Source organism: Perissodus microlepis, chromosome 13 (assembly GCF_051167445.1).
Source record: "Perissodus microlepis isolate ML-2025 ecotype Zambia chromosome 13, ASM5116744v1, whole genome shotgun sequence".
Taxonomy (NCBI): domain Eukaryota; kingdom Metazoa; phylum Chordata; class Actinopteri; order Cichliformes; family Cichlidae; genus Perissodus; species Perissodus microlepis.
Window position 1 is genome coordinate 13,908,786 of NC_140473.1, and position 144,179 is coordinate 14,052,964.

General features: G+C 39.2%; 6 protein-coding genes and 1 pseudogene across 11 annotated transcripts in view; 2 read left to right on the top strand and 5 right to left on the bottom strand.

The window, feature by feature from the left end:
* The first annotated feature begins 275 nt into the window (after positions 1-275).
* On the top strand, positions 276-13,717 carry hmgcll1 (3-hydroxymethyl-3-methylglutaryl-CoA lyase like 1). The gene is made up of 9 exons (XM_084949040.1): positions 276-565; positions 2,888-2,965; positions 3,446-3,553; positions 3,932-4,027; positions 4,227-4,375; positions 4,985-5,048; positions 5,486-5,674; positions 12,335-12,460; positions 12,840-13,717. Exons 1-9 carry the CDS (start codon positions 470-472, stop codon positions 12,957-12,959), a joined length of 1,026 nt encoding a protein of 341 aa, XP_084805166.1. The 5' UTR covers positions 276-469; the 3' UTR covers positions 12,960-13,717.
* Positions 13,718-17,764: 4,047 nt separating this feature from the next.
* Positions 17,765-24,045, bottom strand: gfral (GDNF family receptor alpha like). 2 transcript variants are annotated; one of them, XM_084948499.1, is made up of 9 exons: positions 23,652-24,045; positions 23,230-23,343; positions 22,635-22,790; positions 22,415-22,471; positions 22,001-22,316; positions 19,070-19,329; positions 18,910-18,990; positions 18,721-18,799; positions 17,765-18,638 (listed from the first exon to the last, which is right to left on the bottom strand). In XM_084948499.1, the coding sequence occupies exons 1-9, from the start codon at positions 23,686-23,688 to the stop codon at positions 18,569-18,571; spliced, it is 1,170 nt and encodes a 389-aa protein (XP_084804625.1). In that variant the 5' UTR covers positions 23,689-24,045; the 3' UTR covers positions 17,765-18,568. The 2 variants fall into 2 exon arrangements, with proteins under 2 accessions (XP_084804625.1, XP_084804624.1); XM_084948498.1 differs by having other exon boundaries at positions 22,415-22,474; positions 23,652-24,044.
* A 1,242-nt stretch (positions 24,046-25,287) lies between these two features.
* Positions 25,288-62,610, bottom strand: hcrtr2 (hypocretin (orexin) receptor 2). 2 transcript variants are annotated; one of them, XM_084948496.1, is made up of 7 exons: positions 62,123-62,610; positions 34,000-34,178; positions 32,085-32,328; positions 30,476-30,591; positions 30,159-30,379; positions 29,877-29,998; positions 25,288-29,588 (listed from the first exon to the last, which is right to left on the bottom strand). In XM_084948496.1, exons 1-7 carry the CDS (start codon positions 62,337-62,339, stop codon positions 29,419-29,421), a joined length of 1,269 nt encoding a protein of 422 aa, XP_084804622.1. In that variant the 5' UTR covers positions 62,340-62,610; the 3' UTR covers positions 25,288-29,418. The 2 variants fall into 2 exon arrangements, with proteins under 2 accessions (XP_084804622.1, XP_084804623.1); XM_084948497.1 differs by lacking the exon at positions 62,123-62,610 and adding an exon at positions 37,558-41,194 and having other exon boundaries at positions 25,295-29,588.
* Positions 41,359-46,232, top strand: LOC146374821 (uncharacterized). Its single transcript, XM_084949180.1, has 7 exons — positions 41,359-41,418; positions 42,552-42,597; positions 44,196-44,267; positions 44,386-44,423; positions 44,506-44,667; positions 44,775-44,870; positions 45,166-46,232. The coding sequence occupies exons 1-7, from the start codon at positions 41,359-41,361 to the stop codon at positions 45,472-45,474; spliced, it is 783 nt and encodes a 260-aa protein (XP_084805306.1). The 3' UTR covers positions 45,475-46,232.
* Positions 62,611-89,305: 26,695 nt separating the features above from the next.
* LOC146374822 (uncharacterized) lies at positions 89,306-90,528 on the bottom strand (annotated as a pseudogene).
* Positions 90,529-92,412: 1,884 nt separating this feature from the next.
* On the bottom strand, positions 92,413-101,047 carry sack1b (scaffolding CK1 anchoring protein B). 4 transcript variants are annotated; one of them, XM_084949355.1, is made up of 5 exons: positions 100,610-101,047; positions 98,287-99,437; positions 96,970-97,134; positions 96,353-96,477; positions 92,413-95,932 (listed from the first exon to the last, which is right to left on the bottom strand). In XM_084949355.1, exons 2-5 carry the CDS (start codon positions 98,734-98,736, stop codon positions 94,036-94,038), a joined length of 2,637 nt encoding a protein of 878 aa, XP_084805481.1. In that variant the 5' UTR covers positions 98,737-99,437; positions 100,610-101,047; the 3' UTR covers positions 92,413-94,035. The 4 variants fall into 4 exon arrangements, with proteins under 4 accessions (XP_084805481.1, XP_084805480.1, XP_084805479.1 ...); XM_084949354.1 differs by having other exon boundaries at positions 98,287-98,760; positions 99,336-101,047; XM_084949352.1 differs by having other exon boundaries at positions 92,414-95,932; positions 98,287-98,760.
* Positions 101,048-129,209: 28,162 nt separating this feature from the next.
* Positions 129,210-144,179, bottom strand: part of mlip (muscular LMNA-interacting protein) — a 49,640-nt gene continuing 34,670 nt past the window's right edge. The window contains exon 12 of the mRNA XM_084948455.1: positions 129,210-133,394. Within this exon, the coding sequence (XP_084804581.1) occupies positions 133,173-133,394 (222 nt within the window). The 3' untranslated portion in view covers positions 129,210-133,172. The remainder of the gene's footprint in view (positions 133,395-144,179) is intronic.

A 144,179-nucleotide genomic window follows, 5' to 3' on the forward strand; every position in this document is an offset into this window, starting at 1 on the left:
GGTCACAGGAGATCAATCAAAGCAGGCTGTTACACTGAAACCTTCAATTCTCAGCAGTACAGGGAGGTGAATGTGTATGTGAACTTGTTGAATCAATTAAGAAGAAAAAAATCACCAGCTTTCAAGCTGAAGGAAGCACCTTTTCCTGGCCTTTATTTTCTTTATTTCATTCATTTATTTTCCTTAAAAATAAAGGAAAATACTCCTCTGTGCTTAATTTCCTCTCTCGCTCTCTGGCCTCCTTCCCCCACTTTAGGAGATGTGGTTGTCATGACAACCGCTGAGTCATCCTCTACTGTAAGTAGCCATCCTCATATTTAATCTCTGCATGCAGCGAGGCCCTCCGCCATCCAGGCCTGCATTAGCACACGGATGCGACACATTAATTTGCTCTGGGTAGTTCCCGCGATCTGCGAAGGTTATTCCCGGAGAACACGGAGCTGCAGCGGGCTGAGCAGCAGCCACACGGATGGGTAACGTGCCCACCACAGTGAAGCACTGCCTGAGCTATGAGCAACTCATCGAGGACTACCCGTGGCTGAGACGCTGGCTGCAGGAGGACAAGGTGGGCGTCGGTTTTCCTTGTTTTTAATCAGCTGCACATGTTCGGCCACATGACTTCCTCATGACAGAGAGGCGCACAACACAAGGCCACCTATGACAGCGCAGATGCTGCTGTAACTAAGGTGGTTAAAAAAAGGAGAAGAAGAACATGCGTGGACCTTTTTCTCAATAAGAGTATTACGTTCGTATTATGTATGTTTGGGGTAATAAAGTACACCCAATAGAATATGAATAGAATAAAATACAACAGAATATGAGCTGCCCCAGGCTTCATTTTCAGTTGTAATGTAGCCTATCAGAGGTAAAAGTCGTGTAAGTGAAAGAGTCCGCTCGATTTTATTGCTGCATTTTCGAATTTATTTTCACTTTTACTTTATAACGTTTTTGTAATCCAGAGTATGTGTATATTTTACAAATAGTTCATGTCTATCTGTAAAAAACGTACATTTCACTCATAACAGTTAAAGATATTGCAAGCTAAACCACATGCAGTACTGTGCAAAAGTCTTCAGTCAACTCTTGTTTCTGTATATTTTGTTTCCAAGTCTTTTATGTAATTTTTTAACTTCTGGGTTGCTTTTTCACTCATTTTCAGTCCAGTCCTTATACATAACCATTTTCAGAGGAATGTGTTTTGTTTGTTTGTTACACCACTTAACACTGAGCCATGCATTAAAAGACAGACAACTTAGTAAAGATCGAATTTTAGCTTAAAACTCTGCATGGTGTGTAGTGTAGCCTTAAAAAAAATTGAGGAAACTAGTCAAGTGGATAAAAGAGGAAATGTCACACCTAGAAAAACTATCTATGGTAGTTAAACAGTATCTGTTCCTCTTATCTAATTAGTCAGGATAAAATGTGGAAAAGAACTGACACAGGAACTAAGAGATACATCTGCCTCTATACTTAATCTATCTACTGTTCACTGAAGTCTCAGTGGAAGAGTGGCTGTACAACAGTCTGTTGTATCTGTCTCCTGTCCAGCTATCTGTAAAACAAGATGGATCCTCTGTCATAGTTTGGGACTGGATTTCGGCCAATGGTGTTTGGGATCTTGTCAAAATTGAATTATGAACCCAGAAAAGTACCATCAGATTTTAATCCACCTTGCATTACCACCTAGAAAGGGTCTGATTCGGGAATATGTTCATTTTTCAAAATGACAATCATCCCAAATACACTGCCAGTGCAGTGAAAGCATACCTGCATAGAAAAACACACAGTGGAACACTATCAACCATGGATTGGCCTCCCCAGAGCCGAGACCTCAACATTATTGAAGCGGTTAAAGCAGTGTGGGATAATCTTGATAGAGAATCAAACAAAAGGCAGCCAACATCCAAAGAAGGGTTTTGAATGTCTTTCAAGAAGCTTGGAGAACTATTCCTGAAGACTAAAATAAATTACAAGAAAGCTTGTCTAAAAGAGTTAAAGCTGTGTTGAAGAATAAAGGTGATCAAATCAAACATTCACATTCAAGCTTGTTAGAATTGCACAAATACTGTTTTCGTGTAATACACTGTTTCCATGTATGTTTGCACACGTTTCAGCAAACAACTGCATCTATTTTCCATTTTTCTAGTAAAATATAAAGAAACAAGGGGTAGCTGGACACTTTTGCACAGTACTGTATATTTCTGAGCACAGTACTGTGTGCTCAGTTTGTTGTGAATAAATATTTGATATCTATCTTCCATAGATATAACACATTAGCTCTTTACCCCTTGAAAATTTACGAAAATTAGACTAAAAATTTAAACCGAGTGGATTCTTTCACATTTCAGGCCTGCTTGTAGAAGAGTTAAGCTGGGATATCTGTTAGCTTTCTTTGTTTTACTGCTCCCCACTGGAAAAAACTTAAATAGATATTTTTGACGGCTATAGTCAGATATGTGGTCTTCACATTCTGCTTAAATATCACTGTTGCTAGGTTCATATTGTAATCTTTAAGGTCTGTTGAGGTTTTGCATTTAGTTCAACAAGGGTCTTTTTCTTTAAAATTATAAGGTTGAGATCAGGAAAAAAAAATACCTTGATCCTCAGAATATTCCTTGCGGTTTTAGTGGAGTTACTCTAACCCTTCTTCCCAGCCTTTCCTCTGTGTCACATCTCATGAGTTTGCATCTTAATGACATAGCAAGCTTATATTTGGGTTCTAAAGTTTCAGCTGGGTTGAGGTTGAAAGTTATTCATGTTAGAAATAACATGACCTGGAGCATCCCACGGTAAAAGGATGGCTGATTTCTCCGTGTTCTGTGTCTTGTTGAGCGGTGTTTCTCTTTTTATTTATTTATTCCCCCCCCCCCATTTGATATTTTCCCAGACAATTACAGGACATGCCTATCCAGAGTTTGTTAAAATTGTTGAAGTTGGGCCAAGAGATGGACTTCAAAATGAAAAGGTATACTCTGCAATTACAATCACAAACCTTATTTATATTTATGGGTACCTTTGTTTTCTAATACTATACACAATCCTCCCTGGAAACTCCCATTTTTTCTATACATATAACAATTCATAACATATGGGTTTTGTGCCATAATTGCTAGAAGCATATGTTTCACATTTTCTTTGAAATTGAATAGGAAAGATGACACAGCTTCTGGCTGAGTTCACTCTTTTTACCTACCATTTAGAGATTATACTGGATGGGGGGAAGTAATTTTATTTCTACAACATATTATCTGAAATTTGGCATATAGCGAAGCTATCTCAGAGTTTTCAGCAAGTGCAAGATTGATCATGTCAAATATGGCTATCTGTATAAATAACACGCAGCACAGCAAAAATAATACGCCCTATATCTGCTTGTTACATCTCTAACTGTATCATGAGAGGACTCAAATACAGAATAAGTTATTTCAATTTCATTGTTCTCCAGGAGATTGTTCCAACTGGGGTGAAAATCCAGCTGATAGATATGCTCTCGGGAACAGGCCTGTCTGTGATCGAGGCCACCAGCTTTGTCTCTTCAAAGTGGGTACCACAGGTAAGAATTCTTCTTTTTGAACTGCAGTTGAATGCTGAGTGATTTATTAGGCCCTCTTTCTTGCTCCTCTAGCATCCTTGTTGGAGCTGCAGATGGTTTTGGAGAAAGTATTTTATTCGTTTTATAGTCTCCTTCTCAATCAAATTGTACCCCTATTTACTACTTGGATACAAAGTCAGACGTTAACACGTGTCTCCTTTTGTACTGAGAAAAATGATAATTAATTTGATCTTTAATGCTGCCTTCAAACGTGTGAAAGCATTTGTGAATTCCCAGGAACATGTTAAGATGTTATTATGTTATTACCTTACCTATGTTATTGCCTGTTATGTTATTACCTTTAACATCTAATTAATATATCTTCCTCCCTTTATTTAGATGGCAGACCACACTGATGTACTCAGAGGAATCCAGAAAGCATCTAATGTTCAGTATCCTGTTTTGACACCTAACTTGCAAGGCTTTCAGGATGCTGTAAGCATGAATTTTCACTTCAGCGTAATGACCTGTGGTATATACCTTTACACATATAATTCATCATGTTTACTCAAGCTTGTCAGTTTGAGTTAACTGTTGGCACTACATTGTTTTTATTAAAATAGTTCCTGCACTTACGTTAGCGTGACTCACAGTGAACACGGTTTTACAAGTTTGTTTTCTCTGGCGATTTAAGGTTGCAGCTGGTGCTACTGAAGTGGCTGTGTTTGGGTCGGCATCTGAAACCTTCAGTAAAAAAAATATTAACTGTTCTGTTGATGAAAGTATGCTGAGGTTTGAGGAAGTCATTAACGCTGCCAAAAAGCGACAAATTCCAGTTCGAGGGTTAGTATTCTGGCTATTAATTCTCTGCTACAAAAATGAAAACACATTTCAGATTTCCCTTGATTTCTGAGCTTCACACAGATTTTCACTTTTCCCCATAGGAAAACAGGGCATTTGAACATACTGCAGTTTTTATATAGAAGAAAACACACAGTTCAGTAATGATACTGTTATAGCAAAGTTCCAGATGTTCACCAGGACTATATCTATGCATTAGTAAACCACGAGGCCAGATGAAGTAAACCAAACAGGCTAACTTTTACTAATGTGTGCCTTTTATCATATCATGGAAATATATATATATATATATATATATATATATATATATATATATATATATATATATATATATATATATATATATATATATATATATATATATATATAGTGAGAGAGAGAGATTTTATTTTATTTTTTTAAATTATACGAACTGCTTTGCCCATAAAGGACACCAAAACACTAATAGGCTTCTGGACACATTGGACCCTATTCTTTTTTTTTTGAAGAGCACACTATAGTATAGAAAATGTTCAACAGCTTTTGACGTTTTTTTTTTGTCAGTTGCTGAAACTGACAAAATAATGATACTTGTTAACTTTATCTTCTCAGATATGTTTCTTGTGCCCTTGGGTGTCCCCATGAGGGACACATTGAACCTTCCAAAGTGGCAGAGGTAGGATTATTCTTTACACTTACAGGTCTTTTAAAACCTGTCTGTTCATTTATTTAAATGATCTAAACTAAACTGAATCGTTTCTTGAGATGTTGTTCTGGTGTTGTTTTTCTGTTTTTTTGTTTTTATTTTTAAACTTGTTTTTCCTGGAATTAATTAATTTTGTGGATGTCAGTGCTTTTCGATATATATGTCAAAACTCAAAGCTAATTATTGTCAGTTCATTGTTCATGTAAAATCACAATAAATGTTCATATTCTTTCCGTAAGCACAGATTGAATTAACTGAAGAAATGTAAAATATAGCATTTATATTCTCTTCCATTTCACTGCCTAACCAAACATAATATGGTACTTCTATTTGAAAAAAAAAAAAGTTCTTTTACTATGTAATCCTCTTATAAAGAGAGCATTTTCTATATTTTTTATTATTTTTAGGTGGCAAAGAGATTATATGAAATGGGCTGCTATGAGATTTCCTTGGGGGACACCATTGGTATTGGTACTCCAGGATCTATGCTTAAGATGCTGCAGAGGGTGATGAAGGACGTGCCCATCAATGCGCTTGCAGTTCACTGCCATGACACCTATGGGCAAGCACTGCCCAACATCCTTACTGCACTCCAGGTAAGAACACGGGTATTGTGTGGCCAGTAGTCTCAAAAGTACTTATGCTTCTGCCTATGATGATTTGGTTTCTTACGTTATTGTTTATATTATTATTATTGTTACTATAATTAATATCTCCAAGAAAACAAGAAGTTTTAACGGTTCATTGCCATGACACCTATGGGCAAGCACTGCCAACATTCTTAGTGCACTCCAGATAAGAACCCCTAAGATGTGGTACTGCCAGTAATCTCAGAACCATCCGAGAAATTGCTAATGATCTAATGATGATTAGATTTATTATTCATTGTTATTTATAGTTATTGCTATTACTGCAGTTGTTAATATTATGAGTACTGTAGCGACAGAAAGAGCTCTTAAGTCGAAAGTACAGCAAAGTCTTTGTCAAAGCAGTTAGCTTGACAAACAAATAGAGCAGATGGAAATCTGAAAAGAAATCAAATAGATAGTCTAGTGTGTTTAACTAGAGAACTATTAGATGATAAAAGCAACAGATGACACCTGTTGAGGATCAGCTTGTGACACCAGAACGTTTCCAAGCTTCATTACAGTCATGCATGTGAGTAGCTTAACGATGCAAACAGTGATTGTGAAAACTGGTTAATACATCCATTGTCCATTATAAACAGTGTCTACATAAAATCTTAATAAAAGAACCCTTAATGTTGGGTTCATATTTCTCAATGTATTTGTTCCTGTGTCTGATGAGATAGACTCTGGATTGGATTATAGAATAATATAGTCAAGTACTTTTACAATCAGTGCTAGGAACAACCTACTGAATGCATTAATGTAATTAGTGTTGTAATTCATTATTGAAGTTGTCACTTGATAGATGAGAAGTTTTTTGCTTGTTTCTGTAATGACACTGTAAGGCATCCTTAATTCTCCATCTGTCATGAAGTACATGACAGGATTATCTTATTTAATGCCCTACATCTGTCTTGTAAACCAGCTTTTGTGCAGCTATTTCATAAGTCTAAGATTAGACATAAAATACATTAATAATGACAGCAAACAGTCAAAAACTAAAAACAAACATTTAAAAGTAAATGAAGTTAGTTTGTTAACAGAAGTCAATAAAGGAAGGAGACTAGCTCCAGGACTATTGAAAGGTGGATAGGGTAGGAACTGTGAATTATGGAAAAATTCTCTGAACCTAACAGGCAGCCGAGAGGGATCTTTAAAAACAGAGGCAATCAGACACAGTTCAGCTAATCTGTTGGTGTGATTGGAGGGTATGGAGGTCTCTGAATAAGCAGAAAGGTAAAACAGTTCAAAGATCCAAATGAATAAAGGGATAATATAAAGCCTGACAACTCTGGGAGGACAGATGTGCCCACACCTCTGTTGTGAGACAAAAACTTTCTGATTCTTGTGGGAGAGACATAAAAGGTGCTAAGTGGAGAGGTCTGTGTTAAGCTTACAAATGCTGGTAAAGTTAGAAGAGGAAGCCCTCTTGCCGTAGTTTGTAGTGTAGATTCTCCTTTTGGACAAGCACAAGACAGCAATGCATCATCCTCTTGATCCCCATATCCTCTCATGTTAAATTGTCTGACAGCTTTACTTTCTGCTTTCCCAGTGGATTTGGGGTACCTTTGCCTTCACATGCACATCCCTCTCCCTGTGATGAATATGAATGTTCTCGTGGAGAACCACAGACCGATTATGGATAAATGCCCGGCCTTTGCATAAATCAATGTAGTTACTCATGATGACATGAAGAGGAGCAACCAGATGTGGAGGCAAAATAGAGGTGGTGATTCTTGTTCCAGGATATCATTCAACTTTCTGCCAGCATCATAGAGATCACAGGTCTTTGTTTTTTTTAGGTTGATTTAAATCATTATCCCTGCTGGGAAGCATCATTTGTTAAGCTTCTCCCAATCCATCTTTTTAGACACTTTTCAGCTCACAAGCTACAGTCCATTGAAATACAGTGTCTTTTCTTTGCAACGAGAAAAAGAAAAATTGTTTTTATTTTCCGCTGCAGTCAGGAAAAAGGAAGCCAAATAATGTAATATATCAATAAGACTGATGTATAGTTATTTTGACCATATATGCCACTTTAAAATGATGTAAAACTTTTTATTGCAAACTTTTATTTTAGAGTATTTCAGAGCTTAAAAAAATACTTTTTTTTTTTACTTTTTCAAAAGTGCACATATGTGCCTGACCTTTAATGACAGTCTGTCAGTCTATGGTATGATGAATGTGTTCTCTGTTATGTGTGTGTAGGCTACAATGGGACACACAGAGAACCAGAAACCATCAGTCAACGAGGAAAATCGGCATTAAGAAACATGATCTAAGCTTCCCCACAAAGCAAGATGATTCACAAACTGCCTTCAAAAAGAAACGAAAAAAATCCCAGAATCTTAATGAACTTAACAATATGTATTGTACAGTTAAAGGTATACACTCTATAAGTGCATTTGGGTTGTGAATCTTTGTGAAGGAGCTGTCGTGGGGGCATTTGTCACCACTTTGCCTGTTGCGAGCCAGTAAACCTGACATATATCCAAACATAAAACAGAGGCAATGCAGGCAGGGCTGTATCAGTTTTACTGGAGCGCATTGTCACCACAGAGGAGGAAGCACACTGGGGGCTGGGTGGGTCAACAGATGTGAGGGGGTCAGCACAAAGGCTCACCTATTCAGTGTCTATTGGACAAAGCGACTGAGAGCTAGGTGGATCGAAGGGCCCTGGGGGGGTGGGGGGGCTTCTAGCTCGTCTGCCGCTTGGCTGTTGAACTTTCTGACAATGGCGTGCTTAAAGGCCAGTGGAAAATGATCCTTTCATTTGCTCTACGGTGAGCATGTGATGAATGGTGCTGCAGCTGCAGACGCAGCTCTAGAAACGTCTACTCAAGTACTTTATTTTACTCGACTGTAAACATTGTTAGTATAGTATTTATGCTTCCGTTTGCACAAATCACTGTATGACTGCAAATGTAATGAGTAAATGAAATCATTCATTCATTCACTAATGTTACACATCCACTAAAGAAACTGTTGATCCGTTGTGAAACTTGCAGTTGAACACTTATCCCTTCTAATAATTATGATGGAATTAATCTAATATTGTACTTCTCTGGTACAATTTATGGTCAAACATTGTTCGGAAAGGCAGCTGATCCATGTCATGTAAAGAAGCAAATACTTTTAAGGTTAAATCTGATTCTGAATGGCGTTGAAAAAGTACAGAGAGACGGTGAAATTCCTGCGTGGATCATATTTACAATGATTCATCGCAGCTGCCCCATGGCCACAAGAAATAATAGCAGCCAGGGATATTTAGCTCACCATTTGCTCACCCATAAACAAGTAGGAAATTAAAGATTTTATCATAGTTTTTCATTACTGTGTGCCAGAACTCCACACCACCAACTGGGAGAGAAATGAATTCCCCCAGTGCTGTCAGCCCTGAGTCACCTCTTTTGTTCCCGATAAAGACATTCCTTAGTCTTTGTACCTTTTTTCAGGAGGTCTAGGGGGGCTTTGTTACAAACCTACCCTGGCAGGTCACACAATGACAATGTATGTACTTAGATTTCACAGGCTTGGCAAGGAAAATTATTTAATCTTACCTGCAATTTTGGTGTATTGTGTACTACTGCAGCTGGGGAATACAGTATAACCTGTCTGGGCTCACACTAGAGATCTCTACTGACAATAACATCCATCTGCAGTATTTTCTTTTGTCTCTATACATGAGACTCTGTTCAGCCTTAGTTTACTAACATATTTTACTAACATCCAGTTACCTAGCAGCTGTGTTGAGCAGTGTGTTGATAACTTTAGTGCAACTTTTGTTGGCTTCTTTGACTGAATGGTAGAAGTTATAATGGGTAGTTATAAAGGATCATTTTATCTTGTGACTGGTGATTTGCAATTTCAAAGAGTGAAATCTGCTCTGAATCAAAGCCACCGATGATACTTTCTGTTGAGTAAACAAGTAAAATCAATTTCAGCTAAACTAGAAAATATTTATTATAGATTACTGACTTTTTTTAAAATGAGCCCTTGTGACATACTGGAATATATATTTAAAAGACAACCGTAAAACCCACATAAAAACCACAAAAGGACAAAATAACAGTAAAAGAACATTTATTTTTCTTTTGTCTGTATTCTTAGGCTTTATTTGACTTTAAAAAAAAAAAAAAAAACTTATATGCTTTTAACATGTATGTAAAGGAAGCAACACTGTAATAAATGTGTCAAAAAGCTCATTTTCATCTGCAGCCCCTGGGACGATTGCTTTTATATAAAATAAATAAAAACAGATGAAGAGCTGAAATATAAACGTTTATTATTCAAAATCAATAAATAATTTAATTAGCAAGTAAATAAATTCCTAGAAAAATGGATTATCTGTGAATTTATTTTCTTATATTTTTTCTTCAATTCCAACCAAATTCATGTTTTAAGGTGATAAATATGTTATATTATTATTATTATTAGTAGTAGTAGTATTTTTAGTATTCATTTACATTATATTAAAAATAGGATTGCATATTAAAGTAGAATAACTTTATATTTGTCACATCACATTAGTCAAACTCTATTTTCTTTTGGAAATGATAAAGTAAAATGTGATTTATTTATTCTTTAAGTGCTTGTTTGCCTTTTGCTGTCCGGGGTTCGCTCCCTTATTTAACGGGCTCCTCGAAAGAAGTGATATATGTGTCAGCACGGGATCTGTGACAGTTTCTGTCAGCATTCCAGTTTATGTAGTTGTGGGTGAAGCATCACTGCTTCGTGTCCTTCGCTGAATGCACACTCTTTCTTTCGCTTGCTCTGTGACGCAGTTATAAAACCAAAATGGGAGCTTGTCCATCTTCAGCCTCGTCCACTCAGAGCGCAGAATGTAAACAAGCTTATCCCAAATCATGCAAGTTTGAAAATGCCCTGTGTCTTTACCCAGGAATGCATTGTTTTTATATAGCCGCAGCTCACTCAGTATGGCTTTTTAACACTGAGCACACATCTGGTTTCTGGGTAGTGTGAACCTAACTGAGCATTGGCAAGCCCGAGCTGCTGACCACCAGTTCCTGCGTGATTAGTGTCCAGGGGTACGGGGCACGCTGCTGAAAGGGTTTGTTCTGTTCCTCTCGGAAACAGTACGCTGAAGACCTGTGACCTTATAGCTAGAAGCGAGAGGATTGGCATGGCAGATTACAACTCTGTGTTTATACTACAAAAAATTCTGCCTAGTACAATATCCTGCTCTGGCTTTAACCAAGGTCTGGAAATCTCGTGCACTGCACACACCGGAGTAGATCTCCTCCTCCTTCTACCCACCTCCTCCTCTTCCCTTGCCAACATAAACAGCAATTACGGCTGGCTCAGACAGCCCCCTGAAAGAAGTAGGTTCTTGTCTGGAGGAAAAGCAACCAATTAGCATCATTGTTCCAAAAAAGCAATAGAGATTCTTTTAATTTAACTTGCTTGGGTCCTGCTCTGTGGGGTACCAGTCCTTCATGACCCAGTGCCACTGAGAGGATCAGTGTGTTAATTTTGTCTCACTGTAGGATCCTCTGACATCTGGTTCTACCGCGGAAGCTGGAAAACATCTTTAATATTCTCATGACAATCCCAGGGACATGTGGAAAACATCCCAAGACCTTAGTCCATAATGACTCTGAAAACTGAAGGCCTGTCTTGGTGTGAAAACAAAGGTTTTATTCATGACTGGGTTGCGCACGTCCATGGCAAGAACTGTGACTGTGTGTCTTTGAGTAATATGTGCATTCAGAGAAAGAGTAAAATGTGCTTCTGTAAATTTCAATGTCAACATCGAGCTGCAACAAAAGCACCAGAGTACTGTTTCCTGGGCAGCCTTTTATAATGTTGGGTAAGCTGTCCAACAAAAGCAACGGATTGAGAAGAACAACTGAAAACGCATCATTAATTTTCATATGGAGGCCAGGCGCTCGCTATCGTCGGCAGTAAAAAAAGGAAAAACTTTCCCACAAATTTCAGCAGTAATGTTTGTCGTGAGTGCTGGTGAGCCAAAAAAAAAACAAAAAAAAAAACGCAGTAGAGTACACAACTTGAATTTTATCTCTTGTATATTCTTACATTCCTGTAAACAAAGAGGCCCTTAGAAAGCAGAAGCATTTGTAATCAAGGAGATCAGCGAAATAGTTTGCCATTAATGATTTTTTTTGTAGCACATGTCCATTTGTGTACAAATGCATTAAGTTTATTGGCACGGTTTGATTGGACACTAAGCGGCCAAGGGAAAAAAAAAAGTCTTCTCGATGTGGCAAGAAAGTGAATCCCTATGGTGAAGAGCAGAGTCGTGCTGTAAAAACATGAGTAACCAGGACAATCAGAAACATATGAAATGTTCTGCTCAGCCTTTATAATATTCCTGTCATATGAACAAGGCCATAATTATGTGGTGCTGGTGGTTTGAGCTGACAAAGAGGATGACTAAGCCATACTGCGGGACATTCTGTGCCCACTCATCTTCAAGCCTTAAGCCCACGGTTCTCAGAAACAGCTGTAAAACACAACCACAGGTCTGGCAAGGTGCGCGGCACCAGGCAGAACAACCCAATAGAACAAAGATCTTTGTTCCTGGATTTTACCTGACATAAAGTCTTTCACGGCTTTGCCAAATGCCTCTGTTGTTTGTCCTTGTAGATGGGGGTCTCTGTGGTAGATTCTGCAGTAGCTGGCCTGGGAGGATGCCCTTACGCTCAGGGTTCATCTGGCAATGTTTCCACTGAGGATGTTCTCTACATGCTTCATGGCATGGGCATTGAAACAGTAAGTATGACTTCACTGTCTGGTGTGTATGTACACTTGTGTCTAATCTCAACAAAACCAAAGTTATACAATCTTTCAAAGCTCATTCACATAAACACATCGTTCTGCAAACATACTGCCCTGTAACAGTTTATTTGATCATATTAGTGGTTCTACATAACTTGTGCAAGACTGTGGTGTTGCACACACTTCTCAGGAACAATTTATTTAACAATTCCTACCCCTGCTGGTAGAAAAGATTCACTGCACTGCAATTTTCTGTCACCTGTTACACGTCTTCTTTTAATTTCAGTGAGAAAACCTTAAACTTGCCATTTCTTGTTTGCCTTGCTCTTATTATATTAATTGCACTTTAACTGATGCTGGAATGTTTTTGCAGGGTGTGAACATTGCCAAAGTCATAGAGGCTGGTTCCTTCATCTGCAGTGCTTTATCTCGCAAGACAAACTCCAAGGTTGCCCAAGCAAGAAGCACGGCCTGCTGTGATGCGTCTCTGTAATGGAACATCTTTAAATATTTTAGTCTGTTCCCTTTAAAGTGCTTCCCCATTGTTGCTGCCTTCAGATTTGTTGCCTATCTGTCTGTATTTGAACTACATTGTTCCATGTATCTCTTGTATGCCATCTAAATAATATTGAAAACTATCTCATTTTTATTATTTTTTTTACTTTATTGTTCATTTCCAGTCTATATTTGCCATCTGAGTACCTTTATAATCTGCTGAACACGTGCATCTTTCTTGGCTTAGTTTTCGCTCTGCACAGTTTGATGTAACAAAAGCAAGCGTCGACCACACTGAATGGAAAGTGAAAGGAAGCTGGTAATTATCAAGAGGAGTATTCATTTGTGATCAAGGTTTGTGTTGACGGCTCGATAATTTATGATCTGGGTCACTTTTATTAGTTTGCATTGATCAGTGGCCTTATAAAATTATGTAACAGCGTATTATAATCCTACGTGTATGAGTGCCTCCATATGCACCTTGCTTCTCCGAAGACCTTTTGTGATTTCCTGTGAACTTGTATAAATAATTCAAAATAAGACAACTCTCAAATTACCACAAAGATAGCATTTTAAAGGAGGCACAGAGGAGTTTTTGCCATCAGGTTTGCCAAAGATCCCATGACATAAACTACTTTCTGAGACAATTGTCTCTGTAAAGTCAAATGTCCTTTCATTTTTTGTCATGTTTACACCCTGCTGTGCAATCTGGAAATCATAAAGTAAAGAATAAAAAAAATCTGTTGTTAGCTCTTCTGTCCTGTTCCTCTGGCTTTCTTTCCTACGGCTTAATTGCATTCACCTTACATCCCTATTTTCAAAAATCAGACTAATTAGGATGCCAGCATGATGCCAACTGGGAAAGAAAAGCACTCCACACTAATGAATAGATGTTAGATTTGCATAAGCGTATTAAAATGTGATAATTGTCTGCCCATGGCGGTCCATCTTAATCACGTAACAAAAAAGAAAATTATGCATTCATGTGCAGTTGTACACAGACTCAGTCCTGACCTGTCTCCACCCCAAGCAAAATTCCGCCTGTGAACCATGTGAACCACATTTAGTCACACCTGATACCCAGTGCTCCCACTACAGTCTGTTTAAAACAGTTTGTCTGTGAAGGTTCTCAGGACAAGACTCAGCTGTCCATCTGCATCTTAAGGATAAAGGACACTCTTTCGAGGATGCCAATGTTCACATTTTGGACAGAGAGGACAGATGGTTTGAAAGAGGAGTGAAAGAAGCCATCTATGTCCACTGTGAGCGACCATCTTTGAACAGAGGCGGTGGTTTACAACACCAACTCTCTGCCATCTATAATCCAGTTTTGAGATCCCTTCCCAGACGCCTTAATGCCCACTCACATCCTGGGCCATCTGATCTCAGGAATTCGCATGATAAGGTGGGGCCAGATTTCACAATGAACTCACCCGAAACTCTGGCTGATTGGGACCCACACCCAGTTTCACACCTTGGCTCAGGCGATTAGAGGATCATCAGGGGGTCCTTTTGTCCCTCTGTGGGGGGAAACTCCCACTAGGTTTATATCTGGGACTCTCCACCATTTGACCTTAGAACTGAAGAAGCTTCTCGGATGAGAGGTGAAACGTCTTCAAGTAACTTAAAGAAGTCCAGACGCTTTTCTTTGCAAGCTCCTTTGACTTTAAAACAGTTTCCATCTCTAAGAAATGGCCGATGTTCAAACAAACAATATTTATTGACAATAGATATTTTTTTCCAATATTAATATTAAACCTGGCTTACCTGGATAGTTGACTGTGCATTCATATTCCCCAGTATACCCAGGTAAACAGTAGCCAGTGTCCATACATTGCTGGAGATTTGGTATCTACAGTTTTTATTTGTGTAAATGCATTTTAACAGAGCTGTGTCTTATAAACACAGTAAACACTTATTAAAGGCACTTATTAAATGTATTTGACTCTCACTTTTATGAGCCAAAAACTCACAGAACATAGTCGTGGTAGTAGCTACAAGCAAGCCAAGAAGCTTAAGTTATGCTACTAACACAGCAGTACCTAAAAATAGCACCACAACTTTACCCTCTGTAAAGTGTTTTTTGTTTGTTTGTTTACTTTATGTTATCTTTTAATGGCAAACAACAACTTTAGTGAGACATTTTACACCCTTTTGGGGCCCTCTACTGGCCACGTGGCTCCAAAGAGGCTCTTAGTTCTGACCTTTGTTCTCCTAGATCTATCATTCATGTGCAGTGATGTGTCTTGGGGAAAATACATAGAAAAAGGGGAATCAGATAGCTTCAATCCCATAATTATCAACTGTGTAACTGAATTTTTGTAATATTAAGATCATATAAAATCTTTTGAAAGATGAAAGGCTTAAACAGCCAATAATTTGGGTCAGTTTTTGTCATGCAAAGCAAAAAGTGGAAGATGAGAAATAAAAAATAAATTACTGTCATGTATATTAAATTGTGGATTCTTAGATTTGATTGTTGTAGTGTTTGATGTTTTGGATTCCTGATTTGATCTCTTTATTATTCTAATAGTGGCTTTGATGTTTTGTGATATTGCTGAGTCTTTGATTTCTACGATTACTTCATGTTTTTTCTAGTCTTGCAAGCCTGTGTTTTGGTTCATGTTTCCATTATTCTAGTTGGCTGAGCTTTAGTTTTACTATGATGGGGTTCTTTTCTAGTTTTCATTGAATTGTGGACGCCTGTTTAGACGAGGCTCTGATTCTTGGTATTTATTTTCCACTCATTGTTTGAGTTTATCAATTGTTTTTAGCTCCCTTATGCTTTGAACCTCATGTCATTATTGATATCATGATAAAATAACACCGACATAAAGGAATACAATCTTTATATTAAATTCCAATTCTAATTTTAACTCTAAGACCAGCTGAAGTGAATAGAAATAAGTCCCAGTAGTTTCTGCTACCAGCACAAACAGATTTTAATCACATGGTATGTGCTGCTTCCTCTCTTTGTGGATTTACACAGCCTAATTCAAGAAGATGTAAGCAGATGTTACATGAACTATCACAGCCAATGCCCACCACTAGTCTGTATAAAGCTAATATAAATGTGGAAGTCAGTGAGTGAATCCAAGCAGCACCACCAGCTTAAATTTATTTTGATGTCTGCTGCCTGTGATTGTGATCACCACAGTCACTCTGCTCCATTACTAAACTTCACCAGAGTACAGCATACTCTGGTGAACTAACCCTGCATTAAACTGCCAGATATTTTCATGTGATCAATATCTGTTTGATAAACTATAAAATGAACCAAACCTTTAAAATGTAAGCTTTACATTTCCAGTATATCAAATGTCACCGAGCAGTCCTCAGCTTTAAAAATGACCTCTTTTTCTTCCTATCCTTCCTTATCCTTTCTCCATCTCTGAGTGAAGTTATCTCCCACGTTTTCTCTCCCTGGGAAATAGAGCAGCTGTGCCTTTAGCTAGCAACACACTGTGTGACAAACTGTGCAGAAACAGTTTGTCTGTTTGCTAATATTTGTTGAGGTGTTGGAAACGTAGCATTGATGGCTAGATGATGTGTTTTTCTGTCTTCCATCCCTTTGTGTGAGATAAGCACATGCGATAGACACACACCAACAGAATTGTCTTTTATGTTATTTTCCCCTCGATTTAGGTTCAAATTGTTTTGATGTTTGAAAGCAAGCAGTGACAGAAATAATCCCCGCCCCCATTTTGAAAATGTAAGAATTAAAAAGTAAAGATTTGTACAAAAACATCAAAATTTAAAGTAAAATACAGACGCCTGAAAGTTCTACGCAAGTACAGTAGTGAAGGTTTTGTACTTTATTATCTCCTACATCTGAAATTAGGCCCAAGTATATAAATAGTCCCACCAATCCAGTGTTTGCCTGTGAATGAACATGTTTAGCTCACTGTTTAGTGTTTAGTTCCCTTTTGTCCTGTTTTCCTGAAAAAAGCCTTTTTTTACCTCCCAATCAACTCTTCCTGTCCAACAAAAACCTCTGCCTTCAAACCAGCTGGGAACTTTTTAGCATGTGTTTGGATTTATCTCTGTATCTACTTACTGTTGCATCCTTTCAAATATATAGATTTCCAGACATGGTTGTTCATTTTCCTCACAGACACAGACCCTCCACACAAAAGATCAGACTGTATGTTGTGTGTGCTTAACATGATAGAAAAAAGAATTAAATCATGGGTTAAAACATTAATCATATTTATCCACACTGACCTTTAATTTGACTTTAAATAGACTATTGGACAGAACTTCAAATCTTTCCAGAGCAGAATGAGTCCAGAAATACTCACCTATAGCTCAATCGTATAAAACAGAGCAGATCAGTGAATCAGGGTTAGATCAGCTCCAGTGACAAAAACAATTTGATGTCTTTGGCCCGATTAAAGTGAAGCAAATCCACTCATCTTGATTGCTGCAATTGCTTCTCTTTTGCCACCACTCAGACCTCGTTACCCTGTCTCCAAATAGCTCAAAATGCTAAAGTAAGTGTGTTTACAGGTCAATACAGATAACTCCCATCAGTGCCTCTCCCCTGCTGTTTGTGCACAAAGGGGTGAATAGGGTTGTCCTCCCTTTCTACTTCTCCTGTTTTTATATCAGACATCACCTGACCAAAGGCTCCACTCTGTCCCTGATTCCAGGACTAAGTGGACTATGCTGACAGGGCTTTCTCGATAGCTGTCTATGAACTAATAAAAGAAAAACAAATCTTTTTGTGTTCACTGCTTCAGGTTGAAGACCTCGTCACGTAAAATGTAGCTTTTTGAACAAACTGTGGGGCTTTAAGGCTTTCAGTGGGAAGTTTATTATCAGATACAGAGGAATAGAGCACAAGAGTGAGCAGAGCACAAATAAATGATCACACTTGAAGTTATAACTTAAAGCAATCTTAAACTTGTCAGATCTGTTGTTTTTTTCTATAATAAGTCTCGGTGTGAAAGATTAACAACAAAAAAAATGACAGTTTAGCTTTTGTGAGTTCACACATAATGCATCCTGACTTTTTTCAATTAGCTTTAAACATAAAGGTTGTATCTACAAATATACAATATGTTCTTTAATAAAGCAGCACAAGATCACTGTTTGCAACAACACAAAGATTAAGGGTGCACTACAGAAGAACTAAACAATGCTACTTCACAAGATTGTGCAAAAGCTTCTTATAGTCTTATCAATCAAGTAACACCACTGGGCAGTGTGACAAGTGCTTCAAACATACAGCAACTCTAGACCTAGAGCTACTGAACTACAGCAAGAAGAACAATCAGTCCTTGTACAGATTGTATGACTCCCACAGAGCCCTCACGTCAAACTCATCAATCACCTACCAAGTACTTTGAAAAACAAAGTGTGCTTTGGAGACCTTTGCAAAGGATGATTACAACAATATTCATTTAGCTATTGATGACAGTGTTTTAAAGCATTCTCAATTTAGTTATTTTCTTAATAAACTCTATTACCTATTACAGCAAAGAAATATGAGATGACTGCATGTGCAGAAAACTCAAAGGAACCTCACGAATCTATTCAGCTGTGATCTTGAGTTAAAAGAGAAAAGATTATGATTATTTTATTCAGTGGGAAGAGGAATAAACATCAGAGAATAACGACACAGTTGCTTTTCTGTGGATGGTGGAATTTTGTTTTATCTCTCTTTCTTGAGATCCTACAAGGAAACAGAAATAAAAGTAAATTATACATAATATTTTGATAAAGCGACTTAACATTGATTCAACATCGATGCTTACCATTTTTTACTGACAATAACCAGAGGCATTAATACGACACCAGCAAGCAGGATAGTTGCAACAACGTACAGAAGATAATCTGGAAAGACAAAATATTCCAAACCCACTCAAAAATTGTTTTGATAATTTAAATTCATGTGAATCATACTACGATTAGCATTAAGAGTTAATTCTTGAATGCAAATTTACCTTGTAACCAAGCATAAGCATGATCTGATTCAATGGTCTGAGGAGGTTTAGAAGGGCGAATGATTGTTTCTGAAGATACCACTGAAATACAAATAAAAATAATTTACAATCTTTCCAGGAAAATTTAAAAATGCCTGGTTAGAAAAAAGAAGATACTCACTGAAGCGTGATATATTGTGAAGCACGTCGTGAATCATGCTGCATGTCAGAAGATCATCATTGTAGAGTCTTTTACATGTACAAGGATGGTGAAGCACTGTACCTAAAGTAGCCACGAAGGCCCTTTTGCATTCAGCGTCTGCACCAAGGATGAGCTCTGGCTCCATCTGGGTGAAGCATTCATCTCTTGGGAGGTCACTGTCAATGCACTGGGCTTCTTCAGGACTCCAACAATTGGCTTGAAAATTTTCTAATAAGCCCCTGTTAATACAGAGAAAATGTGTGTTATGTGGAATGAGTGGGTGCTGCGATTTATAGATGTTTATGTGTTATGGTAGATTGTACATATTACTTCATGATCATTTCACATATATTTATGGAATTACATTAAAAATGGCAGCGGGAAAAGTGCACCAATCACACAGGTGGAATTTGGATTATAAAAGGCTGCAGTCTATGTGTAAAGTGGTTTCTGAAAAATTTTATTAGATAGTAATTGGAGATGTGGTCTTAAAAAATGGCCATTTAAAAAAAAATGAAACAGCATTGGATTTGATGGAACTATAACCTGAAAATCTAGGTTTACATAATGAAATCAGCTCGAGTATGGACAAGTGAGGAGGGCATCCACTTGAAGAAGACACTGAACCACAAATTGCTCCTCATGGCTGGACCAGCACTTGGCACTCTCTATGAAAGCTTGCTGCCATGTATGTGTTAAAAGGACAAACTGGACAATGTAAAAAGGATTTCGGTTAGGAGTGCTACTGTACACTAATGCGGCCCTACAGGGAGTGCAGAATTATTAGGCAAATGAGTATTTTGTCCACATCATCCTCCTCATGCATGTTGTCTTACTCCAAGCTGTATAGGCTCGAAAGCCTACTACCAATTAAGCATATTAGGTGATGTGCATCTCTGTAATGAGAAGGGGTGTGGTCTAATGACATCAACACCGTATATCAGGTGTGCATAATTATTAGGCAACTTCCTTTCCTTTGCCAAAATGGGTCAAAAGAAGGACTTGACAGGCTCAGAAAAGTCAAAAATAGTGAGATATCTTGCAGAGGGATGCAGCAGTCTCAAAATTGCAAAGCTTCTGAAGCGTGATCATCGAACAATCAAGCGTTTCATTCAAAATAGTCAACAGGGTCGCAAGAAGCGTGTGGAAAAACCAAGGCGCAAAATAACTGCCCATGAACTGAGAAAAGTCAAGCGTGCAGCTGCCAAGATGCCACTTGCCACCAGTTTGGCCATATTTCAGAGCTGCAACATCACTGGAGTGCCCAAAAGCACAAGGTGTGCAATACTCAGAGACATGGCCAAGGTAAGAAAGGCTGAAAGACGACCACCACTGAACAAGACACACAAGCTGAAACGTCAAGACTGGGCCAAGAAATATCTCAAGACTGATTTTTCTAAGGTTTTATGGACTGATGAAATGAGAGTGAGTCTTGATGGGCCAGATGGATGGGCCCGTGGCTGGATTGGTAAAGGGCAGAGAGCTCCAGTCCGACTCAGACGCCAGCAAGGTGGAGGTGGAGTACTGGTTTGGGCTGGTATCATCAAAGATGAGCTTGTGGGGCCTTTTCGGGTTGAGGATGGAGTCAAGCTCAACTCCCAGTCCTACTGCCAGTTTCTGGAAGACACCTTCTTCAAGCAGTGGTATAGGAAGAAGTCTGCATCCTTCAAGAAAAACACGATTTTCATGCAGGACAATGCTCCATCACACGCGTCCAAGTACTCCACAGCGTGGCTGGCAAGAAAGGGTATAAAAGAAGAAAAACTAATGACATGGCCTCCTTGTTCACCTGATCTGAACCCCATTGAGAACCTGTGGTCCATCATCAAATGTGAGATTTACAAGGAGGGAAAACAGTACACCTCTCTGAACAGTGTCTGGGAGGCTGTGGTTGCTGCTGCACGCAATGTTGATGGTGAACAGATCAAAACACTGACAGAATCCATGGATGGCAGGCTTTTGAGTGTCCTTGCAAAGAAAGGTGGCTATATTGGTCGCTGATTTGTTTTTGTTTTGTTTTTGAATGTCAGAAATGTATATTTGTGAATGTGGAGATGTTATATTGGTTTCACTGGTGAAAATAAATCATTGAAATGGGTATATATTTGTTTTTTGTTAAGTTGCCTAATAATTATGCACAGTAATAGTCACCTGCACACACAGATATCCCCCTAAAATAGCTAAAACTAAAAACTACTTCCAAAAACATTCAGCTTTGATATTAATGAGTTTTTTGGGTTCATTGAGAACATGGCTGTTGTTCAATAAAAAAATTATTCCTCAAAAATACAACTTGCCTAATAATTCTGCACTCCCTGTATACTGGACTACCTCAGCTTGAGTTCTTCTTCATTGTTCACTTAAAGGTTGAGAATTCACATTTTGTTATTTCTGTGTCTGGCTCAGTGTTGGTAGTTACGTATTCAACTATCTGCAGACTTCTTCTTTTCTGTTACTAGCAGTGAGCTGGCATTATTTTAAAAAATGTTATTTTATACACTCATTTCCAGTATCACTCACTCGTTCACTTTTTAAGGCTGGAAAGGACTCTCGAATGATGAACACTCTTTTTCCTGCTCCAATTTAGTGATTGTTAGTTTGTTGACTGAATCCCTTCCTTGCATTTTAAAGTGCTTTCCTTCCTGCTGCACAGCCTATACACAAGACACCTTTTTTCTCCTCCTCGCATGCCTCGCACAACAATGTTCCTGTCAGCTTTTGTTGTTCCCTCCAGCAATCTCATCCACCAGATGCTGCTCATACATTTCATCATTGTGCAAACAATGAATTTACATCTGATTTGGTTGTTTCATCCCCGAGCGTGCATTTAATAATAATAGTATTTGTACAATAATCCTGAAAAAAACAACAACAAAAAAAACAAAAACATCTGAGGACAGAACAGCATACCTGCAGTTACTATCCTCGGTGCACTGGTTAAGTACACGCTGACAGACCCGGATCTCATCTCCACAGGTGCCACTGTGCAATTCGGTTTTCATGCTCAGACAGCTCTGATCTGAAGCTTCACACTCGCACATGACCAGCATCTCTGCAACATTTTGGGGTACGTTCCTGTAGAACCGCAGAGTTTCCTGCTGACACCCTTCATCATTGCACTGGCCTGACTTACAGGCTTGGAGCATAGGTGCCAGGTACCTGTTGCAAACTGAATCGCTGAGACAAGCCCTAAATTGATCCAAACATGATCCGGCACCATCATATACTAAAAAACAAAGAGAGAGAAAGGTAGTGAATGGGTTTCACCAGTTTTGACTCATCTTCACTAGATTTCATCTGAGATTAGCGTAATGAAATAATTACCATAGTTTAATAAAGTGCTCGACTGCCAATCCATTACTGCACTCCTCGTGAGCTGAACTGCTGTTCAAATAATCAACATGATTATCTCTCCCACCAACAAAGGCACATTAAAGATCCTCTTAACAGTCATTTTGTAGTGCAATAATTGTCCACCTTTGGCAAACAAAAACGCAATTTCACATCTAAATGCTTATCGTAGAGACTTCTGAGAATACCGCACCTGGCTTTTGGTGGCATTGTGTGGCCAGCACTTGTATAGAATCACAAAGCTCCTCCTCCCAGGCACACACGCACCCTGGCAGAGAAGGAAATTGGTGCAGTATTGTCTGGATGGTCATGTTACAGACCTCTGAACCTTTTATTTGGCACCCTCCATCTTGAATGACAGAAACATAAGAGGAAGGCGGAAAAACAGGATTTTCCATAAGCGAGCAAGGTCTTGTTTGAGCAACAGGTGTTTTCTATGTGCCTGCTGCTCTGACAGTTTTCCTTGTGATGTCTGGTTATGTATCCCGATATAGGCTGGTATATCAAATTCAGTGTAATAATGGAGGATTTCGATGTCAAAACAGACATACTGTGTGCATTAAAGGCATCAGAAAAGTGATTTATTGTCACTTTATTTTGTTATGTACATTTTGCTTCGGGCTGTTTCCTCACTTATTACATTTTAGCCATTTTCCATGAAAAGCAATTCAGTCGAACAGTCTCATTTGCTGAACTTCCTGAGGAAATGTAATCACTTTATGTAATACTTATGTGTCTCAACCCTTGGTAATAATAACAATATAATGGAAATGTGGGTTTTTTTTTACCTTCACAGATGCCGTCATAAAATGCCTGTTCACGCTTGCATAAATCTGACATGCAGATTTTCACAGCAGCCAAACACTCAGAAGCCAGCGATGAAATCTGAGGAGCAATAATCACTGAAATACAAGAAGACTTTAAGAATTTATTTACTTTATCATTGGTTTTTATGTGGATTTATTTCACGGAGATAATTTTTGTCTTGAGGTTTTATATGAAAAGGGACATTCAAAAATTAAATGTTGATGTCTCACATGACTAACTGTAGCTACGCTTTGACTATACATGTGGTACAAACAACAAGACATGAAACACTTCTAGTAATGCTAATTTTATAGCACAAAAACATACAATAACACTAATCAACTTGTTTGTTTTTTCTATCAGAAATCTGTAATTTTATGGTAATGGTTCGGCTTAAACTCACCAAATATGACTGCAGCTTCCAGTCGTCTCAGTTGCATGATAGCTGTTGCAAAGCTTTGAGCAGACAAATGAAGCTCTCACCAGCAGCTGATGTGTTCCTCTTGTTGGTTTAAGCTGGGATACACCACCCGCTGTCAGGAGGATGTAACACATTTACTGGAGGCTGTACCCTGCACCTTAGAATAAAAATGACAAATGCAATGAAACAGAGCTGCAACAAAAAAGGGAAAAAAATTAGTGCATATAGTATTTTAATATTGTCATTATTATATTTTGTGGGCTTAAGTAATAGTATTATCTCTTAGGAGTAGTGCGATATTACTTCAGAGATAGGAAATAAAAAACAGTTGATCCCTGGTCTGATCTGCTGATTTAAATTTGTGTCAGATTGTTTTCACTTGATTTCTTTTTCCAACAATAACTAAGAGGAAAGTAAACATATTTATGCAGCAAATTTCAGACAAAATGCATTTGGATGTGCTCTAAATAATCAAAAAACAAACAAACAAGCAAACCAAAGACTTTTATATTATTTAATATTTTAATGGCTTGAGGCTTCAACGTTGCTCAAGTTCTTGGGAGACCAATCCATGACTGAAGTGTTTCATTGTGTCTTTTCCTGCCAGGTATGATTTTACTGCTGTTGCCAGTCGACATGCCCTTACATACTGAAGATGATTTGAACCAAAGACCAAAACAAAGATACACTGCACTGTCAAAATTAATCACTTACCCATCCAAATAGCTCAATTCGGGTATTCCAATCACTTTAATGACGACAGGTGTATAAACTCAAACATCTGTGTCCCTTCTCCAAACATTTGTGAAAGAATGGGTCGCTCTGCAACAAGTGCAGTCCTGGAATTTCCTCGCTACTAAATATTCCACAGTCAGTGGAACCTTGTGGAAAGCCTTCCCAGAAGAGTTGATGGTGTTTTATTACATTTTATTATATTTTATATTAAGCCCTATGGATTTAGGATGGGCTGTCATTCAAGTTCACATGTGTGTGAAGGAAGGAGTGTGAATACTTTTAGGAATATGGTATAATTTCTTAGAGCTACCACTTCTTCTTTTATCCTCTGCTTTTGTTCTGCCTTCATCCTCAAATTTTTTAAGGACAAATTGCACACCATGCCAAATTTTAAGCTAATAGCTTTTTGATCATTTCTTTGTTGGAGAAAAAAAAACTATTTTATGGCTGTCAAACTGTGTCATTTTGCCATTTTTCATATATTCAACTAAAGGCAATGGGACAAACTATATAGTTTTTCAACTGACCAGTGACAAAGTACAATAATACAAGAGTTTATTCAATAAGTTGTTCTGTTACGAATCAACACAACACTGCCTTAGGTACCAAAAAGCATATGTATATGTATACATGTGTTTACTGATAAACAAACAGTATTCACCCTCAGCTGTAAATAATGTTACATGTCAGCAGAGTCATTTACAAGATGGATGGCTTTGCTAACAACTCCACCCAATTTGAAGTCAGCAACCTTCTCTTTTTAGCTCATTTCTGCTGCTCCCTAGTGGCTAGAAGTCAACAGTGATTAACTCTCATAAAGCCTCCAATCAAGATGATTTATTTGTCAAGCAAAAAAAAAAAAAAAAAGTCAACAAATATTGATCAAAGTGTTGCACAATGAAGTATGAAACATTGGAAGGCAAAAAGGCTTAAAGTGCACTGGAAAAAGTTACAACATACATTATACATTTTTTAAAAAAGTGATGCAAAAAGAAGAGACTTTAATTCGACAGCTTCATGTCTATTCAGAAGTTGTTAAAGACAATTGTATGCACTGTTTTACTCTGAACAGCATTCAAGACCTGGGCTGAGAAGTGTTTTCTAAATACTTTATGTGGGGATGCAAACATTTCACATTTAGTTCAAAATGAAGAAATTCTTGTGAAAAATGTCCCACATGTGTCATTGTTGTGCCATAGTCATAGTTTAAAGTCTATAAAATTTTAACATAATTAATAAATCAAATCTATGCTCATAAACAATTTCCCCACATTAAACACATCAAGCTGAACTGAACAATCAAACCTAGATTAATTACAATCATGCTGCCCTGGCAGGGATTGTTTTCCTCTCTGTTTCCTGTTGTTGGTTTTTTTCTGTCATTCGTTCATATTATGCTTTTTTCCTGATTGCCTTTTTAGTTTTATTTGAACTGATTAGCCTGATTTGACAAGATTTCCACGTCCTCCTTGTTTATTCATTTTTGTCCTTTGCATCCAAACTATAGCACTTTGTCTTAAGGATTTTCTCTACTGCTGATTACACTGATGATTAATATTTGCTTTGTGTTTCTGAATGCAAACGTTGTTGTGCTGTATGTTTGAGGATATGGATTCTCTGAGTTTCCAGTGTGCTGCAGTGTACAGTTGTAAATCTCTTTGCAAATACTCTTTAAAGAAATTTTCTGCTTTTATCTTCTTCCAGTAATGTGCAAGTAGCTAAAATGAATGGCTTCAGCCGCTTACTCATGTTCACTGGGTGAGGGGTTCTCAAGAAAGATGGAAGCTACTCTTGAAGGGACATCGGTTTAATCAGGGTGCTCTCTGCATAAAGAGTTGTGTGCATGTCTTTCTGTTCTGCACAACCATTACTCTGATCCACTTCACCCTAGGCAATTGCTGCGGTTTTAAGGAAGTCATATCTGATGCTGTTTGGATGAGGGGTCTGACAAAAAGTCAGCGCTGCTTGTGAACAGGGTTAACCATATGTGTATTTGTGTGTGTAGACTTCATTCACTGACATAAAATCAAACTTGCAAGCAACTAATAAAAATAGCCCTGCACGTTAGCGTTAACATTTCAGCACACATACAAACAGTTGTGCACAGTTTAGAACCCTTTTTAAAAATGATGTATGTGGGCATTAACTGTGCTTCTCAGGCTGACACACGGGGCAAGCTGCAGCAATTGTCTTTAAATGCTAGCTCATGCATATAAAATTATTTAAGATATCACCAAATACTATATGCCCGACTGACTGCCGTTCTAAACAAATGCTGTTGAACCACCACAGCAAAGTGTTGACAATCCAAATCGGCTGCTATGAATGATTGCAATTACTGAGTCAGGCTGCAAGTTGCTCATCTGAATGAGGCACGTTTGAAATGGGAAATTCACTGTTGTGGTTAGAAATGGGAGGAAGACTTCATACACGCGGTCTCTGCAGCAGCAAGTAATTTTTGGTGGGGAACATGAAAAAGCATGTTTGTAATTGCCTCATTTTCACCACTGAGATGCCCTTGATCAAAGCCTTTGACCTCCCAGATGCTCTATCAGACATGCTCAAAGGCAACTTCTAAGTGTGTCATCAAGTACGAGTAGGCCATTCCTGCAAAAGAAACAATGAAGTATACGGAAGAAGACAAAAAACACTACGCATTGTAGTTGTCAGTACAATCATTTCTTATCAAGAAAAGGTCAAAACATTGATACCAAGAGTTCTGGAGCAGAAAAATGTCCTGATGAATCAGAGCTCAAGATTTGGATTGTTTTCTGATACTGATACATAAATCTATTACAATAAATATTTACTTACACTTTAAATAAAAAATGTAAAATTATTTTACAAAATACATTTTTCAGCGTATCAAATTCAAAATCAAATTTTATTCGTCACACACACAACCATGCACAGTATGACATGAGGTGAAATGCTTGTAGCTGTGCAATGCAATGCCTGATCATTAAATGACAGTGGTTTTACAGTATTTACAGGTTATTACAAAATTTATAGATTTAACTTAGAAATTTACAGTAAAAATGTGCAAATAGCAGAAAGAGATTATAAATTATAGGAAGTGTGCATGAAGAAAAACCAGAGTGCGTGTGGTGATGTGATGTGTGTGAGAGTCCAGTCTTATAGTGATGTGATGTGTGTGGGAGAGTCCAGTCCTACACCTGGTTCAGGGCCCGACTAGCCTGGGGGAAGAAGCTCCTCCTCATTCTCTCTGTTTTGGCCTTAAGGGAGCGGAAGCGCTTCCCAGACCTCAACAGTGAGAAGAGTCCATTGTTGGGATGGGAGAGGTCCATCATAATCTTCCTAGCTTTGGTCTTGCACCGCTTGGTGTAGATGGACAGCAGGTCAGGGAGCTCTGATTGAATGATGCGTTCGGCCGAGCACACCACTCTTTGCAGATCTCGTCTGTCCTGCTTGGTGCCGTTCCCAAACCAGGTGCAGATGTTTCCCGTCAGGATGCTCTCGATGGTGCAGGAGTAAAAGTTCTTGGGCACCTTCAGTGGCAGATGGAAGTCTCTAAGTCTTGAAGCTTTAAAGGTGCAGTCGGTCACATGTCCATCTTAAGTCCTCAGTGTAAATGCCCAGAAATGTATGTTCCTGTGCACTGAGTGCTGACGGGCTTTCTTAACCAGGGTGTTGATGTGACAGGACCATGACAGGTCCTGAGTGATGTGGACACCCAGGTATCGGAAACTGTCCACTCTCTCCACTGGCGTGCCACTGATGATGAGGGGCTTGTAATTCCTTGCCTGCTTTGTAGTGAAGTCCACGATCAGCTCCTTAGTCTTGCTGACGTTTAGGAGGAGGTTATTCTCCTGGCACCAGGTCTCCAGGTTCCTAATCTCCTCCAGGTAGGCCGTCTCGATGTTGTCGGAGATCAGGCCCACAACAACAGTGTCGTCAGCAAACTTGACAATGGAGGTGGTGTCTGATGTGGCTACACAGTCCTAAGTGTACAGTGAGTACAGCAGGGGGCTTAAAACACAGCCGTGAGGCGCTCCAGTGCTGAGTGAGATGGAGGGGGAGACTTGTTTTCCCACCCTCACTGATTGGGGTTTGTCTGTGAGGAAGTTGAGGATCCACTAACGCAGTGATAGTTTTTTCATCTGTGCAAACAGTTTCAAATCTTGCCATAATTCACTTTTTTCTGACCCAGTAATAACTTAAAACAGCAGATAATTAAGTAATAACAGATAATCAGCAAAATATGTGGGCAACACAGTTATTATTCATACATGCTTGCAGGCTACTGCCACAAAAGAAAATGGAAAGCACATCCAGGACATGTTTCTTGTTTTTACATTTAGCATCAGTATAAAAAACAACCCACCATAGAGTCGCCTGTAAATGTGACTGTGAGCAGCTCTTACCCGCAGCCGAAAAATTCAACCACAATGATTATTTTGTAACATATATTTTGCTGGAAAATGTCCGCTTTGCTGATGCTATCCAAACACAAACCTGGAGTGTTTCAAATGAAAGAAACAGGCTTCGCATTGCGGTCACGTTCATGCAGGGGTCACATTGAATATTCTGTACTTTGATGAATTGAGCTGGCTTCATTAACATACTCAGTGCACAGGAACATACATTTCTGGGCATTTACACTGAGGACTTAAGATGGACATGTGACCGACTGCACCTTTAAAGCTTCAAATCCCTTAAACCAGCTAGTTATATCAAAGGTGATGCTACTACTTAATTAGACATAATTAGACAAACCAAAACAAAAATGCATACAAAATTTACAGAAACTACACATGAAAGAGAGATATAAAACACTGAACATTACGAACCGTGTCTTTCATAATTAATCAACATTTTCTTGCATAACAGAAGAGAGAAAGTCTGTCCTTTTCAAATCAACCAAACAGAAAACATTAAATACAATTATTTTCCCTTTAAATGTCATCCAAAAATAATGAGATCTGCACATTATCACACGTCTAACTTAAAGATCACCGTGTCCTTCAGGTGCCCCAGCTGGAATATAAGACGACTACACCATCTGATCTGATATGCGTGACACGTTGTCCACATTGTGAACTTGAGTGGAGAGGGATTTTCGACTGTCTGTGCGCGTTCTGGTCCTTATCCTCCTTGTTTCATTTTCATGCTGGCCACAACAATGACAAGAAAAGGCTGATTTGAACTCCTCGCGGAACTTCCCTTAAGAAAAAAACGACAACAAAATCTTTATAAAGTCCACCTTCTTTAAAAACCATCTACAAGCTTGCATTAAAAATAGCTTAAATTTTTTGTAAAATCATTCTAAGAGCCTTTTTTTCATAAATGCATGAATTAAAAACTTGCTGCTTTCTCAGAATTAACTTTAGCTCGCATTCACATTTTTCTGTTTTCAGGTTATTAGCAGATAAAGCTGTGAATTGTGTTGTTGTTGCCAGTTTGTTCACTAGAGGGTAGTAATGAATCCTTAGAGGAGAGTTCAAAACTTACCACTTAGGAAATTGTAGATGATTGGATTTGCAGCACTGTTGGCATATATGAGCCAGTGTGAGAAAGTAAACCACGCATACACTGTCTCTCTGTCGTTTGTCTTCTTGAATGTCCCAAAGACTCTGGAGGTAAAAAAACATGGTATCATTTTATTCATTCTTTTCTTTTTGCATGCATTTTAATCACAAACCTGTCAGGGGGAAAAAACAATACAAAATATGGCTTATAGCAAGCTCTACTGTAGATCTGGGATGCAGCAGAGCTTCCTTGAGAGATTATTACCTTTTCATGACATTGAGCACACTGATTGGCAGGTAGCACAGGGCGAAAACAAAGAGCACCACCATCAGCATGCGAGCTGTCTTCCTCCGGGCTCTGACTTGTTTGATCTCAGCACAAACCGTGCTGGTTCTAACCCTCACCGACTCCCCCGGTCCTGGAGTTGGAGCTGAGCATTTGATAGACTTCCACTTCCTCTGCAGCACTGATGTGCTTCCAGGAATCTGTTGAATGAATACATTAAAGTGGATACACGCGCACATCAGACCCTGGAAGCCCATTGTGAAATTTATATTTATAGCAAATGGTGGAATACGCACCTGTTGACACCACAGCTTGTGACAAATCTGAATGTATGCCAAGACCATGAGACACAGTGGTGCGAAGTATGTGACAATGAAGAAACAGGTGTGGTACACCTTTGGGTAGATCTCAGCTGTTGAAGGGTTTAAAAGGAAACACTTAATATTGTAGAGAAAACATGAGTAGTTACTTAGTAGTTAAAGACTAAAAAGCAGATAATGATGAGCGTCTAGAGAACAAACACGTCCACTGACCACTTTTTCATAAGCGGCTTATTATTAACTGAACCTTCTGCTGAGTGGCACAAACTAATGGCTTAATGATTGAGAGCGGGTAAAGTTTAATGCTTTTTTTATATACTAAATGTTCTGCAACACTACTCATAAAATTCCAAATTCAGGAGATTCCACAAATATAGTCAGTTTCCCCTTTAAGTTTCCCCCAGTTTACCATGTGGCTGTTATTTTTGTTTCCTGAAATTCCTGACAACTTTCACCTTGGGGCCATTTGCCAGTGCAGACATCCAGCAAACATCCACTTTTTTGCCAAGCTGATCTGACTCTTAGTCAGCCAAATAGCCGCTTTCAAAACAAGAATCTTCAGCGTCCAAACCCAAAGGTGGCACAATAAGTAAGGGGTTCAACTTCTTGCTCATAATTATTCTTCTGTTGACAGAGCACTGTGAATTCAAGCCACAATATCAGACAACCTGAACTGTGGTACATACCACTGTGTCATCCTGCCATCTTGCATCAGCACACGGAAGAATTCCTCAGTCATATTTATCATTTTATCTTGTTTTTTAACTACTTTGATAACTTTTTAGAATGAAAATGAAGTTGAGGGGTTGCCGTTTTGACATGCTACAGGAAATCAAGTTTTGCACAAACGTTTCAAGAAAAAACAGCATCTGTGAAAGGTTGTTGGAGTGCTGCTGAAGGAGACGAAATTAGAGGGGAGTTAGGCCAAATGCAAATTCGGTAAGGCTGTTGATTGTTTTCATGGGCGGAGTCTCTGAACGTTGTGTTCTGACCTTGTATAGTGCTTCGATCAGAGTCATTCATGAGATACTGACTGACTGCCATTTAAATATCTAGTCATTACTGATTCATTTACCCCTCCTCAACTTCTGACATTTTTGTGTACTTTATGTAACAAAAAACATAATTTTCCTCTTATTACTGCTCTGCCTGTCAGTCTTGCACTGCACACTTTCAATGATGACTGCAAGCTTATTAAAGAAAGCAATCCACATTTCAAAGGTAGTCATTAAAGGTACCCATCATTACTGTAATATAATGAATGTGAGTAGATGAAAAGCTTCCTCTCTTTGTAAGGTTTTCCTCTTTTGACTTCTTCAATCACAGAGGCATCCTGAGCGACTTCATCTGAGCAAAGCAAAATCCACCCATCCCGCTTAGGTGCTCACGCTTTATGGATAAAAAGTGGTATGACACGTGATCAACCCATCTATACTGGGGGTGGAAAAGCTTAATAAATGTCACTGCAGTTGTTGTTTAAGTAATTTAGTGAGTCATTCAGTTAAAGTTGAAACTGTGCTTCTAGCAGCGAGGGAGACATATTTTCATAATGTGTTCATTTAGTTTGTGAACTGTGAAAACTAACCTCCCCAGTGCTCATCACACACCGTGAACAGACTGGTCTTATTTGTGAGTTCAGGCAGCAGGCTGCTACACTCCATCACGATGGCCTGGGGGATCATGATGATACACGACACAACCCAGATGACAACAATACTCTTGCGCGCCCTCTTGGCTGTACTCTTGAACAACAGTGGGTGACAGATCGCATACCAACGGTCCTGGGCGATGCAGCTCAGCGTTAGGACTGATACAGAAACAGAGATGGTCTGCGAAGAATGAAAAAAAACTTTTAACTAGATACACAAAGATGTTCACCATTTAATATTGATACAGTTTGCAGTTGTTACAGAAAATACTAAATGCTCATGAGGAAAATAATTTCAGAACATGTATTTGTAGACCTGAATCATAGATTGGCAAACACTGATGCATGGGACACCTCCTGCTCTTATCTCTGTGTTGCAGATGAGTCTGTTCACTTCAGAGCAGCGGCACAAATTTCACGTGCAGGTTTAAAAGCAGTGGGTGGTCAATTTTTCTTGGAAATAAAAGGCGGAGGTTCCTTGTTTGTGTAAAGGGTTAGCTTATGATGCCAGGTACATTAAAATAAATCTCGCTGCCTAATTTAAAATGTTCATTTAAACGATCTTAAAAAAGAAAGGAAAGATTGCACCTTAGGCAGAGCAGGGCACATCCTCATTGCCCTTCAACTGACAGAAAGTCAATTGTTCATTGAGTTTGGATGTTATTGAGTTTGGATGCATCCTGGATGGTTACAGGTTAAGTATGCTGAATATGAAACATATGTAAACACTGAAACCAGTGAGAGAAACCTTGAGGGAAGTGAATCATTGTTTGCGAGACAACAGGAACCGTCTGTGACATTTAAATGCTTTGAAATGCATATGTTAAAATGATGTTCCCACACACACAAAACAACCTGCTGCATTTAGGCCAAAAAAGCATTATTTCCACCACACTGCTCATTGTAAATTGCAATGATCATTTTTCACTTGCTTGCACATTACACTGGGAAATCATGGATGGGTTTAATCCGGACACCAGCTGCAAGCTGAAATATGGACCCCCTTTTTAAAATATTATACAATGTGCTGCATTTGGCTTCTGTTGCACCCTGCTGTGAACCTATTCAAGGTATTATAGACCCCCAGCATACAATGTAGAACAGTAGAATAGGAATCATACCAAAATGTTACATAAAATGAATCACCAAAGGGGAATTAGAGTTGATGCTCCTGGATTTAAAAAGAAAGCAGCGGTAGATGGCCCTCAAGCAAATACCGCAGCGGCAGTTTATGATACAAAGCTCAACAGTAAACGGGGTGAATGTCACTATGAAAACCTTCAAAGAGATTGCTAATTAAATGCCATGAGGTGCAGCATGTTTGCTAAACTAGCTCCTGACACACAAGAATTCACATTATGTTAGAATTTCTTTGCTTTACAGCTGCATCCCTGCAGAACATATAGTCAAAGTCGTGCCACCATGAGGCTAGAATTTACTTTGCTGTGCATAAACAATATAATATAACACAGTCTGTTAAGAGTATGAGATATATAATCTGTGCAGAGTAGTTTGGGACTTTGGTTCATGCTCTCAATACATATCATTGTGATCAACAATATTAAATAAGATTGTCTTTTTTGCATACATATTGCCAGAGTGGCGCTAAAGCAGTGTTGCCTGAGGCATTAAATCACTTTAGAGTAACATCAAAGGTCTCACTCAGTGCACATCCTGGGGGATATGAAAAAGAGTTTTTTTTTTTACCCTCATGAATACCATGAAGAAAAATGGTAGAATAATAGAAATATGGAGTCTTGGCTTGCATCCACAGACCTTGTGAATTGTTTCTGAAAAGGTCAAAGATTCCAGTATCCTATTTGAAAAGCAGATGTCAGGGTTCAAGGCTTACCTGCAGATAAGGGACAATTTTGCACAGAGTGTTTCCAAAGAACCACGTCTCTGTGATGTCTACCACAAGACTCGCCGGCAGACAGATGATGGTGACCAGCACATCAGCCAGGGAAAGATTCACTATGAAATAGTTTGTCACGGTGCGCATGTGACGGTTCTTCCATACTGCAAAACAAACTGAAAGTGATGCATAATCAAGGATTGTCCAAAGAAAGGCAAACATTTATCACATCAGTGCATGTGAAATCTATTTGAGCCACCAGTGTCTTGATACTCTGTGTATGCTATCATACACAGAGGCTGAACTAAAATTTAACTGCAGCATTGTTTCAGTTGCCTAAATCAGGAAATAATTATAAAACTTTCAGACATTAAAAGAAAAAAAAAAAAGCTCATGTACAATATTGTGCAAAAATCTTGAGCCTCCTGTTTACTTGAGCCTTTCTTAAAATTTTGCCAGGAAAACAGCTGCAGTGATTTTTTTAGTCATGTACAAACTAGAGATGGCACGATACCACTTTTTTTATGTCCGATACCGATATCATAAATTTGGATATCTGCCGATACAGATATGAATCCGATATAGTGTGTTTTTTAATCAATAAAACTGTTTTTTAAATATCTTGCTGCATTTTGTATAAGTTCATACTCAAGTTTAAATAAACAACAACACTATTCTGTTATACTTGTATGTAAAAAATACACTGCACTCAAAATATTTCATAGTTCAGCAATACTGATCAATCTAATAAACTTAAACCTGCACCATCCTCCCTATTCTGGTATTTTAAAGAGTACTTAGCAGAAATATTAAGCAACCTAACTAATAGGGTTGCAAACTCCCAGCAAAAAAAAAAAAAAATAGGGAACCACCCTCCACCTCAGGATTCTTAATCGAAGTAGTCAACTTTAATTTGATGCAGTGTGGGGAAAAAAATGCACAAAATTAAATTCTTTTTCAAGAATAATTAAATAGATTCAACATCTTTCTTCAACAGACTTGCAAACTGCACAGATGGTACCTTCCCAAAGGAAAAAGTACTATAGCTTAGGGTATATTAGACTTAACAGTTACTATATACAGTAATGGACTTCTATACATTTTACATCAGATTAAAACTTTGGGTGTAAGATTCAGATAATTATTTATTAAAAGCTAGACATTTAAATGAGAATAAGAAAGAAAAGTATGTCTTTGTGCCCCCTTTTCCCTGTTAATGCCCTATCGGGCCCCCTTGCTAAACTTTGCTAGATCCGCCCCTGCACAGTTACCAGCCGTCAGCTACGTAGAAAAGGATCCTGGTGTAGAAAGTAATATTAAATAAATTCTAACAACAGCTTATCAAGCTTAAACGTGCTGCTGTTGTTCAGCCGCTGGTTTCCTCTTTCTGGTGCAAAGTGGGCCAAAAACAAACAAGAGAAACGGGAGTCGCGACAGAAAAGACGATCAGCTGATCATTGATCAGTTTCATGATTATGAAGTAGCAGCAGGAGAGAGAGAGAGGCAGTCGCTCCTTATATCGGTTGTTAAGCTTAACGCGGGAATGCTTTACAAACATTCAGAGATGAACTTACACATTTGCTTTACTTCTCTGTGGGATAACTTCCACGGAGATGAAATGCTGGATTGGTAGGCTCCAAATACACACAGCCGCTCTATCAGGTGAGCACACTGCTCCAACGTGCTACGGTTATGAGCCGAGTTACGCCGTGTCGCAAGTTTTGTGAGGTGCTTTTTTGATATTTAATGGATCGATTACATTTTTTATTTCTCTCCGATATCCGATCCAGTAATTTAGGTCAGTATCAGACCGATACCGATATGTAATATCGGATCGGTCCATCTCTAGTACAAACATACATGGAATTACAGAATTCAAGGCAAAACACAGTTTGTACAATTCTAACAAGCTTTAAAGTGAATATTTGGTCACCTTTATCCTTTTACATGGCTGTAGACACTCATTGTTGTGCCTCTCTCCTGACCTCCTCCGTACATGTTGACAACAATTTCAGTTAAAAAAATTCAGGTTTGGATTACTCCGTAAGACCTGTTGCCACTGACTTTCAGTTTAGTTCTTACGTAAACTGGCATAGCAAAGCCTTTTCTCCCTGTTTCTCCCTCTTAATCTCCGTGGAGATCGAGATGATGGACTCATATACGTACCTGGGTGTTCAACTGACTAATAAATTGGACTGGACTAACAAGAGAAATGCAATCTTGGAAAGGACAGAGCAGACTGCATCTGCTACAGAGACTTAGGTCTTTTGGATTGCAAGAGGAGCTCCTGAATTCCTCCTATGACTCTGTGGTGGAATCTGACATCTTTTGTGTGTGTGTGTGTGTGTGTGTGTGTGTGTGGTCTGCTGGGGCAGCAGTATCTGGGGTAGCTGGGGATAATAAAAACTGAACAGGCTGTTCAAGAAGACCAGCTCTGTTTTGGGACACCCTCCTGACCAGATGGAAGTATGGTGGTTAAACTGTCATCCCTTCTAGAGAACACCTCCAATCTCATGCAGGTTGCTCTGACAGCACTGAGCATCTCCTTCAGTGACAGGTTGCTGCACCCACGGCGTGCCAAGCTGTCTTTCCTTCCATCTGCTGTCAGAGTCAACAGCAGTAAATGTATGACAGCAGTGATTGTACACATATGAACACACACATGCACACTCTGTGGTCTGTACATATTTCAAAGTTCAACACTCAATGCCTGCTATGCCACTATGAAGTATCCTGGTTTGCTGCTAGGCATCTAATCTTCTTCTACCTTATATTGTTTACATTTTCTTTTATTGTTTCCATATAGCATTATCAGTTGTGCTGCATCTATTTATTTCTGCCACGTCCACTTTGCTTTTTTTAATAAATGTGAGTTTTCCTACCTGTTGGACTAATAAAGGGTCTTTTATCTCATCCATCTTATCTTAAAAATGGCTTCTTGTCTCCCTGAGTCACAAAGTGAAGGTCTACAGTCTTTGACTACACATGTTTATTCCGTATGCAAAGCACCAATTTAAAACACTATAGAACACTTTTGCTTGCTTGTTAACCTGAAAACACTTCACTTCTTGAAAGCTCTTGTTTGAAGAACTCTGAAAGTTCAAGTTCATTATTTAGCATGTTAGCACTCCTCTTTCTGTCATACCCATTGCACAAAAAGTAAACAGTAAGTGACGTAGAATGTGCCCAAGTGGAGTGAATAACCAAAACCAAAAACGTAGCCAAATTAGACTTCAGTAAACAGTAGAAGGGCCAGATGTATCCATTGGGTCCAGTGTCATGTCTTTACTGGATTTCTTCATATTAAGGACACGACTTTCAGATACTGCACACCATGCTGAAACATGCCAACTTTTCAGTTAATAAATATTTGGGAATCACCATGTTGGTGCAAAAACGCTATTTTCTCTTATCTCTGGGATTTTTCATAGACTCCACTTAATAGAGTTGCAGCAGGCACGTTTTTTCATGCTTGAATGACTCAATACTTTTTTTGGCTTAACAACCAAAAAAACCCCATTCCTCTAATAACGGCCATGTAGAGGCTAAACTTACATTTGATACCACTGTTATGCATGAAACTTCAGTCCAGTAAGTCCAGCCGTACTTATTGTGTCTTGTCCTATGTTTAATGCACTTCCATCCGTAGTTGTTGAACAGTTGTCTTTATCCAACGTCATTTATCACAACAGCGCAGCGGTCACAAACTGTTTGCTTCTTTCGACCAATAACACCTGACGCTAATTACATGTTTCTACAAAAAGTGACCCCTAGCGGCACACATAAGGTAACAACACAAAAAATGACTCCTACAGGTTAGGTTCAAGGACTGGACTGAAAATCAGTGAAAAGCGGTCCAAATGAGAAAAAAAGTCTAAAGAGTTGTCCTGTAAGACAGCGGTCTCCAACCTTTTTTGCGCCACGGACCGGTTTATGCCCGACAATATTTTCACGGACCGGCCTTTAAGGTGTCGCGGATAAATACAACAAAATAAAACTAGTACCGGTACCGAAAAAAAGAAAATTTATTCATAACACACGTGAAAAGACCAAGGAAAACCGAGTAAACGATAAAAACGATAACAAAATAACACTGAAAACCGATAAAAAACCCTGAAAACCATACATTTCACACCTGAGCCTCAACTCTCGCGGCCCGGTACCAAACGACTCACGGACCGGTACCGGTCCGAGGCCCGGGGGTTGGGGACCGCTGCTGTAAGAAACTAAAAAATTAGAAGAAAGTACCTTTGAAAGTAAAATATAAAGAAATGTGGGGTGGCACAAGATATTTGCACGGTACTGTGGGTTCAAACATTGCCTTTTTTGTTTTCTTCATGCACAGCTGAAATCAGTGGTGTCACATGTCAAGGTAATAAAATTCATTCTCTCTTCTTTTCATGCCACATTAGTGCATAGTCACAGTATATTCTGTGTATCTGGGAGGCAGCTGTTGCTTCTGAAATAGCTTTTAGTATTCATTCCTGTGCAGGGAAATTATAACCTAGAAAATGAAAAGATTTGGAAGGTTGGTAGAGAAAAAAATAAAATCTCTGAAGTGGAAGAAATGAATTTTTTGTCACAAAATATATTTTTCCAGAAGGAAAGAAAACAAACAAAAACAAATTATACAGCACTCCCGAAAGTAACAGTTTTAATCAGGGAATGCAATGCACACATTTGCCAAAGGTTGTCTAACTCCTTTAATGATTCAAGATGAGAGGCTTTCAAATGCAAATGAAGCTTTAATGTAAACTTTTTTTAAACTTTAAAAGTCATTTCCCAAATGGATTCTGATTTATTCGACAACACGGTGACTAACAAATACGCAAAAAAACTCCCGCTGTAGCTTTGCCTTCCCTCATTTCATGTGCTGCCGTTCCAACATTTTGTTTCTAGTGAGGACAAGAATTATAGGTTAGATGGTATTGCCGCAGAGAATTGATTCACTCCAAGAAGAGCTCCTGGAAAAAGGCTGACAAGAAAATGCAACACTGCACAACTAAAAACAATAGAGCGGAAAATTACCTCACAGAGGTGGACTTCAGGTACAATCTACTATCTTTTAGTGACAGTATGTATCGGTTTTATACCCCTGCATGTTTCATAATATACACCAATGGGCCAAGACATTATATCCACACACGGATGAAAGGGATGATGCTAAGATTTAGGATTTACGTGGACCAACTTTTGGAAAGACCACATGATGAAGGTTTTGATGACTGGCTTGGATCATTTCCAAATCACCGAGGTTTGCAGGGGTTTTCTGTTCAGCAACAGTGACTGCTGACCAACAACAAGGTGTTGGTGGATCTGCTAGATAAAAAATATGTTCAGAGGAACCTCCGTCCCACAACTTGAAGGACTTAAATGATCTGTTGCTAACATCTTGTTGCCAGATAGCATAGGGCAACTTCAGAGGGATAGCACACTGGCCTTTTTCGCAGTAGACATTTTCAGTTGTCATAGCAGGAAAAGCACAGGTGCTGGTGTTAGTGATAACACATGACAAGCAAAATGTAGCAAACTGCTGAATTTACTTAATATGCATATGCTTTTTTCCACTCTGACATGCAGATGTTACAGAAGCTTGTAATTTTGCATCAGAATGACCCTACAGGAGATGAGCAAAGTCTTCACTAGGCTTGGATTCACTTTAGAATGAATAAGAAACAGAAATTCCTCTTAGTACACTTTTCCATTAGCTCACACAAGTAAACATACCATAAATAATGAAAAAGAAAGAAGTTTTCCCCTCCTTAACAGCTGGAAAATTCCAATCAAAATCTCAATGCATACCCATGCAGATCAGACTGGCTTTCTGGCTCTTCAGTTTGCTCCTCAATCCATTCAGTACCCTGTAGCTTCAATTATGACTGCAGTAAGATATGTGTATAAAGAGGGCTCATATATTCACTTTTGCCTCAGGCCTGTATATGTTCTGTGATGGTGCAGACCTGGGGTGGATTATATAAGGAAGATAAAAGGTCTAGACTGTAACTGAACTACACACAACATCAAAGAGAAGATACAGTCAACTTAAATTATCTTCTTGTGCATATCTGATCAGTGCTTTGAATATGAAAAGTTGCTACAATGCTGTGAATAAATCAGAGGATCTAGAATAGAGTAATACTGACATCAATTATTTGACTGAATTAGTGTTTGATCTTTTTGCAGTAAAACACACTGTCCAAATATAAACTAATATTCTCCTTGCCCTTTGTTCTATTGTATGTTAACATGCAGTGTGAGCTACTGTTGGGGGATTCATATCTTTTCTGCTGAGGGAAAGTTGTCTGTACGCTGCTTTTCTTTCTAATGCCTGCATCACTGACTACCATTGCATCACTGCAAAAAGTTAGACATTCAAACCAGAGAGAGGCCTTTCTCTGCAGAGTCTGCATGTTCTCCACGTGCTAGCAGGAGATTCCTGTAGGAACTCTGGTTGCTCTCACTGTCAAAATCATGATAGGTAAACTCTCCTTCAAGGTCCTAGCCTGTTTGGCGCCCTGGGCGAACACTCCCTCTTCACACAACCCAGGATTCAAACCATGAATACATAATGGACTTGGATTTACAACATTATAAATGAAATGTGCTCTATTTGGAAGCAGCAGGGCCCCCCTCCCCTTTCGACGGCTTGTGTGTGAGACTTTAAATCATCAAACTGTAAATTTTAAATTGTTATTGATCCCTTTACCCCGAGTCCTAAAGTGTATATTTATTTTCTTACTCTTCTTATATATATTGTTTGTTTACTTGCACTGCTGTAACTGGAGCCTTGTCGTCTCTTCTCTCTATATACTGGACTGTATGTAGCGGAGATGACAATAAAGTTTACTTTGACTTCGGCAGCAAGCAGGCGCACCGAGGGCTCTCGCGCTCACTTTTCGTGTATAGAATTTCGAAAAAACATCGGTGCAAATTATGAGTCTGTATCATGATGTCTGGTGTTTTCGTGTTTGTTGGTTTGTTTTTATTTTGTTTTACTTTGCGAGATGGTTATTAGATGCTGCTCCAGCCGGTCAGAGAATCCCCCGCCGCCCCGCCCTCTCCTCTCTGCGCCGCAAGCAGCGGGCGCACCTCGCAAACGAGGGCGCCCTTACTCCCAGCAAATGGGCGATAGAAAACCGATCGGTGCTTATGCCATTCCCAGTATGCGCTGGCTGACGTCGCAGCCATTTTTTTTTTTTTTTGCCGATGCCCGTGATTGCCGCCCCCCACCACGATGCCGCCCCCGGGCAACCGCCCGTGTCGCCCGTATCTAAAACCGCTACTGCTCCCAATGTGCTGGCTTAGAGATTGAATCTCTAAGCCAGCACATTGGCCTGCGGCTGCCAACTGCTTACTATGTTTGAGATGTGTATCAGTAAAGGATACATATACGCAGGTTTAAAGCTTCACATTCAGGTATAGGGGCAAAAGCACTAGAGGCACTGTGTAAAACTGAAACATTACATTAAAGCTACACTGTAAAACCCAACAGTGCATCTTACTAAAAGAAGTAAGTTGTTCTTACTCAGTTCTGAAAAATAGTTAAAGTAACTTTCATGAAGTGTGTTAGGTAGACCCAAAAGTATACATATGATATAATAACTTTATTGTAATAAGTACACATGATGTTTTTGTAACGTTTTAAGTACTGTTGCTTTAAACTAAGTTGCGCTAATTCATTTGTATTAGTCATCATCCACAGCCCCGCCCCCAGTGTTTTGTCTGGACTTGTCGGCCATGAGACACGAGCCTCGTCAAGAGAAATTTTGCAAGAGTGGAAAGTACAAGTTAAGCTATTTTTATGTTTTTTTGTTAATGCTTACTTCTAGCATACAAAACGTACATTTATCAGACTGCTTTGTACTTTGTACTTTGTTGTAATTTATCAGACTACTTTGTTGTAGTAGCTATAAAGAAAAACGTAACTTAGCTGTCCAGCACACAATTCCCGCCTAGCACTGTATGAAGTCTGCTTCACAATTTAAAAAATTAACGGTTGGTGGCTTGTTTCAATCAAATAGTTGGTAAGTAGTCTAATTTTTGCAAACTGCATGGCACAAAACCTTTGGTAAAATCAGTGTTTAGGCTTTTCTGACTCTGACCTTTATCAAGTTCAAATGTAGCCTACTTTTGACACAGTGAAAATAGTAGAAAATTTATTTAGTGTTAATTTTAAGAGTTTAGTAGACAAGTTCGCCTTCACAAATTTTAAATATGATGGTTAGCGGCATTTAATAATAATTTACCTTTTCAAAGCTGCACTACACCAAACCTAAACGTTTCTGACTCTGTACTTTCCAAGGGTTAGCCTATTGTGTACTTCACTTGTGTAAAATTGCTTTATTATTTTATAACGTATAGAGTAGTTGACCAACCTGAATTGAAAATGAACTTTAGTGCAAGAATAAATCTTACTGTTTTCAAAGCTTGTGTTATCCAGATTGACTGTTTTTAAGTGAAGTAAAAGTCTGAAAGTAAAAACTGTTCTGCTAGCTTTCTGTCCTCATGGGTTTTGTGTTATTACAGTCTGACGATTGAAGGAGCAGTAGCATGCCGAGAGATCATCCAGCACTGCACTAAAGACAGCCAGTAAAGGTGATTTTAAAATGATTTGGCATCAAAATGTGGAATTGCAAGTTGTGTAGTTTTTCTACTGCCATAAAAGTCATGTTGTTGAAGCATTATCGGCTCAACCATGGTCAGTACTCCACAATTTCACCCTTACCCTGTCTCTACAACACATGCATGTGTACATTTAGTACATTTAATTCATTAAAGATACACATTCAAGAATGCACACTCCCACACAAAGAAAAGACGGTTCTTATCTAGATTTGAATAATTATGGATTTTGTTGCCCTGTGTGTAATTTTAAGCAGCCATTTATTGAAAGCCAAATGTTTATCCATCTGAGGGGGCATTTAAAACGAAAAGAAACTGTTCCATGTCCTTTCAAGAACTGCAATTTTAAAACCAATGTATACTCAACCTTCAATGCCCACAAATGCAGAGACCACCAAAATTCAACAAGTTACGATGAAGGCATTGTGCAAAGTGTTATAAATGTAGAACAAAAAGATGACATGCAACTTGATTCAGTAGAGTCATCAGATGACAATCAAGTGGCATCCACCAGTGAAATCAGTGGAATTGAGGGTTTAGAAGAGCACTTGCAATACAATCTGGCTGGATTTTTCTTGAAAATGCAGACAGTTCTCCATGTGTCCCAGAGAGCAACACAGGAGATTATTGAGCATATTGATCAGTTGTTTTTGTTATCACAACTTCTGGTTAGAAAATCAGTTGTAGATATACTGAAAAAGCACAACTGTACATATACGGACAAACTGGTGGATGAGATTTGTCAGGCAGTTTCTGATAGTAATGTTTTACATAAATGTGTCACATCTGAAGGACCACTATCTACAGCAAAGAGGAGGAAATCATATTACGAAGCAAATTTTCCATATGTCAAACCTGTGGAGTATTTAATTGAATCGTCAAAGCACACTTATATGTATGTGCCTATTCTCACATCTTTGCAATTGTTGTTGAAAAACAAAATGATTCCTGGACATTTCATGTCATTTTGTGATGGATCCTACTACTGGGAAAATGTACTACTGTCACAAGAGGGACAGAAATTGTCAATAATACTTTATGTGGATGATTTTGATCACAAACCCACTTGGTACCTCAAAGAAAATACATAAAGTCTTTGCAGTTTATTGGACACTGGCAAACTTTCCAGTTAAATCTCGTTCTGCTCTACACTGCACTCAGCTTGCTCTGCTGTGCAATTCCAATGATGTACGCACGTTTGGGTATAAGGAAATGTTGTCACTACTCTTAAATGATCTGAAAACTCTTGAAGAAGTAGGTGTCTACATTGAGACTCTTGGTGAATGTCTTAAAGCCACTGTCTACTCTGTTGTGGCAGACAACCTTGCTGCCCATGGGCTTGCTGGTTTCAATGAGAGTTTCAGGTCTACATATTTCTGTAGGTTTTGTCATGCCACCCAAACAGAAATGCAAACAGAAAATGCTGTTACAGGGAATTATGTAATGAGAACAAAAGATGCTCATGATAATTATTGTGCAAGAGCTTCAGAATGATGACATTAAGGAAAACTATGGTGTTAAAAACACCTGTGTTCTTTCTGACCATCTCTCTTTCTTCCATCCTGTCACAGGCTTCCCACCTGACCTCCTACACGACCTGTTTGAAGGTGTCGTTCCAGTGGAGTTGGCACATTGTTTAAAAGGTTTGATTTCTAAGAGATATTTTAACTTAGAAGACTTAAACAGAGCAATTCTGCGCTTTCCATATCAACATTCTGACAAAGTTGATCGCCCTCATCCAATACCCACAAATTTTGCCAGGCGAGGGACCATGGCCAGCACTCTTTCATGAGACACAGGTAAGTACAACTACGTATATAACATTTACTGCTCATATAGTATGCTGTGTTTTGCTTATAATATTTTTGGAATTCTCTTCAGCTCTACTTTGAATTTCATCGGATCACCAATCAGAATCTGCCACATGTGTTTTATGCTGCACTGGATGATTATGCTCCTCAGCTGATTGGACTTTACAAAAAGAGGAAAACTGGACGGGTCGGTGAAAGGATGGAGCAGCTTTTGTTGACATATGGAAAACAGGTATTTAAAAAATACTAATCATTCTGCTTGCTTGGCAGTTGCCATTGTTATGTTTATATATATATATATATATATATATATATACATTTATTTATTTATGTTTTTAGGACAAAAACGACATCTATGCAACTAGAACAGCAGCTCTGGCCGGCCTACCAATGTACCTCAAGGAGGATTCTTCAGAGATTTTCAAAACATGCAAGGTACTTGGGTATTACAATAATTTGCACATTTGAATTTAAAAAAGGTTGAAAGGAGTTTATAAGTCATCTGGACTTGGGTTGAAAGTTGAAGACGTGAAGTTGAATGACTTATAAACTTCTTTCATCCTTGATTTGACTACCTGGATGAATGAAAAATGAACCTTCACTGTCAACTTAAAACATGTTATGATATATAGAATTTGAAAAACTGAAGAAAGGTGCCTGACCATTTGTATTTATGCTTTTAACAGAGATATTACAGATGAATAATTGTGCACTCTGTATTATATCTTAGGGTGAAATTGAGTTCTACGAAGCCACAATTGCTCTGGTTGCTGATGTCGATGAAGAGGAGGTGCCTGGAGGAGTTCCTTTCTCACCACGCCAAGTGTTCATAGTACTTGAAGATCAGGTTGTTATGACTCATCACTCATGGACTGATGCACTGGTGTGTTTGTTTGGGCTAATCTATGCTCTGCATCTGAGCTATCCTGAGAAGTGTACTGGCTTTTTTGAGTTCATTCAAGTAGTGTTGCTGAAGCTAGACGATGAGAGAAAGCAACTAAAAGCAAAATTGCAGACACTAAAAAATGAGCTTGTGTAGATGATGTTTGTTTTTCACTGGTCACTATATTCGTGCTTTTTCAGTTATCTGTGAATGGCTTCAATAGTTTTATTTGTTCAGGGTAATTAGCTTTCTAAAAAGCAATGTGGAGAAAGCTAAGAATAAGGAGACAATCCATATTTGACGTTTTGTTTGTGATTGAAAAAAATCTTCACATAGTGTGTAATCTTAAGCTTATTTCTAAAAATATATTTTAGTTACATGGAAATCTTTTGGGAGATAACTGATAATTAGTCAATATGTACAGTATACTTTCAAGCTTTATTTTTTAATTGTGTGATGAGTGCCAGTTCACTTGATTCGAGGTCTGGGCAAAACCGTTGAGAAGCCACAAATACCTCTGAGAATATTTTTTGTTAGTGACATCCTTAGTTCAGCTGTTTTCTATAGTTGCATTGCTGTAGTGCATGTGATTTCATTATTATACTAAATGTTACTTAAAATTGTGATTGTTATGGCTCTAATTGCCTCTAGACTATTGTTTTTTATGATGTACACCTATGTATCAGGACTACATTACTAAATTTCTGTTTTGTACATTTAATCGATTTTCAAAATGCTACAAAAAACATTCAAAATTCCCTAAAAGTGCAAGTTTTAAAATGCCTAATTATTTGTTATTTGATAATGGCTTTAGCAGTCATAGTTTATGACTGAAAATATGGTTGTATTCATTCTGTATTTTCTCTGCAGTTAAAGTTAATAAAAACTGAATGGAAAGAATAATAGCTTGGTTTTGTGTTAATAGTACTTGAACCATTCGGTGCAATCGGTTTCCCCAATTGGATTAAGTTGTTTAAATACAACTATTTAAGTTAATTTAACTTAATTTGAATATGAGCATGTAACACTTTAAATAAGTTTGAATAAATACAGCATCTTAGTACAAGAAATTTAATGGTTTAAGTTAAAACATACTAAATACAATGAGTAAATAAACATAATGCATTTGAGTTAAATTATCATATTTGCTTTGGGTTCTCGGGACTCTAATAAAGTACTTAAATAACCCAAAACTGTTTAAGTTATAAAACTTGAATCAATTGGTGCAATCGGTTTCCCCAAATCATTTGAGTTAACTTAATTTGTCAGGTTTTACAGTGTACTTTCAGTTGGCTCTTATTCACGAGGGGTTGCCACAGCGGGTAGCTCCGCATGTTTGATATGGCAGATTTTCTACACTGGCTGTCCTTCCTGACAAAACCCACCTCCGGGGTATTTGTGTCTCCTCCTGAGATCGTTCCAGCGATTTTTTGCTTGTTAGGCAAATACGCAAACTACTTTACTTGCATTAAAGCTGCAATGCTGGGGATGAATTTATCTTCAATAATATGGAAAACAGAAGTATTAACATCCAATTTATATTTTCTTTAGCTTTATACTTTATATACCATGAACAGATTCAACAAAGAGCCACACAGATCTTTAGAAAAAATGACCTCCTGTGACAGAAAACAGCAAGATTTTGCCTACCCATATTCAATTAGTCTCTTACACATGTGCTATTCATTGATCAGTTAAATTGTAAAAAAAAAAAAAAAAAGCGAAACCCTATAAGGCCAGCGCTACAAGCATATAGTAATTTGATTAGCAACGTGCAGGGACAAAAGATGAAAGGAGAGCACATCTCTTCCACAAACAGCAGGAAATGAAGGAATCAAATGGTCCACTGTGTCTTTGTTCATCTGGTTGTTGACCTCTTTAATCAAATCCGTTTAAGTGTGGATTTCTTTCTCTGCCATTTTTCAGATACCGTCTGAAAGAAAATACAGTCTCAAAGTCATGTCATTTCGGATCAAAGGCAAGCAAATCACAACAAACTTTAGGGAAGCTGCATAAAAGTCCATATCACATGTCAGTCTATGTCAGGCAAAGTCACTTTGAATTGGCAGCGCCTGATATAAAAGCTTCAGTTAGATAAAAAATGTCTTATTCAAACTTATCTGTATCTGGGTCTCTGTCTAATTTATATCTAATTAAAATCCATCTAGGTGCACAGCAAACAATTTTATGCTCTTAAGCAAAGAAATTTATACTTACAATATGTTCTTCTATAAATGTTCACAGTGTAAACAAACTCAAAAGAGTGAAAAGCAGCCCTGATTACAGGCTCCATATTCTGAGAAATGATTTCTCCAATATTAAGGAAAAACATATGTCTGCTTATGTGTTGCTATATTTTCATACATCTTTCCATTTTTATTCCCTCTTGTTCAGCCACACAAGGATTTGAATTGAGCTCATCAGGGAGACAGATATGTTGATTTAGGTAATCTAGGAATAATTTCTAATCAAAATTGAGATACCTTTTGCACAACACAGCGCTGTTGGCATTTAAGCTTCAGTAGGCAATGTTATTTTTCATATTGTATCAAATGAGTTCTAGGAACAAGATGAAAATGCTGTTTATCCACTTGATTTCACTGAAGAGCTTTTTGTGTATCGATCAAGAACCTTATGTGTAAAGTCAAGTGATGCACACGAATAGGTGACTGGTTTTTCAGTATCAGGAGTCCTATTACATGAAAAAAAAATCATATTAAATTAATGTACAATGTCAGTTAACTGTTGGCTCTAAGATGGCAGCATCCTTTTCTCTCTTTCTCTCTAAGTGACAGCAAGTTTTGAACAAGCAAAGAGAATATATGACGGCTGTTCTGAAGCACTTTGATCTTCAGAATAAACGGTTGAACGTAGGCTGTGTCAGAGTGAAATGGTATATAAGCACTCAACTGGCAGAGTCTGCACAGGCATGTGAATGCTAACCTGCAAGGAATGAAGGCATCTGAGTTCAGCACTGCTCACTTGAGCCATACTAGAAAGAAACTGTCACGCATCTCAGCACCATTTGAAATATGACTTGATTATCCTAGAATGCGATGTGGTTCAGATCTTACAAGCATCTAAAAATCTTTGTCCATAAAGCTGTGCTGTCAGAGTTTTTTTCTCAATTTAATTAACATTTAGACTAAAAACTACGAACTTTCAGTAAGTTCTTAAAAATTACTTGCTTAGATCTGAAGATTTTCACAAAAAAACGAGATGCTAGATGGGAAAAGGAACTCGAGCTGCATCAAACACTGAATCACTGCAAACAACAAGTAACAAGAGACTGACATTTTGACACAGAATAGGGGTCACCACCTCTGCCATTTAACGCTCACGCTCACAGACAGAGCCAATGATGCTGACCTGTTGTGCATACAAGTGAGATCTGAACTCGGAAAAGACTTTATCAACGCTGTTGATACTTTATGTGCCCAAAATGTAAAGACAACATGCTAAAATCAAGAAACAGATTGCAGAGACTAAGATATTAAAGTAAAAAAAAAAAAAACCCAAAAAGCTATATTGAGATGAAGAGATGAAGATCATCTGATGACACCAAGGTTTTTTAAGTGTGCTGGAACGATTTGGGACAGCACCTTCCTTCGTGAAGGATAATTGAATCTGATCAGCAGGTTGATGCATATTTGATTGTGTGCTGCAGCCTGATGTTTCTTGCATTGATAGCAAGGTGACACTTGCACAGTAATGACAAAATAATGACATCCGTCAGCCCTGTTTTTCTTCTCACCTGGTTGTGCATTTATGGTGCAAAGTAAATATAGCTGCAGTCATGGCACTTGGTACAGGTGAGCATAAACCAAATTTTTAAAGGAAGATCATTTAAAATGCAGCTTTTAAAACAGTTTGACAAATATCACCAAACACACAAACTCTGTCTGCTAGCTCCATAAATACACAGTTGTTATATTTCCCAGGGAGAGAAAAAAAGATGCAAGAAAGTTTGAGAGATTTTCATAGGTACGGACTGCTCAATTATGCCCTTAGTGATGGCTTAATACATTTTTAGTTTTTAGATCCGATGGATCTATGTGCAGTGTGTTGTTGAATTATGTTTATGTAAAACATCTTGCATAATAAATGAAGTATACTAACTGTGGCGGGATGTGGTCTGCGGTTCCGCTGCAGAGGAGGGGTGGTGCAATGGGTAATGGTGCAATGGTGCCGGGCTGGCTGATGGGGCAGCTGAGCCCAATATACTAATCATGCTCTCCTTACTTCAGTGATGCCGAGACCACGAGCTAGGCAGTGTGTGTGTGTGTGTGTGTAGGTGGGGGGGGGGGATTATTTGAGCAGCTTTGAGAGCAAATCATCAGAAGTTTCACTGGCAATACTGCATGCTCTGACTACGCTAACATTGTTATTCAAATACTATAACAGGCAGTTTGACGTACTGTTGTAAGGTTTACAGTAATGGTGCAGGGCAGGCTGTGGCGTTCAATGTTAGATTACATCAAGGCTAGAAAACATCCGCTTATGTTTAAAGTGATGATGCTGAATAGATTCACTTACTGAATTCCACTTTTCATACTACCTTATGTCTAGGGGTTAGAAATCACCCATGATAGCTTGTGAAACATCTGCTCACATCTTGTTGATTTCAGTTAAATCCAAAAACAGGAGTGAGTATCGGGGAAGCAGCTGACGTGATACAAATTGTGATTGAGTAAGCTGATTGCTTACTGGTTTCTGAAGTCAGGCTTTAAATGGTAAATGGCCTGTATTTATATAGCGCTTTACTAGTCCCTAAGGACCCCAAAGCGCTTTACATGTCCAGTCATCCACCCATTCACACACACATTCACACACTGGTGATGGCAGCTACATTGTAGCCACAGCCACCCTGGGGCGCACTGACAGAGGCGAGGCTGCCGGACACTGGCGCCACCGGGCCCTCTGACCACCACCAGTAGGCAACGGGTGAAGTGTCTTGCCCAAGGACACAACGACCGAGACTGTCCAAGCCGGGGCTCGAACCGGCAACCTTCCGATTACAAGGTGAACGCCCAACTCTTGAGCCACAATCGCCCACAGGTAAATGACTGCATTTTGACTGCTGTCATACTGTCTCTTACTGTTTTTGGAGCCAGAAGTGAACTGCAAATAAAGAAACTGCAATTTTCAGTGCCAACTCTGATGACAAGTCCAATTTTTATTTCTTTATAAAATGTATGATTAATAGATCATTTTTAGAACTTTGCTTACACTGAAATGTCTGTTTATGGCCACGATAGAATACTAACATTCAATATCATAATTTTTAAGAAAATGTTGACAGATTACAGGCTTTTCTATTACTCTCTGGTCTAAACCCAAAATAAAATGCTAAAATCAGTTTAAAATTATATGCAGTATCTCCCACTTTATCTGTAATGTTTTGTAAATGAAATATTTGAACAATTACTGTTACTGAAATTACTGCACCACAAAATAAGAGTTTAAAAATGAAGAAATGGAAGATTCTACAGTTAGTTTTAGTGTTTACATTATGAGGAAGCAAAATGATATAAAATATTATCTTTTACTATACAGGAGAAATATCCTTGTGAAAATCAATCTATGTTTGTAGTAGTTACAAATAATCTTCTTATGGCCTCTGACAGTAAATTCAACTTAAATTATATACCTATAGACTCCGTTTATTACTTCTAGGCTGACTTATTGTAATTTATTATTATCAGGATGTCCTAAAAACTCCCCAAAAAGCCAAAAGTAGATTGTACTAAACAGAGAGCCAAATCAATGAAGGAACCAATGAAGAGAAGCCATATTGAATTCTCTTCATTGGCTCCTTGTTAAACACAGAATTTAATTTAAAATCCTCTCCCTCACATACAATACCTTAAATAATCATTCCCCATCTTATCTTAAAGAAAGTATCGTACAGTATCACCCCAAGAGACCACTTAACTCTTGAACTGCAGACTTACTTACTCCTACCCCTAAGACTCTTAGGGTACTTAAAAGTAGAATGGTAGGCAGAGCCTTCTGCTTCCAGGCACCTCTCCTGTGAACCAGCTCCCAGTTTGGATTCAGGAGACAAATACGCTCCCCACTTTTAATATCAGGCTTAAAATTTTCCTTTCGGATAAAGCTTATAGTTAGGTCTATGACTCTGAAACCTTCCTTAGTTACGCTGCATTCGGGCTCGGCATCTTGTAGCTTCCACAGATGAAGTCAAAAGTCAGAAGTTACGATGTGTCCTGGTTGGCCACCGAATGGAGGTGTCCTGGAAACATCTTGGTCAAAAACCCTTACTGATTGTTTCCTTTCAATGTGAAGGAGTAGTGGCTCTATTCCTAGTCCCTCCTGAATAACTGAGCTTCTCATCCTATTACTAAAATTGAGCAAAGCCACCCTCATTTCAGCTACTTGTTTTGATTTTGAATTGATTTTGAATTCCCACAGTTCATGGTCATAGGTGAAGGTAGGAACGTAGTTCAACCGTCAAATCTACTGTATTGCCTACACGCTTAGCTTTCTCTTCAGCACAACAGATCAGCACACCATCCACATCACTGCAGACACCGCACCACTTGATCTGTCGGTCTCCTGCTACAGTTTCTTAAAATATGTTAACTCCTCCTCAAAAAGCACTCATCAGTGAGTCAGCCCTGAAAAAGGTGGAGTGCAGTGTGCACTCTATTCTTTTTCACCTGAGAACCACGGCCCTGGACTCGGAACTGCTAATTCTCATTCTTTGCATTTCACACTCAGCTGTGAACCACTCTTAAGCGAGCTCAATGCCCAATAAAACCAAAGGATATCATCTACAAAAAGCAGAGATAAGACTGATGTGGAGACGCTCCATCACCTGGATATGCACAGAATTTCTATCCATAGAAATTAATATTATACTGATACTGATGGGGGGCTGAAGATGAGCTCATAGAGGTGAGTGATTACAAAAATGGAAAACAATCATTAAAAAAATCCAAAACTATGCTACTGCCTAAATAATTGTAGTAGAAAATATGTGAGCCACTGCTTTCCCATTTCATTTTTCAGTGGTCATAAGTAGCCCTGCAAAAAAATAACCCAAAGAAAATTCACGGCTTTGGGTTTCCTCCTGGTCTGATTCACCAGCTGCAACATATCACAAAGCATAATAAAATAACAGAGACGGTGAGGGTGATTTACGAAGCTCATTATGTTTATTGTCACCAGTCCATGCTAAAAATCAGCCAATTCTGGTCCCAGGCTGAGTGAGTGGTGGAGGCAAAAATGAAAGGCTCTTTCAGTGGTCCAATCTTCTTTTTTATTCCCCTTTTCTTCAGAGCAGTGGGTTGGTGTACCCTATTTACTGCATTTGGACAAAAAAAACAACAAAGCTAAGAAAATGAATCGAAGTTGTGGAAAAATACATGTAGAATTTATTTAGAATCTCCATCTAAAAGATGATAAAAACTAAAAACTGAGGAAACAGCTTTGCACCAGGCTTTTCCCCATTTCAGTAGCACCCCTGTCAATATACCTACTATGGCCTGCTCAATAAACAACCTATAAAATGACTCGAGAGGCGCTAAAACTCATGTCTGCATAGTCAGAAGCACCTCCCAATTCAGGAAATTAAATACTGAGCACAAAATTAACTTACAGCAGAGCTCAATCCATCATTCAAAAGACAATAATAAAGAAACAGTGGGAAAACAAATTTAATTTCATTAAGAGAGTGGGCCTGCTTTACATTTGCTTACAATCAAAACGTCCTTCAAACATCAGACAAAACTCCCCCTGACATCCCCCAGGACCATGACGATAAAAAGAGTCCTAAAGGACCGGGACCTGGTTTGGGATTTGCTGGATTCAAACTAGACTGGAGCCGAGGAGAGGTAAGAAATAAATAAACTACAAACAACAGATCAAAAACAAATCCTAAAACTATTATTTAGTTTAGCTGCAACACAGCAAGGTTACAAGAACTGAGTGTTGTGTTGAGAAGTCTCAGGCTTCCCTTTGATGAGGTTAAACAACAATAACCTGAACTGTGGATTATTTGGGATTCTTTTTATATTTAGAATGAGAACAAATGATCCAGTTGACAGCCCAATTAAGGTTTTTTTTAATCAAAATTAACATAGCACTACAGGGAGTGCAGAATTATTAGGCAAATGAGTATTTTGTCCACATCATCCTCTTCATGCATGTTGTCTTACTCCAAGCTGTATAGGCTCGAAAGCCTACTACCAATTAAGCATATTAGGTGATGTGCATCTCTGTAATGAGAAGGGGTGTGGTCTAATGACATCAACACCCTATATCAGGTGTGCATAATTATTAGGCAACGTCCTTTCCTTTGGCAAAATGGGTCAAAAGGAGGACTTGACAGGCTCAGAAAAGTCAAAAATAGTGAGATATCTTGCAGAGGGATGCAACAGTCTCAAAATTGCAAAGCTTCTGAAGCGTGATCATCGAACAATCAAGCGTTTCATTCAAAATAGTCAACAGGGTCGCAAGAAGCGTGTGGAAAAACCAAGGCGCAAAATAACTGCCCATGAACTGAGAAAAGTCAAGCGTGCAGCTGCCAAGATGCCACTTGCCACCAGTTTGGCCATATTTCAGAGCTGCAACATCACTGGAGTGCCCAAAAGCACAAGGTGTGCAATACTCAGAGACATGGCCAAGGTAAGAAAGGCTGAAAGACGACCACCACTGAACAAGACACACAAGCTGAAACGTCAAGACTGGGCCAAGAAATATCTCAAGACTGGTTTTTCTAAGGTTTTATGGACTGATGAAATGAGAGTGAGTCTTGATGGGCCAGATGGATGGGCCCGTGGCTGGATTGGTAAAGGGCAGAGAGCTCCAGTCCGACTCAGACGCCAGCAAGGTGGAGGTGGAGTACTGGTTTGGGCTGGTATCATCAAAGATGAGCTTGTGGGGCCTTTTCGGGTTGAGGATGGAGTCAAGCTCAACTCCCAGTCCTACTGCCAGTTTCTGGAAGACACCTTCTTCAAGCAGTGGTACAGGAAGAAGTCTGCATCCTTCAAGAAAAACATGATTTTCATGCAGGACAATGCTCCATCACACGCGTCCAAGTACTCCACAGCGTGGCTGGCAAGAAAGGGTATAAAAGAAGAAAAACTAATGACATGGCCACCTTGTTCACCTGATCTGAACCCCATTGAGAACCTGTGGTCCATCATCAAATGTGAGATTTACAAGGAGGGAAAACAGTACACCTCTCTGAACAGTGTCTGGGAGGCTGTGGTTGCTGCTGCACGCAATGTTGATGGTGAACAGATCAAAACACTGACAGAATCCATGCATGGCAGGCTTTTGAGTGTCCTTGCAAAGAAAGGTGGCTATATTGGTCGCTGATTTGTTTTTGTTTTGTCTTTGAATGTCAGAAATGTATATTTGTGAATGTGGAGATGTTATATTGGTTTCACTGGTAAAAATAAATAATTGAAATGGGTATATATTTGTTTTTTGTTAAGTTGCCTAATAATTATGCACAGTAATAGTCACCTGCACACACAGATATCCCCCTAAAATAGCTAAAACTAAAAACAAACTAAAAACTACTTCCAAAAACATTCAGCTTTGATATTAATGAGTTTTTTGGGTTCATTGAGAACATGGTTGTTGTTCAATAATAAAATTATTCCTCAAAAATACAACTTGCCTAATAATTCTGCACTCCCTGTATAATGCTGTGATGCCTAGGAAATATAAAAAGGACTAATGCACATTATACCATAGATTTATAAATATCAAAATATCAAACTCCCAGTAACCTACTTGCAGAAACTCACAGGTAGATAATAAGTGCATGGAAGCTGAAGCAAAGATAATGAGGGGCTTTAAAAAATATATATATATAGCTACATTTAGCAAGCCAGAATCACTCAGGTGGAACTGGAACCAATGTACTGTTAAAAGCTATTAAGTAATGGACAAGAGGTGATCAGAAAAACACTCGAGCTGGATAATATTTCCTTGTTTCAGCTGGATAGCTGTGCACAGTGTACGATTATTGAGTTGAATTGTTGCAGGCTCTGTGTGGTAATTAGTTAGTTAGTTCAAACAGTTTCTACTGTTGTTATAGTAAAAAAAATAGTATGGAGGACTGCTTTTTTTTTTTTAAAGCGCTTGTGATCAATTATTCTTAAACAAAAAAGACATAAATGTCAAATAGTCCTGTAAAATTTAACATGCATGTTTAAATTCTTGTTTGAACTTTCGCCAAGCATTTACTGATTAGAGCATCACACAGGAGATAGTACTGTTTCACAGGACATTTGCTGCTCTACTTTTTACATAACAGTATGATTTATTATACAAGTACACAGATTTGTGTGGTTCAAGTTAATGTATAAAATATGCTGATTGATTTTCCAAAGAAGGTTATCTCTTTAGTCAGCAAGTCAGATCTAAGATGTTGGCGCACACACACACACACACACACACGCAGAAAAAAGAATGAACCTACTGTAGGTCCAGACATGAACCCAGCTGAGATAATAACTAGTAATTTCAGAAGGTATGCTAAATAGCCAATGGACTGGGTGCTTTTCTACTGTAACTGTGCACTTGTTCAGCCACTCACACACATATTTATACAGCACTTTTATTCTTTGTCTAACATTTACACACACACACACACACACACACACACACACACACACACACACACACACACACACTGCAGTGGATCAGCATCAGGGGAAACTTGGGTTTCAGCATCTTGCCCAAGGATCCTTCAACATGCATTCTACAGGATCCGGGGATTGAATCACCGACCTTCCGATTAGTAGACGACCCACTCTACCTCCCACGGCCACCCCTGCAGCTGCCTGTGGGTGTCTGCCACAGCAGCAGATGTGCATGCCTACTTCAAAGATCTCTCCTCTCAATGCAGTCATAATAAGTTTATTTATAAGTTTATCATTAAAGGCAAAAAAAAGGCCCGCATCTGCTTCTGATATACGTTTCTGGCGATGGCAAATAATATACCCGCTGCCCTTTATAGGGCACATTGCCAAAAAATGAAAACAAGTAGAGTGCGTTTAAAAGAAAATCTAATCTCTAAAAATGTGTTTTCAGCAGACATTTAAAAACAGACTATTGATTTTGTTGACCTAATGAGTGAGGAAGTGCCATTCCAAAGTTTATGCACTAAATGTTAAAAAGCTTCATCATCTATGGATTTAAAGAAAAAGCGTGGACCAGTTAAGACCAGGGTTGGACTGGGACAAAAATCGGCCTGGGCATTTTGACTAGAGACCCACCAGGTATTACAGGAAAAGCCATAAAGCCTTTGAATGAAAACAGACACTGTTGTGACAGTGATGTACACTGTCTTGTTGGTATATGTATGATTTCTATACATTTTACATCAGATGAAAACTTTGGTTGTAAGCTTCAGATAATTATTTAATAACAGCCAGACATTTTAAATGAGAATAAGAAAGAAAAGTATTTCTTTGTGCCCCCCTTTCCCCGTTAATGCCCTACCTGGCCCCCTGGCAAAACTTTGCTAGACCCGCCCCTGCACAGTTACCAGCTGTCAGCTACATAAAAAAAAGGATCCTGGTGTTATTTGTCTCTCAGAAACAGTTCATAACTTCCCTTCAACTCATTCATGTCACCTAAAAGGTAAACCTGTTTCTCCATCACCTGTTCAGCTCTGATGATTCAGTAAGGACATCTCCTGGTTTCATCTTCATGTTTCCCTCTCACCAGATAACCAAACCGATATCAAGACCAGCAGCTTTTACAGCTGTGGCTCCAGCAAACATCAGCTGATACTAGAAATTAATATAAAATAAATTCTAACAACAGCTGATCAAGCTTAAATATGCTGCTGTTGTTTAGCGCGACATCCGCTGGTTTCCTCTTTCTGGTGCAAAGTGGGAGACAAACAAACAAGACAGCAATGCCGATCAGCTGATCATTGATCAGTTTCATGATTGAAGTAGCAACAGGCGAGAGAGGGGCAGAGAATGAGAGAAGAAGAGCCAGCTGACAGCGTAATGACACAATAACTTTCTCTGAATGAGGGACCATTCCATTTTTTAAGGAGCAGTTGGCAACTCTACTAACTAACCTTATAAATAAAATAAAGTTCACTATCAGTAACATCATAGCACCCGCCCAGCTGTATAGAAACTCAGTCATGTTGGCTAGTATGCAGTACGAGTTATTGTAACTTACTGTAAAAAGTCAGCACAACGAAAATAAACTCCACCTAAACTTGGTTTATATCTGACCCAGATAGACTGCAGGTCATAACTTCTTACCTGATGTTCAGTTCACCTGACACTCGGACCGCCGCCTCGGGTCTCTCCTCCTCCTGCCTCCCCTTTCCCTCATCCACCTGCTGGCCTCTGCGAAAGCTCCGCCATAGAAACCACCACCAAACAACTGAGTTATTTTTACACATCGGTCAGCATCGGGCCCGCCCACCGATGGCCAGTCCAGCTATGGTTAAAACCAACTGAAGTTTGCAATGAAATAAATGGGAGACGATTAAAGTGTGATTAACTGGCTGTATCACTAGTTACCTACTCTACACTCACTTGATGCTTTGTTAGGTAGACCTTGGTAGTTTAGGAGTTTTAGAGAACGGTCTTATTTCTTCATTGAATACATTTAACAAGGTGATGGAAACATTTCTCAGAGATTTTGGTCCATATTGACATGGTTACATTACAGTTACTGCAGATTCTTTGGCCTCACATCCATGATGTGAAGCGCTCCTTCCATCATATACCTAAGGCAGTGTTTCCCAACCACTGTGCCGTGAGAAATGATCAGGTGTGCCTCGGAAGATTATCTGGTTCCACCTGATTGGTACTCTAAGCAATTAGCGTGAGTAACATGCAGAACAATTACATTCTCTTTCACTAGAGGGCAGTACAACTGCCTGCTCTAATTAAATGGGCTGCCAACTGCCAGTAAAACAGAAGAAGGCAAAGAAGAAAGCACATCGTGTAAAAGCAATAGAGAAATATTTGAAAGGAAAATTAGTTAATCTGACATGGTCCCTGGAGAAATTCCGACCCATATTAAGACCCTAGCGTGAGTAGTTGTCAGAAGAAGAAAAGAATGTGTACTGTGGACAAACTGAGCCAATTCTGCTATACCTGATGTGCGGGTAAAAATGATCAATATGCTTTTTGTGATATTTTTGTTTGTTGTGCCGTGTGATTTTTGTAATGTGAAATATGGTTTTCACATTAGAAAACCATATTTCAGTGAAACCTTGCCCTAAGGTGCTCTGGTTTCCCAACAAAAAGGTTGGGAAACACTGCCCTAAGGTGCTCTATTGGATTGAGCTCGGGTGACTGTGGAGGCCATTTGAGTACAGTGAGCTCACTGTCATGTTTAAGAAACCAGTTTGAGTGGGATTTGAGCTTCGTGGCAATGTACTTTATCCTGCTGGAAGCAGCCATTAAAAGATGGGTATACTGAGGTCATAACAATGCTCAAGAAGACTGTGGTGTTTAAACTACACTCATAAGGGGACCAAAGTGAGTCACGATAATATCCCTCACACAAGTACAACACCAGTAGCCTGATCCAGTGATTCAAGACAGGATCATGTTTCATGTTGATCATGTTGTTTCATGTTGCTCATGCTAAATTCTCACCATACGAATGTTGCAGCAGAAATTATGACTCATCAGAGCAGGCAACATTTTTCCAGTCTTCTATTGTCTAATCTAGATGAGCCTGTGTGAATCACAGCCTCGGTTTCCCGTTCCTTGCTGACAGGAGTGGCGTCCAGTGTGGAATTTAGCTGCTGTAGCCCAGCACCAGAATACAAGGTTTGAGATCTTATGTGTTTAGTGATCCAGTTTGGTATACCTTAGTTCTAAAGAATGGTTATTCGAGTTTATGTTACCTTTCTATCATCTCAAGGCAGTCTGGTCATTTTCCTCTGACCTCTGAATGAATAACGCAACCAGAGGGATGTTTTTCTGCCCAGTAGATCAGCAGTTTCTGAAATATTCAAACCAGTCCTTCTGGCAAAAACAACCATGTGTCACATTCAAAGCCACTTAAATTACCCTTCTTCCCCATTCTGATGCTCAGTTTGAACTTCAGTAAGTCGTCTTGACCGTGTCAACATGAGGAGGAGCGCACTGAGTTGCTGCCATATGTCTGCCTCATTGGATTGTTGTGTTAACAAGAAGTTGAGCAGGGTAAGTAGCCCTAATGCAGGGGTGTCAAACTCCAATACACAGTGGGCCAAAATTCAAAACTGGAACAAAATTGCGGGCTAACGTTGATATTTATTGAAATATATTTATTCCTCCAGATATAAGAATGAATCTTTTCTTATGGACTCAAACACGTTTTGCTGAAAAACTGAATATGGAACAAGCAAAGCTTAATACTAAACAATATATATATATATTAGCTGTATAATACCAGTAGGCCAACTCTAATAGTAATTTGGCATGGCTTCGCGGGCCAAATGTAATTAGGCTGCGGGCCAAATTTGGCCCGTGGGCCAGAGTTTGACACCTATGCCCTAATGTTTCTGATGATCTAATGACAATTGCCCGCCCATTATTAGTTGGAATTTTAGATAATGTTTCAGTGCCTATGGGGTAAAATGTTGGCATGGGAAGGTGAGAGCCTTGAACACAAAATGTACACACTGTGCCTTGAACACAAAGTGTACACACTGTGTCCAAGGTTTAAAAGCATAATAATGTTGCAAACATTTCAGCAAAAATCTTCTTGTAGTTAAACATCCATCACATACAGAGCAGATTTATTAGTGGTTTCTCTTTACTTTTTACTCCATGTTCAGTCTCTGCCAACTCTCTGAGGGAAATATCTGGTGCTTTAGTTGCTTAATGTTATGCTCGCCAGGTGGTCGCTAACATTGTCAGTGAACAGTGAAGTTAATACAGGCAGCGATTTGATGAATCAAAATTTGTACTTACAGCAGCAGGAAAGAAATGCTAAAGAGGATTACACTGAAAGACCCTCTACGAAAAAGAAGACTAAAGTTTTAAATTGAGTACCTACTGTACAATGTGTGCCTGAATCCATTACAGCAGCAAGGCCATTTACTATGAGAACAAATACTTTCAGCTCTAGCAAAAATTCCACTGGATTCCTTTTCCCTTATAGGAATAAAAAATGCAACAGTAAATGCTGATTTTATGATTTTTTTTTCTCTTCACTTCTGTCTATGGAAGAGATTCTCCAGGCAGGGGTGACACCTTTGTTGTCACTTCCTGCTGTTCATAGCAGGTAAAACTGCAGCAAGAGAAAACAGCACACAGTGCAGGAAACAAAGAAAGAGAAGCTGCGATGATTTAAAAGATTTGCGCTGTGCTTCCTCATCTAACACTGACAGTTATAATGAGAACCTGTCATCTCTGGCTTTGAAACTCATGGCAATACTGATTAAACACACATGGACCCATCCAATGTCCTTGATTGCTCTGTTCGGCAAAGAAATGCAAATTTGTTTCCTAAATGACTTCTGTGTCATTTATGAAGTATTTACTAAAACATTGATTACATCAGCAACCAGGTATTATTAGTAAACCAGTACTATAAAGCACATATTTTTGTAATCTGAGCTTTAAAAAGCAAATGATAACCCTGCTTATTTCACTTAACATGTATAATATGAAACTGTTGAACATTAGACTGTGAATAGCTGGCCTGTCTGATTTCTGGAATCGTAACTTATCCACTCATGTATCATTTTCAGAGTGTCTGTTCATTCTATTGTGAGACTAAAACCATAAAAGTGGAAGTAGACTCTGCACAAGGGTGGAAAGCTGTTTTCTGAAAGCATCTACAAAATTCTCTTGGACAGCATTTCCAGTGGCCCATTTCAAAATGTCATCCACTGTCTGGGGAGTGGGTGTTGCATTAAGGATAATGAAGATGGCAAGAGGGTGAATGCTGTCTTCCTCGCTGAAATACCATACAAATTATTAGATTGATAAATGCTGCCTAAAATGACAGATAATGTGGCACACCTTCAGCCTTCCAAGCTGGAGTGCAATTCTGCAGTGCACAGCTGCATCTATGTGGGGGCCCTTTTCCTTGTTACCAAAAAAAGTCTAAAAATAGCTAGTGGGAACCCTGAGATGAGGCATAGAACACAAGCCTGCACAAAGACAGCTTTCAAAGTTGAAATAGATCAAAGTGCAAGCGGAAAAAGAGCAGGTTATTTTAGTGACTGTGACAATCGAGCTTCAGTAGAGCATAACTAAGACTCCCACACTGACACAAAGAAGGAGGTTCTCAAATGTGTGGTAGCAGCCCGATAAGAAATTTCACAATAAAAAAAAACAGAGCTACAGGTCAGTCTGACTTCTCTTTGTTAAATAGTAAAACTGCCCCTGCTGCTAAACCATTGAGAAAATACACAAGCAACAAAGCAGTCCAATAATGGAATTTCGCAGACAATAGGTCTGCAAAACTTGCAAGTTACGCAAATGCACGGTGTGAAATAATTTATTTTTGTATCTTCAAAGAAATCAAAAGGTTACCGATTTTCCAAAATTAACCTCGCTTTCCTGGACTGATTGACGGTTTCTCCTCCTCATTGATGCTTCCACATCAGCAGAGGCGCGACTGCGATTAGTGAACATCACAGAGGGGGGGAATGCGCTTCTTTAGTTACTGATCGCTCTTGATTTGGATTTTTCTCATACTTCAAGTAATCTTTGCGCTGATATTATGGAGAGGTGGGAAAAAGTTGCTCGAAGTGTGCTTTTGCTTTATGATTTTTGCAAGTTGTTAAGATGAATGGAGAGAGAGAGAAATGAATGTATTTAAAGGTACGACTCACCAAGCGAGTTCCCAATGAGTGAAACGAAGAATACAATAATGTAAGCCACAATGAGAACCCATTCATACTGCTTGGGGTGTAAATACTCTCTCCAAATGTATCTCAGAAGTTCCTCGTCGTCATCCAAGGTGGGATGCACATGTAACTCCGTGCTGTTGGGTAGATGTCCAGAAGATAAGCACTCCTCGCAGTCCACGTTCCCAGTGATGCCAGACATGCTTCCAGGTGTTTTGTGTGCCCGATGAACTGCAGCTGTTGCTTGTGCGTCTGCAGTGACCGCAGGTTGTTTGAGCACACTGCAAACGCGATTCTAAATGCGCTCCGCACGGACCACTCGTCAGAATGACGCTGGTCTCCCTTCTGTCTCCATTCAAAGCCACTGCAGGGTCAAACACCAACACAGCAGATTGCAGCGAGCAACGAGCTCTGAGCTGCAACCCGAATCCCCACTCGCGTAAAAATAGAGAGAAACGGGGTGTTCGGGCATTTCTGCGGGGAGGCGCATGGTGCATGAACAAGGTTTGGAAATGAATGGGGTGATTTAAAATGCATCAGCTTAATCTGCTTTTAATTCTGTGCGAAATTCAATTACAAGCATATAAAGGAGGGCAGATTGGACGGACGGCTTCAGACCAATTCACGGACACGGTTAACCCCCTTAATCCAACAGTGCACTTGTTTTAAACTAATTGGTTTAACTGGCTCCTGTAGTGCTTGAGCAAATTGTTGTGACTGTGTGAAGGTAATGACTGAATGGTGGGACAAGCCTCAGACTGTGTACCAATTTATTGGGGACATGTTTTCGAATTTTTATTTTAAAAAACAAAACGAAACAATGACAACAATATAAACTGCTGTTTTTATGTCATTAAGACTCCTTGTTTGTATTTATTTAGTCTTATTTCTCTTTGTCATAAGCTGTGAACAGCTCTGGTGTGAACAAATCATAAATCTGAACATCATCTCAGCATCTTGTTTTTTTGGGGCATATACTGCATACTGTCGCTGGGTTTGTTTAGGCAGCACTTCTGAGCAAAATATGGTGTTATGATGACGGTATGGAAATCATAATTCCATTCAAAATGAATAGATCAGATTACATCTGCAAGGCAGTCAAAGCACAACTGCACGAACTCCTGCTGAGAAGTTAAAAATGAATTAAATGGTACATTTGAATTAAAGATGTGAGTATCATGGTGGAGCAGTGCTTAACAAGGCTGCCATACAGGAAGTTTCAGTACCCTTGATAACATAAGACATTTACATCAAGTGAGGGTCCTTTAAAAAGCCTCTGTATTTTTTATAAATTTTTTTTATTTGAATCCTCTTCCTCATGGTTTATGTTGACATCATAATACATTTGAATCCAGGATTAGGTTTTGTAAATTGTGCTTTATGCATCTGTGTGCATGCAGGTATACGTTGTATTGGGCTACTGTGCCTGTGAAGCAAACTGTCCCAAGGGGACATTGCTACACCACTCTACCCACTACTGAGTTCTGGTTGGCTCCTTGTATGATCTCCCTTTCCCTATTTTGTTTCCCTGTCAGAGTGATCTGTTTTTTTCTTGCAGTTTAAAATCTAATCTAAGATTAATTTAAACTTAGCTTTAAGTGTGTGTGAATATAACGGTTATCTGTCTGTCCGTTAGCCACGTAAACTGTCAGCCTGTCCATTTTATATTCTTCTCAGCCAGTGTCAGCTGAGAGTCTCGGTGGATAAGCGGTTGTGAAAATTGTTCAGCCATCCACTGTGGTATAAAATCATTAGTGTCTAGTTATTTTAAGTCCCTCAATGTACCTCAAAAGTGCCATTGATTGAGGTACTGCTAATAATTGTATTAATGTTTTCTTGACATTAATTTGAAGGTGGCTCATGAAATAATACATTTTTAATTGTTGTTGCAGTCAATGTTATTGCTAAAACCTTTTAGGAGACATCGGTCTGTTCAGCAACATGAGTCATCTATATTTATTGTAGCAAATTGATTAATATTTGTTTTTACCCCAGTCATTGTCATTGTCCATTAGCTTTCCCACAGAGCATCCAGGTATTGACTTTTCTGACTGTGATTTCATTATTAGGGGACAGCAGGGTTTTTTTTCTTTACGCTGAAATTTGCCTTGTTTACTGCATTGTATGAACGTTTCTTGTATGTCAGAGAAGACTTGTGTTACATATGCCTCATTAGTCGTTTTTACTGCATTAATGTGACACAAAGTGGAGATTTATCAAAGAGTTTTTTATTTAGTGCAGCCATGAACTGAGTCATTACAACTATGCCTCCTTATCCTGAAGGTCAGACACTTATGTGTCCTTTCTCAAGACTTCACTCTTGATAACATAAAGTAATGCAAAAAGAACATGTTCAGGCAAGAGGAAGGACAAACAAGTGCTCAGCTATAATCATTAGAAGTGGCAGACTAGTTGTCACCCCGCACCATGTTTCCTGTCTTAATGCTAGACTAACTGACTGCTCACTATAGCTTACACTATTTACCTGCCTGTTAAAACCACTATCTAATGAGCCAATCACATGGCAGAAACTCAGTGCATTTAGGTACATAGACATAAGTGATGGGTCAGTCGCGAAGAAATGGCTCTTAGAGCCGGCTTGTTGAAGTGAACGATGCGAGCCGACTCCTTATTGGGAGCCGTGGGATTTTTTCTTTGTCTCTCACTTTTTTTCGCAGGTCAGCCTTTTGTTTGCGCTGAGCAGAGACGGGAGGAAACAAACAGACCCTTGCGTTTGCGCCCCGCCTCCTCTGCTCAGCCGGTAGTTACACTCGCACACGAAAAGAGCAGGAGGGAAAGAAAGAGAGCCGGGTTTTCTGACAAACCATCCTACTTTGGCAAAATGTCCTACCCTAAGTAGTTAATGCACATTTCTGCTGTCACAGAGTAATACCAGCACAAATTTAAGTAGGTATGATGGTTTGTCACTTAAATTCGCCCATCAGAGTAGGCTTGTAGCTCATAAAGCCAGGACGATTTGCCACTTAATTTTACCCGTTAAAGTGTTTTTCTAGCTCTTATTAATAAAGGTATGATGATTTCCCACTTAATTTTAGCTGTTAAAGTATGCTTCTAGCTCATTTTCACAAAGTTAGGACTGTTCACCACTTAATTTCGTGTTGTGCGCATGCGCAGAAACAACGGATAGGATGGTTTGTCAGGTAGGATGGATTCCCAGAACACCGGGAGCAACAACAAGTGACAACATCGTCACATTAAAAAGGTATGGTAAAGAAAATGAGTGACACCAAGAAAAGAAGCAAAATCTGGAACCATTTAAATTTTATTGACAATACAAAGGCAGAGTGTAGAGTCTGCAAGAAAAGACTATCATATAGAGCCGGCTCCACAAACAAAATGCACAAGCACCTGAGAACTGTACACCCATCACTGCAATGGGAAGATAAAACACAGTGAGTTGAGTTTGATATTAATATTTCTAAATGCCAACCTATCTATCTATCTATCTATCTATCTATCTATCTATCTATCTATATATATACATCTATATCTATATATATCTATATCTATATATATATATAGATATAGATATAGTTTATATAATAAACATATATAAATAAAAAAAACATTTTTTTACATTAGTAGTTCATTTTGTGCATAATTTTAAATTGCTGTTGATAATAAATTAATTAAAGCAACAAAACAACCTGAAGAGCCGCTTCGTAGCCGAAAGAGCCGGCTCTTTTTAGTGAGGCGAGCCGAAAGAGTCAGTTCTCTAAAAAGAGCCAGAATTCCCATCACTAAGACGTGTGGCAGGTGTGTGGTCTCTGGCCTGCTGCAATGTAGGCGTCGAGGTGACAGAGGAGACAGGTGTATGTGCAGGTGACTGATGACGCGCGCTCTCTCTCCCCCATATCTAGAGTGACGTCGGAGACAAGTGTGAGTGGAGTAGGTGTTGTGTTGGGCTCTTGAATAAAACTCCCGCTCAAGCGATAACGTGGAGCAACAACAATCTTTCTTTAATACAGCTTACTCTCATGCTGTTTTACATGCCCCCTATTTCCTGCTTAGTGGGTAAGTACTGCCGCCTAGTGGCGCATGATGTACATCAATATAGATTACCCCACATCCCCCTTACTGAAGTTAGGCTGGTACATTCTTTTGCTCTTCAAACAAAACATAACTGCATAATATTTTTTTTTCAATACAGACATACCCCAGCATTTCAGGAAACATAAACTTTTGTATTTTCATAAACACCTTCTCTTACACTCTTAACGCAAGTTAAACCTTCTTGCCCTTTTAAACATGCTATTCTCAAAAACAAAACTTAGCATTTCGAAATACAACTTTTCCCTTTCCAAACAATTAGCTTCACAGATCAAGTCTTTTTGGTTTAATCACTTCCCTACCAGACCGGGTTCTAACCACACCTGGTGTATGGGGTGCGCTTGGCTCAGAAACAGTCTCTATAGGGGTGGACTGGATCTGTTTTGCTTCGGTTTGAGTCTCTGTTTGTGGGATCGGCACAAGATGACTGCGGTTCCTTCTGATTGTCCCTTGGGGTCCACTGATGATGTACGATCGTGGAGTTGGGTGGACTGATGTCACTGTGCCTTGTGCTTTTGCATCCATGATCCAGACTGGTTGCCCTGGCAACAATTTATCCAGTTCTCTTGTTCTATGTCTTTTGTTAAAACATTCGGTTTGTCTCAGCCTTTTCTCTCTCTCAGAACGACAAATCTGCTGAAAATCAGGCAGACATGGCTCTAAGGTTTCAGGAAGCATTGGTAAAGTAGTACGAAGCCTGCGCCTCATGAGAAGTTGAGCCGGGCTGTAGCCATTTGCCAGTGCTGTTGTTCTGTATGCCAGCAATGCCTTGTATGGATCGCTGGCTTTCTTGAGGAGATTTTTGATGGTCTGGATGCCCCTCTCCGCCTCGCCGTTGCTCTGCGGGTACCTGGGACTACTGGTGACATGCTCAAAACAGTAGTCCTTTGCAAAGTCTTTCATTTCTTGACATGCAAATTGTGGGCCATTATCAGTAATCAATGCTTCAGGTATTCCATGGTGTGCAAATATTGACTTTAAATGCACAATCACATTGGCTGAACGAGTTGGGCTGAGTTGAGCAATCTCGACATATCTCGAGAAATAATCTACTACCAACAGATAGTTTTTGTCTTTTAGTGTGAACAAATCAGCTCCTAAATTCTGCCATGGCCTCTCAGGTAAACGTGTGGGCATAAGAGGTTCCCTCACATTAACTCTGTATGCACCTGTATGCACAGCCTGCACTTAAGGACAAGTTCACTGATCTGATTACTTAAGCCTGGCCACCACACTGCTTGTCGGGCTCGTTCTCGGCACTTAACTACCCCTTGGTGACCCTCGTGTATTTTGTCCAAAACTGCATTTCACATGTTTGCAGGTATGACCAACCTTGTGCCTCGCAGTAGTAGTCCGTTGTGTACACTCAAAACTGCTCTTTCTGACCAGTAGTGTTTTACTACTCCCTGCAGCTGGTTCCTGTCAGGCCAGCCCTCTGCACAGAACTTCATGACTTGGGAACAGACGCTGTCAGACTGTAGCTGCTCACTAAGATCTGCAAGGTATGTGCTGCTAGTAGAAAGGCCCTCCAGCACCGCGTCAATGTAAATATTGGTGTCCTCCATAAGATCATTGTCTCTGGGCATCACGCTGTCTGCCAGCGGTAACTGTGACAGCGTGTCGGCTGTGGTGAGGCTTTTGCCTGGAATGTGCCTTATAGTGTATGAATACCTCATTAGGCGCATGCGGAATCTCTGTATCCGCGGTGGAAGCAAATCCAAGGCTTGCCCTCCAAGTAGGCTCACAAGTGGCTTATGGTCGGTCTCAAACTCAAAGTGTAGCCCTAGAATAAAGTCACTGAATCTTTCACAGGCCCAGGTGAGCGCCAGCGCTTCTTTTTCCAGCTGAGCATAGCGCTGCTCTGTAGGTGTCAATGATCGGTGAGGCATACGCAACTGGTGACCACACGTCATTGTCTTTCTGTAGCAAAACTGCCCCCAACCCGTATGAAGAGGCATCTGCTGAGATCTTTTGGGGTTTGTTCGGGTCGTAAAGCTGCAGTACTGGAGCAGATGACAGTTCTTCTTTTAAACTGCTAAACGCGTTTTGTTGCTCGTGCCCCCAGTACCACATGTTTTTAGTTGAAAGCAAGTCTCTCAGTGGTTTGTCTTTTTCGGAGAGGTTTGGGATGAATTTCCCCAGCTGATTCACCATTCCTAAGAAGCTCCTAAGCTCACTCACAGTGCTTGGCTCTTTCATATTCTGCACCGCACTAGTTTTGTCAGTGTCAGGACTCATGCCTTCAGATGACACAATGAATCCTAAGAATTTCACTGCTCTTTTGCCAAACTCACATTTTGACATGTTCAGGGTGACGCCCGCCTTCTCTGCACGGTCGAGGACAGCGTGGAGTCTCATGTTGTGCTCCTCTTTCGTGGATCCCCATACCAGGATGTTGTCCGTGTGGCATCAAGCTTGGAGAAATACTGCGCACCTGTGAGCATGCCTAGCGTTTTGTCTACAGAGGGGAGGATATATCTTTCACGACACACTGACTCATTTAAAGATGTCATGTCCACACAGATGCGGACTTTCTCTTTGTCCTTTTTGGGGGCTACGACCATGCCCATCACATAGTTTCGGGCACGCTTTCTTCACTGTCTCAAGGTCAACATTGTCCATTCGGGCAATTAGTTTCAGTCTCACAGAAGCTGTCCTGCTTAAGAGAGCTACACGCAGATTTCTGACTCCATAGATTGTCTCTGTAGTGCTCCTGTCACTGTAGGAAATGTCCTCCTTTGTAGACCCAAGTACGGTCAGTACTGCACCTCCTGGTCTATACAGTGGCTTTTCAGCTTTTTGCAAATGTTCATTTGGCTGCTTAATGTCTTTGAATGTCTCCTCTGAGATAGCTGTGACATCTGCCCCCGAGTCTAATTTAAATGTCATGCTTTTGCCTCTCACGCAGATGTTAGCAAGCCACGGGTCTTCTCCTGAATCCAGTTCACCTAGGAAAAGTCTGTCTGCACTGTCTGCCACCTCATGCACAGTTGTAGACCTACAAACTCTCCCGTGGTGTCCACGTTTCCCACAGTTGTGGCATTCTGCATTTTTGGCTGGGCACTGTGCTGCTGGGTGCATCGGTGCTTTTCCACATTTAGAACATGTTTTATTCTCTTGTTTTGTTATTTGTGGTTTTTGTGGCTTGAACTGCTTTTGGTCTCTGCTTCTGAATTTATTTGGCTGTGATTTTCTGACATGCACGGCATCCACGGCTGTTTTGCCCGTGCTGCTTTCACCTCTTAGGTCAGTTTGCTGTCTTTTTATTTCCTCAGATTGTCTTGCCATTGTGATAGCTTTGGTTAGGGTCAAATCTTTGTTGAGCTGCATTCTCTCCGTTCCGACAGTGATGAATCTTTAAGACCCACAACGAGCCTATCCCTCAAAAGTTCATAGTGAAGTTCACCATATTCACAGTTTTCAGCGAGAGCATATAGAGCTGTTATGAAGGAGTCAACTGTTTCTGCTGGCTGTGTACTCGGTTATTAAACCTTGCTCTTTCATAGATCACATTCTTTCTGGGGACAAAATGTCTATCAAATGCGTTTCTGACTGCATCGTACTGCTGGCGCTGCCCGTCTGTTAGGTCAAGTCTCCTTAGCACGTCGTCAGTCTCGTCTCCCACGCAGTAAACTAATGTGTTCACTTGGTTAGCATCAGTTGAGCTGTTCAGATTACTTGCTATTCTAAAACGCTCAAAACGTCTGATCCACTTCTCCTATTCCTGGGGCTTTGCAAAGTCGAACGGTTCCGGTGGCTTGATGGTGAAAGTAGCCGCTGGTGGAGCTGCCATAACCGGGCCAGGAGTCGCTGCTGCCGCCGGTAGAGCCGCCGCTTGCTCCGTCATGTTTGTCGCTAGCCGTTCGCCAAGCTGACTTTCTTTTCAGTTTTCTCAGTTCACCGCTTAGAGCGAGTGCACTTCTGACACCATGTTAGGGTTAGGGTTGCCTCGCTGAATCCAGAGTCGTCTTATCTTCTCTTATGAAACCTGCATCATTAGAAAAAGCAAATGAGTGTATTTCTGAAAATCCCAAACTGTTTTAAGACTTACCTCCTGGTATCCTTTAACAGCATGTTTGCCCCTGCTTTGTATAAAGCTTAGGCTAATTGCTTGTTGGACGTGACCTTGCATTTAGCATGCGCACATTAAAGTGATCTACATTTCTCAAAATGTTGAGAGGTGTGTTGGCCTACTGTGAGGTCAATTTATTATAGTTGCTAATGTGCATAATTTGTTTATTGTGACAAAATGGGGAAAGTATCAGTGTCACACCAATTTGCAGACCCTTTCATGTTTATCTTCCACTTTAATGCAATTATGGAGATGTAATGGCCGATACCCAAAGAATAATATAGAGGAAAAAACATCTGATCCATAATAAACTCTCAGAAAAAATAGCAGCTGCTTGCTACAACTGTGTGGCACTGCAGGAGTACCCTGTGATGTAAAAAAAACAAAAACAAAAAACAAACCCCAGCTCATTCAAATTACATGTTTATTTCACAATATTCATTTGTTAACTTGGAAATTTACTTTTGCAGTCTTTTTCTCCACTCACAGCTAACAATCAGCAATTAACCTACATGTCCTTGGACCTTTGAAGGAGACTACCTGGAGAAAATGTTTCAGGCACAGAGAGAACAAAGGCTGCAGACATCTTCAGACCCAGCTCCTTCTTGATGTGAGGTGGCAGTGCTCTTCACCTTTAAATACATATATATAAGACAGACAGAGAATGACAGTTGTTTTTCATTTAATATAAATAAATCATAAAACCTTAAACGAAAATGTCTATTTTGCCTAAAATCCTTTGTATTTAGCCAAAAACAAGCCGTTTTTTCACATTGCATCTTAAAGTCTGGAAGCCCAAGATTAGCCCCGGGGGGTGCATTCAAAAATATTGTACCTATAAAACCAGAAATAGACTTTTACTGTTGCCAAATTTCTGAGCGTGTATGCTATGCATTCGGAAATAACTCCTGGGGTTCATGTCACTTTGAGTGGGTGTCAAGGTCTCTAACAGGGGAATAGCATGCACTTTTTCAAAGCTGCCTTTTTCTATTAAATTAATGCTATATGTTTCAGGTGTCATCAGTGAAAGCAGATTGTTTTCTTTGAGTCCAATTTACACTCAGAACATAGAAGCAGAACTCATTATTTTAGGAACCAAGCCTCCAGCAAAACAATGTCAAACACGATGCAGGTAAGCTTCTCTTCAGAGGGCTCGCCTAAGACTGTAGACAAAATGATCGCAATTTGTTTTGCACCCAAATATAAGAAGATTATTTGCAATAATGAGTAGGCATCAGCTCTCATCAGAGTCTGATCCATTAATTTTGTGTCATGTAGGAGTGAGCTGCTGTCATAGTCGGCTTTTATTTTCATGTTTGAGAATAATAGATCCATCTTTTGTTTGTATCGATCTGCTCAGCTAGGTTTTTGTCTTCATTTAGACAACTGACAACACTGAGCTGTTTACAAAATCACAACTCTTTTATTCTTGCAATATGTGCAATATGAAACAAACTATCTGTGTCATTTGTTATTCTATTTATATACTGTATATAAAAATGCTTTATATGTATACTGGAGAGAGTGCACATATATAAATTGGCAGGTTATTGAAAAAACAGCTACAAGCACCTTGGTATTCCAACGTCTAATAGGAACAATGATGAAGTTGCAAAAGGTCAGCCATAGCCAGTTACTCCCACTTAGTGAAATGGGAGCTGAGAAGCCAAATCAACAGCATGAATAAGATTTAAGCAATCAATACATAGGCCTTACTGGTCATCAGATACCCAGCTGGAATAGCAAGAGGCCAAAGGAGGAAATCAATGCCATGGATGTCAAAACATGAAAGTTCCTCACAATGCATAGATGTTTGCATGGATGTTTCCACCCTATGGCTCTCTGAGCCACAAAAAGTGGAAGAGGGGGACTAGTGGGTGTCAGAGCTATGAGAATACATTAGGGAGATGGCCCCTTTGAGAGGAGGTGCTACAAGAGTGCCTCAGGCAGCTGAAGACAGATGGTGATAAGAAACAAAAGGAGGAAGTATGGTGCAAGACCAAGACCCTGCATTTAATGTGCTATTGACAGACAGAGGGAGTGGCTGATATTGAGAAATACTCCCAAATGCTAGAAAAGGCTGACCAAAAGGACAGGAAAGATGTTTTGATCATGACAGCACAAGATCCTAAGCACCAAATCCACACAGGCAGAAATTTACCACAGCCATCAGGACTCAGGTTGATGGCAGTGCAAAGGTGCCCTGGATACAGCCCAGCTCATAGTAGCAGGATGGAAGAAGCAAGATGGGACAGCGTACACAGAGATGCACAACTAAGCAGCTGGGATAGTATACAGAAACATCTGTGCTGCATATGGATTAGAAGGCTCCAATTCCAGATGGGAGACAACAGCTAAGGTGATTGAAAACAAAGAGGCTAAGGTGCTGTGGGACCTCAACTTCCAGACAGACATGCAGCTCCTGGCTAACCAACCAAACACAGTGGTAGCTTGAAGATGTGGGAATCCTGGCTGAGAGCAAATCAGCCACACATCAGAGAAATTCCTTTTGATTTTCCATCAGCTGGGATTGCCGCATTTATCACATAATAAAGAAGACGCACGAGAAAACTGAGCAGAACCAGGGGATGAAAGATGTCAAAGTTAAAATCAATAGCAGTAACAGGAACATTAGAAGTTGTAACCCCCAAACCAGAAGAACAGCTCCAGCAGAATTCAGGCACAACATCAAATTACAATGGTGAAAAATTGGTCTTGCTTTGCTTAAAAAGCTGATGTGAGCAATTGTGAAATCGCGCATCTTTCAATACAAACATGCGTGAAACATGTAAAATACTGCTCAGTGACCATGTGTTGTTTCTTTAGCCCTGATGCATTTAAGCACACATGCATAGCTTCTTGTTTCCAGCAGGAGGGTTCTCAGTTTGTAAAGACATCTAGGCCCTATTGCTCACTCTCTTATGGCTTCAGCAAACACTTTCCAAATGAGATATTGGTCTCAATCTCTAGTAAAAGGCCTTGTTTAATGCAACATTTTCATTTCTGTGTGTGGGTAACGAGTACCTAATGTTAATCCTCACACACTGTAATTGAAAAATGAGTGTAAAGTATCAGTCGAGTCAGTTTAAACAAAAATATTTCTAAGGTTTCTTCTTTATTCTCGCTATGTTTTTTGAGTTTATATGTTGGTTGTTGCTCACCAAATATGTGACTGAAGCTCACGCTCATAAAATTTGTAACACCCAGGATCTATACTCATTCAGTATTGAGCCTTCTAAAGTATCCTAACTGTAAAGAAATAAAAAATGAATCAGATATTCTGCCTTTGGTGCTCTGCTAATCAGATAAAGTCCAGCATTAAATAATAATCACAACTAAGCAGCATGTTATCCAATTTTTTGTTGAAATGCCAACCTGAAGCTCTGAATCCCAATTCAGTTTGCCAAAAATCCCCAATGAGCAATACAATAATCCACGGCAGCCTGTTCTTTAATTGAAAATACAGAATCTAAGCACTTTTTTAATTACATGACCTTAAATGTTTCTGATTTTTGTTATTATCTCCTTGCAGAGATATTAAAAACGATCCATAATCAGGATTTCAGTAAATACTGAGAAATGACATCAATGCAGAACTCATCGTCTGTTGTTTTTTTTAAAGTTTTTTTTCCCCCTTATCATGATTTGCAGGTTTGGTTGGTTCTGATTATATCTGCCAAATCCCTTTCGCAACATTCAACTTTCTATGCATGTATGAGCATGTCTCAACGTCTGGGTACTCTTAAGGAAGAGATGGCAGAGATTAAAATTTAGACCTGTATTGGATTTTTCTGGGTGGATGTAAACTTTAGATTTACTACAATTTCTGCTAAACTCATCTTTCTTCTTTGACTCTAGGCTCTTTTGTTCTTGAATGATTCGTAGCATTATAAATGTAAATTATATACAGTATATCCTAGTGACCTTTGACTAAACTCATTTCAGCAGGACCTTTATTCCTGTTGTGTTACTCTTAGTTACTTATGACCATTTTACATTACCTGGCCTGCTTTTCTCATTAATGTCACCACCTCATATAATGGCTGTGGGTGCAATAAATCCTCACTGTTGCTGATTAATGGCAGATATATGACACAGCCTATAGTCTCATTCACACTGAAAAAAAGGCCATGTTGGATTTACTTGATTCAATAGCGGACATTGGTTGCACACAAATGTTTTGCTTTGGCAGACAACTGAGTTAAATCAACACAACTTTTTCATATTCAATAAACGTGCATTTTGTGTTCATAAAACGCGATTGAAACATGTTTAGATGTTTAGTAAGTTGAGCTCTTGGAATATCTTAATCCTTCACAATTTTGTCATTTTATTCCAACATTATTCAATAACTTTTACCCCAATAGTACTTGGTCACTTAAATATTATATGTTGTCTTCATATTACATAATGTTCAACAAAGTCTAGAGTCTGGTTACCATAAAAAGTGAATGGATCTACAACAACTACCATCCTCCTATATCTTTATCCTGGTTGCAGGGGGGCTGGGAAATAACCCTGAAGTGATAGGTTATAAGGCAGGGTACACCCTGGTCAGCTCACAAGTCTATCACAAACAACCATTTGCACTTACATTGACAGGTAATTTAGAATTACCAATTAGCCTAACTCTAACAACTGCATGACTTTTTAACTGTGGGAAGAAACCAGAATACCAAGAGAGAACCCAGTGCAAACTAGCCGCACATGTTTTTGTCTCGCACACTTTGGATCGTGGTTTGAGGAAGGCATCCATCTCAGTCAAGTCAAACAGCCACTTTTTTTGGTATACTGAAAATAGGAAATTGGGTGGTTGTTACATTTTAAAAAGTCTAACTTCTAATTTGAATAAAATAATTTCAAGTAATTAAATCATGTTGGATCTGTATGAAATTCAAGGACAAATTTTATATTAACTACACTCTAGATTTCGTTAAACATTTGTAATATGAAGACAACATGTAGTATTTATGTGACCAAGTTGTATTGGGGTAAAAGTTATTGAACAGTGTTGGAATAACATGACAAAATTGTGAAGGATTAAAATATTCCAAGAGCTCGCCTTACTTCATCTAAACATGTTTCAATCACGGTTTATCATCACAAAATTCACAGGTTTATTGAACATGAATAAGTTGTGTTGATTTAACTCAGTTGTTTAAGTTTCTGCCAAAGCAAAACAATTGTGCGCAACCAATTTCCGCTATTGAATTAAGTAAAACCAACATGCTCTTTTTTTCAGTACCTGCAAATGTTATATATATATATATATTATTATATTGTCCATTTGCGTTTGTTTCACATGTCACAGTCAACGTATATTACCAGTACAAACATACAATGGTCACCAAAATCTGTATCTAAGATGCAGTTTTGTTTGAGTCACCGCTAAACACAGAATTTTGAATTTCCAAAAAAATACAGCAGGTCTGACCTAGCAAAAAGTTTCATGTTAAGAAAGTTTGTCTTTTAAAATGATCAGGTGAAATGCAAAATTTTAACTGAAGTTTCTGACAGCTCATTAAAGATGCAGCTATTAAAATAACCACAATGGCTAATTCAAAAACAGTGAACAAAAAGTATAGTATATGGTCCAGAAAGCAATTATAGAACCACATGGAGCCATTAGTCACAGGTCTGTGCTCACTGCTGGATCTCACTGTCTGACATCTGTCTGTCTAGCAGCAATAACCTACTTAAAACTCCACCTACTGTAATCCATAATACATATGGGATACAGTACGTGTTCTGTGTTAAATGAGACTGTTCCTAAACTTCATGTTTAGAGCCTTTCATTCACAGTTTTGTTGAGTATTTTTGAAAAACCCAAAAGTCAGTTTATGTGTAGTGTATGTGTGCGTACATCCATTCGTGTATGTATACACGATAATAAAGAGGTGAAGCTGTGAAACACAACAGTCAGAGTGAGAATTTCAACTCTAACTTCTCGTACATCATAAAATAAAATAAAATAAAATAATTGTTTCTGGGGTTTTTTGTTTGTTTGCCTCCTCCTACTGTGGACATCTCTTATCCACTCCCCTCCTCCCCTTTCTCTGTCTGTTATAATACAGGAGGGGCTTCAGGGGTTCTAATTATCCAATCACCTGCTGCAGCTCCAGCCGTATATACCACTCTTTTGCACCACTGCACAGCCAGATTGTAGAAATTAATCAGCCAACTGTTGCCTGCTGCCACCGCTGAGCTGCTCCTGCACTGGCTGAGCTTTGTTACACTTTGCCCTGGCGTTTCTTCAGCCAACAGTCTTCAAGTTTCTTTGCACACTTCAGCTCGCTACACTCCCAGTCTCAACCACTAATCTTCAACTTTCTGTCAGTAACCTCCCAACTGCTCAAACTCATTCTGTTGCTGGCTTCTTTCCCCTGAACAGTAATCATACCAGGATAATTCTCTAGTCTGTGGCTCTTTCCCCATGGACAATCTGAGGAGAGAGCCTCGCCATTCAGCCTAGCAGTCTTATTCTCTCTACTACATCTAACTGTATAAATAGACTTCTTATTAGTGATGGGATTTCCGGCTCTTTTTAGAGAACCGGCTCTTTCGGCTCGGCTCACTAAAAAGAGCCAGCTCTTTCGGCTCCGAACCGGCTCTTCAGGTTGTTTTGTTGCTTTAATTAATTTATTATTAACAATAATATAAAATTATGCACAAAAGGAATTACTAATGTAAAAAAAAAAGGTGGTTTTATTTATATATGTTTATATATAAATATATGTGGTGGCCCCTAGAGACAAAGCACGTACAAACTCCAAAAAGCACGTACAAACTCCAAAAACACGTACAAACTCCAAAAAGCACGTACAAACTCCAAAAACACGTACAAACTCCAAAAAGCACGTACAAACTCCAAAACACCTACAAACTCCAAAAACACGTACAAACTCCAAAAACACGTACAAACTCCAAAAAGCACGTACAAACTCCAAAACACCTACAAACTCCAAAGCACGTACAAACTCCAAAAAGCACGTACAAACTCCAAAGCACGTACAAACTCCAAAACACATTTCTAGCTTTAACTGAACTTCCAAAACATAGATACCTAGATCACTTAAATTACACAATTGAAAGCATATGTGTATGGTTTGTGTATTTATACACAAGCACTCATATATATTCAAATAATTTTAAAAAAAAAGTTCATTTACCTGTTACTACGACACACCAAATTATTTGACGGAGACATCAGTTCTTGCCTAAGTGTGTTTTCCAGTTTTTTGAGGAGACTCCACAGTCTTTTCAAATGCATGGCATCCTTCATTGTTTACCTAATGTGATTGAATACCTGATGAAAATGAAGGAATTCTTTTTGATTAAATTAAAGTTAAATGAATGATTAACAAAGGCATAAATGATTAGCAGCTTTTTAATATGATTGTCAATGTAGGAAGCATTACAGAGGCCCACTTTGTTTTTAACTCTGGCTAATGCAAGTTTATGTTCGCAAAGGTTGATTAATCATTAAAATCTTTTCCAATTATGTAAGCGCTGGTGAAATCATTTGTGATGATTAAAGAAGCAACATTTTTAATTAATGATGTATCAGCCTTTGTCAGTTTTAGAGTCTTAATGTGGCCTGGAAAAGAGAGCTTTCTTTTAAGAAAGGTACTTCAAAATTGACAAAGAAGATACAATTTTAATAGTCCCTTCACGCAAGAACACACACTGAACAACCAAAACAAAAAGAAAAGTGAGCAAGAGGTACATCAATGTGTTAAAACTGAAGAAAAAGCTAAGAGATAAAATAAATGGTACCTGTAAAGAAGCGTCAGCAAAGGCACAACACCTTAATGCTGACTTTCAACGGTGTCAAACAAAGAGTCTTTTTGTCCTTCTTTGTCAAGCATCTATTCTTTTGCCCACCTTCTTTTCTATTCAATGTTTCGGAGATGGCTTTTTTTTTTATTGCAACCCTGTGCTGCTGTTGAATCAGCTTTTTTTATATGCTGCTGTGAAACATTTTGTGGAAACCTCTAAATATGACATGTGCAGAATTTCAAAGAGTGAATCTTTGTGAAAAATGTGAAAACGCCATATCGGAGTGAAGTTCACATCCAAACTTCTGCAATCTATGCAGAATAATAGGAGCAGTCTATAACATGTTTGTTTGAATAGTTTAACAGATTAAAAACTACTTAATCGAGATTATTTCACTGATCTTATTCCTAAATGGATTAATGGGACACAAATATGTTCTTCTCTAAAGACTTGCAAGAAGACAGTGCCTCTGTTATCTGGCCATTCAAAGCTAATCTCTAATGTAGACACAGCCGTCTGTTAAATTTTCCAAAATCTATAGTGTTCAGGACGCAATCGGGTTGTCAAGGGACCATGTAAGCAAGAGCCTCTCTTTCCCTCCCACACGGGGACAACAATAATGTAATCGGGTCATATCTATTCACTCCTGTGGCAAATTTTACAGCTGGAGGTGGACTGCATTACAATCAGATGGAAAGACATACCAACAGCATCACCGGGCTCAGAATAGGGAGGTGGAGAATATGCTTTTGTTGCTTGCTGTATCCAAATAGTTCAAAGTCTCACTACTCATAACTGCCATCAAAAGTTAGAGTATCTTTAGTGAATGGAGATGAGGAGGAGGAAGGGGAGAAGGATCTATTATTGCTGTATTGCATCAGATATTGAGATTATTGTTACTGAATATATTGCTTGGGCTTTTTACATTAAGATAGAGAGGAAGGGACTTGCAGAATAAGATTTAATGGGTTATTTTAGAATATGATAGGATGGCACAGAGTAACAATTCTTCGGGAGTGGCAGGTTTCTGTATCAGAAAATCGCCTATGTGTAATAACTGCCTGTTTGTTACTTGCCAGCAGCAATTCTGTCACTCAGTCAGATTTGTCAGGGGAGTGAGGGTATCTGCTAATTTGCTGCAGTAAGCTGCTGGTATATAACTCAGCTTTTCCTTCATTTTTGCTATAGCAGTGCTGTTTGTGATGAAGGGTTTAGCTGCAGTCATGACCAGTTTTGTCAATTTTGTCTGTTGTCAAATTAGAAAAAACACTAACTAGTGGGTCCAAATAAATAACTAATGTGCATGAAAATTATTATTTCTGATAACTAAGTCAGATATTTGTGTGCTTTTATTGCAAGAAGCCAGTTTTGTACACAAATTTAGATTTATATATATGAAAAAGAACGACTGAATACGATGGGACATGGTAGGATTGCCTTGAATCTGGATTTTGCACTGACATGCTACATTTCTAAATCCAATCACAAAGACTTCACACGCCATAGAAAATAGACAGTGAAGCCTCTGCGATGTGATAATAGCAGCTGGTTACTGTACTGCCCTTTGAAGCCTGAAATTTTGCAACTTGTCTATCAGTTTAATTTCAATTTTGTTTTTTTAAGACTAATATGAGTTGTGCTCTATGAAGCAAATTTAACATACCCAGGATCTCTTTCCTGATCTGGCTTCATGTACCCAAACAGTGGCAAACAGGCTAAGTGGTAACACGAAGGTGGTTATCAACTTAATAACTCAATCTAGCAATGAGCTCATGCACATAAAAGGGGTGGCGTTGGTTGGATCAGACCAGAGTTAATAGATAAATCTATTGGAACCAGAGCGACTGATTTTACAAAAGAAGACAAAATTATAATATGAGAAAAATATGAAGCGGTTACACACGGAGGGTTACAAAGAGAATGAAAGCAACAGTTTCCAATGCAGCAGCGTGGGTGTGTGGCAGGAAAAGCAGTGTAGTCTAAAAGTATAAATTCTTCTAACAAGTCATATCCAACTAGTATAGATAGGTGTTCTGTTTTAAAATCATATACTAAGACATATAGAACAACAACGTTTGTATAAAATTGTTTCCATTCAACCAGAGGGGGAAAAAATCTTTAATATCGAACATAATTCACTCTGAACAGGTAAAGGGCTGCAGCGTAACCATGGCAATGCACTCTCCAAAAGAAGAGAGGCACCTTTGTAACGCTGAAAACTAGTGGTGTGCGATACTGCAAATTTTGGTATCGATCGATACCAAGTAAACTGTGTGCAATATTGCTAATACTACTACTGATACAGATACTTTTAACCTATAAAGGGAGCTTATGTAGGGGAGAGCAGTGTGTGAATCATTGTACATTTGGTAAATTTTGAACACATTTTAATGAACACCAACACAATAGTGTTGTGGTTTTAATTGCCACAATATTTAATTAACACAGTTCAGTGGGAGACCGTGGGTTTAGGTTTACTGGTGGTTCTAAATTGCCCATAGGTGTGAATGTGAGTGTGAATAATTGTCTGTCTCTCTGTGTTAGCCCTACTGGTGACCTGTCCAGAGTGCGCCCTGCCTCTCGCCCTAAGACAGGTGGGATAAGCTCCAGCCCCCCTTCCTCACATACTAGACTTTGAGGACAGAAACAAAGTATCGATCCAGTTGCGTTAGTATCGATCTGACACTGATACCAGTGTTGGTTTCAATACAATTGATATTTGGATTGATCTGCCCACCTCTATTGATAACCCAGGGTTAACGCTGAAGTTACTTGGATAGGTTCAAATCCTGCTTTGTAGTACATGGCTCTGGGGTGATGTCAGCTAGTGCAGCTAGCTAGGTTTAGTGGAAATCTGAGAACTGAAGAAAAGCAAATCCGGAATGTTTAGCTAGCATCTGATTCTTCCACTGACTAATTTGAGGAGGAATGGGGACAATTACATATGGAATGGTAAGTTGGAAATCAGAATCAGAAAACTTTATTAATCCCTGGGGGAAATTATTTTTTGTTACAGTGCTCCATTATAAACCAACATTAAGACAAGACAGACAATACGCTAACTAAGAATAGTAAATAGTAGAAAGGTAAACAGACTTAAGACAAAATGTACTTACCTCAGAAACTGAACAGCTCCTAAGAATGCTTTTTGTAGCTCATGCGCTAAGAATAGAAAAGAACGCGTCAGTTAATTCAAATGAACACCCCCGCATAATACTTAATACAGGCAGAGGAGGTTTTTGTTCCAGGATGTAAATATATTTTGGGGTTTTTTTTGCTTTGTTTTTGTTTGGGTTTTTTTGCTTGTTTTTTTTTAATGGGTAGGTTATGTAATTTCTGCCACGTTAACGGGAGTGGAGTGGGGATGAACTTGATTTTCAAGCCAGACTCTAGTAGTTGTGTTAGAAACTGCAGTTTTTGGCGCCTTGGCTTAGTTTGATTTCCCAACCTCAGAGTTGGCTGCTTGTCTTTTTTCAGCTTTTCACATAAACTTGAGAAACACTAGAATGTACGCTGACTTCCGGGTGTCATGGCGGAATGAGTGGACGCGTTTGGTGGCTGCTCCCTACAATCAGGAATAGAAAACACCGAAAACTCGTTAACAGACAACTCAATGGAGTAAGGCGAACGTAGTTGGTGAGGAATAAGGCAAAAGGAGGCCAAAATGCCAAGGGGACATGACAAAGCCGCAAAAACAAATGCTAACAATGCAACAGGACAAGATTGCACAAGCCCCGACAGTATAATTAGCGACTCGGCTGGCGAGCTATTAAAAGCTATCGAATCATTGAAATCAGAAATGAAACAAGATAACGAAAGGCTGAGAGAAGGCATCAACACGCTACAGCAGGAACTGGGCGGCAAACTCGATAAGATAAAGGAGGACATAAAAACTCTGTCGGAGAGAGTGGGGGAAGCTGAGGACCGAGTGGGAAATATAGAAGACATGACACTAGAGTTAACTGAAGCGCTCCTCCAAAGTTTGAAAGCACAGAAATTTATTCAGAACAAGCTGGTGGATCTAGAGTCAAGATCCCGCAGAAATAACATACGCATGTTTGGAGTGGAGGAAGGCGCCGAGGGGAGATCCGTCCAAGACTTTGTTTCGGAGTTGCTACAGCACGAAATACCTATACCAGACGGGCTGGAATTCAAGATCCAGCGGGCCCATCGTATCCCCATACAGAAACCGCGCCCTGGAGAATTCCCACGCCCGATTCTTATCAATTTCCAGGAATTCACAATGAAAGAACTTATACTTCGAGAAGCTTGGAAAAAGAAGCAAATCCAGGTGAATGGCAAGACGATTTATTTTGATCATGATTATGCATCAGATATTGTCCAAAAGCGCAAACAATACAGAGAAGTTAAACGGATATTAAAGGACGCGGGTGTGCGCTTCCAAACTCCCTACACGAGCATGCGGATCCATTGGCGGGACGGAGTCAGAAACTACAGCAAAGTCAGAAACTGATTGCAAAGTGGACTAATTATCTAAACAGTTTTCACATGTGAAAGTTGGCAAAATAGTGTTAATGATAGCCATACATGTGTATAATTTTGCTAGGAGTGTGTTGGAAATTTGGTAATTGAGTGTAAGCAGTGAGTTGTGTTTAAAGTTCTGCAAAAAGAGTGTTGTGCAGTGAATTGTGCCTACAGTTTTGCAAAGTGTGTGTTACAAAATTGCAAACTGAGTGCAAAGCAGTGTTTGTGCTTTTAGTTTTGCAAACTCAGTGAGTGGTTTTGCTATAAGTATTAATAGTTTTAGGAATTGTGCTATAAGAATCACAGTTAGGGTTAAAGCCATCAGAAAAAACTGTAATAATAATGTGGTATCTCTGATAAATGTGTATGCCCCTCCAGAGGGCAACCCAAAATTCTATCAAAAACTATCTGAAAAAATTATTAGTTTTAGTGAAGGGACTCTGATATGTGGGGGTGACTGGAACTGTGTATTAAATCATACTAAAGATACTACAAGCTTAAAAAGATGCAAAAATAATAAATCCAAGGCTCTTAATTTACTTATAAAGGAAGTGGATCTTTGCAATGTATGGAGAGAATTACACCCTCTGGAGAAGGACTATACACATTTTTCAGTAGCCCATAAGGTACACTCAAGGATAGATTTCTTTTTGATAAATAGAAGCGATAAACATAGAGTCATAGAGTGTAATATCGGTATAGCTGATCTGTCAGATCACAACGCCATACACTTGACTATTCACTTATACAATCAGAATAAGAAATCATTGTGGAAATTAAATACTGGTATTCTCAACAATGAATCTGTGGTGCAAGAGATTAAAAAAGAATTACAAGTCTGTATTGCTGACAACAAGGATGAACAGATGGATCCAACAATAATTTGGGATACTGTTAAAGCAGTAATCCGAGGGTATCTGATATCAAGGACTACCCATATTAAAAAAATGAAAAAGCTCACACAATTCAAATTAGAACAACAATTAAGGGATTTAGAAAAAAAACAGCATACAGATTTGAGTGCCGACTTGGCTGAAAGCATTAAAGATGTAAGAAAACAACTAAGCGATCTGTCTATGGAGGAAATAGAAAAGAAACTGAGATTCACAAAACAAACATTTTATGAGTCTGGTTCCAAAGCAACCAAAGTACTGGCTAAACGGTTAAAATCAATACAAATAAGTAATGCAGTTAATAAGATTAGAGATCCAAACACCAAGGAACTATTATATGAACCAATACAGATAAAAAATGCCTTTCAAAAATATTATAAAACATTGTATAATCAACCCGACCAGAAAAACAGACAAGAAATTGAAGAGTACTTGGATCAGTTAGACCTTCCATCTATTGGGACAACTCAAAATGAATTTTTAACTAAACCAATCACTAAGGAAGAACTGGATAAGGCAATAAGGAGATTGAAATCTAATAAAAGTCCAGGGAGTGATGGGTATCCCAATGAGTGGTATAAGACTTTTAAAGAGGTTTTGGCTCCTATTTTGATAGATTCCTTTAACTGGACATTAAAACACGCTAAAACTCCACCCTCTTGGAAAGAGGACATTATATCAGTCTTACCAAAAGAAGGTAAAAACAAGGAAAACTGTGACTCTTATCGCCCAATCTCTATTTTAAATGTGGATTATAAATTATTTACATCCATAATCACAAGACGCTTAGAGCTGTTTCTCCCAGATCTGGTGGATGAAGACCAGACAGGGTTCATTAAGGGGCGACAGACACAAAATAATATACGACGCACATTGCATATAATTAATGAAGTTAATAAAGAGAAAATCCCAACAGCCTTAGTGAGCTTAGATGCTGAAAAGGCCTTCGATAGAGTCTCTTGGATATTTCTTTTTGCTGTTTTGAAAAGAATGGGCTTTAACAGTATCTTCATCGAGTGTATACAATCCTGTACCACAGGCCATTGGCTAGAGTTAAAATAAATGGGGACCTGACAGACAGTTTTGAGCTCTTCAGAGGAACCAGGCAGGGTTGCTGCCTGAGTCCAGCCCTTTTTGCTCTGTATATCGAGCCTTTGGCTCAGTATATACGGCAAAGTGCAGACTTAAAAGGGGTTTTAGTTTCTAAAATTGAACAACGAATAGGTCTCTTTGCTGATGATATAATTATATACCTACAGGATCCTGACACGACCTTTCCTCGGTTGATTAAAGCATTAAAATATTTTGGCAAAAATTCAGGATATAAATAGACTCAAGTACTCTGAATTATTTCCCCAAAGAATCAATTCAAAACGAATATAAACTAAAATGGGACTCAAATAAGATCAAATATTTAGGTGTCTATCTAACTAGCGAAATAAGTACACTATACGAGGCAAATTATGTAAAGATTAGTAATACAATCCAAAAAGATTTGATTAAATGGGCTCCGCTTGTCATGGACCTTAGCTCAAGAATAGAGGTAATAAAAATGAATGTGCTTCCTCGACTACTGTATCTATTCACTTCATTGCCAGTCCATATACCAGATGCACAATTTGGTAGATGGGATAAATTAGTTAGTAGATTTATTTGGAAAGGGACAAAGCCAAGAATAAGATTTAAAATACTCCAATTAAGAAAAGAAAAAGGAGGACTTGCCCTCCCGAATTTCAAGGAATATTTCTATGCAGCCCAGCTGAGATATATTGCTTACTGGTGTTCACCGGATTACACCTCAAAATGGAAGCATATGGAGATAAATTATTGCTTATCATGTTATCCACAAGCAAGACTGGGAGAAGAAACTATCCAGTCTACAAACACAAATCTCATTACTGAATTCACTATTAAACTCTGGTGGATTATAGTGAAGAAATATAGAATTATAGAAGACTGTAAATTACTGATTTGGCCTGCATATTCTCGAAAATTCCAAAGTGGACAATTGGATAGTACATTTTTAAGATGGGTCAATAAAGGAATTACAGCAATGTGCACATTAATAGACGGGACAACCAGAGGCGGAGCCAGACATTTGAAACACCTGGGGCTTAGCCCAAAAGGGTAGTATGCATGTGGGATTTTTTTTTTGTTTTTTTTTTGGGGGGGGGTAGAAATGACTGAAAGATTAATTGGCTCTGTTTTGAGTTTTGTTCAAAAAAGAATGACTTCATATAGGGAAAAATATATATCACATGTGCAGGACACCTTAAACTATAGTTTTTTAATTAAGCAGCAAGGCAGAACAAGGTCAGGGCTGTATCAAGACACGAGGACTAAACCCCAATTCAACCAGACCCAGAACTGATCCAGAATTAAAACAGGACTACAACAGTTCAAAATCAGGACTACTTGGGATTTAACCAAGACAGAACCAGAATCAGAACTAGATGATAGTAGCACTAAAAATCATCATAGACCTGCACTACACTTATTTTTTAATTCTACCAAAGTCCACTATTTAGATTGAGAAAAGTTTATATAATTATTTAGCCTTGTTGTGCAAACAAGCCTGCATAACTTAATAAATGTAGAATTTGAAAAATAGCAAACCTAAAAAGAAACACTAGGTACGAGATACATGAGGACCTATGATACGGTGATACTTTTGGTAAACGACCATTTGACTAACATGTGTGTCTCACCTGCTCTTGTTCCATCTCTGTTCTGTCCTCATTCTCCTCTCTCTCCCTCTTTGTGCTGACAATTATCAAATATACAGATATTTACAAACTCTTCAGATAAAAACACAAACACTTTTTTAATTGTAACATCAAATCAGACTAAAGTTTATTTTTTTAGATTGATAAATATAAAAACATATTTGTTAACTTTAAGAGTAAAGAGAGAAACTATCTGTATTTCTTAATTGCAAATGGCACCAAATTGTATTCAAACTTGAGCCACACTTATGGAGCTCCACAATTCTTTTCCTGGTGTTTTGGTTGACATCTCTTGATTTTCCCATGTCACAGAAACAGGCTCTGTGTTTCGCCTTATATGCATCCACAGCTGTGCCACCAATTTACTCACATGGACTCTACTAACCTATCAGAAGCTTCTTCAGCTCAGAATGGAATCCTCTGGAGTTTTCTTATTAATTAACAATAAACTTAGTGTATATGTACTCCTAAATTTGATGAAAGTGATAATAAATAGACAGATCTCTCTCTCTTTATTCTGACATTTAACTAATTCAAAATATATTTCAATATTTATCTAAAACAAAAGTTTACTCTAAATTGATGTTGTACAGTAAAAATGTTTTATGTTTTCTCCCTAAAGTGTATGTAAATATCTGGTTACAAATGTGAATATCCTGCTGTGTACTGAAATCCCTCTTGTTTTGCAATAAAAAATAATAAAAAATAAAAAATATACTGAACAACATACAAAGCATAATATATAAAATAACATTTACCTGAGTTTTTTCTTTGAAAGAACCCTCTAATGTCCATTCTTATATTTCAGTACATAACTGAAACCGATTTAGTCGGGGAGGGTAAGAACTGAAAATATGAAATAAACACACGTAAGCTAAGACTCTCTAAAAAAATAGCATTTGTTCGGCTTTTCATTTCGCCAGTTGTTGATTCACTCGAAGAGCAAGTAACGTAATATTGGTCAAGTGATCAGTTTGATATCAATCTTTTGTGATGCACCGTCATATTTACATTATTTGTACAGTACGAATGATTTGCTTTGGCACCTGGTCAAACTTAAGCTCTCCTTAGTACGGCTGGCTCCGTTTCTCCAACAGCGCACTCACAGGCAGCAGCTGCCCCGCCCTCTCGCTCAGTCGCTTAATGCCTGAGCTCCGATCATACCAATATCAGGGGGGATTCATGCACAGTCGTAAATTCCCATAGTGTGCACTATGTGCTTCGAATATTGTGTGTACTTTTTGTTTTATACAGTTGTCAGCCAGGCATCTAACTATGAAAAAATTACACTCCAAAAGACCCCGGGCTTAAGCCCAGTAAGCCACCCCCACGCTCCGCCCCTGGGGACAACATTCAAATCCTTCGAGAATCTACAGAGACAATTTGGACTGGATAAATCAGATTTATTTAGGTATTTTCAATTAAGACATTTTTACAATACAGAAATTAGGAAGACGGTCTTGAGAGAAGGATGCCATATAATAGAAATAATAACAGGTGCATATAAAAGTCCTCCATCAAGAATTTTATCGAAATTATATAATGGCCTGCAAAATTTGAATAGGAATGAAACATTATATATCAAACAAAAGTGGGAATCTGAATTACATCTTGAGTTGTCAGAGGATGACTGGCGATCCGTATGTCTCACACAGCATAATTCCACCAGCTCTAGACGATGGAGAGAATATGGCTGGAAAAATGTGATTAGGTTCTTTATTACTCCTTATATCAAAAGCAAGCAGCTGAAAACACCCCAACAATGCTGGAGATTATGTGGAGACTGGGACGCCAATCATTCTCATGTGTTTTGGAAGTGTAAAAATATCAAACCTTACTGGGAAAGCATTGCGGTAACAATGAAGAAAGTGCTGGGGTATGACGTGCTGTGTGAGGCACGAGTAATGTATTTTGGAATATGGGAAAATGTAAGAAAGGAGGACCATTACTTGTTTAAAATTATGTTGTTGTCAAGCAAAAAGGTAATAACAAAAAACTGGCTGAAAAGTGACCCTTTAAAATTGGAAGAATGGACTGATGTAATCGAGGACATATATATAATGGAGAAAATGACCTACACTTTGAGACTGAAATCTGACAAACACCGAAAACAGTGGACAAAATGGATAGCCTATAAGACTCACTCAGCCCCATAAGGCAGCGACCTCTCCTCGTTGGGTTTTTTTTTTTTCCCCTCTTCCACAGATTAGGTGTCCTTTTTTTATTTAGTTTGTTTCTTTTGTCTTCTTTTTTCATATTTTTGTTTGCATGTACTATAAAATTGGAAAAAGTACAAAATAAAAAGTAAAAAAAAAAAAAAAAGAATGTACCAAGTTGCTTAGAAAAATTCATGTTAAAGCTTTTTTGTTGTTGTTTTTAATTTACACTCAATAGCACCAAACAGACATTAAACAGAGCCTTTTTATTTTATTTTACACTGAGAAAAGACGGGGTTTCATCCTCTATAACCTAAAAGCAGTCCCATATTCTAAAAAAACAAAAACATTTAACAGTCAAACTGAAGAACTGTGCAGGTTATTAAATTGCTAGTTGAGCCTTTTGGCTGCTGAAAGAATAATGAAAGAAGAGAGGGGAAATCGGTTACAGCCTCATTTACAGTTTTTGCCCGTTGCTTGAACACATATGGCAAAACTTCGCTCATTGTGCCAAAACTCTAAACACAAGTAAACATGACACAACACTGGGAAATATACCATTCACATCTATGCCAAATTGAAACTCTACTCTCAAAACCTAAACTCTGCTGTCAAAACCTAACATTCCTTTGTCAAAATGTAACTCTGTTGACAAAGTGACACATACTTGCATCATATGCAAACACTTACAGATCAGGGGGAACACACTAGTCTACTTTATATAAAACACTGCAGTCTTTGATGTTCATTGTTTATTCAGAAGGCATATTTTCAGGAGACACATTTTCAAACAACCAAAAAAGCAAATAGGACTACTCAATATTGTACATTGCAGCACTGTACATTGCAGTACCATGAATTCAGATAAAGCAAAAAAAAAAAACATAATACAGTAATAGAAAAAACACCATACTGTAAACACAAAAAATGATGACAATTGTGCATACGTGGGCTCATGGATCCCGCCATCTTTTGGGGTCTGGCCACAGGACCTCATCGACATCGCAAGCAATGTCTTCTCCTGCTAGGCACCGGGGAAAATATCCTCTTGCATGTCGAAACCATCCATGGATTGCTGTCACCTGAATGTCGCCGCAGGCCTGTTCCATTGCCTGCAGAAGAGGAATGCGGGCATGTGGTTGGCAGTCATATACACGCCATCTCCAAGCCGAAAAAATTTCCTGTATAAGGTTTAAAAATGGTGAGTAAGGGGGCAAGTATACCACTTCAAGTTGGTTGTGGTTGGAGAACCAGGCCTGGACCAGAGCAGCCCGATGGAAACTGACATTATCCCATATCACCACAAACCTGGGCTGATCTGGTCTGTTCTGTACAACTATATCATGGAGAGCATCTAGAAATGTGAGTATATGTTGGCTATTGTATGGACCTAGTTTTGCATGATGATGCAGAAGCCCTCGAAGGCTTATGGCGACACACAATGTGATATTTCCCCCGCGCTGCCCTGGGACGTGCACAATTGCCCTTTGGCCAATTACATTACGACCCCGTCATCTTGTTTTGCACAGGCCGAATCCAGCTTCATCAATGAAAATGAATTCATGAGGCTGTGCAGCTCCATCCATGGCCAAGATTCTCTGTAAAAAAAAAAGAGAACATACTACTGTACTACAGTGCTACACATACAGAACCCTCACCCCATCACACAGGTACCTGTGTAGCTCTCAGAATGGATCCATGTGGTACTGATATGGTACATATTCAGCTGCTACTTTCACCAATACTGTATTGTACATGTAAAGGACAGTTACACTTACCCGTACATATTCAGCTCGAAGTCCTTTGACCCTGTCACTGTTCCTCTCAAATGGGACTCTGTAGAGCTGCTTCATGGTGATGCTGTGTTTTCCCAAGATGCGTGTGATGGTGGTGATGCTCACATGGTTTATGTTGTTGAACACTTGCCTGTCTGCAAGTATTTGCTTTCGTAGCTGGTGGAGACGGATGGCATTGTCTGCCCTCACTAGGTCCTCAACAGCAAGTTCCTGCTGTTGTGTGAACAGGCGTTGGCGTCCTCCCCCAGAAGGTCTTCGAGTCATTCTAGAAAAATACAACCACATATTGTCATCACTTTGCTTATTTTTCTTACAGTACTTTACTGTATATACTGTATCATCCACTGTACAACACTGTACTTCAATATAAGTAATCATGGTATGTTTCACAGAAACTACCACTTTGGCTGCAAAAGGAGCATTAGCACCCTGCGATATGGTAATGTGATATACTGTAGAACAGTGTTATAAAAACCATCTGAGTAGAGTAGAAGGTAGAGAGGTGAAGACATACCTGTTTTCTAGTCGGAATGTTCTTATTACAGATGCCACTGTGAAGCGGCTTAGATGTGGGTGGACTCTCTGCCCAGCTTCCCTCATAGTCAGGCCATGGTTGATGACATGGTCCACCAAAGTTGCTCTTATATCATCAGAAATATGGGTCTGTGCATGGCCTCTTCGACCTCCTCTTCGACCTCCTCTTCAACCTCCTCCTCCTCTTCCTCTTGCTCTCCCTCCATCTATGCTTGCAAAGTTCTTGAATTGGTTAAATTGAGGGCTTTTTGTAGTTGGCTAATTGGTGTTCAGTTTTGCAAGTAAGGTCCTTCAGGTGTGTATTTGAGTGGTTGCAATTACCCGATGTGTTTTGTATTTTGGATACATGTGTTTTCCAAATGGCACCCTGAAATTTCATTTTGTGAACAAAGTGTCTTATGTATGAAATAGAGTGTAGTATGCAGGACCATGTGTGTTGCATAAAGGAGTAAGTGTGTTGCATAATTGCAACTAGGGTGCAAAGCAGCGCTTTTGTTTAAGGTATGGGTACATGTGTTTGAGGTATGGTAACAAAAGCTTCAAGTTGTGTTACTTTAGTCTAAGCATGGGTTTATAGTGTTCAAGCAACGGGCAAAAACTGTAAGTACTCATTATCTTACTTTATTATTATCTGTTTTTTTCTTTACCTAATCTAAATTATCCATCTTTAAATGTTGACTTTAATGAGGCTGACCAACTGTCTTTAACGACATGTGATAACAGAAAAAAAACATGTTAAATACTGTAATTTTCTTTCTTTTTACAATAAGAATTTCTAGCTTTTTCCATATATTTTAAAAAAATAATTTCAGGAATAGTGCAAATAAACAAAGCGTCACAGCTGGCAAGTTCAGCATATTGAATTATTTTTCAAATACTCCTGTGCAGTGAGCTTGTCACTGTATTCTCAGTTGTGATATTAACTGTATAGAAATAATACTTGAATAATGAAAACGAGAGATGAATTGCTGCAGTTTACATGCATTTACACTGGAGGCAAAGTGTAAATGCATGTGCACTGGATGCTTTACCATTATTTCCTGGGTGCTTGTTTTGAATAACATATCTATTAAGATCTCTGAATCTATGCTATGCATGAAGTTAATTATTATACCTGACAGGTCACAAAAATGCTGTTGTTGTTGTTGTCATATCATTAAAAATATTTACTGCTTTTCTTAAAGAGAATAAAATAAGAGCAAATATTTTGCCACTTGGTTAAAAGATTGTGGTCTGATTGAATACACAATAACTCATGTGGTGTGCTCCCCACCAGCCTGAGGCACTCATAGCATAGAGTACAGCCAGTGTTTGTGTGTCAACACAATCAAATTAGGAAATCAATGTAGTAATATACGAACATACGAACAACGGTCTGGATGACCAGCATTACCATACCCATATGGAAGAACAAAGGGGATGTAGCCGAATGCTTAAATTACTGTCCTATCCGCCTACTATGTCACACGACGAAAATATTCGAAAGAGTCATCGATGCACGTCTTCGGGAAATTGTCAACGTCACCCCCAACCAATGCGGTTTCGTAAAGGGATGTGGAACAACTGACGCCATACACGCCGCCCGACTCCTGCTGGAGAAGCACAGGGGAAAAGAACAAGACGGTACATATTGCCTTCCTAGACCTTGAAAAGGCTTTCGACAGGGTACCCCATGACCTCATATGGCACTCCCTAAGATCGCATGGTGTCCCTGAGGCGTACATCAAATGGATACAGCTCCTCTATGACAACGCCACCAGTTCAATCCGATGCGCCACTGGACTATCACCTCCCTTCCCAGTTAGAGTTGGGGTCCACCAAGGGTCAGCTCTGTCACCCCTCCTCTTCATTCTATGTATGGATACCATCACGGCCGAGCTCCAGTTACCTCGTCCATGGTCTCTCCTCTTTGCCGATGACGTATTCTTCGCCAGCAAAGACAGAGAAGAGACCCAAACGACGACACAACTCTGGAAGACCCGGCTCGATGAATACGGTATGCGGCTCAATACGAAAAAGACCGAATACCTGGAAGGAGGCCCCCAAACTGATGGCACCATCATAATTGACAACGAAGAGTTGAAGAAGACCGCTACTTGGGCTCAGTCATCAGCTACGATGGAAATATAACCTCCGATGTCCGAGCACGAATAAATGCAGCCTGGTTAAAATGGCGACAGGTCACTGGTGTCCTTTGCAACAGAAGAATGCCAGATCGACTCAAGGGAAAAATCTACAAAGCGGTGGTCCGCCCAGTAGCCCTGTATGGTTCCGCATGTTGGCCCGCATTGACCACACATGAACAGGCCCTAAACACCATGGAGATGCGCATGCTCCGATGGAGCTTGGGAATTACAAGACGGGACCGTGTTACGAACAAAGACATACGGAAGCGACTAGGTGTAGCCCCAATTAAGGAAAAGATGTTTGAGTCCCGCCTGAGGTGGTATGGACACGTGATTCGAAGCGATGAGAACTCTGTAGCAAAAACGGCAATGATGATCGACCCAGAAGGATGCCGGCCTCGAGGCAGACCGAAGAAACGGTGGATGGACAAAATTAAGGAGGACATTAAGACCATCAACGCATCACCTGAGGACGCCTTGGACAGAACCAAATGGAGAAACCTTTGCCGAAGAGCGGACCCTGCACCAGCGGGAACAACGCCAGGATGAAGAATATACGAACATATTGCCTAGAGACAGGCTTGCACCTTGAGTCAAGTGTGGGACATTGACTTTTGACTTAAGGCACAAAACCCATGAATTAAAACAAACTCTTATGATGAATCTCTTAAAAGCAATGAGTAAATAAAGAAAGTGTTCTTCATTTTCCTGAATACAATATATTAAAAGTGATGCAAATTTTTATTAAGAAAATACAGCACATGTTTTACAGAAGTATTGCACCCTCCCAGCATTCGGCAAAACCTGTCTGACACAGGATGTGCTCCATCATATCTTATCTTGGACACCTGTAGCATTTGCAATGTTTATTCTGTAACTTACCCGTCAACATTCATGTGGCTTTGGCAGTAGTAACAGCACCTTGGTATGTGTATGCACTTGCAGCAATACATTTTATACTTTTGTGACATTTTGAAACAACAAAAAGGTACGCATCCCCAAACACATTCTGACAGTGAATTTGTTAGGAAGTTCAAGTAGAAGAAAGACACAAAAGCAGCTTGACAATTGCATTTCCAGATTGCCAATATATGGCATCCATCAGTGCACCTATAAACCAGTAAAGACGTAAACTCTGTTTGCCAAAACATTTTCTTAACGCAGCAAAGTGCAAAGCTACATGTATAAACATTACCAATCACATGTGCATTAGTAGTTATTGACCTGTGAAGAGTGTGCGTAATGCTAAGACACTTGTCACTACTTGTTCTTGTGTATAAAATTTCCCACTCTTTGAAAGAATTTCTCCAGCTTGTTTTCATGATGTCCACGGGCAACCTGACTGCTGTTGAGTTCAATAGCTGCCTCGCCTTTTGGAAGGCTTTTGGACTCCTCCTGGGACGGTTTGATTCTGAAGCTGTGTGGAGTGCGTAGAGAGGTTTTCTTTTCCAATGAGCCGAAAGGCTCAAATCTGCTCGACAGGCGATTCTCAGCTCCTCTGTCTTTGCTCCAGCTGCTTGAGTGAAATCCAGGCCTTGTGTTTTTGTCAAAAATGCTGGGTTTCTTCTGTGTGGTGGTTTTGGAGAGAGCGCTCTGCGGAGGTTGTTGTTCTTTCTCAGTTTGGAATCGCGATTTTAAAGATTTTATGCCCTCCACGTTGTTCCTCTGGCGCTCTGAGGAGTAACTGAGAGAAATGCTTCTGCTTGGGAGATGTTTTTGTTCTATAACTGATGTTTTCTCCTCATCCTCAGCAGTCAGAGTGTCTGAGCTGTCCGCTGACGTGAGACTTGGTGATTTTGAGTTCCTAATTGAATTCTCTTTTTTCTCTTGTATGTTCAGCAAAGATGTGATTTTCTTAGCGCCCGTGCGGTTAGATTTATCAGTCAAATCCTTGCTTTTCACATCCAGGGCTGCTGCTGACAAAGCCCGGGCCGGTGGCTCCTGCCAAATGGGGCCACTCGGACTCTTTGTGCTTGTCATGCTCTTGACATCATAATGGGAGACAGATCTCTGATCTTCATTTAGATTTGACCCATGTCCTTCATTCAGTGCAGTCATTGCTGCTTCACTTTGGCCTTCTTGCATCCTTACAAAACCATTGTACATGTGATTTGATGATTCATGTGTGCTTGATCTCGGATCTGCCACACTGTGCCTTTTGACCCAGTTGTCACTGAAAATGTTAGGGTTTGTGATTATTTGCCTGTCTTTAGCTCGGCTCAGGTTGGCATATGAATGATAAGGGTTTCTACCTGTAGCATAGCCTGCTCCTGTTGGAGTCCATTGCATGGATGAGTAGTGTAAATGACTGTTTTTTGTGGGGCTAAGACTACTAGAAGTATGTAGATATCTGTTTGCCTCCATTTGTTCTTGTACGGTTGGCCTGAGAGCAAGAGAGGACCTCATCCCTCCCTGCATGAACGGGCTAGCTTTGTCCAGTTGTTCAAACTGGTCTAAATAGTCGCAAGAGTCCCCAAATGGGACATCAGGATTATTAAGATATGACTCGATCCTCAATGTACGCATATAGGACTTGGACATATTCTCCAATGTTGGCATGTTCTGCTGCTTGGATAGAACTCGTTTGTCATTTCCGTTGTAAGACTGCAAATTGTGACTTCTGTGTATCTGTGGCACTTGTAAATAATTATTCATAGCATAGTTGTTTGCTCCATCTCTAGAGATATTCCAGTTGCTCCCTCTAGGCTTGATGTTCTGTGGGATGGATTCGTGTCCATCTTGCCTCTCTCCAGCATAGCTGTGCCTTTTGAAGAAGTTCATCTCCTCCACCGATTGAAATTCCTGAACACCAATGCCATTTTCCATCAAGGGTCTAAGTTTGTAATCTTCCTCTTCAAACAGCCTCTCTTCATAATCTCTTGGACCGAGGTTCCTCTCACGAGTCTTCTGATAGACTGTGTCCAGACTTTGCCTCAACATGTCCCTCCGCTGAAGATTTGGAGCAGAATGACAGTTTGGTAAAATCTGTTGCCCAAGTGACCCGCTTCGTTGGAGCAAACCCTCTGGAGGACACAGTTCAGGTGGCACGATCGATCGGGCATAGAGGGTTCGAAACTCCTCATCGTAGGACTTCACCAGATGTCCTGTGATGATCTGAACCATGCTCAGATTGATCTTCTCAAATGACCAGGTGAAACTGTAAACAAACAGGAAAATACTTGTATGAAAACTGTATTTTGATTTGTTTCCCTTGGTTTACAGCTTAGATTTGTTATCCTCAAATAGTTGTTAGTCTCAAACTGAAAGGCTTTCACTTTAAATGAAAACCTTTCACTTAAAGGTTTGCACTTACAGACTCTAAGTACACTAGTACTAGTACACTAGTACAATACATTTACAACACCTGGAATACTGAAACTTTTTTTTCCACTATAAGTGCAGTCACATTTTCTACAAGCTTTTCACATTAATAAACAGCAAAAAGCTGAAACAAATAATAAAGACTAACTGTGACAGAAATTTTGTAAAGAGCCAGAACAAATATAGTGCTGAAAGCTTTTTGTATGCACCTCAGTGGTCTCAACCACAGCTCCGGTTGTATTGCAGTTTTGTTTACCTGTATGAGCCGTAAATTGCTGTGTGACAGTCAGCTAAAAGAAACTTCTGCTCCATTGCACCATGAAATTTAGCTCCTGATCGACAGCGGTAATCCTGACCTTTCACGGTGCGCACCCTCATGTTCTGCAATCAGAGCAATGAAAGGAGAGTGTCAGAACATATGTATGACTGTCACATTTTACAAGTGGTAATAATATGTCCAAGAGGAAATAAATATGTGATACATGCATGCATATTGTACAGAATCATTCCGATTATTTGTCGAATCCTCGAGTTGTTGTTGTTACTGTTGCTGTTGGCATGTAATTTCTATTTAAAAGGAACTTTGTAGGTGTGTTTGAGTCGTTGTAATCTCTCACCAGTAATTACAACTCCACCCAAAAACAGGAGTAACCAGATTTACTAATAATTTAACACTTAAAAGTTAAGGTTTTTTTTTTTTTTTAAAAAAAGGTCATTTGTTACTTTGCATATGGCAATAAACACAATTTTTTGAACTATCTTCTTAATTACTGTGAACTTTAAAAACATTTTAAGCCTGGGAAGATAATATTTACATGTAAGAATGCATGCACAGCCAAAACATCAAATAAATCCATTCCATCCTAAACTTACTCTCAGTTGTTGGAGTTTCACATCTTGGTTTTCAGCCATTGTCAGGAAACTTTTCAAATGGTAATCATCCAAAAGCACATAAACCGGGACTCCCCGTATTGAAGCGTCGATGGCTTCTTTGAATATATCCACATCAGTAAACACGTCCATTACAATGGCAATGACCTGCAAGGACAAGTCAACAGTGAATAGTAAATCAATCTGACATCTGCAAGCTCATAAATGGTAAATTGCCATAAATTAGACTCTGAATAATCAGAAAGTCTCCAACATGATTCCATGCTGAAGAAAAAGGGACACGATAAACGCCTACATGTGCTTATCCATAATCAATACATTTAAATGTTTGGAGCACTCAAAGCACTTTTTACCACAAGTCTTGTTTACCCAATCACATGCACATTCACACAGGCACTTTTTCTATACCGAAGCACTTTGTCTAACAGGCATGCACACACTCACACTCCAATGGATGCATCAGGGGCAACTTGGGATTCAGTATCTCCTGAGCCACAGCCACCCCCCTGAGCCACTGCCATCCATTGATCTCAAATCCATTTCAGTCACTCCTGGAACATTTTTGTGAGTGGGACCAAACTAGAGCCCTTTTGCTTCGTTCTTTGATTTCACTTCAGGTTCAGTAAGTGTACATAAAAGGTTCCTAATGATAATGCAGACGGTGAAAATCCTGGACGCTTTGAAAATAGCACTATCACACTGTGTCACTGCAGGATGTAATGAACCTATGTGTGACTTTACTGAGTGTTACTTTAATACATATTGTGCCTGGACTGTGTGTGATCTCCAATGCACTTTCATATATGCACTATTTAAAAATTAAAAGTTGCTGTCTGGACAGGCTTGAGACAGTGCAGCTGCTGTGTTTCATTAAAGATTTATTCCAGTTCCGTTTTCTTTACACTTCACGAGCATGAGAACTGAGGGGGTGGTTTCTTTAGCGCTTTGTGAGCTTTAGGAAACAGTCTGATGCACTTATGTTGATACTTTCCTGCCATTTTCTGGTGAACATGCTGCTTTAATTAACAGTCAGCTCAGACTTTCAAAAAAGCAATCGTCCACTACTCAAAACTGACACAGGCTGTTTACTGAGGTGTAAACTGCTTCTTATAATGCAGTAATCGAAATTACTATAAAAATAGCTCACACACTCATTTCTCATGATGGTGAGTTGCAGAACCAGATTTTGGCCCAGGCAGACACTCCTTTTCCCTGAAGGAGAAAGGTGCTTCTGACATGCTTTTGTGATCAATGCGTGCCCGCATATCTCAGTCCATTGTTGCTGGTAGCTCTGATTACCTGTCTTGCATCCTGGATGTGCTTCCGGATGACTTCTTTAATTGTTGGGCTGTTTAGTCTTGGTGGATGAAAGAGCAGATCTATATTAGTCTGTAACATTTCATGCAAAACCTCCGGCCACCCTAAGTCCAGATTTGGCGTTTCCACATCTGAGTGCATGGGCCAATATGTCCCAGAGGATGATTTGGTATCCGAGGGATCTTTGATTTCCTCGGTCTGGGTTTGAGGTGGGAGCTGTTCTGCATTTCCAGTGATGAATAGGATCTCATCTTCAGAGAGAAAGCTCCCGAGCCGTTCTCCTTTTAAGAACTCCTGGTAACTGTCTCTGCCGCAATTCACCAAGCGATCAATTGCCAGCCGATACGACTCCTTATAGTGAGGCTGAATGAAATCCTCTGATTTAAATTCACCTCGCAAGGAGGACAACAGGGAAAACTCTGGAGACTCCATGGCTCCAGACTTTTTCAGTAGGACCTGTAATAGAAAATGAAAATCAATGACATAATGTTAGAGGATCAGAGAGCAAACAGTGCGACAGGGTAGAACATGTTAACTCATGGCAACCTTAACGAGGAAAGGTAAACTGTAATGCAGTACGCGGAATGTTGTTAGTATTAAACTATACTACAGTTTGCATGGAAAGGTCAAAGAGTACATTAAAGGCAGTGTTCTTATATAAAGCAGTAAATTCTTTAATGTTCTAGATAGTTTATGAGGTGATGAAGATATTAAAAGGCATGTTTAAAGATGTATTTTAGGCATTTGCCAGGCCTTATTACATAACATATTACAGACAGGAAAGCAGACTCTAACCCGAGCCTCTGATGGAGACCTCAGCATATGGATCGCCTTCTCAACCAGGTGAGCTATAGTCCTGGTCAACACATGTTTCGTTTTAATGGCGTGTACAGGCCTAATCGGCAAAAGTATTTCAGTTTGCCTCAACAACATATAATCAGTTTTTTACGGCGCTGTTTCAAAACCTGAAAGACTTAAAAATTCACATCAAGGGATTTCCACTGAACAGTTGAAATGTAAATAAAACCAACCTGTTTTCACTTCTGTCACTTTTATCAACGTGAAGACCCAGCATGGTTGGATGGTTAGAAAGGTGTAGTTGTTTTTCACCTGATGTTAAGGTGAGCTCACCACTAGAAAAAGAAATCAGGGGCTGTACAAAGAGCTGTTTACTGATTAGCTAACCAGCACTTCCTCAGTAACACTCAATAATAAGATATGATAAATTACTTGAGAAGAGGGTGGTAAATATCTCATGCTTCAGCATGCCCATGTTATATAAATAACAGAAAATAAAATTGCTAAACCAGAAACTACTTGATAATTTGCTGTCAGTAGATTTATATATTATGTGGTTTTTAATGTACTCTGGCAAATCCGGTCTGTGTTTTACACTTATTTTGGTTTTGAAAGCTGTTTTGAAATACTGAACACCATATCTGCTCCTTCCATGTTTAAATGTGAATCGCTTCAAACTGGGGTGCCCTTTTGCCCCTTTAGAGTTTAGATTGACAGATTGACAGCTTAAAGCTATTGCCCCTGTTAATATTAGTACTGGACAACAGGAAATGAAAAAAAAAAAAACACTGTAGCCTTTAAAGCCCACGGTTTTCATTAATTCGGTGATCCAGGTGCTTCCCTGTTATATTTGACATTATATGTCCAATCAGGTTTCACCAGATTAATGCAAACACATGTCGGCTGAACAAACGAGCGTTACAATTTAAACATTCAAGCTTTTCACTCTAGTTTCACATTAATGTTGGCTAAGTGTAGAGAGCGTAGAGTCAAATTTGCACTCGCCCTTTTCTCTTTTACTTTCCTCTATGGGAAAGTGTGAGTAGAAATTTTACTTTCACTGCCGACTTTGCTGCAGAGCATGAACCATTGCCAACATACAGATCACCTTAAGTACAGCTGTTTCTTATACCTGTTTTCAGGTACCTTTTCAGCTTTCTTGTACATTCTGATTTTATACATGCGCAGTTATTTACATTTTGAGTTAGATCTCAGTTATCAAAGCTCCTTCAAGTGTGCGGCTTGGTTGTGCTGCTTTTCTGGTAAACAGAAATGTCAAAAGGCTGAGCAGCTGTTATCACAACACGTTTAATCATAGGACACACACCTCATAACAACGGCTTGTTTTTTCTGTTTACATTTATTCATAAATCTCCCAGTGTTCATTCATTTGAAAGTGAGGCATTTGATATTCTTACAGCCGCTCGCTGAATGTCTCTCAGCGGCTTCAAAAGCTTAGTGAGCTAGTCACAACAATGTTATCTTATACTCAATAACAGTGACTTACATTTAGATTCCTGACTCTGTGAAAATCCTCTTGACTGCTCCCAGAATATCCCGCTTACATTTACATACTTTCAACTTATGTTCAATGTTTAGAGACTCATGTGTGCCTACTGAAAAAGACAAAGAAGCAGAGGTGTCTCAACATGATAAGCAGTCTGCAGGTTGAGGGTGTGGATTCCAGTTCTAACATGCAAATTATCAGACTCGAAACTTGCTCACAGGGAGTCATAAACCTGTTTCAGACCTAAAGCCACTCCCCTTCTGTATTTGGGTACAAAGTTCAGAATGACGAATATCGAGCATATTGACGGACACAAAGAGGCTTTGTTAATACATCGGGAATAGTGGCACAGCACTCCTCAAAGACAATACATTTGAATTTTAGAGTGTGACTCTATTTATTGTTATGTATGGCAAGGAATGTTGGTTTAAAACACAAATCAAATAAAACATTTGCAGTGTCTTCACACGGATGACTCCTACAAACCCATGTGAACTCAAACCAGAAAGATTGCTCATTATCTCAACCCCTGTGGCTGAAATGTCAGGGTGGAGCTACCCAAACTTATTTTGCTGACACAAGTCACATCCCTTGTCCTTTTTGGTCAGCACTCAATTGGTAATGAAAAAGGGGCTATTAGGTAACAAAGCCGCAATCACTAAAGCATTTTACCTGATGCAAACAAGTCTAAAGGACAACAACACAAAAAGCCAGTTTAACTTTGTTCAAGGGCTGGGTGACTGCGAAATAATGTGTCTAACATAAACAAGACATCCATAAAAGATGTTTGTTGCACAAACATTTACATTTACAGAACCCAAGTGTGTGTCAGACTGAGACAAATGTATTCTCTGCTGCACGTCTGTTTACAGTATACAGTGTGTTATCATGGATTAGGGACGACCTGAATTTCAGTTTAATTACTTTATTTGCTGACTATTAAACTGAAATGACCAAGTGTGACAAGAACAGTGTTCTAACCTCCCTGTCTCGGTGTATCCAAATGCCATTAGCCTCAAAGCACTCAAAGCATTTTTCAGGCCAGTTCAGGTTTATATATCATGCTGAGGACTTCAACAACAATTGATTAACTAACACCACAGGGCACCCGCTGAAATAACCATTAAGCCTGTGCCTAGAGAAACAGACTCCCCTCCAGTCCACTCCCTGCAGCCTCAGTTTGAAAAGATGTCTGTTTAATCTCTGGGAAAGTTTTAAAAAAAAAAACAGTCTGACATTTTAGGAGGTATCCATTTAATCGATAGTCAAAAGATAGCTTGAATTATCCTTGCAACAGCACGCAGACTGGAAATGGGAGAAAATGGCTCATCCAAAGATGACCTGCCTACCAGCAGTCCTAAAACCTATCAGCATCCTAAATGGATTTTTTTTCTCTTAGATGCAAAATAATTATTAACCACAAACACTATTACAGGTCCAGCAGAGTGAAACGATTTAAGTGACTGCTTATTCTGTTTTCAATTAACTATCAATTAACTTTCACAGTGTGCTAAAGCACCTTCAGTCACAACTAGTTAAGACTACCATGGCTTATCAGTTTGCCTAGTTCTTTTTCTTCTGTGCATCACATTCTTTTAATCAGTAAATAAATTCTGTCTTAAGTAACCTGTTCCTAATAATATGACCAAGATATGAAAATCAAGTTATTTTATATATATGTGTCTCACTGAGCTAATGCTGAGAAATTAAAGCAATAATATGATGATTATTTAAGAGGGTCTTGATTAAAAAAGCTCCTGTCTCATTACATTATTCCAAATTACTTGTCTCTGGTCAAAGATTCATGGGAATGTTTGCTCATGGAAAAATGGCATTGTTACATACAGTGTCGACACTCTGCGCCTGGGTCAGGGCTCACACACCTCGGGTAGTTCTCCAGTATTTCGCTTGAAAAGTAAAACCACAACGAACAAAATCTCTGCACCATTGTTCTGTCTTGAGTCTGGGTGTGTGTGGATTAAGTAACGTATGCAGGGAGTTTCTTTTCCTCAATCGGCCTCCCTGTGAGTCACCTTTTGTGACACCCAATCCCTGTAGCCATGGTCAGTTCCTCAGGCTGTTCTCAGCTCCTGCCGGCAAGTCTGAGCAAGTGGTGTGTTGTTATGTCGCTGTGCAGCGCCTGTAATCAGTTAACTACAGCTCTGACGTCTTGATAAACATCAGTGCTGAAGCAAGAACCTTGTCACTGAGTACACTCAAAATAAAGAAGGAACTTATTAGTCTTAGAAGCATTTAAAACTCATGCTGCATTCCTATAGCTTTTTGCTCTTTTTGTATTTGAGAGTAAAAAAAAAATGTTTTGAGTAGTTTTCCATATTGAGAAATCTCCTACAGAGACTAAGCAGCAGGCTTAGTAGACAACTAATTCAATCTTAAATCATTCCTCTTGCAGCATTTAAATGAATGGTTTACAGTGTAATCAGTATATAAGTATGCTCACATACAAGGTGAAATCAAAGGTTTCAGCTGTTGTAAATTACAGGTGTAATTATGCATGCTGGATTTGTATCTGTTAAACACAGGAGGAAGTGTTATATCACCGCTTCGGTACAGAAGCTTGATCACACCTTGTTTAGTGGTTTGGATTTTTAGTTAATAGCCCACACAAATCAAACATTGCTGCCAGGCTAACCACAGCTTTAAGTAACAAATGGAAAAACACAGATGCCGGAAATGCATCCAGACAAACAGTAGTCAGGTTCTTCATGGTCACTCATTATCTGCAGTGGTGGGTAAATACATACTTTCCTGTCCTGACTTGATGGTTCAGCAGTCAGCCAAGGATGTGGATAGGTGGTTCACCCTCCAGCTTTTTATCAAGCCAGCTCAACACAACATATTAAAAATTCAGTTTTGAAGTTACGCTGATACTCATTTCTTGTGCCCTAGCAGAAGCTAACCGACCGTCCACTTCATCCATGAACCAAGCTCTCAAACAGTAAGACAGTCTACTAAAGTGGACTGAATATGAAAAATGGGAATTCAAGATTCAGAGACTGAAAAGTGGAGCTATTGTAACCTAACATTTTTTTTGTTGGCCAGTAGGGGGAGACATATTAGATTTTTTTAAAAGCGCCCAGGGGTGGGATTCTATTGGTGCTGCGAGGCTGTAACTCAGGATGTGGGTCAGGTCCTCTACTAATCTGAAGATAGGTGGCCCCAGTATCCCTGGGGCAAGATACTGAACCCCAAGTTCCTCTCCAATGCGTTTATCACAGTGTGAATGCTAGATAGAAAACACTTAGGTAAAGCAAAAAGTGTGTGTGTGGATGGGTAAATGAGGCATGTTATATAATGTGCACTGAGAGATTCTCAAGGCAGCCGAGAGATGCAATCTCTCCAGCGAGTCCTGGGTGTGCCCTGGGGCCTCCTCCTAGTAGAACATACCCAAAATGCCTTATCTAAAAGGCATCCTACACAGATGCCCAAATCCTATCAACTGGCTCCTTTTGAAGTGTGAGATCATCTTGTGAGACAATGGAACAAAGTGCAGCCAGCGTCCAAAGAAGAGCTTTGAATGTCCTTTAAAAAGACTGGTGAACTATTCCTGAAATAGTTCAGTTGGTTATACAGACTTTCAAGTTCATTAGACTTGTACAAACTCTGTCTTTGCCTGTGCTGTATTTCCATTTCCATTGCACTTAATTCTCATTTACCTAGTGAAATATAAAGAAATGAGGGGTTGCTCAAGACTTGCACAGTACAGCACCTTACAGATATTGTATCTATACACTTTCTAGTCATATATGGCAAAACATAGAGTTATAATATTGTGATATTTTCTTAATTTAAAAAAAACTTTGCTTTTATATCCCACCCATCAATGAACGGGAGGGCAAAGGGGTCGATATGCTGAAGCTTTTACTGACAACAGAAACTGAGAGAAAGTAATGGGGAGAGATGTGGGAAGCTAAGACTTACATATTATGTGCATTTTTCTGTAGTCTAAAAAAGAAAAACACATTCAAACAGTGTAGTTGAATTTGATGGAAATTGAAGACTATTTTTTAATTTAAAGGCACTCTACAGCACACAAATCAGTGCCAATTAGTTTCATAAAATGAGAATCCAACATGTTTTCCACTCAAGTACATTTTAAAGTTAAAGACCATGTCAGTTGATGGCACTTATTTTAAACCTTTTTTCTTGTGTTTTTTTGTTTATTCTTTCTGAATCACTGAATCACATACCCTTCCCCATCCCGAACCCACCTAGCCCTAACCTCCCACAGTAATGAAGGAAAAACTTCTCATTTGTGGTTTTTCCTTCTTCAAAACAATGTCTTCACACTGTGTCTAACTCAAATAGAATGCATTGTTCTTCAGCTTGTTAGATAGCACTGAATCAAAGCCCCACACTGGCATTCAGATGTCAGTTAGAAAGTCCATTTTCATGAGGCCGTGCTAACACCCGCAGTTCCTAATTTTTTCCCCCGTTGTGTTCACATTCAGTGCATGGTCATGTCTGCACTGCAGCTTTCTCTTTTCACTTTCAGTGAGTTTATCGTTAAAAAGTAAAAGTAAAATTAAGTACATGACTCCGTGTCAGTGCCCAGCCTTTAACAGGGGCTGAAAAACTGCCCCTGGTGGTGTCGTTACAGTGAATCATAGAAAAGCAATATGGCTGCATCCTTACTAGAAATAGCAGTGCTTGAAAAACAAAGCATTCCCTTTTTTGAACATTAAAGTACTCATTAGCATTCGTGCATAAAGTCTAACAAAAGATTTTCCACTGCCATCTCAAAATGGTCTGACATCTGTGCCAAATACTTAAGATATAAACTGTTTCCTGGAAACAAGTACAAACACAGAGCCGCCCTCAGAGCTATTTCAGAGGAATTAAGTAAAGCTAAGGTACTGAAAGGAACTATAGAAACTTTTGTACCTTAGAAGTGCACAGTGTGCCATTTGACCATGCTGTATATGACAGCTGTTTTGGTTTGAGGTTGAAAACGATCATCACCTTCTTTATTTTCTGCTACCCACAAAAGTATGAAGAGGACAGAATCTCAGTGAACTTATATTTTAGTATCCATTTATTAGCTAACAACAAATAGCTAACAACACAGCTATTTTTGTTAGCTATTTCATGGATCGTGGGACATTTAATATTGCTGACTTTTTACAAGACTGTATCAAACCACATCTTCATTTCTGATGGTCCAATGTCAAATATGTAGAGAATTGTTTGAACGGAGTTTTGTGATTACTGAAGAAACTCCAGAGAAATTGTTGCTGCTGGTGCAACTGGTCGGTCGCAATGACTGGTGGGGCGTGGAGTTGAAAATGTGCAATTTTTTAAAAACATACTTGTCCCATGTATACAGAATGAAAAGCACAGACAGTGGCTTCAGTGTGGCTCTGTTTTGATTTTGCTCTTCTTAATGTTTAAACTTCACTCTTCTTTACAAGTGACTGCCACACTAACAACAGCAGAACAAGAGTAGCCCACAGACCAGTTGCCTTTATCTGGCAACAGATGCTCTCTGCAGGTAGACAGTCTGTCTATAGTTCCCTACTGTCTGTCACCACGCTGTCAATGGAAATCCATTTTCAGCCCATCACTGTCAAGGGTCTTTGTTCTGTCTGCTGGAATTTATCTTATGCTGGTTTCTCAACACTTGTAACTCAAAAGGCTGACTAAACTCGCCGAAGTGACAAAGCATTTGACAGGTTTAAAAAAGATTCAAAAAGCTAAATAGAATGTTTTCATTTTGAAAATCTGACAGCTTAAAGCATGCAAGTAAATTTCCATAAGTGAAGACTTTAATTCAAAATTCAGTGATCTTTTTTAATGAACACACAGTTTTTATTTTTAAAAACATTAAAACATCTTGAAAATGTGAAATATGTAACTGGAGGATTTATTTAAGTTCCCATAACTATCCTGGGGCTTTTATTTTGAAAATCGCACTACAAAATAACTGTAGCTGTATGTGCAAACTGAGAAGTTGTACTTTGAGAAGTCCATACATTTTAAATCACACTGGTCAACCAATGGCTTTTATTTTGAAAATACAACACACCTGGTTCTTCCTGTTAGCTACTAACAGGGTCTGGGACTGTTGTCTGTTGTACATCAGTATGTGTCATGAGAAAGCAGCAGATATATGGAATCAGAACGATGCCACCTTGAAATGTATGGAATCAGAACGATGCCACCTTGAAACGAAACCGAAAAAAATATTGAAACCGAAAAAAAATATTGTAACTGAAATAAATGTACTGAAAAATCTTGTATTGAAACCGAAAAAAAAATTGATAGTGAAAAACAATTAATTGAAACTGTAATTTTTTTGTTTTCGCTTACAATTTTTTTTTTTCGGTTTCAATCCATTTTTTTTCGGTTTCAAACCATTTTTCAGTTTCAATCCATTTTTCGGTTTCAAACCATTTTTCAGTTTCAATCCATTTTTCGGTTTCAATCCATTTTTCGGTTTCAAACCATTTTTCAGTTTCAATCTGCTGGCACTGTTTTGGCGTCCGGGGGCGCGCTGGGGGGGGGCGGGGTTTCCGGCCTGCATGTATTTGCATACATTATAGAGGCCACTAGTGCTGACCAAGCTGCCATCTTTCTCTCTTCCCGTCTTTCAATGGCTGCTTCAATTTCAGCTTGAACCTCCAAACCGCAAGTAAGTAATCATTTTTTGTCATCTTTCCTTGCTGTCCCACTGGACTGGACATTAGTTTAGTTTTTTTTAGCTACATCTGGTGAAGTTGTGGTAAAATGCTGGTATTAGCCTATTCGTCGTAGCAAGCTAGCCTGAAGCTAATATTTGCTAAATGTAGGGACACCCGTGTCTCTTCAGGAGTTGGAGGCCGGTGTTCTAGGAGCGGATCTCAACAGGCAGTGTTGGGCAGTAACGTAATACATGCACCGGCGTTACGTATTTAAAATACAAAATATGAGTAAATGTATCCGTTACAGTTACCGTTCAATAGGTGATATTGAGAATACAGTTAGTTTGTCGAAATAAATGGATTACATGGCGGTATTTTCCTGTTTCATATGTTAGGCAATGGTCTCTCAATTTTTGGTAATAACACGCTGGTGGAAACCCAAACAAAACACGCAATAAGAGCCTCTAAAAATTATTATACAAAAATGATTTAATATGAAGGCAATAGCAGAGTGTTACAGGCATCGCCCTAAACAATGTAGCCTCATGGGCAGTGTAGTCTGTGCTGCAGGGAGAATGGACTGCCATACCCGTTATGTGTCTGTGAGCGAGGGAGGGAGAAAAAGGAAAAGTACGAGCTGTCACGGGGCAGAAACGGGAGCTGGAAGCATGTAAATATAATAATAACCACTGCAGCCAAAAAGAGTGCCTGACGAGCCCAGCTGTAAGTAAGCTGTTAAGACTCGACTGTACACCGTGTTCGTGTTTTCCTCCGAAACAATAAGCAGCCTTTCAACGCCTCTCTCTGTCTCTCGCTAGCAAACTTGACCCAGACAACAAAGTAAAGCTAGTTTTCAGCTACGAGCCCGACACGAACCCGACGTATTAGCCAGAGGTCCCTTTACTACGGTTCGGAGCCGCTGACCTGTTTTATATACGCGCAGAATAGTTTTCTACACGAGATCGCTGCAAAAAGTGCAGCCTTACCTAATGTCCACCTACTGTTACTCATTTATATTAAGATTTAAACATCTAGTTGGTATTGGTATGGCGAGTAGCCTTCAGTAATAGTAATAAATCACACAGCAATAGTACATTCATGTAGTTGTAAAGTATTCAGAATACATTACTTCTATAATCTTTGGTGGAATACATTTTAAAATTAACCTTCCCAACACTGTCAACAGGTTAGCACCTCATACCACAGTGCATCAAAGCAGTCTCATGAGCGCTGGGAAGGACGAGCCCAGAGCCCAAAACAGACAGTGCAGGAGATGACAAGGTTAGTAATTGTATGGTGAAAATTATACTTTATCTTGATTGGCAAAAGAAAAGTAAATACAAAATCTGCTTCTCACATATAGGGCATTTCCAAGATTTTTTTTTTCAAAACTTCTTCAATTTCTTTCATTACAGCTGTCCTGTGCCAGAAGTTCTGTTGACCCACAGTGAGAGGCATCATTTCAGAAACACCAGGAAGACTGAAACTCGTCGCCAGGATCAAGCAGGGCTCGTGATCTTCACCAGCAGCTCCCTCACAAGAAGGATAAACCCAGCATTTCATGAACACTGATGGAGACCTTTGCTTTGTGTAATGTTAGAAGTACTCAGATAATCCTCAGAGGGTCTGGACTTTTACATAATATAATATAATAGAATTCAACTTTGTTGTCATTGCACATGCACAGGTACAGGGCAATGAAATGCAGTTTGCATCCATCCAGAAGTGCTTTAGCCATGATATAGATATATTACAATATATATTAGCAATAATATAGATATGTAAGTATATTACAGAAATGGGTCTATTATGGTATGTTACGAATATTCTATAAGTATGTACAGGCTGTAGTGAGTACAAACTATGAACAGGATATAAATATGAAAAACTATACAGAAATGTGAACTATGCAAGTTATAAACAGTTGTAGGATTAAAAATTATCATATGTACAGAATGATTATTTACACAGAACTATACAGTAGTGCAGTTAAGTAATAGCTATAAGCTATAGTAATAGCTTTAAGTCCTGTAGAAAGTTAAATATATGTTGTGCTCACTGGTTACTCTGGTATGAATGACTCTGAATTACTTTATGATAAATAACACATTATTGTCAAAAAACAGTGAAAGAATTCCAGATCACAAGTTTTTAGTTCAAATACAAGTAACAACCTTTGACTTTAATCAGGTTTTATTTAATTGTGTCAGAGAAAACATGTGCTCTTCATGTAGCTGAGTACATTCAGTGTTTAAAACAGAAGTTGCGCAGGTCTGAGATCAGCAGTTTTCTTAAACACCAAACTGAGGTACTGTTAATGCTGATGTATAGTGACACAGTTACAGGGGTGATTAATCCTTTTGACTTTTTGTCTTTAAATTTATCAATAAAACAGCTGCAGCTTTCACTGACAGCACATGTGGTACTTTAACCTTTGTACTGTTTTCTTCAGTTAATTTTGGAGTTACTACAAAGATTGAAGATATAGGATGATCTGTCTGCTGTCACTGGGTGGTGCTGAGGTCCGAATCTGAGGACAGCTCCTGTAATCACAAACAGAACAGAATCATCACAAACTGAAATATAAAGTTTCTCTCAAATCTAAAATAGAGCTGATCCTTCTCCGTCCTCACACACTCGGGATCTGAAGTTGTTCAGTCTTACAGTTCTGCCGACAGCTGTTTATTTTTTTTATTTGTTTTAAAGGCCTTACTAACACATTTTCTAATATCATGTTTACCTTTGAGTTGTTGATGCTTTATAAATGGACATCTGCAAAGATGAGATGATGGAGCAGGTTTCAGTCGAGGTTCAGTCTGCTGCTGCATCCTGGTCAATACATACAGAGGTGTTATCAGCTCAGTATTGAACAAGAAATATTAATGTTTCAAATTATTTGTCCAAAAGGATGCAAGCTGTACAGAGTACTGCACATGTGACTTTGTGAACATAATTCATTAAAAATAATTCAGACAGTTTTTTAACCTGAATATTTTTAACAAACTCAGTTAAAAAAAAAAAAAAAAAAAAGCTAAAAAAATAATCAGAGGAAAAATGTAACATTTTAACTTAAGCTGACAAGCGGAAGTAGTTGGTTTCAGTACATAAGTATCGGGCTTTGCTATTTAATCCGTAGCTATTGACTAATGAGGGGAATTTAAAAGTTGGCGTTAATGTCCTTCCACATGTGGAAAGCGACAGAAAACATGCTGCTGTTTCCACATATTTAATAATCAGCTCTGCACAGGAGCAGAAGCAGAGTCCAGCCTGTTGCTCTTACAGTATAATACTCATAATAAAAGTACAGTAACCGTGGTTAGTCACTGAGCAGCCCGGTGCGTTTCTCTTGATTTCTTTAGTTAGGGTAAATTCATTCACCTGCACGGGTTAGCTAAACGAACTTTACAAAACAAGTTTCCCCGACAGCCGAGTGCTCATCTTAGCTAGCTAGGTCCTTAGCTAGCTAGGTAGGTAGCTAAGGACCTAAATTACGGATTAGCTTACAAACACATTTAACTTACCAAAAATAATGCGGTGGGGCCTCAGGTCCTCCTGTCTGGTAGTCCAATTTACTGAAGAACACCTCAAGCTGTCACTTTGAAATAGTCGGTAATGTAAACGCTGGACCTCTCAGCATCTGCCATTCCCGAACAGACACGTGCGAGTTTGTCCGTGACCGCAGCCCGTCGTCAGTGTTTTCTCCAGTCATTGGTCAGCATTATAATATATGCAAATACATGCGGGTCGGAATCCCCGCCCCCCAGCGCGCCCCCGTACGCCAAAACAGTGCCAGCAGAGTGAAACCGAAAAGTGGATTGAAACTGAAAAAAGGTTTGAAACCGAAAAAAAAAAGATTGAAACTGAAAAAAAAAATTGTAAGCGAAAACAAAAAAATTACAGTTTCAATTAATTGTTTTTCACTATCAATTTTTTTTTTCGGTTTCAATACAAGATTTTTCAGTACATTTATTTCAGTTACAATATTTTTTTTTGGTTTCAATATTTTTTTCGGTTTCGTTTCAAGGTGGCATCGTTCTGATTCCATATGCCAGCAGGGCGCTGTAGGCTGAAGTCAAACACAACGTGAGCATTTAATGCTGATAAGACCAGAGATTAACAAAGTTCAAAATCCAAAGATTAACAAAGACCAAAGCTAGGTATACAAATCCATGAAGCACAGGAAACTACTTCAAGAGAACAAGCAGCTTCATGGAAAATGTGACAAAGGTGAGACAAACAAATCTCTACCGAAATAAAACAGGAAATTTAAAAAAAACTGAACAGGGGATAACAAGTCGACACAGGGAGGACAGACAGGCAGGGTAACACAAATGAAACTGAAGGAAAAGAATGAAAACAACTCTTATGAATAACAAGCTAAGGACTAACCAAAACTTACAGAACCCCAAACAAAGAAAACCTAAAATAAAAGACTTGAACAATAAGCTAAATATATACAGGAGCCGCTCGTAAATATAATACATAAAACATATATATACATAAAAGTATAAACAACACTGGTAATCTAATTTTTCAAAAGAAACAAAGGGCAAACCCAAACATGAATCATACACAAAAAGAACAAAGAACTCTCAAAAACATTTAAAAAGACCCAGGACCATGACAGAATGGCAGCTTACATACTGTACTTACCTACATACATACATGCTGTTACAATTTGTCTTAAAACAGAGTATAAATTATATCATTGACTCAAAACATGTGTTTGTATTTTCTGTAGTTTCATTGCCAAAGGAGACGGTCACAGACTGTCAGCGACACCACAGATATAACAGATAGATAGCTAGATAGCTTTAAATACACTGAAATGTGTATAATTTCAAACATGGCCTTATAATCAGACTCAAGCATTTGCCTGCGAGACAGACAGGTATTTGGTGTGATTGCACAAGACAAATATCAGCCAATCACAGGGTTGATATTTGGGCGAGAAAGGATATTGAAATTAACCATTTAGATGGAAATATTCAACTGAATCAATTTTTCAGCCATCCATTGCTTATATCTGGAATGCAGCCCAGGGCTAAGGGTACAAATCATCTAGAATTAAGTGGAGTTTCCAAAGCATTTTATTTGAAATTACAATGTAATTATATTTACTTGAAAATGTGTAGATACATATTTGTATCCTTTTTGGGGGGGATAACAGCCTGTAGTTGTTTGCTATAGTTTTCAACAAGTCTCACTCATGTCTCCTGAGCAATCCCGGCCCATTTTTCTCCTCCAGATTTGATGGTTTTCTGACACGGACCTTGGTCTTCAGTTCACCCCACAGATTTTCAGTGGGATCAATCGAGTCAGAACTGTGTGCAGGCCAGTCAGTAAGGTTCACTTTGGTCTTATTCTCTTCTTCCTGAGAAAATATTGACAAAACAAATTTCATAGGGGTCTCATAATTTTGTACTCTACACTAGACTAATGGAGTAATAATTCATTTTATCACAGGAAAGTAGAAATACCTAAACTGTAAGTCATCTTATACGCAGAGCCTCTGTGTTATTTAGTTATTTCCCCATTTTACACTGTAAATATGTTGTAATTGTATTATGTGGCTTAAACCTTGCCTTTTAAACATTTTGATTATGAGTTATATTGCCATGCAACATTGCTGTTTCACTATTCAGTTGTGCTGCTATTTTTAGCACTTTGCACTCGAAAAAACTTTTCCACATTAAAAATTATGTGTGATTCTGTTCTCTAGGCATATGAGCAGCCAGTCTGTGTATGGTGGACAGATAAAGAGATACTATTAGTAAGCATGGAAACACGCCTGGCTTGTTATGAGTAAAGTGGTTCATCGGCAGCTGACTACCCAATTTGTATCTGCAGCTGGTGGAGGTCACAACTACTCCATGGTAACTTGATAAATAAAAATAACAAAATCTTGTCTACTCCAAATCCTGCTTCTTCTCCAATGTTTGTTGCCTAGCTCCTCAATGGTGTCATTCCAACATTTTTGGACTGTGCAATAATGTTGGAATTACTTGCAGTCAATTTTTATTGACTGCAAGTAATAAAAATTACTTGCAGTCATTTTTATTTTTGGTTGATGGCTGAACAGTATTTGTGAAAGAAAAGATCTAGTTAGACTTAGCTCTATCTTTATAAGAGTCACAGTTGGCAGCATGGTGGCACAGTGGATAGCGCTGTTGCCTCACGGCACCTCCATCATCAGTCCAGGCTCTTTCTGAATGGCGTTCACATGTTTGTGTGGGCTCGCACCAGGTACTCCAGCTTCCCCACACAGTCTAAAAACATGCAGTTACCTGGGTTAATCTAACCGGTGATTCTAAATTGCCCATAGGTATGAATGTGAGCGTAAATGATTCTCTACCTCTCTGTGTTAGCCCTGCGTGGCACACCCCAAGGTGCACCCTGCCTCCGGTCCTGTGGTGGCTGGGATAGGCTCCAACATATCCCAGGGATCTGAAATTATGGTCTTACTAATAGATTTTTTTTCTGCTTTTCCCACTCTGTTGGTTAATTCATCCACTCTGACCCCGCCTTTCACTTGAATGAGTATTGATGGAGATTATTCAGATTTTTGCAACAACTTATGAAATGATTTGTAAAAAGTAATTCAATTCAATTCAATTCCATTTTATTTATATAGCGCCAAATCACAACAAAAGTCGCCTCAAGGCGCTTCATAGATACAGAGAAAAACCCAACAATCATATGACCCCCTATGAGCAAGCACTTTGGCGACAGTGGGAAGGAAAAACTCCCTTTTAACAGGAAGAAACCTCCGGCAGAACCAGGCTCAGGGAGGGGCGGCCATCTGCTGCGACAGCCAGACAGAAAGGTTGAAATTAAACCAAAGTGCTAGCAGTCATAACACTGCCAAGCCATGTGTAGGAGGCTCCAAGGAAGAAAAATAATAAAAAAAAAAGTTCAGTTGATCATAATATTGTCATAGCTTCTGCTAAGGCCATGCTAAAGACTCATTGGCAGGACACGCTGGAAGAAAGTTCAAGGATTTTAAGGATTTTATGGACACTTCAAATTTATAAAGAGTAAGTATTTATCCTTATTCAGAAATCTCTGTTCCTTTGCAAGATTAAGTCTTGTTACCATCAAGTGGTTTGACAGATGAGTGTGTTTCTATTTCCAAGCTGGTTGCTGGTTCAAGTAGTTATTGCTTTTACAGTGGAGGTTACAGGCGAGTCTTTGGGTGGCACAAGCACAGAAACAGGTAAGAATACTGTTTCTGATGAGTTTGAGCTCAGATAAGTATTTTCTTGTGGGTGGGAGTGGAACACAAGTTTCTCCAGAAGCAGGTGGCTACAGCAGGACAAGATCTGTGACAAAAGAAGACAGGTCTGGTAAGTGCATTGAACGGATTAACAGGTAAGCAAACAAAGCATCAGAGCTGTGGGTTCTGTGGTAGTGAATTACAATAACACAATGTATACCAGCAGTCCAACAAGGAACACAGAGGACAAAGATAGAGAACGCAGGTTAGCACCTGAGAGGACACGAGCATGGCAAACATATACAGGGTGGGCCACTTATATGGATACACCATAATAACATGGGAATGGTTGGTGATATTAAAGTCCTGTTTGTGGCACATTAGTATATGTGAGGGGGCAAACTCCTCAAGATGGGTGGTGACCATGGTGGCCATTTAGAAGTCAGCCATCTTGGATACAACTTTTGTTTTTTCAATAGGAAGAGGGTCATGTGACACATCAAACTTATTGGTAATGTCACAAGAAAAACAATGGTGTGCTTGGTTTCAACGTTGCTTTCACTTCCATTGTTTGCAACAATCTAACCAGGGGTTTTTAAATTTCATTCATCTATTAATTTTATATCCATATATTGCTTTTCTGTAGCCAACTCTGAACATTAAAGGTGATTGATCTAAATATCCATAGTATCCATCCTAACACTGGTATTGATATCCAACCAATACTAGCTTTATAGCACTGATATCTTAATTCTCGCCTATAAGTTCAGAATGTAGACCAATGAATTGTGTTACTTTTACATACACTATGGAAGTGTCTGTAGAATGTGTTCAGAAATGATTACAGTTTTTTCTGAATGCTTAAACCCTAACTGTGATTCTTATAGCACAATTTCTAAAACTATTAATACTTATAGCAAAACCACTCACTGAGTTTGCAAAACTAAAAGCACAAACACTGCTTTGCACTCAGTTTGCCATTTTGTAACACACACTTTGCAAACCTGTAGCTACAATCCACTGCACAGCACTCTTTTTGCAGAACTGTAAACACAACTCACTGCTTTACACTCAATTTCCAAATGATCAACGCACTCCTAGCAAAACTATACACATTTATGGCCATTATTTACACTATTTTGCCAACTGTCTGGCACACAACTTTTTTAGCACACAGAAGAGTTTTGTTTTGGTTTTTTTTGTCACAGAGGAAGCATCAACAGATGCTCTTTTTGTAATTTGCAGCTTCATTGCCTGTTCATCTTGTGGTAATTTTCTTTTGGCAAGAACAGTCACATCCCTTTTTACTCACTTAATTAAGTTTAGAGAATAACATCCACTTGCTGTGACATATGTGTTCACCCTCACATCATCTATGTCTAGTGAATGAAAAAGGAGAAAATATAGGATGACGCTGATGTATTTGCAGGACTATAGCACACAATATAGCCATAATTTATATTCATGGGAGAAAATGAAGATTTAATGATGTATCAAAAGAATAAAAGGTGACAGATGTCTCAGCCTCTGGCTGATGACACAAGTGATATTTCAGGGACACCTCAAGATTCCTCATGGTCTGCTGTTATCGTTTGGGTTTTTTGAAGAATTGCCCTCAAGTGACTGCTAGCAGATGAATTTGTATTGAATTTTTGTGCACCTGAAATGCATTGACCTGGTGGTGACACCCCAAAAGAAAACAAATAAACATTGTATTCTTCAGCATTAATATTTTATAAGTTGTCCTGTTTGATCGGCATATTAAACCCATTAAAGGGTATTTTTTTTGTTCTATTAACAAGTTCTCCTCTCAGGAAAAGCAACTTATAGTCTGACCTGAGTGATTTGCTTTGACATTTACAGAGGCTACTGTGTCCAGGCCACCATACTTTCTGCTGCAGTTTTCTTCGCTCTGTTCTTCATAGATGCTGGAGATAAATTTAATCTTCCTAGTCACGAGTTCATTATTTGCTCACAGTGATATTATTTCTGTTTTTACAGTATAATAACATTTGTGTAAACATTGTGAATACCAACACAAGGGAGGATATGTAGTTTTACTGCTGGAATAAAACCAGCAGGAAGTAAACAAGCTTTCTGGGGGGCACGCAAAAAGGCAAACAGTAATGTTTTATAGATATTCTTGGCTATCCCTTTGACAGCACATCAAAACATACAGCTCTCCACACATGACACATATCAAGGCTCTCTGAAATAATTTATGAGACCTTCTTCACGGCTGCTACCCACACTTGCACAACAGCAACCGAGATCTACAAACCAAATCAAACTTTTGTTGAGTTTTGGCTGCACCCTGCATTTCTGGATCAGCAAACAATACATGAGATGGATAAACTTCCAAGCCCTCATGTGAAGGTGATATGTTAAAAGTAGCTCTTTATATTTTGAATCCATAAGGAAATTTATAATTCCACAGAATTGTGAGAATATAATAATGTAATAGACACATTTTTATATATCATCTTGGACTCTATACTTTGGTTTTATATTTTAATTGCACATGTATGTAGTTTTGTGTCAATGGACTTTGCAGTATATTTTCACATTGTTAAAGCAGGTCCAAAAAAGCTCAATATGAAGTGTTTTTCTAAGGCTTGGGGCCACCATGGGTGGTCAGACTCAACTAAAGTTCAGCTGTCATTGATTCTGAACTGTGTGGAGCACCATTCTTGCCAAAGATACCCCCTCGTTTAATTTTATCATAATTATTCATATCATTTTAATACTCATTAAGTTGTTCAGTGACCCATCATAATTGCTGGATGGGGGCACAGGACAGAAGCACTCAGAAGAACTTTTGTATTGATTTTCTTTGACATTGTCTCTGTAATGGGAGAAGTGAACCAAAACCATGTCAGAAAAAGGCTTCCACATCATAAAGCAGCTACTGGATTCATTCTCGCTGTAGGGGTCAAGGTTTTCCTCCCTAAATATGCAATGCACTGAGCCTGTATTCTCACAGTCTATTGTTTCTCTGCGCTCCATTTTTGTAAAGCAATCAGAAGTTGTCATGTTAGAGCAAGTGTCAATATTGTCAGCTGACCTGAATGAAACTGTGTTGTGCCCATGATGGGTGGCGTTCCTCTGTAGCTCAGCAGGGAATAATGACATACATTAGCAGGCAGTAACAGTAGTACACGGAGACCAATTTTCTTCTAATTGGATATAATTGGATCTAAAGCTTAATTTTGCCTCCACACTACAGTGGTCTAAGTCACAAACCAGAAATTTCCCCCCACCTCACCACACACCTTTTTTCTTCTTTTTTTTAAATAAATCAAGATGAAATCAATGTGATGATCAATTTCGATGTAAAGAATATGAAGCATCTTAAGGAACATCTTCATTACACAAGAGAACAGCTAGGATCAGACTGAAAGGACACGTGTCTGTGTCCACGCTGGCTGTCTATTAAATAAGTATTTAACATATAAAGGTTTCTGAAGGTGGTTAACTGGAGTCAGTCAAGCTGTGTGGGCAAGAAGTTAAATTTCAGTCTATTGCACTTCTCCACTGTCCACCACCATAGCCAAAGCTAATCTTCCTCTCTGAAAAGTCAAATGGATGCTTTTATATATGAAAGCACATTTTTGTAAAAAGCACCCACCTTTTTCTTTATGTGGGTAGGTCACCACTACCTTTCTGTCTGGCTGTCTGCAGAGCATTCGTCCACAGCTTTCAAAGATGTCTTTTACATTTGCAACCCTCATTGCATCCCTTTCTATTTATAGGAATAAATGTAGCTGCACATATTTAGTCATTTCTTCTTCTGCCAACATGTCTGTCTCATTTTAAATATTCATATTTTTAGTCACACTGGTGGTGCCTCAACACCTGATAAATATCTCATAGAATACATTTCTAGACAAGATAAATCAGTGACCTTTAAAGAATCCAAGTTATGATTTAGGAGTGTGGGAATTTAAATCAGTTAGCAAGTCAACTAAAAAACTCTTAGTGCCAGGACTTGGCCTTAATGTGAGAAGAAGTTATTTGTTTACAGTGAATAGAATGAAGTGCAGTGTGTGGTTTGTAAGATTATTCAAAGTGCAAACATGTTCTGTTCAGTGTAATTGCACACTTTTTTTCATGGTTATATTGTAGCCATGGGTTATTGGCATAAATAATTCATAATGTTATTCTAACACATTTATAGTCTTGATTACAGTAGAGCTATTTGCAGATGATTGAACCTCCCGTGTAATGCGGAAATCTCTGAAGCAGCTGTTTAAAATTAATTTCTAGTTATCAGAGTACAATATTCTCTTATTACCACATGTACAGTGTGCCGTCTGAATGAAAATGCTTTCAGGCCAGTATCTGGGAATCCATCTGGTTTCCGTAAAATTAAATAGGTGTGAGGATGCTGTGGTATCTGACAACGAGACATGTATGTGTAGCAGAATGAATATTATATTTCAGTATTCCATTATTAATGACCGTTATTAGTCAATCACATTATATGGTGCTACTATAAATCGTAGCTGAGTATCTTCCACTAACTCACTTGTTGCTGTGCGGCCTTCCATAACTGTTACAGGTGGGCGTCGCGCACATGTCGCTGCTGCCTCAGACTCAATTGGCTTCATTTTTGTTGTTTGGTGCTACTCAAGTTTCTGTAGAGATCACCTGCAGATTATTTCCTTTGAAGCCTTCCAGCACTGTTAAGTTATCTGATCTAAACTGAAGATTTAATTTATTTTGTGTTTTTATATTGATATGTTTGATCTGTAGATTCTGTTTTGTGTTTGTGTTTGTGTAAGGAAGCCCTTTTTCTAGCTGATGATCACCAGTGTGTTTCTGCAGTCAGGTTAACCACAGAGGGTGCATTTGATTTTTGTTTTGGATACATTAACAACTTGTGTTTCTCTTTTATTCAGAAGCAGAAGGCCTAAAGTGGAGGTGACTGGGTGCCTTGGTGGTGGGGCCTTCTGTGTGCTGTGCTTATTTCTGCACCGTTGGTTCAAGCTGCACCATAGTGGGAGTAGATGAGCTGCACGTAACATAAGTTGGTGATTTTCTGGACCTGACCTCATCTGGCATCCCATTCACCCAGTGGTAAGCAACTGCTTTACAGTACATGTAGAATCGATTCCTGGGCTCTTTTATGTGATACATTTTAGATAAATAGCTGTCAATAAATAGTTTTTACACTAAACCACATCTCTCTCTCTCAAGTATAACTGACCTAATGGACCGATGGGCAGGAGGAGGAATACAGGAATACAGAAGGGTGGTGGACAGCTTCGTTGAGCGGTGTGAGCTAAACCACTTACAACTTAACATCACAAAGACAAAGGAACTGATTGTGGACTTTAGGAAGCCTGCTCCTCCTCCTACCCCTGTCACCATCAGAGGGGCTGACGTGGAGGTTGCGGAGGATTACCGGTACCTGGGGGTGCACACTCACTGTAAACTGGACTGGTCCAAGAACACTGATGCTGTCATCAAGAAAGGGTAGAGCCGGCTTTTTCTACTGAGGCGGCTCAGGTCCTTCAATGTCTGTAGGAAAATGTGAAGACAGCTGATGCCAACAGGCTGAACAAGCTGGTTAAAAGGCTGGTTCTGTCCTGGGTTTCAGACTGGAGAACTTGGTGGAGGGGTCTGAGAAGAGAATGCTAAAAAGCTTCTCAATATCATGAATAACCCTTCTGATCCCATGCATGCGTCCATTTATGGTCCATCGGAGCACACGCAGCAAAAGACTGATCGCCACTAAATGCAGAACTGACCGCCACAGGAAATCCTTCTTTTCTGTGACAATAAGACTGTATAACTCTTCCTCCCTCTGTAGATGACTTTTTTAGAATTAATATTAATGTAATGTTTGTCTTTTTACTCAGATTGTGCAATATTATTATTCATCTGTATGTTATTGAATGTTTGTCTCATTCCCCCATTATATGCTGCTACTCTATTTTTATTCCTTGCACCGACATTATGTCACTTGTATTGATATTATGTTATTTTATTTTATTCTATTCTTGTGTACTTTTTTTCCTCTTGCCGCATTGAGCATGTTTATGACAAAAGAATTTCCCTCGGGATAAATAAAGTTCTTATCTCATCTTATCTTATCTAAGAGCCTTCTTGATAATTAGCATAGTTTCAAACTCATTATTCTCTGGGTGACATTCCCACAGTGGCGTTGTTGGGTTTTGAAAATAATTGTAAAGGCTTTTGAGTTGCCAATTGCTGCAGTCCTAGTGTGTTTGTGGCATCACTGGTTACTTGCTCTTCTCCTCATTACCCTCCACCACCATGCCACACATGATTTCACCATTATGACTGGGGTAAAATTTATTTTTGTGTTTTAAAAGCCCATAGCATTTTTTTCATTATATACATATACACGGACATGGTTGCTCTTCAAGATGTGCATGCATTCAACTGGAAAACACCTTCCAAGAAATAGTCCCCGTTGCTGCTCTCCACAGAAGGATCAAGACTGGGCTTTGAGACTATATTTCCAGATGTTTCATGATCAGCTCGAGATCTCAAACAAGTCAAACATTTAAGTTGGTTTTGGGTCCTCTGTGTATTATTGATGCAGTAGCAACAGTGAGTGAGAGGTTCTATTGGCATCTTGTGTTAGCTTGACTATAGATATAAACAGTCTTTATAAATATTTAGATACAGACAAATGGGTGCAGACAAGTGATGTCAAGTACCTGTTAAGGTTCAGATGTGTGGAGGGTAACTTTTGGACCCAAACCCAGGACTCCAAAAGCACAAAGTAACACTCAAAAACAACTTTATTGTTGACTCTCTCAGAACACAAGGAAGACAGGTTAGGAGAAAATAGTCCAAGGACACAGCCATGAGGGACGACGCAACAAAGAACAAAAGGAGACTCAGACAGTATATACACACCAGGTAATTAGGGACATGAGAAACTTGAGGGAACACAGCTGAATGAAATCAGACTAAGGAGACAAGCTTTAGCTAGCTGGCTAGTCTAGCTAGTTTTCAAACTACAGTTTATTTCCCCAAAGCATGTATACAAATTGTAATGTATAAAACATGTTTTCTCCTCAGATGGGTAGCCACAGCGACAAGGAAGCTACACAGAGAAAAGTGTTTAAGTAAAGCACAGTTTCTCACATCTAATATTAATTTAACTTTGAAATCATTTGAAAATTGGCCAGTTATCTGAAGATTTCTCTTCAGATAACTGCCCAATTGTCTGCAAATAGGTCTGTGACCCTAACCTAAACGTAATCCCCGTTTGTGCAGTCTTATAGAGCCACATGCACATGAATAAATAAAGAAAAGTGGCATCCATGTAAGAATGTGGGGAATGTGGAGAACTTCAAAAAGTTATAAAAGGACTACATTAAAAAAAAAACTTATTATCCATTTTTAATAGACGTGGGATTCACTTTCATTGTATTTCTGTTTAACAGTTTAAATAGCAGCAAAATCTGTGTGGACTCATAATAGGTAAAGAATAATACTTTGTACAACATGGGCCTCGGTGCCTCGAGTAAGGCCCTACTCATGAGCTGGATCACAGGCAAGATTTAGTTTGGGGGTTTTTTTTAGCTCATCTCTGACTATCTTTGAAATTGTAATTGCCACTTTTAATGATCACATGTCAGTTATTTTTATGGTTGCTGAAATAATGATCAAAACCAGTGCCCCTATTTGAAGAGCACATCCTTTCACATCAATTACCACTGACCAGTTTGCTATGGCTTTCAAAGACCATGCGCTGAACTGTCACACAGATGAGATCATAATTATTTTAATGTCACATGGCTATTGTTGTCTCATTAAGGTCATACATCTCTGAAGTAAAACTCCAACCACCGCTGAACAAGCCTATTTGTTCACTCAGATATGCAATACAGGAGAGCAGAGCTGCAGTTCACTTGTATTATTAAATGACCAGATACCAGATTGTCTGCCTAATGCTGCTGTGCTCAGCTATAGCACTTTACCACATAATACCAACCACTGTGTTTCATCAGTTTGAGCCCATCTCACTTTTAGACTAAAACTGACAAGTTTAATAAACGCTGATTTCTTTCCACCCAGGTTCTTCAAAGGTATAGAGAGTAAAAGAACCACTGATTTCAGATTCAAACTCGAACCAGCCAGAACACATCAAGATGCAATATGTTAAAATAAATACTTCAAAGTCAAACCACATACAATCAATATAAACAAGCTATGGCAAGTGAAACTAGCCAAGGTGTCACAGGGCCATCAAGTTAGATGGCCACAGGTGAGAAATTTCTGTGGGGCATTGTTTGTTGAATGAGTCTTTTGCTGAATGTGTCCCTGCCTGTCCAGCACATCGTGGAGATGATGTGAAGGATTGTCCAATATTTTCTGTAACTTGTCCTGTCTGACACTTCAATCACAGAGTCAAGCTCCACACCCGCAGTGTTGCTGGCCTTGCAGGTCAGTTTATTCAGTCTCTTGGTGTCCACTGTCCTCATTATGCTGCCCCAGCACAGTACAACATAGCAGTGTCCACTGTTCACTGGCTACCAGAGATTCAGCAATTACAAATTTGTGTCCGGTCACAGGTTCAGTCTCTCCACATTTTAAGCATTCAGCTGTGCTCTTCTTGTAAAGATAAAGAAAACCACTCTTGATCCAAATGATCCATCAAACTCTAGACTAATCTCTAGCTTGCCATTTCTGTCTAAACTTCTGGAGAAAGCTGTCTTTTAAAGCTGCAATCTTTTGAAATTTGATTGACACTGATTGGATTTTTCAGTCTAGTTTTAAATTACACCGAAAAGCACTGAATGTGCACTTTTAGGAGCTTCTAATGATCTTTTATGTATTGCAGATGCTGGTGACTGTGCTCTGCTTGTATTCCTTAACCCTTTAAGACCTACCATAGAACCAAGTACACCAGAGCTTATATTATATTTTTACATGTTGTAGTGCCATTTTGGGGAGCATTTCAAGTTGATATACATCAATACAACCATTACAGCCCAAATTTTAATAATATGTATGCATTAAGTGCATAGTAATTACATAAATTGCAAAAAAGTGCAATAAACTACAAAAAAATTGAAAATCGTTTTTGTTTTTTTAACATATATTTCTAGTTAGAGAAATTTAAGAGGCTTATCCCTCAAAACTGTAAATACAAAAAAGTTGCACAAAATAGTTTCCCACCACAGGAAATTTATTTTGAGTGTCTTCATAGTTTTATTTTTGAAATACACCAATTTCTATACACTGCAGGAAAAACGAAAATAAATATTATAGTGCAAATTTGCAAAAAAGCAGCATATGCATCAAAATAAACTATTTCCAGCAGTGCAATATGAGTCCTAAGCATCCCAGAAACGACACAGAAAGTCATAAAGTCAAACATAACTTTTAAAAACACCAGTATAGGCTCATGAGGCCCTGATAGTAAAAAAGTACATTTCCACGAAATGACGTCACTTCCGGTTTCGGGCAGGTCATGACGGACATGTGACAGTTCGGGTTGATGGACGTAGGAAGTGTTATGAACAGCTGATCGGATCGGCAAAGCGTGTTTCTGGAATATTATTTTTTTGTTGCTGCAAGTGCTTTTTATTCAGTTTTTGCAAAGCCATATGTGGAAGGAAACTGTGACCTAGGACAAGCTGATGGCATAAGATGTAAGTACAACTCCTCCGGTTTCATATGCAAAAAAAATTATTGTGCTAGCTTACGTGGTCGCAGTTCTACAGGGATTTAAAAGTAGTTGTGCAAAACGGAGCTTGCCCGCTCCGACCGGTTTTAAAGGGTTAATCTCATTACTGCATTCACACATGAAAAATTGATTTCCTGTCTGGAGAAATAGATTGGTATTAGCTGCACAATACTAAATTGATTCAAGTCATATCTGACTACAAAATCTGCTGAATGAATGTAATTTTATTCCCACCATGTCTCTTTAAAGGACTCAGGTACCTGTCTGTCTCAAAGTTATCCCAAAAAGTTGACTATGTTCATCTGGACTTGATCAATGACCACTGATTAATGGTCATCCACAGAGAGTTGGGGAATAGCTGCAATCACAGCATTGTAAGATGGTGAAAGGTACGCCCGGAGGACCATAGAAACAAGACATAGTGGGGAGACAAAGGGAGGAGACACAAAGAGGGAAACATGTAAACTGTTAAGGGAGATACAAGGACATGACTACCACCTGGAGAGTGAGGGAGTGAGGGTCACATAGACGAAGACAAAGACACAATGGGAACCTAATAGACAAGAGAACATAAACCAGAAATGACCAACAAATTCAGGGGCATGAAAAGTACTAAACTCAATATTAAATTGCAGAGAACTAAATCATTACAACTCAAAGAATCACAAAAACACAATAAACTCAAAGTACTGGGTCAAATAACCCAGATCCATGACACCTTCCCCAGCTCTCTGTCGATGGTACTCATGGCCATTGATCAGTGGTCGTTGACCAATGGCCGCTGTTCAATGGTCATGACAATTTGCATATTAATGATCAAAAAACTGACCTCACAGCCCATTGCTCATCAGTGGTGCTAGTTTAAGTCAATATGCAAATGTATTGTTTATATGGTTTGGGAAACTTGCAGCCAGCTGAGACTGAAAAAATCCCTTGGATCAGTGATAAAATGTTTCTCGCACTGATAACGTGACATCCAGATAAACAGAATCAACTTTTAGGGATTAGGGATGCATCAAGACATCTCTGAGATATGTGAACATCAAATACATTTGCCAGTAATAAATTCAGATTATTAGATTTTCAGCCCAAATGTTGTGTTTTTGATAAATCTAGATAAATTTGTTTTAATTTGCTTAGCTTCATTCAAATACTTGAGTAAAACAAACTTGTTGCCGTGTTGTAAGATGTACTGAACTGTATAACTTGTGCCAGTCTTTAAATTATAGTTAATTTAATCCAGCTTTTCTGAATTTACAGGGGGGAAATGTGGACATCGTGCTTGTGGCAGTAATTGGATGAGAATGTGAGACACTGCAAGTTAATTACTATAAGTTGTCAATATGAATATTAAAATTAAATGACACTAATATAGTACATTTTGTTTTAATTTGGGAAAAAGTTCACCAATTTCTTCCAGAAAGCCATGTCTAAGTCTAGGAATAGGATATGTTGTGGAGTAGAGGAGTAGTAGGATACATAGTAGCGGGAGATATAGAATACTAAACTTAAATGTTCAATACTCAGATAACTGTGTTTGTCAATGTAACCAACTGACCCCCTGCTTTTCTTGAACTCTGAAACTCTCCATCACTCCACATTAAGTTCATTAAGTTTTGCTCTGCTGCATTCAAATACTGCTGTTATTGAAGCAAAAAATGATGTGGCTCGGCTTTAAACATTCAGAATGAAGACTCGGGGAAGAGCTACAGGACAGAGCCAAAGCTCCTAAAAAGTTTTCCCTCCCACGGGTGCCATTCCCTCTGACAAATCTTTCATTCCTAGTGGCAACTATTGCATCACTTTCTGTTGAAAATGAGATTTTTCAGCACTAAATGAGGTAAATAAGGCATTTATTACAGCACATGCAGCACAAGAATCTTACAGTGTTTTAAAAATTCCTGTAAAATGTTTTACCAAGGAGCTGTTCACTGCAGTAGCTCAATTCTTTAATTGTGCTTGTGTTTTTTGCAGAGATACAGCATAATATTACAGATTGGAGCATTAACTTTGAGTTGCCAGTGCTGGATAGGAAAACTTCTGTCTGCCTGAATGCTGAACATTTTTCCTTATATGAATTTATAAGCAACCATGGATAGTGCTTTCATACATTCACACAGAGCAAAAAAAGCACACTCAGAATGAAAGCAATAAAAACATTTCTCCACCCACACAAAGGCAAACAAAGGCTAGTGTGTGAGGCTGGACAGACAGCTGCATTGACTTGACAGTCAGTGATTTCTCCCTGTCTTTGGGAAACAAAACAAAAGGATTTATTCTTTAAAAAATGTTTTCTTCTAAACAACAAAGCATTTTTTAGGGATTTAAAAAGAAGTGTTGCTTCCTCAAAAGGTTTCTGACTCAAGGGCATCCGAGAGACCGGAATATGTCTGCTTCTTCCCTCACACTGTTTTCCAAATTCGTCATCTTCTCTCAAAACGAATCAGAGGTTTCTCAGTGATAGCCTGTCGTTTCATTCATTACAAATAGCTACACGCAGAGGTGCCACTACATGTGCTTCAAGTACTTGAAACTCACGCATACAGAACTTTGGCTCTCAAATCTGTAAGAGGTTGTTGCTTCACCTTTCTTTTTGCTAGTAACTTTCTTTGAAGCACCTCCAAGTGGTACTCCATTCCTTGTTTCTCTCACAGGGTGGAACTGAAGCCAGACAAAAGTTCACCTCCTCACTCTTGAGGCCCAACCTTATTCGATTTCACCATGATTTATCCATCGTCTCCGTTTCACCCTTCTCCTCAAAATGTTGATAGATTAGACCAGTAATGACACCTTCTGCAAAGCAAAACCTCTCCAAATGTCACGCATATTAAACTTTAAAATGTAATCTAATTTCATTCATATGAATCTCAGGGCACACTCATGTCAGTACAGGTGAAATTACAATTTTCAGTTCACACTCACATGTAATTTAAAAATAAGTAAGTGTGGTATTGAATGATGGTTGTAAGTGAAAATGCTGTGCAAAAACTTTAACTTTCTTTTTCAATATATAATATTCTGCATTTTTATGAGGAGTAACGTTGAGCTTACTGAAAATGTATTAATATTTCCTCCAGGGCAGCTAAATGTATTAGTATTAGTCTCCAGCTGCTGGTACTGGTGAGCACTACATCTATTACATTGCTCTATTTTGTGAAATAAACTGTTGGATCAATAAGTCAGATTGTATTTTAAACCCTATCCACAGGGTGTTGTGGATTATACCACAGCTAATCTGGGATGAAAGAGAATTTAAACAATTATTAAAATAATGGTTGTTAAACAGAAGACAAGTCGTACTCTTAAACTCCGAAGCCTGAGCGTCGCCACAGACGGCAACTCAAAGTTGTTGTCTGTGCACAAAATCCCAGGTTTTGAATTATTCATTCTCCCATTTTAAAATAATTTGTGGCCACAATATGCAATTGCTTGAAACAGATTAGGCTTTCTCCCTAAAGCATTAATTGTAGTGCATCTGCTACTTTGTTGAAAAGATGTTTACAGATTTAGACCTTTCAAGGCATTAACGGATTTTTTTTCCCTTCATAAAACTGTTGCCTAGCTGAAAGCATCCCCAAAGGGCTGTTTGATGGAGGAGCCCTGAAAAACTCGGAAGCAAAACAATCTTAAAACACAAATAATAACTTTTTCAAATACGGCATGGTAACCAATGAGCCACAACCTATTTTTCTTTAAAACTGCCTAAAAATATGACAACCTTTCAAGCCGGATAAATTGCATATGAATACACGTTTTGAACTTACAAACAGAATCAATCATTCTATCCTTATTTATACCCATTAGTGTATTAATTTGCATTGTAAAATTAGTCTCAACGTCAGTGCAGTGTTGCTACCTGATCAAGATGGAGGGTCTGCATATCAAGAGGCTCAGCATCTGCCACATGTTCCAAATTTTGTGATTACTTTGCTGCTAACATTCATTCTATTTCAAATCAGCACAGGCCTTCTCCTCGACTGCATCCTATTTTTGAAAAATGTCACGGCACAAACTCTAAACGTATATAATGATTGCTGTAAAATTTTAACTTCATATATCAAACACTTTTTAAGGCTTTCAGACCTTTTTTTTCTTTCCACATTGAAAACTGAGGCAGTGTTTGAAGCTAAAAGCCTGAATTTTTCACTAGCCTTTCTTACATATAAAAAAAGATGTCATGTCACATACAGACAGGTAACCATTTGCGCAATTTAGAGTTACCAATTAACCTAACCGCACTAGCTGTATGTCTATGGACTGTGGGAGGAAGTTGAAGTACCCAAAGACCTGCCTGATGGTGGAACTGAACTCAAGACCTTGTTGCTCTGAGGTAACAGTGCTAACCACCTTACCACCATGTTGCCTTAGTTAAAACATGAAAAAAAAAAGTCCAGCACTGTAAAAAGTCTACTTTTGAACACACACTAGTAAAAAAAACATTGCAAAGGACAAAAACTGAAAATTTCTGAATGGTTTATAGTTATATTTCTATGAGCATGAATCAAACACCAGTTCGCAGATGACCACATGGTGCCAGGTTTTATCAGCAGGAACAACAAGGAGTCTTACAGGAAGGAGGTGGAACAGCTGGCTGCTTGGTGTGGAGATATGAATGACCCTTAGCACCAAGAAGACCAAGGAGGTTACTGTAGACTAACACTGGGGCAGCTCACACACTCCATTTAATCATTTTCAGAGGCAGTGAGGTGGACTGTGTCCTTAAGCTGATTGTCTTGGGCGTCCTCAGTTGGCACACCAACACAATCAGCTTGATATAGAACATACAGAAATGGTCGTACTTTCTACAGACTTTATAAAAAAATGAGCTTTCTCCCTGAAATATCACAAACTTCTACAGAGACGTCATTCTAAGCGTCTTGACCAGTTGCATTACAGTGTTGTGCAGCAGCTACACTGCAGCATGTTTGCATGTCAAATTGAATGCCAAACATTATTTTATTGTTCTGACTAATCTACTTTTCAATGACAATAAATCTAATCAAACCTGGCTCTTGGTTACTCATATTTAACCAAATTTCTCAAAATCTTTACATTCTTTTTCTGCTTTTCCTGCACTGACGCACACACATTAATTTTGTTCTTTCTGATATTCAACAACCTCCTGCCTTACTCCGCATCTCCTCCATGCCCTTCGAGTGGCCTCAAGTCCCTACTGCAAACTCATATTTCTCTTCTTTTGCTTTCAGCAGCCCTTCACATTTCTTAAACCTCTTCTACTGACTTTGAAGACCTTTCATCGCCACCCCCTGGCCTCAAGTTTCACCCTGAGTTTTTCATCTTCTTTGGCCACGATTCTTCCCTTGTCCTGTATCTCACACTAAATTCAATCTCTGCAGTCTTTCCTCATAATATTTTAATTTCATATGTATGTTAAAGGGGAAGTCAAGTGTTTGTTCTGGGCATTTGGCAGACTCTTGACTTTTCCTTATACTCTTGACCTTACAATGTGCATTTTAAGTGCCCTGAGATATCTACTCCACACGGACCTTCTCTTGCATATATTTGTTCAGGTTTTATTGTCTGAGCTTAAATGCCTTTTTATTTTTTGAACCTACTCTTGTATTAAACTAGGTAGCACACTTGTGTAGTGGTTAGCACTGTTGATTATTGCCCCACAACAAGGTCTGGGATGACAGCAAGGTCCTGGGTTTGATTTCAGACTAGGACCTTTCTTTGTGGAGCTTCCAGGTTTTTTCTGTGCATGCATGGGTTCTCTCTGGACTATCTGGAGCTTTTTCTTCTGCTTTTTTTCAAAGACATGCAAGTTAGGGTAATTAGTAATTAATTATTAATTAGTTATAACTTGTGAGCATGACAGATTGTCTGACTCTCTATGTCTGCCCTGCGACAGACTCACTAGCTGTCCAGGGTGTACCCCAGCTTTTGCCCTATGACAGCTGAGATAGGCTCCAGCCACACAATGATCCTGAATTGGATCACGATATTTAACCTAACATTGTCATGAATTGCTGTGTGGCAGGCAGGAGATGAGGACTCAAAAGGCAGGACTCCGACACAAGGGATGAACTCAAAACCACAGCTTTAATTGCTGGCACAGGAAAAACGAGTACACAAAGCAAACTAACCCAAACTGGGAAATAACAAACTAAACATACAGGGAGAGCCACACAGCAAGAGGGACGACACGACACTGACTCAGAGAAACACAGGGTTTAAATACACTGGGACGTAACGAGGGGAATGAGACACAGAAGGAGGGCACAGCTGGGAGAAATCAGAACTGACGAGACAAGGAAGCAAAGCAGGACACATTCACATAAGACACAGACCTTCAAAGTAAAACAGGAAGTATAACACAGAGACGCGAACTTGACACGGTGGAGACAGCAACTAAGAAACACAGAGACATAAACCATAAAGCTGAAGACTCTAAGAACCAAAATACACAGAGGGAAATACTAAGCATGGAACACAAGAAACTAGACTCGAGGGAGTAACAAAAGACCAACCATGAGAATATGATTCACAATACAGAGTGACAGAAAACAGGAAACTCAAACATGCAAAGACACAGATGTACACAGAACATAGGGGGCACAGAGAAACACGAAGGGCAAGGGATCAAAACTAGAAACCATAGAATAAATCACACGAGTACAAAATACAAGAATCACAAAGAACTAAAAACGCTGGGTCAGGAGACCCAGGATCCTGACAAACATGATCTTTACACTACAGTCACACAGTCTCTGTGATCTATCCAGCATCCATCTGGTCTTAGTCTGCAAATGCTAATTTCAAAATAAAATGTGTTTTTTTTGTCAAACTAAGCTAATAACAAAAACCCTGTTGTTCATGTTTTAAGTGTGGCAGACAGACACATTACTGTGCGCTGCAAACAGAAATGTAAAATAACAAAATGGCATTTATTTAACTGGGTGCTCCTGTTATGGTTTTAGGACTGGGGTGGAGTTTGTTTTCTTTCTGTTCTTTTTCTTCCTCTCTTTTGTTAATTGTGTTCAATCTATCGATGGAGCCTTTCCTGCTGAGCCGTCCTCCTTATAACTTTCCACAATGAAGCAATTAAGCAGCAGGTATATCAAGGTTGTGTGGCTTTAAGACTCTTTAGACTGCTCATATCATTATAGTAACTTTTAGGTTTGTTTTGTTTGAAATTGCTTTTGGAAAAACTATTAAGCTAACTTGTTGCCTCTACTCACCTCGCAGACTCTTGCCAGAGAATCCTGGTCAAGCTCAGCTGACCACACAGCTCTCTTGCTTCTGCGATCCTCTCTGGCCTCAAAATCTCAGTAAGAAGTCTCTCAGCCCCCAAACTGCCTGCTTCTATCCACCTGAAAATCTTAGAACTATGTCTGCCAACCCAGTACTCCTTCCCCACTCAGCCTCCACAGTGCAAAAACGTCAGATCACTCAACTCCAGTTCCAATTACGCTTATCTCACCTTCTGGAATAGACAATAACCTATCCTCTTCCCTAACACCCATGTGAACTTGCCTGAACTGAAGTTTCTTTCTCACCTTCACCCTCAATCATTCTATAAATGTCCCCATAAGTACTGTCGCTCGAGTCTGCTCTTTCGGTCCGGTCAGAGTCGCATGATGACAGCTCATTTTCCATCCAAAGGCATGTTATGTTAACTGGTGATTCTAAATTGGCAGCAGATGAGATGAATGACATGCCGAAAACAGCCCTGAGCTATTCAAGGTTCAAGATGTTTATATAGAGTAGATAACATTTGATTGTGTGTTTATATGTTTGCTTGGATCCATAAAAAGACTTACACTTTGGAAATGAAACTCTTCCTTCTTTCTCTCTTAAAGCTCCTAGCCCATGTCCTTGTTATTGATGATGGTGGTGGTTGTGGTGTTGTTGTTAACCAGAGTTTCACATTATTAGCCATTAGTCATTTTCATAGAAAGTCTCACATGACCAAAGCATAGAGAAATCAAACACACATCAAAATAGAGAGCTTCTTTATTAAATGTAACAATTTTTCATAAACGAATTAGAAATAATAAAATATTTTCTTCCCAGTGAGTTACATAATTTGCATTAATTTAATGCAGGCCGTTGGTAAATTGAACAGCTGCAAAACAGCAATTGACCATTCGCTAATCTAGGCACTGCTGATCAGTCAAGCTCTTGATTATTTGACGGATTCAGGTGACGTTTCGATAAACTTCATTCTCTACAATTAAAGAGTTTAATGGATGATTTAAGTAACAAAAAAAGCTGCAACTGTCACATATTTCACAACTGTAATCCAGGATGCTACAAGATCCAACTTTAGGGTAAATCTTAGCAGCTCTGTGAGCTTTTAACTAGATTTAAGGATGTCTCCTGTAGTCAGTACGTTATGACATAGCACTGCACTCCTATCAACATGCTGAATAAAATATGACCAATAGGATGTTTGCATGTTATTTACCGAGTCAACCATGACACAACACCCTTCCCTATCATACTTACAAGATTGGTTATACTATAGCTCAGTGGTGCAATACAACAACAAAGTGTCTGCATTATTTGCATGATTTATTTTTTTTTTATATTTAAGTTTAGCTTTCTATTAAAATTTGGTTAAAATACTTTGGTTAGAGCTAGGAGCATGTAGCTTAATTACATGAGTAATCAGGTCACTATTTTTCTCCACTATGTCTGAAATTAAAGGCGTGTTGTTTGGTGGTTAATCTGCAAGCACTTAATTATCAGCTGCACACGTGCTGTGGAAAGAACGAGATCAGAGGATCAGGAAAGCAGTAAAGGGTCAATTGCACACAGATTTATGGTCTCTGTAAGGAATACTAAACCAGCGTTATTTACTGTAAACAATCATATGGAGATGTAATTTTTTTTTATCATTCTTGAAAGGTAAAATAAAGATTGCTCCTGAAAATGAGACCTTGTGTCTCAATGAGATTTACCTGTATAGATAAAGATGAAATATAATTTTTCATCCTTTAGATGTGATGTTTTTTATATGCCGAGTGAGGCTTATCAGAAATTCAATAAGAGTTATTCACTGTTTTAAATATGAGCTTCAAAACCTTCCATATGCCTCTCGGTGGAGCTGAAACTTGCTGAAGCACCTTTCCCGTGGCGACTGAGCTGCTCGTCAGGCTCTTTAATGTGCAGATCACATAGTGAGAATGGACTTCTTCTTTCAGCCTTCCTCTCCTCTCTCAACATTTTGCCCTTTGTACCTGTGTGTGAATCTTTCCCCACCTCGTCGGGATGTTTGTTTTCCACCTGAAATAGATGAGAATACAATGTTTTTCATTTTAATGTCCTGAATGGCCGACATGAGCAATTACGGGCTTTGCAATTTTCTGCACTTTTTAGTTGTCAGTTTCAATTTAGACTTTTCCCCCCTTGAGCCTAATTTCATCCCACTGTGAAGCTTCTTGATACCTCACTTGGGTTTTGTTCCTGCATTAATATTCATTGTGTGATTAATTCTAACTGACAGATATCTCCCTGTACTGAATGTTGACTCCTGGTCAGATGCTCCGGTATATTGTCTGTAGTTCTACAAAAATAAATAATTTATATTAAATCACCTGAGCTAATTTACATGCCAAAATATGACACATTTGGAAATGTTTGAACATTGTATTATTGGTGTTTGAGCTGATGTATTATTACAATTTCCTGTTTTGTCAACAAATATGTCTCTCAAAAAGAAGGTTGTACACTATTGAGGGATGAGAGTGCACCTATTGTTCCTTCATATTCTGCTATTTATAATTACCGGCGTAATGGCGTGTGCACAGTTTCAAAACATGAGGTCGGTGGATTTAGGCAAAAACGTCCTACTGTTCTAAACTGTCTGTTTCAAACTTGTCACAGCTCAGGCGATGGATATGTAAGCCCCACCCATTTGCTCCATAAACCTTTCGTTTGCAAATTTTAGAGAGACTGGCTTTAAAGAATAACAAGAACAGCTTGTTTCAAATGGAGAATGAACTGATCCCTACTTTAAAATAAGTCAACATCACTTAAAGAAACCTAGTATCATATCTACTATAATGAAGTCTGATGTCATGCTATAATGATATATGTATCTTTGTACGTTCCCTATTTGCTCCTAGACAAGTGGACTAATCTTGATAAACAGGAACATTGCTCAGGGCATGTGAGTGATAATATCTATATCATATACAAATATTTTATGCAAATTCCAACAATTGTATATATTTGTACATTTCATAGTTTAATTTAGCACACAATAGCAACCTGACAGCTACATTTACCGTGCACACATTTGTTGAAGTTTAAATATGTGCTTAATTTCTGAAACAATTCACTATGAAAATCCCTAAAGCTGAGAAAATATTTCAGCAAAGCAGAAGACAGCAAGGTGGGAATAAGAACATGAAGTTTGGGTGAGAATCATCATGTCTTCAGACACTTTATGAAGCAAGCTGTCTGGTATTATATCCTCTCTATTAATATTTGAATAACTTTTCAATAATAAATATTGTTTAACCTCCTATTAAACAGGATTTCCATTCTGGGAAAATATAGGTTATGTTAACAAGAAAGTTCATGCAGTCGTGTGAAAATTAAGAGGGTAAGTAAAAACCAGGTACTGCTAATCAAATTCACTTGATTAACCGATCATCAGCAAATGTGAACATCTATATAAAAACAGAGGTTTGGCCGTTTTCGTGTCTGCAGCTTTAAGATATGTGCTAACTCAATGCCACAATCTTCTCAGGAGCGGATATCTCAGCAAATCCCTCCCAAGGTCAGACAGTTCAACGCTCAGAGAAACTGCAAAAAACCCAAGAGCTACATCTCAGACTCCTGCAGGCCACTGTCATCATGTTCGGTTTTCAAGTTCATGAAGGTACAAGAAGAAGATTGAAGATCATATCAACTGACAAGGATGGTAGGTCATGCATCAAGGTGTTGCAATACTTCTACCCGAATGAAATGCAGTGGCGGGACCTTAAGAGACCTGTGCATAAATGAATCCCAACAAATTGCATAAAGATCTTTGAAGGTCTACTGTATGTGCACATCACTTGTGCTTCTGCTAACATTTTTGTGGTGACAGAACTATTTAAAAATCTATTGATTGCCATCTTCAAGAGAATCTCCAACATTTGGAAATCCTCTGATTGACTGAGAAGCTGCATGAAAAAAATCAATAAAAAATTATTTTTAGCTCTGTATTTGGTGCAGAGCCTCAGTCACGCTGTGCATAGAGGCTGGATGCAGGGGGAAATAGTCAGCCAGTATCTATACCATCAAAGGTGATTCTCGGTTGGAAGTTTTCATAAATACATGTTGTAACTTGTGTTTTTGGAAATACGCAAAAAAACCTTGAATAACAAGACAGCAATTTCAAAGCAGTTTTTGTTTTAAAGGTGATTTTGATCAAAAGAACTGCCTTCACTCAGTGCTGTATCTCTGGTTTACAAAAACAAGAATCTAAATGAGACAAATTCGGAGCTGTTGAAAGATTTACCTCTTCCCTATTGACTAGCTACCACCCACTGCTTCTTCTCTCCAGTGCAGTTTGACTAGTTCTTTTTTCTGCTAAAAGGACAGACATTAAATCAATGTCTATTTTCTTACCCTTTCTTTAAAAAAAAACAAACAAAATAGCAACACTTTCTATAAAATTCTCTTCTGGGTAGCTGACGTATTATGATGTGTGATCACATAAATCCATACCTATGGAGAAATATCTATTAAAAAAAAAAAAACTTTTTTTCAGAGTACCTATAAAAATCAATGTTTGTTTTATATGACATATAAAGTAATCACTTCCATGCTTATCAGAGATATTGTTTGCTTGATTAATCTTTAAGTTTATTAAAACATTTATTTTCTATATGGGCACATATTATATGCATACTGAAAAACCAACATCATTATCCTCAATAAACGCAATCTAAAAAGATTTGTAGCTTTGTAAGTTTTGTGTCTGAATTTTCAGGAAAGAGACTGTTTGGTGTCAGAGATGAAAAATTCACTGAAAGTCAGTCTAATTGTTCAATACTGAGTGTTGAATTTTATGTTGTCTCATTACAGGAAAAACATCATTTTTTCATCATTTTTCATGCAGGATCATTACACTGTCAAACAAGATGAACAACAGAAAAATGCCAGGACTACCAACCATGCATTCAAAAATTGTGCTTCATATCCGAAAATATGTGTAAGTTTTCCTTTTTATCGACAACATTCACACGTATTTATATATTCCTTAACAAGTGTAAGTGTAACCACGGTAACCTCTGACCCCATTTCCGCCAGCCCCTTTATTGTGGCGGGAATGAACCCTGTATAAGTTCCGGGTCAATCAGCTGCATGTCCCTGCTCCTCTGGCTGCTGTTGTCCCTGTGGTTGGCGTACTGGTCAGATATCGACAAATTTTACACTACAGACCAGTTGACAGCGTGCAATAACCCGGCCGATTCATTCGTCTTTACACTACCTCACAATCGACTCAACGGTCAGGTTTTTTTCTCCCGCGATCAGCCCTGATCAGCGCGAGATGGCGAGCCACCCGACCACCGCTACGTTGCGGTAGGAGTTGTGAACCTATGGACTGAATCAAATTGTTGCCACATGACCTATCACAGGTCCATGGAACTAAACTAAATCACATACTGGACTACACCTCATCCCACCTCCTTTTGGAACCTAATAAGCTGTTTTGTATTGTCAACATTATTTTTGTTTGTGATATATATGCATATTTTTTTTTATTTTTTGTACATCCGTCTATACATTTCTCATAACAAACATAATATATATATTTTGAGCTCTACTTTGGTTTCCTGTGTTTTATTCACACCCTCAGGCTCCATAGTCGAAACTAGTTCTGATAGCTCATTGTGTATGAGGCTGCAGTCAGGCGCCCTGGTCCTTTAACCGCGTTACAAGTGGCGAGCCAGCCAGGAGCCTTTGTGTGTGAATATTTTGAGGTCATAAATACAATTTTTCTTTACTTATTTACTTCGTTTTTGCTGAAAATCAAAAATGGATTCAGTTGCACTTTCCGGCATAAATATATCACAGTCTGTGATGATCTCCGGTGTGTCTAACACAAAAGCTGATAACGAAATTCTTGACTACTTGCGTACTTATGGTAATCTTAACCGTCATTTTTACGTGAATGATCCCGCGAGTACTTTCTTCAAAAACCTGATCGCTGAGTTTGTAGATACCACTGCTTTTACAACTCTAGAGCCGTTTCTGCCATACACCCACTGTTCTAAAATTGTTGCCGACCTTGTGTTCCGCGTCACAGCTTTGGCCTGTGAGTACGCCGCCGCAGAGGACAGCAGCAGTCCCCCTCCCAACTACCTCAAGGAGCTCAAGCATATTGCTGATCGCAGCAGGCACCGGTTTGAAGATGTCTTGAAGACAGTAATGAGGCAGATTGGTCAGCATTTGCATGAAGCAGGAGCAGGTGATGATGGAAAAAGTGAATATGATGAGGAAAATGGAGTAGATGAGGACATTGGCATAGAGGAAGAAGAAAGGGAACTGGAGCAGCAGCAATTGTCTTCACCTCCTGCCAGACAGGTTTCCACTGACCAGCAGGGGGCACGACCTCGTCAAAGCCAGACTGGACCAACTCCAAGAATATCACTCACAGCCCATGATCTCAACCCACCACAAATACAAAGGGTTGTTGTTGAGCATGTGGTCCGAAACCCAGACATAAGCGCCACAACTTCACTACGTCTCCGTGCTTTTTCAGGAAGGATTCCTAAGCCAAGTAGTGAAGCAGATTTTGAATCATGGCATTCCCAAATTGATCTACTGCTTGCCGACCCCAGTTTGTCAGCTCTATACGTCGCCAGACGTATTATAGAGAGCCTGTTGTCACCTGCTGCTGATTTGGTTAAAGGTCTAAGTCCCAACACATTGCCTTCAGTCATACTAAGTGTACTTGACTCCGCTTTTGGAACAGTTCAAGATGGTGAAGAATTGTATGCTCAATACTTAAATATTCTTCAAAAGTCAGGTGAACGACCATCCGCTTACCTCCAAAGATTGCAGCTAACCCTCAGCACTGTTGTAAAGCAAGGAGGACTTGCAGCTGCTGACATGAATAAACATCTGCTGAAGCAGTTTTGTCGTGGGTGTTGGGATAACACTATACTAACCAAATTACAATTAGAACAGCAAAAGGACAACCCACCACCTTTCTCTGACTTATTGTTGTCGTTACGGACAGAAGAAGACAGACAAATTGCTAAGGAGTCACTTATGAAAAAATACATCGGTTCATCAAAACAAAAAGCCAACATCCAATCCCAAAGCACTTGTTCTTGTGGGAACTCTACAGCCAATGAAGAGCTAAAAGAAATGAAAAAACAACTCCAAACCCTCCAACAGCAAATGTCCCAACTTTTGTCCCGAAAAAGCCCAACCGAGTCAAAGTTTGAGTCACGACAAAACAAGTCCAGTCATTCTTCACCTCAGTCAAATGCCAAACCCAAGCCATGGTACTGTTTTAACTGTGGAGAAGATGGCCATGTTTCTTCCACCTGCAACAACAGAGCAAACCCCAGTCTTGTTGAACAGAAAAAGAAACAATTAAGGAAAAAACAGCAAGAATGGGATGCTAGAAATACTCCATCTTTAAACTAGAAGGAGCTTCTGTGGTGGGACACATAGGAGCTGCGTGCACTAACAGTCCCAGAAACCACAACAAATTTCCATTGCTGCCAAAAGGGCTTGTGGGGACCAAAAGCACAGGACAAATTCAAATCAAGGGCAACCATTTCAACTGTCTTCTTGATTCTGGCTCTCAGGTTACTACCATTCCTTATTCCTTCTATAATACTTATCTTTCAGACCATCCAATCAAACCACTAAATGATCTGTTGGAAGTAGAAGGAGCAAATGGACAAGCCATACCTTACCTGGGATACATTGAGATTAACATGACATTCCCAGCTGATTTTCTTGGTTCATCCATTAATGTTGATACACTTGCTCTTGTCGTGCCTGACGTCCAGCAATCACACCCAATGATACTTGTTGGTACCAACACTCTTGATGTTGCGTACAGCAAACACTGTGATACCCACTCTGAGCAGTCATTCCTGCCAACTGGTTCCGGTTACATTGCAGTTTATAAATCCTCCAGTGTCGCCACGTCCAGAATTCGAATGACCAATATGCTCCTGTAATCTTGAAGTCAGACCAACCACATACCATTACTGCCGGCCAAACCACTGTCCTTGAGGGATGCCTAGTCACAAGGCTATTCCAAGGTGAGAAAGCAGTTATTCTGGAACACCCCACCTCCAGTTCTCTGCCTGGTGGACTCCTAGTAAAAACCTGCCTTGTGGACTTACCTAAACATCGGCCATGTTCTCTGCCTGTAGTAGTGAGTAATGAGTCTGACCATGAAATCCACATTCCAGCTCGAGCTATTATTGCGGAAATCAGCGCCTTCCAGGAAGTCATTTCCAAAGAGCAACACATCCAGTATTCAGACCAGTCTATAGAGTCGTTACCTCCATCTCAACCACAATACAACTTTGGAGATTCCCCTTTAACTCCAGACTGGAAAGAACGCATTGTTCAAAAACTCAGCAGTATTCCCGAAGTATTTGCCAAACACGATCTGGATTTCGGCAGGACCGACAAAGTTAAACACCAAATCAAATTGTCCGATCCAACTCCTTTCAAGCAAAGACCACGACCAATTCACCCTCAAGATCTTGATGCTGTAAGGAAACACCTGCAAGAACTTCTTGACTCTGGCATTATCAGAGAATCCGACTCACCATTTGCCTCTCCAATTGTGGTTGCACGTAAAAAGAACGGCAGTGTACGTCTTTGTATTGACTACCGCAAACTCAATATGCAAACAATCAAAGATGCTTATGCTCTGCCTAAATTGGAAGACACCTTCTCCGCACTTGCAGGATCAAAGTGGTTCACGGTGCTAGACCTCAAGTCGGGTTACTACCAAATTGAAATGGAGGAGAAGGATAAGGCAAAGACTGCCTTTGTCTGCCCAGTAGGATTTTGGGAATTTAATCGGATGCCACAGGGGATTACCAATGCACCAAGCACATTCCAACGGCTGATGGAAAAGTGCATGGGAGAGTTAAATCTAAAAGAAGTCCTGGTTTTCATTGACGATCTCATTGTTTTTGCACCAACTCTTGAGGAACATGAAGCTCGCCTGATGAAAGTTCTCACCAGACTCAAAGATTTTGGCTTGAAGCTTTCACTTGAGAAATGCATGTTCTTCCAGACATCTGTGAAGTATCTGGGCCATGTAGTGTCCCAGGCTGGTGTTGAAACTGATCCAGACAAGATTTCCACACTCACTTCTTGGCCAGTGCCAAATAACTTGAAGGAATTAAGATCTTTCCTTGGTTTTGCTGGGTACTACAGACGTTTTGTCCAGGGATATTCAGCCATTGTCAAGCCGTTGCATGATCTCACTGCTGGTTATCCACCTTCCCAGAGGAAACTGAGACAAACTGTAAAGCCAGAGAATTACCTCAACCCCAAAGAGCCATTTGGAGGACGATGGACGCAAATGTGTCAACAAGCTTTTGAGTCCGTTATTGACAAACTTACTTCTGCGCCAGTTCTGGCATTTGCTGATCCCCGAAAACCATACACACTCCACACTGATGCCAGTGCCACAGGTCTTGGTGCGGTGCTGTATCAAGAGCAGGATGGAAAAAACAGAGTTGTAGCATATGCCAGCAGAGGTCTTTCCCGGAGTGAGTCAAAGTATCCCGCCCACAAATTGGAGTTCCTTGCTTTGAAGTGGGCGGTGACTGAAAAATTCCACGACTATCTTTATGTTGCTCAGTTTACAGTTGTGACAGACAGCAACCCATTAACATACCTCTTATCATCAGCAAAACTTGACGCTACCGGTTACAGATGGCTTTCAGCTTTGTCCACTTTCACCTTCAAATTAATCTACAGAGCAGGAAAGTAGAACTCAGATGCTGATGGTTTGTCTCGCCGACCTCATGGTGAACTGTCTGATGATCCTCTGTCACAGAAAGAACATGAGCGAATCTGGAGATTTGCATGGCAACATCTCAATGAACCAGATCATGTCTCTATTGACCAGCATACCATCAAAGCAGTTTGTGACCGTCATCTGGTGTACAGTTCAAGCACTGATCCTGAGCTTGCTCTGGTGTTATCCATATGTCTGTCAATGTCAACAGTTTGCCTGACAGTTTCACGGACGACATCCAGTTCACCTCCATGGTACTCCCCCAAATCTCAACAGCTGACCTAGCAGCCGAACAACGCCTTGACCCTGTCATTCGGCATGTCATAGCTCAGGTTGAGCGAGGAGAGTCACCACCGCCATTCCTGAGGGAAGAACTTCCCGATTTACCTCTATTACTGCGAGAAGTAAATAAACTGGAGCTCCATAACACCCTTCTCGTCAGGAAGAGACAAGTGGGAAGTGACTTCACATACCAGCTAGTGCTACCCGACGAATATCGACCAGTTGTACTACACCACCTACATGATCAAATGGGTCACATGGGAATTGACAGAACGCTGGACTTAGTCCGTTCCCGGTTTTATTGGCCTAAGATGACTAGTGATGTGCTCAATAAAATAAGACACTGCGAAAGATGCGTAAGACGCAAATCTCCATCTGAACGAGCCGCACCTCTGGTCAATATCAAAACCTCTCATCCCATGGAACTGGTGTGTATGGATTTTCTCTCTGTGGAACCAGATCGTGGAGTCAAAGACATACTTGTCATAACTGACCATTTCACAAAATATGCCATTGCTGTGCCAACACCAAACCAGAAAGCCAGGACTGTTGCCAAATGTTTATGGGACAACTTTCTTGTGCATTATGGTATCCCAGAACGCTTGCACAGTGACCAAGGCCCTGACTTTGAATCCAGAATCATCCGAGAGCTTTGTGAAATGGCTGGGATCCACAAAATAAGAACCACTCCATACCATCCAAGAGGAAATCCTGTTGAACGGTTTAACCGAACATTACTGGATATGCTAGGAACACTCACAGCTCAACAGAAATCTCATTGGAAAGATTTCGTAAAACCCCTGGTGCATGCATACAATTGCACAAGAAATGATGTTACAGGTTTCTCACCATATGAGCTTATGTTTGGCCGCCAACCTCGCTTACCGGTGGACTTGGCCTTTGGACTACCCCTTGCCAAAGAAGGATCAACATCCCACACACAATATGTGGAAAAACTAAAGTCCCACCTAGAAGAAAGTTACAAGCTGGCCATCGAAAACTCAGAAAAGGTGATGAAACGTAACAAAAACAGATTTGATAAAAATGTCACTGCGTCACAGCTGAATGTTGGAGACAGAGTTCTTGTGAGGAACGTGCGGCTAAGAGGCAAACACAAGCTTGCAGATAAATGGGAGTCATCTGTGTACATTGTAGTGAAGAAAGCCGGCACTCTTCCTGTGTATACAGTTCGACTCGAAGGCCAAGACAAGCCCCTGAGAACCTTACATCGAGACCTCCTACTGCCCTGTGGGTATTTACCACCTTCTGAAAAGGAAATGCTTACTAAGCAGAAGAGAAAAATGTCTGTCTTACCCGTGTCTCCTGTGCGTGATGATGCTGATGACAATGACGAAGAGGGACTCATCTCATACCTACCTGTTCCTTGCTCTGCTGAACCTGTCACCTTCACAACAACCATTGACTTGCCCAATACTCCGCAACCTGTTCCACTTATCAACCAGCCAGATGTCCCTGTAGTATTGGCTACAGAGGAAGAGAACGCTATTCTCTCAGAGGAACCTGTACCTGTTGAAGAGGGACAAGTTATTGCTAACGGACCTTTGGAAGCTGGCTTTGAGCCAGTTGATCTTGCAGAAACTTCTCACGATGCAGAAAGTCTGTCTTCTGATTCAGAAGCATCCAGAAATAACTTGTCACAACACTCACCTACTGAATCAGAGCCTCTCAGTCCTGAGGCAGAACCACCCTTGAGGCATTCAACCCGCGCCAGGAATCCTCCTGATCGGCTGCAATACATCAAGCCTGGTAAGCCTCTGTTAAAGAGCGTTCAGACCTTTCTCCATGGGTTAAGTTCTGTCTTTTCCTTCGCTCTGCAAGACGATAAAGAAGAGGGGACGATGCCTTCACACCTCAGCCAACCAGTCATCCGCTGCCAGCCTGGTCCATGTACGGGGACGTCCATGAGATTAGGGGGGGAGAGTGTAACCACGGTAACCTCTGACCCCATTTCCGCCAGCCCCTTTATTGTGGCGGGAATGAACCCTGTATAAGTTCCGGGTCAATCAGCTGCATGTCCCTGCTCCTCTGGCTGCTGTTGTCCCTGTGGTTGGCGTACTGGTCAGATATCGACAAATTTTACACTACAGACCAGTTGACAGCGTGCAATAACCCGGCCGATTCATTCGTCTTTACACTACCTCACAATCGACTCAACGGTCAGGTTTTTTTCTCCCGCGATCAGCCCTGATCAGCGCGAGATGGCGAGCCACCCGACCACCGCTACGTTGCGGTAGGAGTTGTGAACCTATGGACTGAATCAAATTGTTGCCACATGACCTATCACAGGTCCATGGAACTAAACTAAATCACATACTGGACTACACCTCATCCCACCTCCTTTTGGAACCTAATAAGCTGTTTTGTATTGTCAACATTATTTTTGTTTGTGATATATATGCATATTTTTTTTTATTTTTTGTACATCCGTCTATACATTTCTCATAACAAACATAATATATATATTTTGAGCTCTACTTTGGTTTCCTGTGTTTTATTCACACCCTCAGGCTCCATAGTCGAAACTAGTTCTGATAGCTCATTGTGTATGAGGCTGCAGTCAGGCGCCCTGGTCCTTTAACCGCATTACATAAGCATCACTGCTTTAACATAACATAGCAATTAACCCTGTGCTACAGGAATTTAAATGATGTGATTTGGGGCATTTTTAAACTTTTGATATTTTAAATATTTCATGGTTTCATGAAAATTTGAAATACAGATCGATTTAAAATGTATAAACAGACTATCTGATA

Excerpts from the sequence above, each read along its gene's own strand:
- LOC146374821 (XM_084949180.1), top strand. The coding sequence starts at position 41,359 with ATGTTTGAGATGTGTATCAGTAAAGGATACATATACGCAGGTTTAAAG. Across the intron at positions 42,598-44,195 it reads ACTAAAGACAGCCAGTAAAG|GCTTCCCACCTGACCTCCTA; the intron begins GTGATTTTAAAA and ends ATCCTGTCACAG. Across the intron at positions 44,668-44,774 it reads TGTTGACATATGGAAAACAG|GACAAAAACGACATCTATGC; the intron begins GTATTTAAAAAA and ends TTATGTTTTTAG.
- sack1b (XM_084949355.1), bottom strand. The coding sequence starts at position 98,736 with ATGGAGTCTCCAGAGTTTTCCCTGTTGTCCTCCTTGCGAGGTGAATTT. Across the intron at positions 96,478-96,969 it reads TGAAACTCCAACAACTGAGA|AACATGAGGGTGCGCACCGT; the intron begins GTAAGTTTAGGA and ends CTCTGATTGCAG. Across the intron at positions 95,933-96,352 it reads GCAATTTACGGCTCATACAG|TTTCACCTGGTCATTTGAGA; the intron begins GTAAACAAAACT and ends GTTTGTTTACAG.
- hmgcll1 (XM_084949040.1), top strand. The coding sequence starts at position 470 with ATGGGTAACGTGCCCACCACAGTGAAGCACTGCCTGAGCTATGAGCAA. Across the intron at positions 566-2,887 it reads GCTGGCTGCAGGAGGACAAG|ACAATTACAGGACATGCCTA; the intron begins GTGGGCGTCGGT and ends ATATTTTCCCAG. Across the intron at positions 4,028-4,226 it reads TGCAAGGCTTTCAGGATGCT|GTTGCAGCTGGTGCTACTGA; the intron begins GTAAGCATGAAT and ends TGGCGATTTAAG.
- hcrtr2 (XM_084948496.1), bottom strand. The coding sequence starts at position 62,339 with ATGTCTGGCATCACTGGGAACGTGGACTGCGAGGAGTGCTTATCTTCT. Across the intron at positions 32,329-33,999 it reads AAATTGTCCCTTATCTGCAG|ACCATCTCTGTTTCTGTATC; the intron begins GTAAGCCTTGAA and ends CATTCTTCGCAG. Across the intron at positions 29,589-29,876 it reads CATCTACAATTTCCTAAGTG|GGAAGTTCCGCGAGGAGTTC; the intron begins GTAAGTTTTGAA and ends TTTTTTCTTAAG.
- gfral (XM_084948498.1), bottom strand. The coding sequence starts at position 23,688 with ATGCAACTGAGACGACTGGAAGCTGCAGTCATATTTG. Across the intron at positions 19,330-22,000 it reads ACCGAGGATAGTAACTGCAG|GGGCTTATTAGAAAATTTTC; the intron begins GTATGCTGTTCT and ends CTGTATTAACAG. Across the intron at positions 18,800-18,909 it reads TGCTTATGCTTGGTTACAAG|ATTATCTTCTGTACGTTGTT; the intron begins GTAAATTTGCAT and ends TTGTCTTTCCAG.